This window comes from Rhipicephalus sanguineus, chromosome 2 (genome assembly GCF_013339695.2).
Source record: "Rhipicephalus sanguineus isolate Rsan-2018 chromosome 2, BIME_Rsan_1.4, whole genome shotgun sequence".
In the NCBI taxonomy this organism is placed as follows: Eukaryota; Metazoa; Arthropoda; class Arachnida; order Ixodida; family Ixodidae; genus Rhipicephalus; species Rhipicephalus sanguineus.
In genome coordinates, this window is record NC_051177.1 from 144,412,354 (window position 1) to 144,556,532 (window position 144,179).

Consider the following 144,179-nt stretch of genomic DNA (forward strand, 5'->3'; position numbering starts at 1 on the left):
ACACGGGTGTCAAAACTTCAGAGACAGACACATGCGTTCGCACCTCTCATACAGTCACAGACAAAACGTGGTTGCTGAATCAGAGACAGACTCGTGCTGAAACCAGGCGTTCGCACCTCTCATAGATCTACGGGAACGTCGTTGTTGGCGTAGGCCTTCCATCGTTCGGAGTCTTCTCGCAGGCCTCCGTTGCGTTTCGCGTTCCCTAATGCTGGGCTAATTGTTGTCTTCCTCCTTTTAGATGCGAAAGCAGCTTATGCTCGGGGCAGTGTCCGTTCTGCGGCGTCCGCACCCATACTGCGCATGCGCCAACTCTCCCCCTCGCCTCGCGTGAGCGCGAGGAGGTGAGGTGGAGGAGGTGGCGTGAGCGCTGCCTCCGCTTCGTTTCTCCTCTCTCGTTTCTCTCTCTCCGCCACAGCTGTGCGCTCGTATATAATGAGGCGCGCGCCGCTCCCGTTGCACTCTCCTTCCCAACGGCGCTACAGACGCTCGCGAAGCTGAACGTAAACGGCAACGCCGGCAAGGGGATCTCGAAGCTGCGACGCTGCGAATGCGCGCGTTCGCTGTGCTTCCGTCATTCTCTCTCTGTGCAATGGTGTGCGAAACGCCATGAACGTCAACGTCGGCGCTAGTTGCAGCGGCAGCGCCACCGCCGCGGAGCGGAGGAAGGCTCGGGAAGCCGAACGTAAACGTTAGCGTCGGCAAGCGGTAATTCAAACGCCTCGACAACCACCCTCTCATAAGTCACATAAGAAAAACGGAAAGTCGATGCGCATCCCCCGCGATGCTTTCGCATCCCCCCATGGTTGCCCGTACGGGGAGATGATGTGTAATTTCTTTAGTGGACTAGTGGTGAGTAGTGGGATTTACCCGATTTCTGTGGCACATACCCGTTTATGATGATGATAGTTACTCGCAGCCACCGCTTGCTTTCTCGTTTTCTATGGTGTTCGGCTAACTGTTGTCGTCTTCATTTTTAGTGGACCAGTGGTGAGCAATGGGATTTGCCCAATTTCTCTGGCACCTTCCTGACAAGGCACACAGGGCAGGCCACCCAGAATATATGGGCCGCACAAATTGCGGCTGCCTTAAACAGCTTCGCTGTTAAAAAAAACCGAAAAATTAGGAGCCCTCTCCTCATCGAAAAAGTAGGGACAAGCGAAGTATGGCTTGTGCGGGCCTGCCCTTTCTTTCTTTCTTTCTTTCTTTCTTTCTTTCTTTCTTTCTTTCTTTCTTTCTTTCTTTCTTTCTTTCTTTCTTTCTTTCTTTCTTTCTTTCTTTCTTTCTTTCTTTTCTTTATTTCTATCTTTCGTTCTTTCTTCCTTTAGTTCTTTCTTTCCTTCTTTGTTTGTTTGTTTCTTTCTTTCTATCTTTCGTTCTTTCTTCCTTTGGTTCTTTCTTTCCTTCTTTGTTAGTTTGTTTGTTTGTTTCTTTCTTTCTTTTTCGCATTGCGCGACGCTCCCGCCTCCTTCCTTCTATATGCCGGGAATGGGGCCTTCACCGACATGCTTATATAGCAGCCCGATACTTTTGTTGCTACAGGAGAGAACGACGGTCATGCTTGAGGCAGTGAAATGTAACAATGAGAGACAACGATCAAATGTGGCATCGCGAAATGGCCAGTGACCTCGATATAAGATCAGATTGGTACATCAGAAACGGCTGATTGCCGACAAGCCCACGATCGAGAGAGCATCGATTATTGGAAAACGGCGCATACGAACACACGTGTGAGCTTATAACTAGGTTCAGCAGCTTAGCGAATTATCGGTTATAGCGAAATAAGTACAAACTTTGATTGGACACACTTTTATTTCAGTGACACTTATTTAGCCGCCGCGATGTCGGCTATAACGAAGAAATGTTTGGTTTGCGTGGACTCAAAACTCCAAAGGTAAATTAAAAAGCAGAATATAATGAAAGACAATTGACAACTACATCTTTGTTTATTATGTGATTGCGATGTAAAGAATTTGGTTTAAAATAATTGCTTAAAAAGTTGCGAAAACTTGGGTGCAAAAAAATTACACCATCTCCCGCTAAAGGGGACCATGAGGCGATGAGAAGCCGGAGCACTTGCACGATCGCGTTCTGTTGGCGTTCGTTGGGCATGCTACGGACCTCGCGTCGTGGAACGCGAAGAGGAACACTACGTGCGTCGTGTCTTCCCTCTAACCTGGCCGTTAATTCTCACAGGGCGAGCGTGGCACGCGGTCGACAGGCGCGCGATAGGGGAGCAGCGTAGGAAAGGAGAGAGGGGGGAGGGGACGCGCATGCGCAGGCGCTCATCGCGGCGCTGCACAGGAGAGAATTTCGGCATGTCGAGCCCGCATTTCACAGGAGTCAACGGAAGCAAGCGCTGGACTGAAAGCGCGCAGCGCTCTGCCACTTGAAGGAGAGGAGACTAGTGGAAGAGAGTAGCGCATGCGCCGCGAGAGCAGAAGCGAGAACGCAGGAGAAGCGCAAGCAGCTGCTGGGGGAGAAGTGGAGAGAGTAACGCTCAGCTGTTGGAGACAGGGAAGGAGGAGAGTTGCGCATGCGTAGTGTGAGTGTAGACTACAAGCCGAGGGACATTCCCCCGAGCAAGAGATGCCTTCGCATCTAAAAAAATCAGGGTACCTTATGCACTCACCTAAGACGACTGGAAGGTGAAAGCCATCTTTTTCTTCTCAGTCAATGTATTGATCCTGCCCCGGCACTCCCCGAAGGCTTTCTGCATCTAACGTGGTTTTCCACTACTTTCGGAATCGGAGGCACCTCACCTGGTTTTGCACTGCCTCCGTGATCGGCCGACCTTTGACCAAGCTACGATTTCATGTGATGACATCGTGATATGACGTCAGTTGATGACATCATTGTGACGGCATGATGGTGTGACAAATTTGACGATCTGTGACGTCATGATAGCGTAATATGGTGACGTCATCCTGTGATGACGATGATTTTTTGCATGTCTCACCGCCGACGGGAAACGCCGGTCAATTTTCGCGTTTGATGAGACATCTAAGGCTTTCGCCTTAATAAGCAGTGCGCATACCGCGCGTACATTACAAGAAGACTGAGAAGCTACTTGGAGAAAGTCCCGGCGACTTAAACTGCTGAAGCAGAGAATGCCCTCTTGTGCATGCACAGTAAAAAAAGTTCGTTCCGCGCAATGCATGCGTTTTAGGAGCTGGTTCGCCAGGTTCTTAAGGCCAGAACGTGTGACTAGATCCTGGTAGAAATTAAAAGACCGTGAAATATAGCCGCACATTCCAGCACCCTTTTCGTGTTGTGAGTAGGACTTATATTTTTAAATCGTCTTCAAAAGTAACAAAAAACCGGCATGTCGCGCAGCCTAGCGGAAGAGCCTTGAAGCAGGATTATGAAGTCTGTCACTTTGCTGTACGTAGTCTGGTGCTGTGTACGCTTTGTACGTGTTGTGCTCTCATCGCAACGCTTTCGTTGAAGCCACAAAAAGCACGAAGGTCACTTCGCTCGCTGCAGCGGTCGCGTTTGCTAACGGAGTGAGCTGCTAGCCTGACTTCGTATAACATTCCAGTGCGTTGCTATAGCTTTCATTGATTTGCCCTTGCGGCGAAACAGGTACTTTTTTCTAGGTAATACCGTTTACAGCGCAAAGAAAAACAAGCACAGGTGTTGATAAGACCGTTCACATGCAGATTAACCTTCTATTATAAACTCTTTTGCTTCTAAAAATAAACGTTCACCTTAAAGCGGCCGCGGCGTGCTTAAGAGATATCGATGGTGATCACAGAGATATATATGCGTTGTATAAAATACACTTCTCGTCTTCTAAATGCGTAGCGCTTTAGGGACCCGGCTTGTCGCCCATCCACAGTCTCATGTCGTATAGTCGCGCAGTGGTCAATAGAGGCCTAAAACAAGGCTAACAATGCTCGAGACCAGTGCAAAATAAACTAGCAAGGTCTAAACCAATTTACCCTAATAAAATAAACGAGGAATAATCGCAATAATTCACCTAAAATAACGAAAAACGCTTCTGAAACATCCGACTGATACCCGCGCCGCGCAAGAGAGAGCACCACCACCTCGGAAAGCATGCGATTGCCAAGGGAATCGCTGGGTTCTCCGTTCTATTGGCCGCGAGATCGAGCGGATTCGCCACCTGGCGGCTTCTAGCTGAACCGCGCCTAGTGTGGATTGCTCCATGCGTCGTCTGCTAGCCACGTTGTGTTTGCATGTGCGCGTACGTCATGCAGGTCCTCAAAAGGCGGTTTGTTCCGTTGCGTTAGTGCAACTTTAACCTCACGAACGTATGCCTAACACGATATAAAGAAGCATTTGGCCTGGATCGGCTGTATATGCGCTGTAATAAGATCAATGAGTGCACTTGTCGAGAGTACTGTGTGTGCTCGTCGTACCGTCCGTTCACAAGAGTCAAATCAGTGTAGGTGCCGCTCTGTGGTTCAAGCGCACTGCAAAGTGAACTTGGCGTTGTCCTAAAGATGAGAAGTATTAAACCTCATGTGAATATAGCCTTTTAGCAGCTCGGTGGTAAAAAAAAAGGCTCTCATGTACTTGCGCGTTGTGGTTAGGTGTATAACTTCTGGACTGTCGTTTATAGGTTACGCGACGAAATTTAGTTGTGTACGGTCCTGGTCCCACTACACAGAAATATTTCAGTCAAGTCTCGCCGGACACTTCGGTACTTAAATTGTCCCCTAAAAAGAACAGAAAATGGAATGACACGGAAATCGCAAAACTGAGTTGCCTTGCGCAATTTTAACTTGTGGCGAAATTTATACAAAAACACCCGTGTACTTAGATTAAGGTACGCATTAAAGAGCCCTCATGGTCAAAATTAATCCAAACAGCGTACTTTACATTTATGCCGTAGTAATCTTATCTTGAGCGTTTGTGTTGCGTTGTTATAGATTGATGGAAGGCAGCGGACATTATTCGCGTGAAAGAACGTACTTTGGTCCCGTCAAGTAACGGGGCCTTTGTTCCATTACTGTCGTGCAAGTAATCAATCGAAGAAAGTTCCGTGCTGTACAGATGCCTTTGCGTACTGTTACTGGAATAAAAACAAGCGCGTGCGTGTTAAACATCTCCGTAGCGCTAAAGCGCTGTCAGCCACGTAGCTTTCCTCAGTAAACCTATCAACTGTCCTACATTTCATGGAGAACTGAGTAATAAATGCGGATGAATATTTGAGTACGCAGTGCACAAAGTGCTGTTTGAACTCATCGTGCAGGAATACGGGCTTTCTTTTTGTTGGCGGCAGGGGCGTAGCCAGAAATTTTTTTCGGGGGGGGGGGGGGGGGGCGCCTTCTTGATCTGAAGGGGGGTCGGACAGGCAGATGTGATCGGGTGTCATTTCGTGCGCTGCATGCCATGGCAAAAAAAATTTCGGGGTGGGGGGGCGGGCCCGGTGTGCCACCCCCCCCTGGCTTCGCCACTGGTTGGGAGGTATCTAGATGATCAAGGAGTAAATACTTAATTCAGTCGCGCCACAGCAGTGCGTAGTAGGTGGAACGCAAGCTAAACACGTACATATAAGGCAACAAGAAAAGGTCATCCATTGCGAAAACGCCGACTGTTGCCGAAGGCGAGCAACCCGTTCGATGGCCGAATGCGCTTCTCTCACAAGTAATAGTAACGTTCGGCGCGCTGCGTGCATTAATTCGGGTATGAAGGGCGCAGATATTACCAGAAAGCTGCAGTCAACGCATTTTATTTGCCGGAAATCGGGCCAAATTGCTCACAACGAAGCGCTGTTGCGTGCGTTTGTGTACGCGCCGATAACCGCCTATCCACACTAGCGCGGCGACGGTGCTGCCACCTGTAGCCCGATCTCGCGGCGAATACACAGCCTCGGGTTTCACGGTGGTGTAGCTGCATTAAGCACAGGATTTTGAATTACACCATGACCTACACAAGAAGAACATTAGCGGAGGATTTAGTGCGGGATTTAGAACTACACCTACACATGAACTACGTACATTAGCGGTAAATTAACCGCAAAATTAGAACTGTTCTTTTTTTCTGTTTCGAACGTTAACATGTGTAATATCTTCTTTCAGGAAAGCAACAACCTTTCGAAACGACGCCCGTGCGCAAGAACAGAAAGGTGCGGGCGGTTCGAGGAGCAAGGGGACAGATCTTCTGAGGTTTCCTGGGCGCCCGCCGTCTGAAGGCCGGCAGCCGGGAGAACAGGCAACCGACAAGCGCATCTTAAACGCGGACCGTCAGCCGGCCAATCCGTATTTTTCGACGGCCATCGAGGGCTGGATCGAGACGACCAGGAAGTACAAGAAGACCGTTCCAAACTGGCCGCTCGACGACTCGCTTCTCCACCGGCACCTGTCCACCGCGCTGTTGGCGCAATACGACTACTGGTGGAACTCGCTGTTTCTCCAGATGGGCGCCTTCGCCGAGCCCCTCTTCTATCCGGACGCCTCCATGTCGGCCAGCTACGGAGGCCTGGGCTTCCTGGTCGCGAGAAACATCTTCAAGGCCTTCGACTTCAAGGTTTGCGCGAAAAGGAAGACGTTGCGCATGACTAAACAGTTACAAAAACCGGCCGCTGCATAACGCCATGCGGCTGCGAGTTCCCTCCTATGAGCACGGCCACAATTTTAACACTGCAAATATATGGTTGATATTCAGCTTTTCCCGAAGCCATTCTTTATTATATTATTAGTGATATCGTAGCACCACCGGTGCATGCTACAATTGCAAAGAAAAACAAAAGTGAAATAAAGAGATAAAAAAACACCTAACTTGGCCAATTAGAGTACAACTATTTTTCATTAGAATTTGTTTTCACAATCAATACTTCACGGTGCCTTAATAAATAGCAGTTCGTGAGCCCTTACTCATTGTACAAAAACACGATATCACAATATCTCTATTTTGAAACTGACCAACCTTTAACTGGTGCAACTTTCAGCCATAGTGCATTCATTCGTCCTGCTGTGCCGTTTGCTGTTGTGTAATTTGCCCACAACCGCGGATACAGGTAGCGAAGATGTTAAAGGGCTACTGACACCAAAACGTTCAGTTTTCAGCCCTCAAGAGCCTAGAAAATGCACGGATAAGCGTGAGTGCACAACGAAAAAGTAATTATAATATGTCTTTAAAAGCTAGTTTCGATTAGCACTGTACCCTGACGTCACAACAGGTTATGAGCTTCTCGTCATGTGCTCGCGTAATATATCGTGACTTTCCCGCGGCCGCTCCGCTCCGCGGCTCGGTTGGTGACACACAAGCGGCCATTTTGAATGTTTCGAATCGCAACTAACCATATTGGCGCGTGAAGTTACTAGAATCGACACTGTAGCCTGACGTTACGATAGTGTCGACGTCAGTAGGTGAGCCAGGGCGAAAATGGAACTTAACATCAAAATAAGAGGTCTTATCAGCATTTACTGAGCTTCACATTTGCTCAGAGCCCTCCCTGTATACAGGAGATTTGTGTGGCAGAGTAAACTCACCTTCGAAAACTGGTTTCAGTACACTTTAACGCCGCCCAGTCCGGTTCTTCTATGTCACGCACTGTTAACGTCAAAAAAAATTAAAAAATACTGATGGAAAAATACCGAGTGTCGGAGTTCTCAAAAAAAAGGGAAAAGCAAAAAACAAAAGAAAGAACAAATGATAGGTGGCAACTATAGCTGCCTGACAGCAATATGCCCCTTCTCTTTGAGTGAGTTGTGAACTGATTTTATGTTCTCTCCTCCGTCTCATTCCAGCGGGGCTCCCGGCTGGACTCCCAACGCCAACGTCGCGACTGGATGTCACCGGACAGCCGGGCGTCGTACGAGCGTAAGATTGCGTGCACGGCAGGCAACGACGAGGTGCTGGCTCACGTCGCCGCGTTGGAGATAGCTTTCACCGCTTTCTTCGGTTCGACGGCGGAGACAGGGAGCGGCGGGAAAGGCCAGCCCAAGAGCCAGCCCAAGAGCCACCTGTTTCCGGACCAAAGCGAGACCATGTCTGCCGAGGTGGTCTTCTTCCTCGTCTACTGCCGCGCCTTGTGCGGCGATCCGCTGGGTTGCGGAGACGTGCTGAAGCACGTGGCACACTTCGGTCGTGCATTTCAGTGCCCCGAGAACTCGACGATGACTTCACTGCCCGGGTGCACCTTCTTCGCGAACTGAGTGCGCAGGTTTTCACCGAAAGGACACGCAAGAGCTCCTTGTGCTGGTGTTCTTACCGTAACATTCGGGTCATACCACGATATCCCCACGTTTACACGATACAATCTTTCGTTTAGATTATTCTCTTTTTGGGCTTCAGTTCTTGGTTAAACGGTGCAGTACGAGCGCCTGTTTGCTTATTTTCGTTGTTACCGCGTTCTTTGCCACTGAAGCTGATGTTGATTATGCTGCTTAGAAGAATGGGTACACTGCAAAATACTGTTGCGTTTAATATTAGGTGGAGTGTGCGAGCCGTTGCCCCAGCGTAACTCCATTGAAAAAATAGAAGATGGGTTTACCACTTTAGGAATACATATATGTCTTGTCGGAGCGACTGCCCCCCCCCCCCCCTGTGCTGAGGGGACAGTTTAGGCTCCCATAGCGCAGTGCTTCACCACTGAAAACCGCTGTCGTAACTCCGCGAATATTCTCATGGTCTTTCTTTGTGTTGACTTGCTCGACAAGCCACCGCCAAGACCGCACATCGGGATACGGGTGTTGTTCTTGTTGATAGAACGTCAAAGTTCTCTCTGTTTGCTCGTGTGCGTCGCTCCAAACAAGGCCCGCGCGTTGCGAGTCATACTGAACTCGATTGTACTGTCATTTCCTATTAGCAGCCATGTTCCTTACTCTGATAGTTTGGGCTACTTTTCTCTTGCATTTGTGATCGTTTCAATATATTTTGGCACTCCGAGCAGCTCTCTATGTCCATACATACGTGTCGTTAATCAATGTAGAATTAGAAGGCTGCAGGTGCGCATACATTGTACCGAATTTGAATTCGTAACGCATTCTTACTGTGGTTCTCTTCGTATTTAAGTAATCTTTCGAAAATCACGGATCAGGCGAAGGGATTCATTCATCTTGTCACTTGATTTTTACAGGATTGTCGAATTATCAGGACGACATTTAACACCATATATGCCATTTCGTATATGGTGTTATATACGAAATAACGGATATGATCGCGCACAGTGAAATTTTCAGACAGTAGAGAGGACAGACGAAACACGACATATTAGCGTCGTGTCGCGTTGCTTCCGCATTCATCAGTGCCTTCTGTGAGAATAATTCTGCGGCTATTCTGTGTACGATCTCTCTAATTCCGCTTTCAGAAACGAAACAAATCCGTCAAGCGAGAACAACATGCATTTATCTATTAAAATAACGCAAACTGAACATTATGAATAATCACCAACAAGGCCGACTGGTGTACCACATCTTGCTACGGTAGACAGAAGTGTTGCACAAGCGGAAGCGTATGGTCCACCTCGGTGGTACAATGGTCACGGTGCTCGGCTGCTCGGCTGCTGACACTAAAGTCGCGGATTCGATCCCAGGCTCGGCGGTCGCATTTCCATAGAGGCGAAATGCTACAGGCCCGTCTTCCGTGCGATTTCGGTGCATGCTATAGAACACCAGATGGTCGAAATTTCTGGAGCACTCCACTAAGGCGCGCCTCATATCTTGGTTTGGGCGCGTAAAACCCCAAGTGTCATTATGGAAGATGTCTGCAAAAAAAAAAAAAAATTGAAGTCAATTCTTCGGGTACACTTACCCCGGGAAAGTGCTGTGTTACTCAACATCGCGCAGGTCACGCAACGGATAGAAATAATTTTTCCCTCGGGAAGGGATATGCTCCACCAAAAGCACTTTGCAGTGTCCACTCAATAGTGCAGGCCCGGCCGCTTACTTCTCAATTCTCCAGAACTCGCGAACTGAATGGGAAAGGGGAGGAGTGAGAGGCGAAGGGGATCCCGCAAGTTCTAGTGTGCGCAACATAGGATTATCTCCCTACCCCTCATCTCCCTCTCGGCCATAACGTTTGCACCACCATCAGTGATCGAGCAGCTGCTTGGGAATGAGGTTATTTTGGCGGAAAGACCCCAGTGTGAGCTGTTGCTAGCGCTGGATCCGTAGGCTCTGCTTGCTGCGATATGTAGTTAAATTTGAAATGAAAATCGTGACCACTGTACGATGCTTTTAATGGTTGAGAAGAAAACATTTGAAGGTTCGATTTCGCTTTCTCCAGCCTTCGCGCATATTTTAGCAGCAAAGCTGTATATGGCAAGGGCATGTGCCACAGGCATTGGGCAAATCCCACTATTCACCACTGGTCCACTAAAAAATAAAGAAGGGAACACATGGGCGGCAGGAGCCATTTAAGATTTCTGGACAGAAGTAACCAATAATTGAGAAAGACATTCATGAACCATTGGAAATAATGCAGTGATACACGCTGGGGTCGCACGTTTTTATCTTCGCTGGCTAACCGCCTGTAGGGAGTACTTGGCTGGAGATTCCCATTTTATATTGTAAATTGATAAAACCACTCAGATCTTGGCCAATGCCCCACAGCGGGTGTGGGCCAAAGATAACAGGCGAACGAGAACCAGAATGGAGAGAGAGACAGAAAAACATTTATTAGGTGGCCAGTAAGTGAATGTGGGAGGGTCCCTTATTCCAGGAACCCTCTGGCCTGGACCGCCTGCCGGGCCCGCGCGACGAGGTGGCGCTGGTCGACCATGTCCGGCTTCGTTATCGCAGCCTCCCACGCTTCACTAAGGAGGTTTGGGGGTGCATCTGTTGCTGCTGCTTGCAGGGCTGGGTTGCTGCCTTTGCATTGCAGCAGAAGGTGCGCTAGGGTTTCTGCCACATTACAGTGTGGGCAGACGTAGTCGTATGACGTTGGTTTTAGGTGATGCAATAGAACGCCGTGCGTGAATGTGTTGCTTTGAAATCATCTGTAGACCGTGCCTTCGTCTCTTGAAAGTTTGGGATGTGGGGGAGGGTAGATCCTCCGTTCAAGCCGATAGTGTTGGAGAAATTCGTGGTAGGTTAAGGATACTGATTCGGTTTCTTCTGCTGGAGTTCTTGTGTGGGAGGTCCCTCGAATTTCGTGTGTGGAAGCCCGGTTGATGCATTCGCGGGCCGCGGCGTGTGCCGCTTCATTCCCTCGAGGGCCTCGTGACCCGGAACCCAGACAATGCAGGTGTAGGGGGGAGGATCGAGTGTCGATGAGTTTCAGTATCTTTATCGCTCTTGTGGAGATCCTTCCTTTCAGGTAGTTGTGTGCCGCTGTTTGGGAGTCGGTAAAGACCACTATGGGATCCTCGCTCGTTTGGGTGGCGAGTGCTATAGCGGCCTCTTCGGCTGTATCCGCGTGTTTGGCCAGAATAGTCGCCGTCGCCAGTGTCGTCCCCTTGTGGTCTGTGACGCAAATTGCGAAGGCGCTACGTCCCGGATACTTGGCAGCGTCCACGTATCGTGCCTGCGGGTCATTACGGTGGTTGTGCCTGACGTTGTTTACCCTGGCGAGCCGCCTTCCTCGGTAATGCTCAGGATGCATGTTGCGGGGGATCCGCTGAATTTTTTTGCTATTTATTTATGGCACGTTTTCTGCGTGAAGATGAAGTTTTCGTGACCTTTCAGAGAGAAGTGCGACAGAGTACATCTACGTCATCGGCTGAAACTGCAGGATTCAACTCACCCGTAATAGTTTTGGGTTGCTAACACCCAGCGACATTATGTTGCTCAAGGAGCAAACCGGAATCGGCCCACAGCCAACCGAAAGTTGAGTGTTGGCTCAGTCAATCAATCAATAAATCAATCAATCTATTAAAAGTCACTCAGTTCGTACTATTTATTATACATGTAATGACCGGTTATTATTATACAGGAAGGATTTCAGAGCCCTTTCAGTAATAATTGTGGGAGGGATCCGTATTTTAACAGACGTGGTTATTATTGAGCTACAAGGCGAACAAATCCAAAGAAATACATGTCAATAGAAATAAACACAAATGTTGCGATAGCTCGAATGTTACGAAACCACAATAAAAAAATAAAAGCTTGTATAATAAAAAGGTAATGGTTGGACTTAAAATTCTATAGATTATATATGATGTTGCAGCATGGTTTAGCAAAGATAGGGACCAAATAACTGTCAAAGTAATTAATGAAAATGAATTGAATCAGTTCATTGAAGGAGCAGACGCTTTCTATTGTGGATATATCCCATCAAGATGGCACGTACCCACAACAGGACCACATTGCAAGAATGTTCTTACGTTTTGGCTCTAAACTTGTCCAGCTGGTCACAATTATCACGGGGTCCCCTACTGTCCTTTCACAATTAGATTTCATCGGGAATACTTGGCCGAATGCAGAAACAAGGTTTCGGTTACCGTGACATCATACTGATATTCAGGTGCTGAAGCCTCGCGCACGGTCGTGGGCTATCTCGTTTGGGTTCAGGTGACCCGGCAGTACGTCTGGCCCCATGTGAGCGGGAAACCAGACTATATGATGATTAATGTCTGAGGGGGTTTGCTGCGGAGAATTCTGGTTGCCTCTGTGGCTATCAATCCCGATGGGAACGCCCTAACGGCCGCTCGGGAGTCGGTGTACACCGTTGTGCGAGTTTCAAAATAGGAACACAACTGCTCGATGCGGCAGGCCTCCGTCCTATCTTCAATCAGGGAGAAACTACGCAACTTGATTATCTAACAAGGAATTCCTTTATTGTAGACGCTCTTCCTAAAAACATACATTCCCAACACAATACAGGTCGTAGGTTGGCGAGGGCTAGGGCTTTCATAAAGCGCCTCTCCGGAACGGAGACATTTGTTGACGCGCCAGCGGCAACGGGTTTTCCGTGGCACTCGTCAGTGACAGGGGAGAACTAGAGCACTGCACGGGCCGCGATTTTCGGCCCGGGCCCGGCCCGAACCCGAGACAAAATTTCGCCTACCCGGCCCGACCCGGCCCGACGGCAGATCAGGCCCGACAGAGGCCCGAGCCAATATTATAGGTGGTGTTGCGAGAACATAGAATCTACAGCAAAGTGTTTTAAGTAGCAAATATCTATGCTTTGTTGGCGAATATTTCGCTAACGATTCTACTTTAACCTACGGTAATTTCGTGTAAAAAGGGGCTCACGGTGGAAAGAGTTGAGTGGACATACTCGGTACAATGAACGTTTGTTCGGCAATGGTATACTATAACTTTTTTTTCTTTTTTTTTTTTTGCTAATGCAATGGGGATCATCAAGAGCGTTTTGTAGCAGATATTGCAGCAAGGAAAGTGATTTGCAGCATGAGTTCAGTTTCGATAGGAAGCGCAATAAAAACAGGAGACAGAGGACACAGCGCTCTCATTGCGCTCTTTACTGAAACTTAAAACATGCTCTAACGACAAAGCCAATCATGCACCCTTCTGGATATGTAACACATGCATAGGCGTGCGCACAGGGGAGGGGGGCAGGGGAGCGGCTGCCCCCTCCCCCTATTTACCTAAGAGGGAGGGGGGGGGCGCAAAGTCTGCCCCACACATTGACATAATAGGGAGGGGGCGCAATTTCAGCGCCATACAATGACATAATTAGGAGAGGGGGCGCCTCGACGATCCCTTCGCCCCCCCCCCTCCCCCTGAAGGGGAACCCTGCGCACGCCTATGAACACATGTCTTCAGCATGGTAGTACCTTGCCACAGCAAGATGGAGGGAGAAAGCCATGTTTACACGAACCGTGTACACCACGTGTACTTTTAGAAACACGTATAGGCAGCCGAAAGGACGAAAAAAGTATTTGTGGTAGCATTCTTTTCATATATGATATATATTTCATATAACACCACTGCTACTAATACAGTCCATAAGTCTTTTGTGGTATATTTTATAGTTTATTTCTTCACGTGTTATTGTACAAAAAACGAAATTATCCAGAGATTCCAGCTTTAAGCACGGCATCCACGTTGTATCGCATAATCTGCCACGCTAAAGTTTCTCGCACTGCATGCGCTAGCCGCAGGGGTGCACATCGGCCTTGCGAAATGTGAAAGTGTCGGCAGTCGTTATTCTTAACTTCCACCACTGGAGCAAATTTAGGATGACTTTGAGGGCTTCTGCTTGCAGTTTTCAGCAGTGTATGTTATGCACGGCTTGCACCACGCTCTTCTTTTCTTCCGTATCATAATGCTCTATGCCTTCCTAACGATGTTTTACTGGTAAAGGTGACCACTGCACTACGCGGGTAGGACTGGCAGGAGGTGGACGAAGCGATTTCGATATATTTTTGTGTTCGTTACAGTTTGGTAATAAAGGCACGAATAAGCTTCTCGACGCTTACTGATTGGATGTCTATGGTTCGAGGTAAAGGGACATCACCCGGCACGGAATTCGTATAATTGTCTTTTTTCAAGCCTGATATTTCGTGAAGCGAATATATTTTGCCTCACGCCTTATGCTGTTTAAACCTATGCTATTCCTGCACATTCCAATAGTGTTGCGGCAGTGTCATGTAGCTCTCACACTATACCTGTATAGCGCAGGGGACCCAAACACGCGGCCCGTTGGCCTCTCCCTAAAGGCCCACGGCCCGCACATAACTGTCTTCGTCCCAATTTTTCATTTTCTATATAAGTATGTTCTTAAGCTATACAGGCATGACAGGTCTAAAGCTTTTTTGTCCTGAGGCATCCCCTGCGGCCACCATGTGTTGATACCTAACCGCGAAACAGAGCTCTATATTTCAATATCGGCGTCCTGATTTTAGTCATGTTGAAGATTGGTATCGATATGTTATTGGAATCCTGCCGCCAAATACCTTTCAGAAACGACCCATATGTGACATATGGGAAAGCTCTTCTTTTAAATGGCCACGTTAGCTGACTTTTGGTACGACCTAGCCCGTCTACCCCCTACCCCTCCCCCCTCCCCGCGCTTTTAGCTGCGTTACTGTCCTGGCTCTTGCTGGAGTAAATTTTCGTGAATGCGGCCCGTTAGCTGACGTGGGTTTGAGACCCCTGAAATAGCTGAAAAAAGGCGAAAGTTCAAATGGTAACAAATTGGGCACACCAAGCAGGCTGTGCACGTCCATCTCGCGTAACATGACCACGGGGGCCGTGACGAAGCCACGGAAAAACAATGTCTCTGTATAGGTATTCTATGTAACGAGACTCCGTGCAGCCCTTTGGTTTTAGTGGAGGGCTGGAAACTTCAAAAACGTTTCCTCGCTTTGGAGCTCTATGATCGCTCTTGCGATAAGTTACAGATATATATTTATTATATTACATTTATTACTGCGATTACAGAATAGCATTTGGAATATAAAATCATAACGAATGCAAATAAAGCAATGAGTAAATATATAAGCGCCTGGTATATCTACTTTCAGCTCGCCCGTTTAAGATAAATCAAGTAGCCTCATATATGCAAGGAGCAAAAGAAGTTCAGTACTTGTCTCTCATAAAATTTCTCTAAATAGCTTGCCCCACATAAAAAAAAGCGTTTTTTTTTTCGAGAGAGAAAATGTAAAACATATATGTATGTATGCACAATGTATGTGGAACAAACATGAAGGGGCACTAGAAATAAAAACAATTTCTCTATTATCAGTAAATTACTCTTTAGCAATTCCTAAATCACCACGCTCGACGGTACAAGACTCTTGGTAAGTGAAAAAACGCGCAAAAAGGTAAATGCGGGTGGCGACGCCCCCTTTAAGTTCGCGCAGGAGACACCGTGACATCTTAGATTCTGGCGGCGTCTAATGGGGCCTACGTAGTTCCTAATCAAGTACATTGACCTCTGAGGGGGCCATGAACTTAACATACCATGTTTCAGGAAATTTTATAGAGCCAATGTCTCCAAATACGACAAATACACTTTGAAATCCGTGTTGTCGCGCTCGGAGATTTTGGCGCGAAATTTAAAAAATAGATTTTGACCTTGATTTTCTCGTCTGATAATAAACTTATCATGGTGAAATGAATGACATTCGAGTTCTTAGACTTCACTTTATCAGTCTAAACCGATTTAGTGCTTCACTATTGTGTCCGTTTAAGGACCCAGCAAAGTCCAAGCCCGGCCCGACCCGTGCCCGCCACCTCAAACTCGGGCCCGGCCCTAAGCCCGGAGCTTCAGGCCCGAGCCCGGCCCGGGCCCGCCGTGAGAACTGCTTTACCCGGCCCGGCCCGGCCCACGGGCCGGGCCGGGCCCGGGTTTTCGGGTAGGCCCGAGCCCGTGCAGTTCTCTAGGGAGAACTCCTCTCGGCAGCTTCGGTGAAGACCACCTTGGTCGATGTAGCAGAACAGGCTGCTGTAGCGCTGGCATTACTGGACACCTCCATCAAGAGCAAAAATTAATGGCCCGCGATCAAAGCAGTGAGCACTGATCGAGATATTAAAAGTGTCCGTGCTTTTCGTAACGATGACCACCTGTCAAGACAGTTTGCATTTTTAAAGTTATGTGTCACCTCTGCGTCGCGTGCTAAGCAGCTTCGCTGGTCATTCACCTTGGAGTGAAATTTGACTCACTTCAAAAAGTTGTTGCGGAGATGTATATTCTTTGGGAATGGTTACATTCGTAACGCAGTTGTTTGCAATGAATATGCTTCATTTGCATCATCACAAAGCGAGCCCAAAACATATATAACTGCTGCGTTTAAAGTGACATGTCTGCCTCAGAAATGAGGGTTGTTCATTCGTGTCTCCACTGAAGGGATAGTGCAGAATTTTCACGTATTCAAACGCTGTGCCCGTATTTCAAAACCTTGCTATATACATCGTCTGCAGCTGACTAAAGTGCAGTGTGAATAAAACGAGGCCCTAATAAACAATGGGTTTGTAGCGAGAGAGAGACGTGAAGGCGGCCGACGTGGCCGTGCCGAAGTCTCGCCACTTTATTAGAAGGCCCTTGTAAGCAGAGCGACAGCGGCTGCCGGCGTCCTGACAGCCAGGAACGTGAGCTCGTTCTTAACTGCTCGCGCCTCGAGCGCTAGGCATGAGCTGCGCGAGAGGCGCGGCGCGTAAATGGTAAAACGATGATGATGATCGTGAATGATGATGATGATGCCGCTACAGATTACTCCCCCCCGCAGAAATGAAGCCGAAATGAAAAACTATGGGGGGCGTATATACAAGGCTGGTGACGCGAGACAAAATGTCCGTGGACAGTCTAGGTCGTCAACGGTGAAGGACTGTCGGGAACCATTGGGTCTCTGGCGGGCGGCTCTGGGAGAAGCGTAGAGGGCGGGAGTCGCAACGAATGGACGCTGTAGGCAGGAGCGAATGCACCCGAGGCCGTGCACGTCGGAGCCGAACCAACAAAAATGACTGGAGGCGATGACAGACGCTACACCGGCAAGATCGGCGAAGGGAACCACTGCGCGCACTCGGTGCACGTTGTCTTCGGCGCGAGACGAAACGCCGTCGTGTACGGTGGGAGTGAGCAGAATACGGCAGCTTGCGACGGAATTGGGGGCTCAGCGCGGAGGATTGCGCTGGGGCACATCGAACGCGCCGGCATGCATGCGGCCCTGCACAGGTTCTGGCATGTCCTGTCGTAAGACACCCAAAACGTCGTAGCATTGTGCGCTGTACGCCTGTGGTGCGATTGGTCATCGTCGGTGTTGTGATCAGCGCGCTTGGATGGTGCTCAGATGTCGTGTGGGCGGCGTCGTGTGTCAAAAGCTCCGGAGGAAACCCGTGGTGCAACCGAGCAAGCGTAGTCTCTGCAGGTTCTGACGGTGCAGCTGCGCTCGGTGAAGCATCTACGGTAGACGGCACATGAGGGCACGTGCGCAGGTCGGAATACTGCACGTCTGCCGTCGTGGCAGGCGTGACATTTGCATGCGGTGCTGCCTTTGATGAAACAGGCATGTCATCCTCAGGCGGTTCCGTCATCGTTGCCGCGTCCCGCATGTTCGGCCGAAGTTGGTGAGGGGCACGTACTGCTGCTGCGGGAGACGTCGAGGGCGATGCGGATCGCTGCTGGCAAGAAACGCAGAGCTCTGAGGTCGATGGAAGGTCACGCTCGGGTATCGTCGACGGCGAAACCTCCGCGAGCGAGGGGCGCACAGCGGGCGAGAGGTTGTCCGTGTCAGCTTCCAGGTCGTGCGGCAAGGTAGCCAGCGTGGAAGCTGAGGTCAGGGACGTGTCGTGAGCCGGCGAGGACAGGGACGACGGGCGGATGGCGGGCATGCCTGGTGGACCGTCGGCCGAGGGCGTCGAAGCAACGCACCTCGTGGCGGACTGGTCGATGGCAGCAGCAACGACGTCGGGCGCGGAGACCTCGGGCGTGGGAACTTGAACATCGCCGGGCGGGTCGTCCGGCGCGGGAACCGCTGCGCTGGTGGCCGGGCGAGAGGTGGAAAGAGACATGGCCGGGGAAGGTAGGTCGAGGTCATGGGAGGGCTGCGGGCCGGGTGGTACCGCTCGCGTTGACGGAGGGGAAACCCGTAACTCACGGGTCCCCGGTAGCGGGCGGTACGTCTCGCCATAGCGAGCCAGCACCGCAGCGCAGAGGTCGTCGTATGGCTGCGGGCTGGATGACGACGCGGCGGACAGATGACGCAGCTCAGCTGGGAGGGCGTCAAGCAGGATGTCGTGCATCAGTGGCTACGAAGTGACGCCATTCACCGCGAGGCAGGCGTCGAGCTGCCAGAACCACGCTCGTGGGTAGGCCGGGTGAAACGGCGGAACTGGAGGGCAGAGTCGCGGAAGCATGGCAGGAGGCCGCTCGGCGAAAGGCGTGTTCTCCGGGTCACCAATTGTAGCGAGAGAGAGACGTGAAGGCGGCCGACGTGGCCGTGCCGAAGTCTCGCCACTTTATTAGAAGGCCCTTGTAAGCAGAGCGACAGCGGCTGCCGGCGTCCTGACAGCCAGGAACGTGAGCTCGTTCTTAACTGCTCGCGCCTCGAGCGCTAGGCATGAGCTGCGCGAGAGGCGCGGCGCGTAAATGGTAAAACGATGATGATGATCGTGAATGATGATGATGATGCCGCTACAGGTTTAAAGATGACCCACGTGACCATGGAAAGTATATCCGCTTGCACCTCCAAATTGGGGGGGGGGGGGGCGCTGCCGAACTACTTACATCAGCTCCAAGGCTACAGTTACAGCGTTGCAAAAGGAAAGTCCGTGTGTCGAAACGTCGGCTCCAGCGACGCCCCGTGTTCACGAATTTTACGTTACATCAGCATGGAAGTTGTGATTTCATATACGCGCTTTACGCACTGGGCATTATTATTTATTGCAATAGTACAGTTCCATAATTGAGGCCACTGCAAAACGGAGAGCTATGCCACGGAGCGGCCGTGGCTATGCCCTTCAATCTCTAAGCACAAACTGGTGCGCGATCACGTCGCACGCTGTCTCCTTGCAACGGTTGCGTGTGCAATAACGCTCTGCGTACGAAAGCAGCGCTACACGGGAGAAGACTCGGTGCTTCCCCGGCGACCTCGTAGCAGCCTAGCCGTGATAGCCTCGGTCAGTTCCTGCGCAACGCGCGGCTTTTCTTGGCCATGGCGCGCTGGCGGGTGTGGCGTCGGTGGGACACGAGGGACGCGTAGTAGCACATCATGTTAATGGAGAGAGTGACAGCCAGCGCGTAGAAGAGGCCGCGGGACATCCCTTCGTTCTCGTACACGATGCAGTTGCCGCTTTTGCCACACGACTGATGCCAGGACAAGCACGTTTGGTCCAGTATGCCACCGAAGATCACTGGTGCCGGGATGGACCCTGTAAGAAGAACAGATAGGTCTGGTAAACCTTCTAGTCATGCTCCGCACCACCAGACTCGCGCAGTACCACCACGGAATGCATCTTGTAATCAGATCAAGAGAAATCGGACACACCACTGATATTTCTCATACGTATATGCCTTTTATTACGCAGCCCCGCGTGGCGTGGCGTCGCTTCAGCGGTTACGTCAGGCACTATTTGTAAGCGAATAAGGCCGAAATCAGTTTTGCTCGTAACTTAAGCTAGCAAGTAAAACCGATTCGGTCTAGCAGTGGATGCATTAAAATTGGCTGCAGCCACGATCCTTTCTGTTCCACGAAACACTGTACTCGAGAAGGCAAGGGGCTATAGCGCTTCTAGTAGGCAGCCATCTAATGCCAAGGACTAGCGGATATGGAGGAAAGGATGAAGCAAAACCATCATATTACCTCAGCCTGTTCTTTTCGTGCGCTTGCCACCCATGCCCCGTTATTACGGCTTACTCCGGACGCCAAATTAATTCGTGAGTGGCGTCCAGAGTAAGCGTGTGTGATCTGAACATGTTTACGGTACTAGCAGGTTCTCTTACAGGAAATAGCATGCAGACACATGCTGGAAAAGGGAGAGCACTGTCACCACGAGAGCAGCATTTTGGGCTTGTTGGTGATCCATGACATCAAAGAAATTGCCCGTTGAAAACACGGACCGTCCGTGTTTTCAACGGGCAATTTGTTTGATGTCACAGACACCATCTCCTCCCACATTTGTACATCCTTACGAATTAGCTCACCTTTAAGCAACAGTTCGTGGCCGAATGTGTTAGAGATGCTTGACCTGTAGATTGCGTAAATAATCGGACGTATTCGCGCGAAAGCGTACGTAAAAGAAATGCAGACAAGTGAACAGAACAAGGGATACCTCTAGAAGAAGTAAATTAAAGCGAATCTCTATGATCTAGGCTGCCAGACATGCTACAGACGCGCTTGTCCGTACACTCTCTTGTGAATGGGTCTACTTATTAAGGCGGGAGCCTTATACGGGTTATGAGTAAATGTAAAAAGAAATCCGTTGTCTGGCTGAGTGAGCAGGAATGATGCCGAAAGGAGGGACCGATCCCTGAGGTTGGGCACACCTGGTGCGTTGAAGAAAGCTTCAATGAGATGGGGGTGGGAGGCGGATAGGTTATTTAGTGGGGTAAGGGTACGCGAAGCGATTAGAAGTGATATGTGATATTTAGTGCATAGTGTGAAGCAAATGTGAATCTAGTTGCGTGAGATGTGTTATCTCCGTAACTTGCGTCCGTGACTTCCGCAAAACTTCAACCTATTTTGTAGTAGTGGCGAAATCTATAGGCTACTGATAGCGAACAAGTAATAAGGAGTAACAAGACAATAGAATGAACGTCAAAGTGTCTCGTGAGAGCATTGGCTTTCGCATGGGCTGTCTTTGGCGCTAGCTAAAGGCAGTAAAATTTTACGCTAACTACAGTTCCGAAGGGCCCACCCTTACCTTTAAGAGGTTATAGTAACGGATGCACAAAGCTGTCCGTTCCTTACCCTTCCGTATGATTGGGGAGGCGCTTTCTCATATATGCCAAATATTGGGACTGCTTGGAGTAGTTTTGTGCACGCGCTTTGTGGGAATATGCGGGCATTCATTCCTGCAGAACAGCAAGCCGGCGACTCGAACATAAACGTCCTCAGTACAAAATATAGCAAGGCAAATATGCTGAGCTATATGAACAACAGAAACAATGTTGCTTGCCTTTTTCCTGGTTAGTATTTTGAAAATGCTAAATCACTCAATTTCACGTGGTTTCCCCGCAGTCCTAGAAATTGTTTTCCGAGATTTGCGAGCCACTTCGATAATCGTTTAAGATGTCGGCTGCAATATAACGACTACACACGTGGGCTTGAATTGAAGGGTTCCTGGAAAGGATTCTTTTTTTCATTTAGATAAGCAGTTAGACTACACCTTGAGTAAATCATTCGCACCATAATTTAAAACCAACGTATTCGGCCACGCAAGCTATGGGCGACTTAAGGTCGCCCTTCTCCCAAACATTTATTTTTATTTATTTATTTATTTTTTTTTTTATTTTTTCAAATTCGCTCGGGGCTCCTTACGCAATGCTCCGCCAGTAGGTCGTAGATCGCGAAGGACGCGCTCAACGTTAGTTGATCCCCGCATGTTCTCCAGAACAAACGCTTCGGTCGCATGAGTGACGTCAAAAAATAAAATAAAATAAAACAATGCTACGTTCCAAAACCGGGGCGGCTGAAATCTCGGTGCTGCGATTCACTGTGTTCTGTAGCGATGCGCATGTTTGAAACACTAATATATTATGCACTTGACGCAGAGTGCTTGAAACGGTCTCTTAGTGATCCTCGAAACCTACGCCACTGACTCAACGAGTTTGCAAAAGATCGTAAATACCGCTTAAGGGTCCCTTCATGTACTTGTACAGACCCGGAAATCCTTGAACAAGAAATGTCTCTGGAGCAAACGTTGCAGGTCCAGTAGTGGAAATGTTGGCTCCAGCGACATTCCCCTATATCTCTTCAAGCCTCAATTTACTCCTGAGCTTGCGCCTTCTCTGTACAGAGGCAGGCATACTCACCCACAAGGCGTCCGATGACCTGCCTGATGCCGAGCGCCAGCGACCGCTGAGCGGGCTTTACGCACCTGCGTAAGTGCAAATGGAGAATGCATCGCCTCTAAGTGGAACTTTGTCAGCCTACTTAGAACAAAATACGTTCAGCCAGTTTCATGCCGTGAAAACCGCCGGACAGCGAAGCTGTAAGCGCACGAGCGTATGTGAGTGGCACGCGCGAGATCACGTGGTATTGTAAATGTCGTGAATCCGTCGCTAGATTTCAAATATGCGCGCTTACACTTGATTGGGTAACGCGAGATCGCGCGACCTGCCGTCTCAGGGAATGTCGTTTTAGGGAATGCCTCGTGTCACGTGATTTGCACCGGTGCGGCCGGAATCTTGCCAAGTGCGCGCTTCCTGTTAGAGCTGTGCACGGGCCGTATTTCCGAGCCCGAGCCCGCCCGGGCCCGCTGACTTTGTCGAAGGCCCACCCGAGCCCGACGGAGTGCGAACTTCCTGTTACCTACACTACCCTCTCATGCACCTAGGTGAGAGGGCCCCAGTTTATTACAATTAAGGTAAGCATGCAATTAATGTAATTGATAAAAGTTTGCACTGCTTTTCCGGTAGTTTGTAATGAAAGTCATCATCATCATCGTTTCATTTTATTGATTTATTAATTTCCATTCTCCGGTCACGCGACCTCCTTCACGCCAACTACTACTACTACTACTACTACTACTACTACTACTACTACTACTACTACTACTACTGTAATGAGGGAGAGAAAGAAGAAGACTTTCCGCGTCTATTATTGCTGTGCGCGCGATCTACCTTCGTGTTCTGCCGGTGCTACCTCAACTGTTTAAGACGTCGCTGTCTCCTAATAAATCGTCGTACGGCATCTGGTGCTGGGTTATCTTAATACTCGCCCCCCCCCCCCCCCCCGAAAGCTTTCTGCACCTAACGTGGTTTTGCTCGGCTCACCTTTGACCCAGTGACGATGTCTTTGATGACGTCATTATGCGACGTCATAGCAATTACATAGTAACGTCAGTAATTTTTGCGATTTGTGAAGGCATGATGACGTCATATGATGCCGTCATCGCGTGAGAAGGTTTTGCATTACTCGTGTTGTGACGCTCAATTTTTGCGTTTGATGAGGCATCCAAGTCTTTCGCCTTAGAAGCCTTATCACGCTTGCGTACGTACAGAACAGATGCCAACACGACTGGCTACTGTTACCTAATGTATTTACAATGGCCCTGAAGGCCCTCGTGCGAGGGCGTTCCATAAGTGCTCGCCCGGCAAACGGCAGGCGCTTGTTCGTCAGCGCTCGTCCACGTCGTCCGTTTATTCGCGCTTTACCCTCGTTCATTATGAAATTCCAATGAGCCCGAACAACCACCCTTCGCAGTATCTCTGCTTACTGAAGCCACAATGCCAAAGCACGAGCACGTAATGTTTTTTGGCTAAGTTGCAGGTTCCATCTGTCAAAGAGTGTACCTGATTGATGCCGCCGTGGACGGAGCAGCGTTGAGGAAGCACGCGCTGAGCGACAGGAAGACGCCAGCCAGGAACGGGAAGAGCAGAGCGCAGTCGGTTGGGCATCGCGAACGCGTCGCTTGCACGGCCTCCAGAAGCAGCCGGTCGGAGCTGACACCGGGAACTTCGCTCATCGTGCCGTTGATGCACGTGCAGCCGCTGTACATCTGCATAAGCGTGCGCATCGAGAAGACGACCATTCCACTCCTAAAAATGCTTTGCTAGCGCTATCCACGGTCATGTTCCTTGGTATTGTTAGCTTTGCTGCAATTACTGTTAATCCCAGTTACAGTTATACGTTTTAAAAGCGGAGCTTTATTTGTGAAATTTGCCACGTTTATTGACTGATTGTGGATGCCACTGTCTGACCGAACAGGTTCCACGTTCAAAAATAATTGCAGCAGATGCAATGCGTTCATGCGTAACTTACTTTATGCCGCTTAGAGATGATCAAGTTACCTGCGGGTAAGCACTTGTCTTACGTTTACCGCTGACTTTTGCTTCCCGTTTCTTAAAGGGGCCCTTCAGCACTTTTTCAGCATGATCAGAAAACGGTGCCGATCGGTAGTCGATGCTCCCGAGGGCGTGTGAGCGAAACATTATAGCGCGACACGCGTCCTGAAATTTACGATAAATTCTCAAAGTCGGCTAGAAATCGCTCGCTCTTCTCTAGGCAAATGACGCCATAAACCCAAATGACCGCGTCATAAACCCAAAGTCCACGGCCATTGGCTGATTTGACCATCGTGGGCTGCATAGTCACCACGGCCGCCGTGGGATGCCGCCGCGTGCCCGTGCACGCACTCGCTATCACACTGAAATTAAGCCACGTGTTTGAATAAAAGAAAAGAAAAAGTGCTCAAGGTGATGACGCGGACTGACGAACAGACGTAGCTTCTTACCTCCTTGCCATTCCTCCCCCTGCGTAGCTTTCAGCGCGCTCGCTCGCGCGAAAGGAGAGAAACGCGCTTAAAGCGTGCGGCAAATCCGTGTAACTCCGCTCGTACATAACGGATTCTAAGTTCTTTGCGGCAGCCGATTCGTGAGGCAATAAGAAAGTTATTTGCTGATTACTTGAAAAAGTGTTGCAGGGCCCCCTTTAAGCTTCGTTTTGTACTTCTTTCCGGTCTACATTTCATTTCCGCTTATAACTCGGCCAATTAAGACCTCGCATCACACGCCTCACAGACGGCAGGCGGAAGTTGCCAATCGCGCCGTGCGCATCTGGCGGTGCTATTCTTGACATTGTCGAATTCTGTCATGTTGTCATATTCCGCCGTTGATCATCACACTCATTGGCCCAGAGGTCTGTTACGGCCTCTATGGTTGGCTTAAAATTCCGCCATTACAAAATTTGACAATATGGCGGAATTTGACAGCGTCCAGAAGAGCACCCCGGGTGTCGCGTCAAAAACGAAGAAGCGAATGAAAAGGAGTCTTGAGTGTCTCATGTCGACTAAGTGCGCTCCTGATGAGTCACTAGACAGGCATTAGACATGCAAAGCCTAATGTCGTTTAACATTAAGTGTACATCAAATAGTCAAATGACCATGTGCATTTAATTTCTGGTGACTGAAGTGTTCAGACTTTCAGATGCCGTTCCTAATGTCAAAACGCGCATCACAAGAAAGAAGTTAAATAGCCTTAATTGCCACCGTAAAATCAGTTTATCACAATAGACAAGTTCGTCTTTCAGAGACTACAGGCAATAAACAATTTGTCTTGCAATGTACACAAATATCGTGTTTCAGTAGAATGCGTAAATATTTTACATTATCGCCCATGCACCGGCGATCGAAGAATTGCTGACGACCGGAGCAAGATTTATTATATTACCTGCCGTATATTTCGAAGTAAGCATTTCCTTATTTTTAAAATGCATGAGTCGATCGCATATGCAAATATGAAGAGATATGATCAAGTGACACTGCGAACACTCGCTCAGGGGCCCGTGTTGCCCATTTGTCCAGTAGAAGTTAACGAAGGAAAGTGGGGATTATCCGCACGGCGTCGCGAAGGATTTTGGGGGGCGGGGAAGAATTGGAACTGTGGACAATGGGTGACGTACAGAAAAAAAAAAAGTTCGTTATTGTTGTGATAAAAATTAGGGACTGTTCTTATGCATGGTTCGTATTCATGGTGCACTTACATATATGTCCAAAACAGAAATTTGTTACGCATCAAAATGACGGTGGACAATATGTTTTTGATGACATTAGAGCGTCAAATGATTGATATGTCAAAAGTCATTAGACTTTCTTTTTGAACTTGTCTCACTATTTCATAAGGGACGGCCTCTATGGTTGGCTTAAAATTCCGCCATTACGAAATTTGACAATATGGCGGAATTTGACAGCGTCCAGAAGAGCACCCCGGGTGTCGCGTCAAAAACGAAGAAGCGAAAGAGCTTCGCTGTATCCCAACAAAGCACGTTAGTTCAGCCGCGTATTTATACCTAGCGTTTGTCCGAAAACTAATGTCACTGAGTTGATTAAAAAAGATGTATTGATCAGATCAGTACAACACAATTAAAGGTTTCAAAATAGGCTCCTCCTGCGACGATGAATTGCTTCTAGTGAGATTTCCAGGCTTCAAAGGCGTCACGCTAGGCCTCCTCCGGAATGTCCCTTAAAGCCTTGGTGCAAGCCTCTGACTTTGTCAACTGTCCCGAAATGATGTCATTGGTATAGTAGTCTTTCAGCGCAGAAAGAAAAGGAAGTCTGGAGGAGTCATGTCACGACTTTAGGACAGCTAGGGAACTCTTGGAACATTTGAATCGACAAGGAAGGTGGTCACGATGGAGGTGGTGTGGACTGGCGCGTTGTCATCCGTGATGGTCGTCGACGGCCGTCCAGGGCGGGCTTCACCGCTGATCTCCTTACGACCTTCTAAAAAGGCCTTATGCCACCGATACACTTGACGTTATGAATAGCAATTATCCCCAAGGGCCTTTATCACAGGAAAAGTTTCCACTCCCGAATTGCCGAGTTTCACACAAAACGTGATAGAAATCCTTTGATCCAACGAGCGCTGCATTGTGGCTTTCACGGGAAACTAAATCGAGTTTCACGGACAAGTCTCTTCTTACTCTCCACATGGTAGCAGACGACAGTGCTACTGCGCATGCGTAGGCTAACTTCCCCCTCCACCAATATCAACCAGTCCAAGCGTGTTGTGAGGCACAGACGCTTTACAATATAATCACTGACATTACTGTTAGGACAAACCCTGTATGTACCTTGAAATAGTCAGCAATGTCGAGATATATTACTAACGGATTGCTGATAAACGAGGATGTCGAAGATACGAAGAGTACTGCCCACACACGCTGAGAAATTCTACACTCTTAAGGCTGCTGGTTTGTCGCGCCCGCAAGCCTATGATAGGTCTCACACCTTCTCGAATGTTATCTGTCAGCCCCATCACTGACTCCTTGCGCTACTCGTAGCGGTGCACATGCATTGCAGACTTTACGCATTCCAAGTGATCGCGCTGTAGTGTTCGATGACGCACGTATAAAGGGGAGACGCTTTTCCGCATTGGATTTAGACGACCTTCGCTCGCGTGCTCGCTACACTCGTGCCTCATTCGTTTTACACTGCTGGGTAAACGTTTGCCGAATAACGAGTTGAATCGTTACTCGCTTGACTGCTGCATTCTTCGCCATTACAACGTATCAGCTAGAGAAAAATACATTGGATCATAAAGAATGAAAATGCAGGGAGAATGGGGAAGCACTGTTGTTTCGCGTTTCCTTCTTTTATATTTTCCGCTACCTTAAGCTGTACTAAATGTCTCTAAGATTGCTCTCGAGCTTATGAGAGAGACATCTACCTTAAGGTCTTTGACCTGAAGATCCCTGTGACAGCCCGCCAAGCAAGGAGACAGGTAGACCACGCCATCAGCGCCGCATATCGGGTTCAAGAGGCTGGCCGTGCAGTTGCAGTCGGCGTTGCAATGCCAACTGAAGCTCGACGTCACTCTGCAACAAAGCGAAATACTTCAGGCGCAAGTAATACTTCATGTATTTAACTGCGCCTAAGTGTAATCAGTGTAAGGAACGCTCATTTCCGAAAATATCGTATCTGCGAAAGAAGACACCTCTCAGGCAGTCCACATGTTCATAGGTTGCAGCACTCAACACCGCGGGCAAAGTGATAGCTATGCTATGAGTTGAAACGTCGGAACGTGTTTCTCAGAATGCTAAATGTATTGACTTTTTTTAGCGTCAATAACATTGCTCAGACCATTCGCCGAGTTATTCTCGCTACACATAACTTGGCTGTCAAGGCTGGGCTACTATTCTGGACACTCAAATCCGCCATATTGTCAAATTGTGCATTTCTCGTCAAAGATAGCAGCCCTCTGGTTAGTAGCCCTCTGGATCTAGGAGATTTCACAAGATGGCGAATTTCACAAGATGGCGTCATTCGACAGTGTCGAAAATAGCAGAACCCGCTCGCGAACCGCTGCTAATTGTACGCGCTCTTGAGTCCGCAGGCGCACGTGACCGACCACCCTGTGCATTTCAACACTACCGAATGACGCTCTCATCCGTGCTTCCGCGGTGATGTACGCAGCGGAAAATAGGGTCCACATACGGCCCCGTTTGTAGAATGGCGTAAGCGCGTGTTGTTGCACTGAACAGGCATGTACTTTTGCTGCAGCGTTGTCTTGAGTTTCCTGCCGTGCGATGCTATTACCATCTAATTTTTGCGAGGCACTCGAATGTCCGAGTTGTCGAGCCTGCTTTCATGCCCATAGGCGTGCACAGGGTTCCCCACAGGATGGAGGGGGAGGGGGTCAAGGAAACCCAATACAGCTATGACAAGCGACACTAAAAATAAATATCCACCATCAACAGATGCGATTCCAACCCAGGCCTTTTGAGGGGAAGCAGGCATTCTAACCCTGCACAACTTTGTCGGAGCAATTTAGAGGAACTTGTTGCTAGGCGAATTGGTGCACTCGTTAAGCAGAAAAGGGATACCTGCGCTACCTGACACACACGTACAAACCAGGACACACAGACAGGCGCAGACTTGGTTGGACAGTCTGCGCCTTCTGTGTGTTGTTATGATCGGACTTCATGGCATTTGGCGCCAGCTGGATCGTCAGAATGTTATGGCGGACCGTCAGCGACTGCTTTCTTCGGACCTCAACGTTCCCCGGAAACGCAACCAGATGCGGGCGGACAACACTGCCACTGTGTCCTGAACCTTCAAGGCTGGCAGTCCCTCTTCAATCGGCCTGGCCACGCCTTGGCTGACTTTGACCGCTTTATGGCCTGAAGATGACCTATTTGCAGTCCAGGCTGCTCAGAGGAAGCAGTCGCTTGTCACTGCTTTGTTCAGGCTTCTGCGAGATGCACACGAACAATTTAGGCCGAGCCGCCGGAGATTAAAGTCTCTAGATTTTAAAAGAAACAGGGATAAATCTATCGCGGGACTTTAAACAGGAGGATGTCTTCATCGGGCACCTGTCTCCACCACTATGACGGTGTCTGTGGACTTTCGTGACCGGCCGGCAGCTGGCCGTCAACATGCACCGGCGGACGCATCGAGGCAAGGAAAGACGTGGCAACTGTCACACACATGACATCGCGGCAGTCTTCAGGGAATATGTGCTACCGAGGTGCAAGGAACGACTGCCAATGTTCAGAAATGTGCATTCCTTTTTTTGTGTGTATTGTGTCTTGTTTCGCCTCCCGGGACCGTCCGACGGCCAGGTGCCCGCTTCTCTCTATTCCGGAGTGCGAAGGAGGCGGTGATTACTTAGTGGGCGGAGATGAAGACAGCGTTTTGATTGGACTGTCCTGGACTTGATTGTTTCCTCCAGCAGGGAATCCTGGGAAGGCCCACGCTTTATAACGCGAGCGTCGGCACACTCCATGCATGCTACCACTCGCTACCAAATCATCATGTAAATAAACGTTCCTGTATCAGCTCCGGCTCCTGATCTCGGACTTCTCCTGAGCCTGCTGCTCCCCGGTCCTATGGGCAGACCCCCGACTACATCAGTTTGTCTGGTTGGTACGTGTGTGTCAGGTAGCGCAGTTATCCCTTTTGGCGGAGCCGCGCGCAACTCTCAAACGACGACACATTGCAATCTACCGATCGCAGCGCCACAGGCGGCTTGACCCTGTTTGGGCTTCACTTTTTGAAGCTCGTTCGAAGCACTACCCTGTTCTAGCACACTCTAGTTCAGCATAATTGAAGTGTAAGGCGCGACGACGACAACGGACAAAAGGGAGACTACGCATACATGGAGCGCGCAAAAAGTCTGAAACAATCGCGTAAGTTTCGAAACATTGTGGCGCGGCCTGTAGCGAATGGTAGTAACATTTTCTATCGGTGAAACTCAGTCGCATCAAACGTAGAGGATTAAGCGCGCTTGTCAATACGGTCGTTCTCGAATGTGCGCTGTGACCACGGCGGCAAACTCACACTTCGCCTACAAAACCATCTGGCGTGGCGTAAATGCCCTGTGGGCAGCTGAACGTGAAGATGAGCACGCCGAACCAGGAGAAGCAGCAGTTGTACATGCACAGGCGCATGATGCCCTCGTAGTCCAAGTTCCAGCGGCTCACTAGCGCTCCACCGATGATGGCGCCGAAACCTCCGCCGACGAGCACGATGGGCCCTGCGGGGAAAGATCAGCTCGAGTTTGCTAGGTTGAGTTATCTCGACATATTCGTTTATCGGCGCAGAAGATGGCAAGTTCACTGCGACCGAATCGATGATTTACGATGCGTTGCGGTCACGTTAGTTTATTAGTGCATTCTTGGCGTAATTGTAGGTAAGCCTATGTTTAATTTCTATTATATTAGCCCTGGATACACGCATCTGGCGTACCACGCACTAACAAATGGCGCGTGAGCTGCGCTAACGGTCGCTACTATTTTTTTGAAAAATGCCGGTATTACCCACTGTGCACACTTAAAGGGACCATGAGCCACCCCTCGGGCTTGAGAAAACATCTTGCGAATAGCACATACTGCTATGAACATCTCAGACAAATCTGCAGTTGTGCGCGGCAGGCAGAGCTTGAAAGCGGAACGCAAAGTTGGCATTTTCGCAGGCGCCCTTTTTTCATACAGAAACCCGTCCTCGCTGGCTTCGGAGCCTCCGGCGCCCAGTGTTTGACGTCGAACAAGAGATAACATGCCATTGGCCAATAACCGACATATACCAAGTGCGGCGTTTGGATCAGATGCGATTCTTCCCACGGGGTGCCGCGACGTGCCGGCGCCGAGCTCCACAGTCGGCAGCGAGCATGATAGTAAGCCACACTCGCACACAAATAACGGGAGCGAGCGACCGAGTTTCATCGCGCGCGCTCACGGTCATGATGCGCCCTGACGTAAATTCTTTCCCCCGTGCCATCCCTCCCTGCTTACCTCCCAGCGCGCTCCGGACTGCGAACTCGTGAAACGGAAGGCAACACGTCAACAACGGGCTGTCGCCACTACTCAGGGCAGCAGAGGGCCGCCGGCGCCTGGCCCCCGCTTCGCGAGCTGGCAAAGCTGAGTCTTCGGCACGGCGACGTCTATACGCGCGAGTCTATATGATTGACTGGCGAGATCACGTGATGTCGTGAATCCACGGCTAGATTGGAAATACGCGATCACGCGACCTGACGGCTCAGCCAATGGCACGTACCCGCTAGGAGCTTTCTGCCGGCGCAGACTGCGACTACTACTACACTATATACTGCACAGTCTAGCCTAAGACGGTTTCGATGTCAAAACGTGTAAAAACGACATCCTTGAGTGAGCCACTACTTACCGACCATGTAGGCAATCCTGGCAGACGGCAGACCCAGCTGCGACTCGAAGAACTTCGTCAACATTGCGGTAAGGCCCGTGCTGAACATTTCTGCGACAAAAAATAGTTTCAACGCAGACATTTCTCCTTTTTGCAACCCCGTGCCGACGTCCATGGGTTCGTTGAATGGCAGTGCATCTACAATCAAACAGAACACGCGAGAGAGGTTCGCATATTTTGTTGCACTATCTTGGAGATCGGCATCATAGAGCGATGTGTAGTCGACGCTGAAGGCGCTATATACACCAGCGCAGAGAAACTCTAGGATTCAATTCACAAGGCCTGTTGTACGTAAGCGTTCATTCTCACTGGCCAACCGCATTCGCTGATGATATAGGCCCCGCATCAGTATTGGCTGAAATTTTGTCTTACGAAAAATTCCATGTTCTCTTTGCGAATACGGGTCAATACAATAAGACAAAACCGAAACGCATTCGTACTGATGAGATCCGTAATTTAGCCACTTCGTTTTTGCCAACACGGTTTGTGGTTGAGAGCATTTTATCCAACATTGCTCGAAATTGAGACGTCACCACGCACTTTTTGCAGAATGCCGGTGCTCCCGTCGCTTTCGTGTTCTTCGTGAGAACTTTTAATTAAACGATAACAGAGAAATAGAGGCGAAATCTTGTACACGTTTGAATGAGTGAATGAATGAACTAGTTAATTATTTAATGATAAATTGATTTCGATATGTTTACGGAACGTTCCCAAAAAATCTTAGCAACGCCGCTCGTTCTGGGCTCATAGAAGTGAATACAAACAGCATTGCAACTCAGGTTAACAGGTAATGTAATTTGCAAGTACAGATTCTAATATACTATTAGCGCGAAATTAATAAATTTGTTAATACATTGATAAATTATTTAGGTTTGTCTGTTGGCTATGGGCTTGTATTTCAAACTTAGTTTTCCAATCACGTGATCAGTCAGAAGAAAGCCGTTCGACGACGAACACATCCAGGCGGTTTCTCAACAAGCGCTCGAGCTGAAACAAAATGCTCGAAAGTCGAACAAGGACTGTTACAAGACTTCCTCCCTGGTTTGGCTATACTGAGGTTTGGTTGATGCTGAGATTGCTATTCGAACGGAGAAGACGGGACTGCAAAACTCGAGGCACTTTTGCGACCGATCTCAAGTGGCCCACTCACGGCTGAACGAAAATGAGCCGCAGAGAAACAGGAAGGGCACGTTGGTCAGGAGCCGGCGTATCGCCTTGGGCATGTCGGTGATGCGTTGGCCGAACTCGCTCGTCGGCATCATGCTGATGACCGAGACGGCCGTTTGGTCATTTCTCTTTTCGGCACGCTGCCGCGTCGTAGCCTGGAACGTGAGAGCACATCACGTCAACGACTGGGAGCGAGATGCTTGAATAGAGGATACAACTTCCAGCCCGAAATTCGCAACGCATTTGATAGTAAGTGGATCTCCTCATCAGTAGGCCGCATTCAGTTATGATATGGTAGAAAGCTGTGCGAGTTAGAATGATTGATACCCCCCCCCCCCCCCCCCCCTCTCCAATCATGGCGTACACGTTTGTGAACACGACTTGTTGTTTTTAAATGCGAAGCATTTCTTAGCGAACTTCTGCGACTTTGACCGTATCTATCTATCTATCTATCTATCTATCTATCTATCTATCTATCTATCTATCTATCTATCTATCTATCTATCTATCTATCTATCTATCTATCTATCTATCTATCTATCTATCTATCTATCTAGCCGCCTACGACTTCGTGCTCTCCTGGTCGCTTGGTTAATCGAATGTGCACCAAAATTGGTATGGCGTAACATGACTGTATGACGAACATAAATGACAAGTCATAACATGAAAATCATGACACGAATGTCATGTACAGCATGATTTACATGCTACGCTCATGGTGCGCTGGCGGCCGTTTCGCTAGCTTGATATACACCAAAATTGGTATCTTGTGACGTGACTGTGTGACGAACATAAATAACACGAGTTAACATGAAAATCATGACACGCATGTCATGTACAGCATGACTTACGTGCCACGCTCATGGTGCGCTGGCGGCCGTTTCGCTAGCTTGATATCCACCAATATTGGTCTCTTCCGACGTGACCGTGTGACGAAGTTAAATAACACGAGTTATCATGAAAATCATGACAGGCATGTCATGTACAGCATGACTTACGTGCCACGCTCATGGGGCGCTGGCGGCCGTTTCGCTAGATTGATATACACCAAAATTGGTATCTTGCGACGTGACCGTGTGACGAACATAAATAACACGAGTTAACATGAAAATCATGACACGCATGTCATGTACAGCATGACTTACGTGCCACGCTCATGGTGCGCTGGCGGCCGTTTCGCTAGCTTTATATACACCAAAATTGGCATCTTGCGATGTGACCGTGTAACGAACATAAATAACACGAGTTATCATGAAAATCATGACACGCATGTCATGTACAGCATGACTTACGTGCGACGCTCATGGGGCGCTGGCGGCCGTTTCGCTAGATTGATATGCACCGAAATTGGTATCTTGCGACGTGACCGTGTGACGAACATAAATAACACGAGTTAACATGAAAGTCATGACACGCATGTCATGTACAGCATGACTTACGTGCCACGCTCATGGTGCCCTGTCGGCCGTTTCTCTAGGTTGATCGACCCCCAAGTTGGTATTGCGCGACGTTACTGTGTGACGAACATAAATAATAGGAGTTATTTCGATTGCTGTCTAACGGTGTCAAAAACCGAGATGCATGCATCGACGTGCGGTTCAAGAGAGTTGCCTGTTCGGAAAGTTGGTACACGGTTACACTCGAAAAAAAGCAACTAAGAAGTGGAAATAGGGAAACAAACTGAGAAGCAGAAAGCAGAGGCAGCGACAAAGAGACGGCTTGACATCGACTGACATGCGGCCCCGCCACGGTGGTCTAGTGGTTGTGACACTCGACTGCTGACCCGGAGGTCGCGGGGTCAAATCCCGGCCGCTGCGGCTGCATTTTCAATGGAGGCGAAAATGTCTGAGGCCCGTGTACTTAGATTTAGTTGCACGTTAAAGAACCCCAGGTGGTCGGAATTTCCGAAGCCCTCCACTACGGCGTCTCTCATAATCATATCGTGGTTTTGGGACGTTAAGCCCCAGATAATGTTATTATTATATCGATTGACATACGGGCTTACAGCTATTTTGTCTTTCCTAGCATGTCACAAATCACACAATGCAGCGTGTGGCCACAGGATGCCATGTTATGGAGGGCGGCTCCTATGTTCGACCTAACGCTCGGCACGCTACTTTCCAGTATTAATATCGTACGAGTAATAGTACAGACGCAGAGCGACACACAGCGAAGCTGCTTCGCACGTTCGTTCTTCACCCCACGTCCGTATGTCAATTCTACGCGACGTCTCTTTCTATGCCTCTTGCACTCGTTTGCCGCAGCGTGGTACGTATGGCGTCCGCGAGATCATTTAAAAGCGAAAGGGACGTAGAATGCTTCCTAAGACGGGCTATAAGCCGATTTGAAATGGACAACGGGCGTAGAAAACCGAAGCGAAAGTAAGACGGGAAATGCGTGCCTAGAATTCACTTCTATATTACACAGCAGCAGCACGACCCGCAAAGCCAGGAGATATTCACAAAGGAAGTTTACTGGTTTTTGGACGCGATTTATGAAAACGTTGCACGGTAGAGGGCGGGGCATCTATCGATACACTGCGCAGTGACTGTTGTCGCTAAACCTTGTTTTCAAATTGCCGCGTAATCAGCCATTGTAAACAGAAACACGCGAGGAATCGTCGAGCCACAAGATGTATAATCAACGAAGGGGCCGCACGTGTCGGCACACCTGTTGCTTTGTCGCAAAAAGTAACGTTCCTAAACTCGATGGCGTGATTGAACGCGTCAGATAACTCAAGAAGGCTTGTAAAATAAGCAGGATTTTTCAACAAATTTCCGTTGCCAGTGCGCTTCCGTTTGTAGTTTCCTTTGTGCCTCACTAACTTACCTTCGTCAGTCGCGCCCAAAAACCATTATTATGTTTTTCGAACTAGCCCAAGAAATACCGCTCGCAAAGAAAGTTTTGTCTTGACACACGCCGCTACCGCGGCCTTACCGGGCAGGTACTTCGGGAACGAGCAGGCCATCACGCCGAGGGTGAGGCCCATGGCAGCGGTCACCAGGGAACCGAGCCACCATGCGCCGACCCACGCAGGGCTCTTGGGGGTAAGGCCTATGCTGTAAAAATGCAAATATTGCGGTTCTAATCTATAGTATCTACAGTGAAAACCCCGCCAAAAATGTCCTTACCCTGACAGCGCGTAGGCTTGGGCGTGTTGGTAATCTATTTTTTTTTCGTAGCGTGCTAGTTAACAGTGGACGATACGGACACAGCGCTGTGTCCGTGTCGTTCTTCCGTCTTATGTTTAATAACTAGTGCGTTAAGAAAGTCAAATGCCTTTTTAATTCTTTAAAAAAGTGGCTCGCTGTTAGCAAACATCCTCTCGACTCCCTTGAGTGTCACCTCGAGAATAGCTGATGATGCCGAGGCGCGTGTTGTGAGACAATTTACCCTCACGCACGATGTGTCCGATTGCCCTTAAGCCCGAACCAAGTTTGTTCTAGTAACGTTGGCCCGAACCGCACGTACGCTCCCAAACGCGCACGGGGCGCGCGTCAGCGCGCGCAGCCCGGTCGTCTCCGGCGAGTTATGGCGGTTTCCGCCCACACACTACGCGCGAAGGCGCACGCGAAGCGCGCGCTTCCTCATACGTGCAAGATATTGTTTCGTACAAAATTACTGATAGTTCATCAGAATACTGACCTTTTTTATTGTTAGATACATGCAAAAGTAAATAAGAACTAGAATTTTTCACATGATGTGTATCATCATTCGTCGGTCAAGCCGGTGCCGGTAACAGCCATGCCACAGTTGCGTATTTGCAGGGCTCCAAGCGCTTTCGAGCGCGCGCCGTCTCAAGGTCGACATCAGTCGCCGCGAACACTCGCGTACCGCGCGCGCTTTGCCGCGCTTGCTTCATCTGCGCATGCGCGGCCTCCGGAGCGCGTACAGCCAACGTACGCAACGTACAGCGCGCGGTCGGCCAGCGTACGTGTAGTTCGGGCTTTATACAACCGCGCGGCCACTTCAGTTTGTATATGGCACTGGCGTTAGCGGTACAATGTAAAAGCCTGCTGTGCAACACATAAACAAGTTTTGTCGTATAGTAAAAAAAAAAAACTGCCGCGACTGTTATGGTGCTTTCATATTGGGTGTTGTCCATTGCGGTGGTATAGTACATTGTTTCGGTCTAGGCTGCCGGAACGAACGCCGCGGGTTCGATACCGGCCACCGACGAGGCCCATGTACCGTGCAATCTCAGTGCACGTTAAAAAGAACATCAGATTGTCGAAATTTCCGGAGCTCTTCGTTACGGAGTTCCTCATGGTCATATTATGGCTCTGGTAAGTGAAACCCCCGAAATTATTATAGATTATCATGTTTGGTGCTGTCGACTTCCTTCTTCACAGCAAGTTATGTGGACGTGCATTTTCTTTGAGACAGCGTTGTTTTGTTCTAAGAATGAATTAAACTAAAACGACCCTCGGACGTGAAGGTTTAGACATTGCCGTGAACGTCTTAAAGTGAGAAGATACTGCAGGATGTGTGTTCATTCAGCGAGTCGGGCTAGGAAGAGCGCAATGGGCAGAAAGTTGTGATCTCAGAACATATCCACCAAACTGCCGTCGCTGACAGACCGGCACATCTAGCAAATGCGAATTACACAGCGGGTCCACTTAAAAAATGGCGATGCCCCCGATGACGTGCTCACGCTTTTAACTATGCGCACGCGTACGCTACCTCACGAATCGTAACATTTCTTTCTTGTACATCAGACCTAAGTTATTACTTCTGACAAGTTCGAGCATTACACATGTCACGGAGGGCCAGCACATACCTGGAGACGTCAGTAGATATATCGACGTAGTAGGTGAGTGTGTAACCACCCACAATGAAGCCGAGAGCAGGCCCGATAATCGTCATGCTGTTGAAGATACCTGCGCGCAAGATGTGACTGCAAATAGTCTTGGGAAGAACAGCATTGAAAACTGGGCTAGGCACTTTGTCAAGGCTCTGGTTTATTACTCAGACTCGTGGGCTGGTCGAATAAGTGAAAGAAAGAGAGAGGGGAGGGCGAACAGAGAGAACGTCCTAGCGGACATCCAAGGATACCAAGCCAGCCCTTGTTAGCGTCACAGCAGCGCTATAATCTGATATGATCCACTTGAAGACATTGTGTCACGCGAGCCTCGCGGGAAATGAAACTGAGTTGTAGAATAGGTTGCATAGCATGCTTTACTATTTATCTGAAGCTTCAGGACCATTATTCAAACGCACTACCACTCCCACGAATGGCCGACTAGCGCAGATACAAAGGAAGGTCGCAGCAGTGGGACTGCGCTTAACGACTAACGGAGACGTTTCCGGCAGCTTGGAACTGCAGTGAACACAGTGTTTCGGCACGCATGAAATTAGTCACGTACAATGTGACCCAAGATCGAGCAAGCTGCGGCAAAAAAAAAAAAACAAATTGCGAAAGAAACACTGTGGCCGCTTCAAAGCAGCTCACTGTCCCCCATAACTCGGCTACATTTTCTTATATTTTTCTGTGTTGAGGGCCTAATTAGGTACCACGTTTAAGAAAGCAGATATCGCCTTGCATGTATGCAATGTGAAGTTCCACAAAGCTATGTATTTCAGACCCTGAACATAATCAAAACTCTTTGATCAACAAGCTTTCTTCTTTGATGTGCACATATTGGCTAAACCCCGCACACGACTGTAATTTCAGAACAAACAAAAGTATTCCGGTGCATAACGTAATGAGCAATACACAGAAAAGAAGCCGTCCGGAAAACTCGCGCACCTATGTAGAGGCTGGACTGCCGTTTAGGCAGGTTCTCGTCCAGGTACGCGATGGTGACTGTGTTGATGGGAGTGGCACCGAGACCGCTGATGAGCTGTCCGGCCATCAAAATGAAGCGGTAGTTCCTGCACGAATTGGAAATACGGAAGTTTCTTCCGGTTATCGGAGAGCCTGAAGCTTCCTTTGCTGCGTCGCAGCCCTGACCAGTGTCCTCGCGAGGCGCTCCGTCGATTTAGGTGAGTAATAACGAAAGTGACGGCTGAATTCGGCCACTCGAGGCAAGTTCATGTCATATTGTAGATAAGTGTTTTTTTTTGGCATCGCAAGCATTGCCAATTTGGTTGTACCCCAGCGGCTCCCGGCTCTTTTGTCTTTTAATTTCTGGTCAGAAACTTCGAGGTAACAAATATATAATGGCTTGGACAAAAGAGCTCAAACTTTATGTTTTGAATACTGGAGCCCGACGCTGTATTTATATTTCGCAAATTAAGTGGTGGCACATCGTGAACATCCGTCTGCGCCATCAAGTTCAAGAATTCGATACAGAATAAGCGGCCACGGAGGCTACTTGATAAATAAGCAGTTTCTTCGCACAAATCGCACCACGAGAACTGCTCTATCTGTAATCTCAATTGATAGTTCCTACTAAACGGGGAGGGGGGGGGGGGGAGGACAAACACAGTCAACAAACGTGTTCTTTACAGCCAGGTACTAAAGCATGTATATTATACTAGCATGATGACCATCTCTGACAGCTTCCCTCCTCGATCCCTTTTCTCCTTTCCCTATATACTTGCTGGGAAAATTACAATGTTTCGTAATAGTACACTGAAGTGAAATCTGGCATCAATGTCTATGGGAGTTGCAACGCATGGCGCCTAGCCAGCATGGCAATGACGGCTAGTACACGGACTTGTCTAAGCTTCGTTCTTTTTGCTCGATGTGGCTCCGTGTGGCCTACAGCCGCTGTGTCCCAAGACGGAGTTCAGCAGAAGTTCATCAGTCCCTTTTAGGCTGACCAATTCAAAAAGCCCGCGAGGTTCACAAAGATCAATTCTTTTACCCCAAACAAAAGCTGAAATGCAACAAACAAATTCACAAGTGCGTTCGCAGCCGCCAACACGAGGGTTAGGCAAGTCCATGTACTACCCATCATTCCCATGGTGGCTGAATGATCGCAGCGTCATGGTTCCCGCTAAAATATTGTAAGAAAGTATATGGGAAAAGCAGGGGCGACAGCCACGAATACCCAACCCACCGCAGCAATCTGGTAGTTACGCTGTTTGACTGATAACCCGAAGGTCGTAGGATCAAATACCAGCCGCGGTTCTTTGGAGAACAAAATGCCAGAGGCCATGTGCTTAGAGTTATGTGCGCTTTAAATTACCCCAGGCTGTCGAAATTTCCGGAGCCCTCCACTATGTCGTCTGTCATAACCATATCGTTGTCTTGGAACGTTAAAACCCCAAAAATTTATTCACGAATTCCTGGCGGAATGCAGAACGTGCGCCCAAATGTATTGTGCTGCATCGCTGTCCTTACGTCACGCCAGCAAGATAAACATCGTTTTCCCAATGAAAACGTGGCTCGTTACACATCAGTTGGTCTACTCAATGATGACTGTTCTATATTCGCCACGTCGTCGAAACACAAACCGCAGAAAATTCTTAAACGATATCTAGCTTTCTTGCATGACTGCACACACAGCCGTGAAGCCAGCTTGAAGATCACGATTAGCGAATTTTGTCGCGACTTAAGCCCCAAATTTTCTGCATTTTAGGAGATGGCTCGCCAAGTTCTTAAGCTGGGGTATAGTGAACTAGAACATTGGTTCTAGTTCACTATAAGCTGGAGTAATGTCCCGCGTCGTAAGCGTAACCTTAGTCTATATGCGACCGCTACAGGCACAGCTCGCGCGAAAGAGAAGTCTTCTTCCTCTTCTTCATTGAGCGCCTTGATAATGATATCAACGCAGGCAAAACTACATTTCCTCGATTTCCTCGACCATGCGTTCGGCCACGGCTGCAAAATCTGCGACCGCTTGTGGTTCGACAACAACCTGACCACAATCGCTGCTATAAAAACGTGTGACGTCTTTATATGAAAGTAGAGGAATTGTATGGAGCATTCACGGTTTACCCGATTATCTCCGAGCCAGCTCCTCAATCATCATTGACTTCATGGATATGGCGGCTTACAGGCGAGAAAATAGGGTGCTTATTTCTTGTCAGATGGAAATATGAAGCAACTTTTTAACAGTTGCTGCATGTTGTAGTATATTCAAAAAGGATGCAGATACGGTCCACTTATTCTATGCTTACTTTTGATGCGCTATATTTCCATATTTGATATAACAGAGAATGAAAAGCAGTAATGATCCTGCATGCAGGCAATCCTGCCCTATCTTGAGGGGAGCCCAGTTTGCCTGTAACGAATCAACTGCATCGTACAAACACCTGACTAGCGAACTTGAACAGTAAATAATTAAAAAAACATTAAAGCGTTGCTTCAAAAGAGTAAAAAAGCGTCCACTCTCTACACATGCATTGTGCACAACCAAAGCACCCATTGAGAAATGTCAGGCAAAGTATATGGGCGACCAGCGCTCGTCTTTCATACCGTCCCTTCCTATGCTTCGCAAGAAAACGCCCAAAAAGGGACGGAAAAAGCTCGTTTCGGTGTCACTCACTCAACTGCGTACCTAATGCTCCCGGTCTTGGTGCACGACGAACTGAAGACCGTCATCGGGCACAAGTCGGTCCCAGCCTCCGACAGGCGATAAGCCGGCGACAGGAAGTGGGCCATCGCCACGACCAAGTTGCCCAGTCCCAGCGTGGCGACGCCGTAGCCGATGAAGCGCGGCTTGTTGCGTTGCGTGGCCAGGAAGGCTACGGGCAGCATGGTCAGGCAGCTGGCCACGTCGTTGCTGCTGAGGATCATGCCACTCTCGTAGCCCTTCAGCTGAAACCGGCGCTCGAGCGTAGGCAGCACCACCATCATGACGCCGGTCATGGAAAAGCTGCGCGTGAACGACACCAGGCAAAGTACGGTGAGCGCGCAGCGGGGCGTCCTATAACTCTGCAGGAAGCCCGGGTACAAGCCCATCATTCCGCAAAGGACTTCGCGCCTTTTCCGTTCCACTGGCACGGAGTCTGCCTTCGGCGGCGTCGGGCTTGTTATGTCGGAAGGGATCTGTTGTCGCGGAATCGGCACTTGGCCACCCTGGGGGGAAATCTCTTTTCCCGCCTCTTTGAGCTCCGTCGGCGAAAGAGGTCCTGATGTCGTAGCCGGCTGATCGGGGGACTTCAGCCTCTCGTCCGACGACAGCGAATCTATCAGCGGCGCGGCATTGCCGCTGAGTGATTTGGAAAGGCCTTCCTGCTCTTCCTGGCTCGTCGGACTCGACGGCGACAGCATCGCCTGAGCAGGTGACGGTGCCTCGGCTTCTGCGCCTTTGCTGCGCTTTTTCTTGCCGCGTTTCTTTTTCGACCGCTCGGCGACGTCGCCGTTAGTCACGTCCGCGGCCGTTGTGTCCTTGCGCTCGGCACTTTGTTTTCGAGCGGCCGACGCTGACGTTGGGCTGACGAGACTCCCGGGGCTGACAAGGGCAGCCGCATCCTCGCCGTCTTCCACCTCCGCTGCGCCAGCGGTTCTGTTCGCGAAAGATACAAGGATTTCAATATTAACCGGCATTCATTCTTTGTTTAAACGCTCAAAGTCATCCGAACCTTCGAAGGCATACCGGACCTCCGTGTTGTCTGATGCCACACGAAGAAGAATATACAAATTGCTTAGACAACAGGCTACTGTACTTTAAAAAATTGAATAAGTGGACCCCAGTAATTTCACATAAAGCTAAAATCATTTGATGCTACGGCAGGAACTTGTCGCAACGGACACAACCATCAGATAGATCCATGAATCTCCAATGTCTCTTTAGTCCTCATCAGATGGACATCTGCCTGTTGCTGTTCCATTTACGTACACGGACGCCGGCATAAATACAAGCAGCGTGTGGCGCAACACCTTCACATGTTAACAAGCAAGAAGGTTCCTGAAAATTGCTGTTCGAATTTTTTGAATCCACGCAACGTATTGTGGGATCAGCCTGCTGCCAATATTTGCTTGTGACACATTAGCTGTTTACTGTTACATGTCTACAATTAACATTCTGAAAGAGATAATTGACAACAAACCGTTTGTAAATGAAGCCGCAAGAAAATTCATACTGATTTCTCCGAAAATAACCCTTCTTAGTTCAAGAACACTTTCTTTTATCCCTCCTGGAAAGGGGAGGGGGGGTTACACAGCACGATGCGAAATAAATTAGAGTAATTTATTTTTAACCTTCGGCGAGAAATTGACTGCTGCAATATTTTTTCATCTATGCAACATGGAAATAGAGTAAGTGACATGTTTGTGCAAACAACTTCTTTATGCATCACTGCATCAACACGAAACAAAGTTAATAATGTATTCGACAGCTCAAAAAATTGGCAGATCTCAGGCACTATGGGAATCGATTTCATGCGAAGGAGTCAGCGAGTAGCAACCTACACCGGATTTTTTTCTTTGAACCAAGTGTTAAAAGGTGGATCGCGTTCTTTGTGTAAATTGAGTAGTTGTGCAAAATCATACGCTTATCAGGCAGGGCGAATACACTGGTGCGACGTTATTGCGGCTCTATCGTGAGTGCATAGGCCGGCAAACTCACTCATGAGTCGACTCACTCGGACTCGCTCACATTCACACGGGCCACGAGTCTGAGTCTGAGTGAGTCCGGGTGAGTAATATTTTGGTGAGTTTGAATCCAAGTAAGTGCAGTTGAGAAAAAATTTAGTGAGTCTGAGTCTGAGTCCGGTTGAGGAAAACATTGGTGAGTGAGCCCGAGTGAGCCCTAAGCGCAAAATATATTTCTTGAGTGAGTCCGAGTGAGCTCCTTTTTTTCTTTTTGCCGAACTGTGGTCCTATACATCTACAGCATTATTATCAGCCTGATATCAGCTCGCGTTCATAGCCACGACTCCTCACACATATTTCAAAGCACTAGCGTTCATAAGCCACTAAAATATTTATTCATCAGAGGCGTGAAGTAAAGAGGGACGGGGAAGGGTGCCTTGACCTCCTCCCGCAAGCTTTTTCACGAGAAGTTCTTGATAAAAATACCTCGTGTGAGTCGCGTCGTTCATCAAAATGTCCTTACTAGACTGATACGTGTTATTTCACACCACGAGATCATAAGGTGTCAGGTAGAGCACCGACTGTGCCAGATATTGGCATTAAAGAGCATTGAAACTACGATCGTAAAAGCAAATTTTACGCTAACAGACTCATGAGTCGACTCACTCAGCCTCACTCAGACTCTGATTGAGCCATGAGTCCAAGCCTGGGTGAGTCCGGCTGAGTAATATGTTGGTTAGTGTGAGTCCGAGTGAGTCTGGTTGAGAAAAAGTTTAGCGAGTCTGAAACCGAATCAGTCCAGCTGAGGAAAACTTTTGGCGAGTCTAAGTCCGAGTGAGCTCGAAGAGCAAAATATATTTCTTGAACGAGTCTGAGCGAGCTCCACTTTTTTTGGCGACCTATGCCTGAGTGTCGACGTTATGTCGGCACTCACGATAGAGCAGAGACGTCAGTTTCATCGCCACGAAGTGCACGAGACGGTGTGATGATGGTCATAGAAGTATCGGCCGTAGACGTATTCACGCAACGCTCGACTATATCTTGCTAAGTTATAGCAGTACATATGTAATGTTTGTTATACCGATAGAGAAGTGGACAGCCAACGGTTCAACCAGAATTGGTTTTGTCCTGACATAACGCTTGCATAGGGTCTTTCTTTTTCCGAAACAGTTTGATGCCGCAGCGGCCATGCATTACCGGTTGCCTAAGCACGAGTATACAACGGCCAACAGGTGGCATGACCATCGGGGAGAACGGCGGAACTGCGCGCGCAGCTAACGGCAGAAGCATTCACCGCCGCCGTGAACCGCGCAGCTAGCTGACTTGTTCGGAAGCCGTGCTTGCACCTAACACATTCTCTAACAGGGTGTCCAGATGCAGTCGAACTCAAGGTGCAGAAGACGCCAGGTCTTGATGAATTCAAGGCGAAAGTCATGTTATTGTTTTTCTTCTCCCTCGATGTACGGATCCTCCCCCGCCCTCTGCGAAATATTTCTGCACCTAACGTGGTTTTCCACTGCCTTCGAGATCGGAGGCATTGCAAGCTTTCTGCACCTCACCTAGCTTTGCCCTGCCTCCGTGATTGGGCCACCTTTGACCAAGAGATGATGTCAGCTGATGAAGTAACGTCATGACGACGTCGCAAATTTTGGCGCTATGTAACGTCATGATGACGCCATATGGCGACGTCATCATGTGATTTTTGAAGGTTTTCGTGTCTCCTGCGGGACGCGGGCCAAAATCTCTCAATGTGAGATACTCCCGCGAGTCGCGGGACTAGTTGTTGACGCTGTATACCTGGCAGCGGCGTCGTCGTTGGGGGACAGTTCCTCGGTGGGTGGCTTGTCTTCCGGAGGACTGCGGCGACAGTTGGTCGCTCTTCGAAGCGCCACCGGAAGCCAGGCCGCCGAGCTGCTCTTCGCCGCTGTGTGAGAACGGCGACCCCTGTCCGCTGGCCAACGCCGCGCCGCCATCGGCCGAATGCTTTTGCCGATGCTGCTTCTTTGAGAACCCTGGCAAGTGGGCAGAATCAGCGCCTTCAAGAAAGAAATAAAAGAAGGCGAGGTGTGAGTACCAGCGCGGGCGACGTTTCTCGCGAGACTGCCACAAAAACAACTGCGATTTGTCGAAATGTCCGTGTACGACAAACTTTTGTCCTTGATTGTCCGACTTTAAAATCTGCATTTACTGCCTGTTAACGACTTTGCATTTTTATTCATATATGATCAATGGTAGCACATTTTAACGCAAGGGTGGGATGGGGCCGAACAGGGCTGACATCTTGCAGTGTGTTTGTAGAAAGTATTGTTTTTATGGACGGCCAAATGAATTGAGAACGCTTGGTTTTAATTTTGAATGCAATTTTTGCTAATACATGTGCACGACATTCTATGAACCTCAGCAAAACCTGGTTAGCTTGACAGTGGTGTTAGAGCATTTTGCTATTATAAAAGAAGTCATGACTGCGCATTCTTTCCCTCCACGTAAGCAATTGTATTGTTGCGCTTTCATTCGAACGCGGCGTAAATTTTATACTCAAGCAGACTCTTTGAACATTACTTGAACACAGGATATGCTGCATTGAGCAATAGGAGATCCCGCTTGCGCTAAACTTTGCTGCCTTCGCTGCGCATTACTGCCGCCTCGAACAATTCCGTCACTGATGATATGCTATCTTAATTTTCCTGTTGCTGCCTGTTGACGGTGCGTAAAAATGAAGCAGTTCGCGTCAGCCAGCCCTCATGAAACCCTATCCCCACCACGGAGGTGAATATTGAAGCGTAATAAATATGACAAACATGACAGCTGAATTTATTCCAAGTCCAATGCTGGAAATAACAGATTTAGGATGAGTTTTCAAAGTTACTTTTACTGAGCTGTTCATTCCTTTATTGTTTGAAGAAACGCTAGCCCTATTAGGCGTTTCCAAGCTACCTAAAGACAAATCACTCACGCGATAAATGAGGGACGTTAAGAAAAATACTTAACTCGTACTTGCAAGCCATTTAATTCTTTAACTAGTTTAGAAATCACTATTCGACGTGGCTGCTCAGTTTAGCATAAATTACAGAATTAGCAATACCTTCGAGATAACCACTGCCAGAACTTGTGCGTCAAAAATCCTCATAGACACAAAGAACAACAAAGATGTTTGATCCCTCCGCCATGCGAATCGGTATAACACGAAAGTGAAACAAGTCTTTACGAAAGTAGCTGAATGTTTATTGTACATTGATAGATGAGCGCTTACACGATGTATGTTGGTGTTTGGCGGCTATAACACCGTTTGATGTGGACGCACCTACGTTGATCCTAGCGGCACATCTCCATCGCGACGACTGACGTCAATGATCATTATTAAACATTTGTGGTAGGTGAAGTTAACCTGGCCAGTTAGCCAGCCAGAGGGGAGTGGGGTACTGCCCGCTGGCGTGTCTCTCACTGCAAGAAAGCACTCACTCAAACTGTATTGAAACGAAATGCAGTGGGAATCAGGAAGCAAGCCTCCGCTGCTCTGAGACCACCGAAGCGCGTCCTCTCGGCGCTCCAGGCCCAAGCCGGGAGCCTTAGTATTGAGGGTCATGTTCTTTATCATTTTACCGACGTCACATCCGTGACGGAGAGGATGTCAGTGAAGTCCTGGAGCATCCCGACATAACACACTTTCGTTTCAAGATCTGGAGGCGACCCCAATCCTTGACTTGAAGGTGTCTGGTACTGGTAGTGGCACTAGCCCGTCTGTGTTCCTGTACTCTGGGGTATTCCTTATAGTTCTCAAGGAGACATCAGCGGCGTAACGCTTTCGACGCCAGTGAGCCCACAACCCCTCTTCTAGTTCACTGCGCCACGGAACACCCAGAAAATAACTGGCGATTTAAGCGGGTGCGCGCTCTTTATGGAAGAAGGGAGAAGGAAGGACGAAGTGGGCGACACCTGGCGAGCTCCGGAGCTACTGCACCCTACGTGAGCCCCGTCCTGTAATACACGTCAGGCGAACGATGTGTAACGCGGCGCAGAGCTGGCGCAACGGGATGGAGAACCGGGAGAGAGCGTGCGGCGAGGATGTGTCGTCAACGCGCTAGATGTTCGCGGTCATTTACCGTACCTTAGGTTATGACATACATTAATATACATCGTATACAACCTTTCGCTTAACTCATTCCATTCTTTTTATATTCAACTGCCTTTAATATAACAGCGTTGTATGCGTCTTCTCACTTTCTTGATCCCGTCTTTTGCACCGTTGTTCAAGTACAATGTATGTTTTTACATACGTTTTCGGCGTTGGTGTGCCCCGTTGTATTCCTTAGGTGAACTGTGTTTCGCGCGATGCCGGAGCGACGTAGAAAAGAAGCGCGTGGTAAAGATCTGACCTGTGAGGTGCCGCGAGGGGCCCGATCCAATGGATTTCTGGCATGTTAATTACTGTTTACACTAATTTCTTGAAAGTATATGACTACGCTTTCAATTCTTTTTTTATTCATTTATTAATACTGTCAATCCCGTCAGGGATTTTTACAGGAGTGGGTTTCATTCATGGCATACTTTAATGTCCTCTCTATTATATACGAACCTTAGTTTAATCCATTCCATCCTCTTTATATATATTTTTTTTATTTTTATTAGGATTTTCAGAAAACTCGCACCGGCGCTTGCCAGGGTAGTCGGGAAGGCAGCAAAGAGTCACTCCGTACTCGTGCCACTCAAAATCATGGTTCGAGCTGGAATCGAACCCAGGTATTGTGCGTGACAGTCAAGTATTCTACTACATAGCCACGCCAGTGCTTGAAACTGCTTTGGAGGAAGAAGCTACAAAGTTGTCATGCTGGGGTAACGTCAATTGTGGTCGCAGTGTTGCCTATGTCCGCTTTTATATCGCTGTAATAGACATTACATATGCACTCCTACGACTCGGCAAGCTATAGTCAAGCGCTACTCGACTTCGGAGGAATACGCCAACGACGGCTACCTGTGATATGCTCATCATCGTGGTGTAGCACGCACTTAATTTTGATAAAACTAGTGTATGTGATCTTACGTAAATGCCTGCGTTACGTAGGATCATAACCTACCATCTGGTGCCGACGATATGCCCACGAATACTCTATTTACACGTACACAACCCACCTCATAAGGCTTGGTTTCTTGATACGCATGGTTGTACAGCAATCTTTTCTTTGTTTCGTGCCTACGGCTTCAAGTATTTAGATGTCCATGGACTAACGTAGTAGCTTTGTCAGTACACGAGGTGCATGCAACATATTTACCCCCACCCTCTCATCAAATAAGTTATGGTAAACGATACCCTTGTGCCCATGTTTCCTCCCTTTCTTGTGGCTCTGCGTCTTCTGCACCGTGTGGTGAGTGCTGCCTTCAGCCAGTGGAAGCTCGTCGTCACGTCTGCGCGCTGGACTCGCCATCTTGTCCAGCTGCCTGCGAGTGCAAGTACAGAAAAAAATGAGAATGACGGCAATAATGTATTTACGGCTCCCGCAGCGTGGAGTTTCACAGGCGACAGAACGACGTTCGAGGTTCACGCCTGTTACCCCATCGTTATATGGCGCAAATTAGAGACGCTTTATAACCATTGTGTATATTCACGCATCGATTCGCATTCCCGCACTTCATGCATGTTTTCATGCTGTTTCGAACTCAATCGGTCTCAGGACGCGGAAAACGAGCTCTCACTGCGCCGTCTTTTACAACGAGCATCTCGGGTGCGCGCGCGCCTATTCGGTAGCTCCGCGCTCGTAGCCGCTGCAGTGACGCAATAGTTTCAAAATTAACGTCTTCAGTGCCGGCGACACCTTTTTAGGTACCTGCTGACCTTTTAATAAAAAGAAATTCAACCCTGCCTGCATTGTATACACTGGCTGGGAAAAAAGTCGGAATTGCGCATCCTTGCCAAAGGGTCTCATTGGAGGGGCCGTAACTATTAGTGCAACGACATTATGCAACAAGTTTTTAATGATTGTGAAAGCTGTTGTGGAGGAGAATAAGTGGACAAAGTTTAAGAAATATAAAAAATGGTTTTTTTTTTAATTGTCGTCAGAAGTTTTCACTGTTCGGTGTTTTCTTGAACTTAGCCCGATCATATCTCTTTACTGAAAAGTTATATAAATACAAGATTTGGCACTTTGCTAGATAAGCATGCGAAGAACGTAATGCGGAATTTTTGTACCTCTACTACAAGGCGTTTTTGAGATAAAAACCTTCAAAGTAAAGAAATATTTGCCGATTGGGCCATTTTTGAGGTTTTTTATAAAAACATCTGCACTACACATAAAAACTAAAAATACCTGAGCAGAAGCAAAAACATGCATATATTTTGGTAAATAAATTTCAGCTACCTAACTTTAATATATTTTGTGCAATTCATAACGAAAGTTGGCCAAAACAGCAGAGCGGATGAGCGCTCCACTCCACCTCTTCGTCATTATTGATTTCCTGTGGTTCGAAAAAATTTTGGACGGCAAAACAAATTGCGGATCTCTTCTTTCCACTCATCAGGCAATAATATATAAAATTTTGAAATAAATTTGAGAGGACGACCAGCCATCGTTTGTTCGATCTTACGTGGAATCACCCTTAAGGTATCACCCAGACGCAAGGTTAGCTAAACAGAGCGTGCAACGCCACACGCGAAGGTCTCTTCTCGCTGCTCGCACTCGCGTTAAAGGTACACTAATTCAGAAATCAAAACGCTTGTCATGTATCGCGCAAATTTATGAGACATATTTACACGTTTGGCGCAATGAAACAGGATGTTGTCATTTCATCTGTGTTAGTGAATATTGCTGTGTCGATTTCGTTATTAGAAGGAGAGACTAAATTCAGATGGCTATGGAGAAAATTGCGAAATTTAACGACCGCGCACAAAATACCTTTACAGATGTATCACCGTCAGTATTAATAAAAAATTATTGAAACACTAAATTTCTTCATCGTTACCAGCCATCTGAAGATGCTAACTTTCTATTTTCGCTCTTAATGCATGGCATATATCGAGGGTCGGTACTTTGAAGTGATGCCTTTGCCGATGCCAATGCTTTTCGCGTTTGTCAACTGCTAAGGTAGCGATGGTTCGCGCTCGTTATCAACTGGATCAGCTGGCGTGAGTGGTGACTGATAAGACTAGCATGATATATCGAACGTGACGCGCCGCTAAAATAGCGATCCACCATTGTAAGCCTGCGCAGTTGGCATATAATGTCCCCATGGCTGCTTCTTGACGCCAGCGATATGTGGAGTCCACTTATATAACAAAGAGAAAAGTAATTTTAACTCTGAGAATCTAAACCTAAGACGTGATCACGAAGCCAGCCACAGCAGACCCCGAGTTCATCTTGACCCATTCGAAGAATACATCTATATCGTGGAGTGGAGTCGGCCACATCGTCCCGCCGTGTTTTCTAATACATGAGATAGACGCGAACCGCTGCTCTTGAAAAGACAATCTCATCATTGAAGCCAACCTTACTTCTTTATCAAGTATTAGTATTACTTTTTAGACGGGGAGTTCTTCCAGTTTAGCAGAAATCGCGGTAACACGCTGCGTTTACACGGTGTGACGGGTGCCTCCATTGCTGGAACTATACTCCGTTTCACACACCAGGTACAGCGCTGTGGAAGCTATGCAAGACGTTCGGTCAGTGAAAATATGTTAGCACCGGCTGCGCCCGGCCGGAGCTAATCGCGGAGGCCACGATGCGAAAACAAGGAGACACTAAGCTATCGAGAACAACGTACAGACAAGCGTATAAATAAAGGTGTTTGTTTATTTCTAAGGCACAAAACATCTTTATTACTCAGCCTAAAAACGACAAGACAATCACCTTACGGGTGGCAAGCTCACTGAACTATTCCTTGGTTCAAACGCATCTGCTGCAAGAAGTCTCGCTAGCTTCCATGGCGTTGCACCCGATGTATGAAACGGGATAGGCACCGATCCCACTCACGCTGGCGCGTCGCCTCCTGCGTCAGTCTCGCTTGCTCAGTCTGACTCGACGATCGTTCAATTCGATCGAGGCTAGGCATATAATCGAACTGGGCTTGCAAATCTGAGTCGACCCGATTCGACTCACTGTTGCGGCCTAAGCGTCGCACATCTGTCTTTGCGATGTAGCTACATGCATAAAAGCTCGCCAACGCAGAGCTGTCCATTCTATCTCAGCTTACCGGGTGAACGGTTGAGAGATAATGACCGAGTGGGCGGAACCTGCTGCTTTCTTCTTCGTAGTGCGAACGATGAGCGTGCCGTACGTGACTTGCACAAGCGCGAGCTGCAGAGCACTGTCACGCGAACTGGTATAGCGTGCTCACGCGTTTCAAAGGCTGCTTTGATGATGATCATGACGTTGACGAAGACCATAGGCGTGCGCACGGGGGGGCGGGGCAGGAGGGGGGGTGAGCGCCAAGTCTGCACCACACCTTTATTCTGCCTGGCCTGCTGTCCCGTCATTGTATAGTGTTCAGGGTTCTGGCCTTGCAGGTTTTACAGCGAAAGCTGTTATCACATCACGACGGCAGTGGGGTAGTTGGCCGCCGCCGCCGCCGCCGGTGTCCGTAACCATAATCGCGCGAAATAAGCAAAAATGAAATCAATAAAAAAGTCACAGTTTCGCCTCAATGGCGAAGCAATGAATGCGATAGCAAGAAATTGGAATGTCACAGGAAGAACGGCAAGTAGCTATAGAATCTTGCCTGCGCGCTGCGCAAGCACAAAAGACGCAGGAAGAGAAAACACACTTGCAGCGCGCTGTGCAAACACAAAGGACGCGCGAAAAGGACGTACAGGTATACACAGGAAGAGCGCGAACTGTCACAGTTCTTATTCAACTAGCCCCTACTTTGGCTCCCTCCTTTGGCAAACGCGGCCGATGCAGCGAGCAAAGTGATCTTCGTGCGGTCTACAGCTTCAACGCGAACTTTGCTGTGAAAGCACAAGACGTACTAAACTCCCCCTGTGGACTTAGAGCTATTATTGTGTGCGCATGTGCGGTAAGGTTGCCTTGGGCTTGTATATGCATTGGCGTATGAAAGAATAAATCAGTTGTTAGTCAGCGCTTGTGTCGTCTTGTGGGTGTCTTGTGCGTTTACGCTGTAATTTTAGCCTCAGGATTCTGGTCACTGTGTAAGATATATACCAGTGTTGCGGAATGGGCGCCTCCATTCCATTTCAATCCCATTCCGAGGAATTAGAACTTACCGCAATTCCATTCCTTTCAATTCCTCGGAATGAAAAACTTAGCCCATTCCCACTCCGAGAATTGCCGGGCAGTTCAATTCCATTCCTGTAATTCCTCTACGTAGGAAAGGCATCTTGATAGTTTTATCGAGTCAAGAATGAACGCACCATAAACCTGATGTCATCACATGCATTAAGAACTGCAAAAGTACGTGGCCGTGGTTACGTGGGCTCTTCTGCTTCGGCTGGCTTCCCGAACCAATGCTTTCAAAAGTTTATTCTCTCTCTCTCTGTACGGAGGGAGAGGGAAGGCACACAGTTCATCGTGTACGACTGTGTGCTGCGCTGACCTACAGGCCTTCGCCGACAGAGTTTCGGGCAAATGCGCCCATGTGTCTAGACAGGGGGGACAGCATTGCAAAAGGGTGGGCGAGTATGAGGTGAGACGGCGCGCAAAGCTCGCAGTGAACACAAGCATCGCGCCAGCGTCAATGCGCATCACAACATGGAGAAGCGCTTTTTCGAATATGCATCCGAGTCGCCGACGGCGACAGAAGCAAAAAAAAAAAAAAAAAAAAAGAAGTGAGGGGTGGGGAGACAGCAGGCGGCTGGAGCGCCGCAGAGGGGAAAAAATCACAAGGCGTAAGGGGGGGGGGGGGGGGTATGCCGCCGCCGTAGTTCCGCACGACGGATACCAGCGGCATAGAACCGCGGTTACGCGAAGAATAGAGACAAACTTCGGAGCAACACAGTCTATATCAGGACAGAATTGTAGTATACGCGTTGCTTATAAATGTACCGTGCTTGTAATCAGTTAAGCCATTTTAAAAATACTGCTTTATTGTTAAGTTTCAGGCTCTGACTTAAAAATGTTTGAAGTTTGAAAAACAGCCAGTAGACGAAAACGTGCTGTATTTTGGGAAAAGACGTAATTCCATTCCCATTTGATTCTGCGCAAAAGGCGCTTAATTTCATTCCTATTCCATTCCTCGAAGCGTTGTCCCCATTCAATTCCCATTCCATTCCGGGGTCACGAAAATGTGGAATGATTCTGGAGTCATTCCAATTCCCGATTGGCAACTCTGCAACACTGATATATACTGTGATTCAAGTTCGGCCGTCTCATTTCTTCACTCCTGCGGTATGAGTCTACAATAGCCAAAGCGTTCCCACTAGCTCGCGCCACCACGAGACACGGGACACTCTTCCTTTTCCTTGGCCGACTGGCCGCGAGTGGCACAGCGCTACAACCCCAAATAGAGTGCCTCGATGCGCCCGCGCCCGCTTAGAGTGGTGTCAGCTTTTGAAAGGGCAGGTGCCGCCTCCTCGGCCTTGGCGGCAGCGTGGCAGCCATATTGAATCCCCCGCCCGGTCTGTTGTGCATGGCGCGCGTGCTGTTTTAGGTCGGTGCTCGTTTCCCTCCAGTTTTATGCGCTGGCTACCGTCACCATGTCCGTGTGTTGCGTGCCGCAGTGCACCATCATTCCAGAAAGGCTGGGAGCTGTATCGTTTTTGAAGATACCAGGTTTCTTTGGACAGTAAAAATCAAACGTGACAAGCGGCATCCGAAGAACACATTATGCACTTGCAGCCTAAGTTTCCGGCCGGTATTTCGAATGCACATGCAAAGATAACTTCTGCCGGTGTTAACCTTGCGTAATAAATGGACACACTGATATCAGCTACATGCTTAAAATGCTTTGGTTCACGTGTGCATGAATCATGCATTTTTCTTCGCAAACATTCTTTACTGCATTTGGTTGGTCCTGTATCTGCCTTTGATTTTGCTTTCGCTATTTTTGTGATTTGAAATGTATCATGGAATATATTATGCGTGTTTGTCTGCAGACCAAATTCTTCTTTTTTCCTAATAATAATTATTTGTGAAAATTTACGTCCCAAGAATCCGATATGATTATGAGAGGCGCCGTATATAGTGGAAGGCTCTCGAAATTTTGACCATCTGTTGTTCTTTAACGTACATCTAAATCTAAGTACGCGGGCCTCTTTCATTTCGCCTCCATCGAAATGGGGCCGCTGCGGCCGGGATTCGATCCCGCAACCTTCGGGTCACCAGTCAAGCACTATAACTAAAACCACGGCGGGGTCTTGTTTTTTATATTCCTTTCCGTGTTTCAAGTACGCCTTCTGTGCTGCTCTGATGCCCATGTATGTATGTGTGCAGTTAAATGTTTTTTATCCTTCCCTGTTTCTGTGATTCAAGGTTACATTTTCGTCCTCTCTTAAATAATTACGCAGTTCCTCTTTTTTTAGTCATTTATACGATCACTGTGAATCGACTAGTGGCAGTTGTGTTTTACTGTTTAATTTGCGTTTTATTTGTGTAATTGCTTCTGTCGGCGCAGCATTAATGCGCACAAATAAATGGACTGTACGCTGGATATTAACGCGCGCACGCACGCACACACGCACACACACACACATTCAGTATTTTATTTCTTTGAGCAAGCATAACTTAATTATTTATTAATAATGTAAGCCCTGAAGGCTCATGCAGGAATGCGCATACAAACAGTTCTCGCGAAGCGTCTATACAAAGACGAATGAAAACAACAAGAAGACAGGGAAGCATTTTGTACAGTGCACACGCTATGTCAGTAAAAAAATACAACAAACAAAGTCAAGTTGTACAATGAGTACGCCATGAAAAACCAGTTAATGAAATAAAAACTCACAGGGTTCCTTATGCGTTCGCTTAAGGCGGCTCGAAAGCGAAAGCCATCTTTTTAGTTTTTTGCGCACCTAGCGCGGTTTTGCATTGCCTCCAAGATCGGAGGCACCTCACCTGGTTTTGCACTGCCTCCGTGATCTGCCCACTTTTGACCAAGCTACGATGTCATGTGATAACAGCATCATATGACGTCACGCCAAAATTTGTGAAGCCACGATATGGTGACGTCATCACGTGACGATGACTTTTTGCATCCCTCGTCCCCGACGTCGTGATACGCTGACGCCATAGACGCGGGACGCCGACGGTCAAATTGCGCGTTTGATGAGCCATTTACGCCTTAAAAAATGCGTCCGCCACGGTGGTATAGTGGTGACGGAGCTCGGCTGCTGACCCGAAAGTCACGGGTTCGATCCCGGCCGCGGCGGTCGCATTTAGGTGGAGGCGAAATGCCACAGGCCCGTGTACTGTGCGATGTCAGTGGAGGTGAAAGAACACCAGATGGTCAAAATTCATGGAGCCCTCCACTACGGCGTGCCTCACAATCATATCATGGTTCTGGCAAGTAAAACCCCAGATATTAATAAAAGAGACAAATAAACGACGCCCTGCATCTGCCGCACGAAGTGTAAAACAGTATTGGAAACACTGAATAAAATCTGCATGCAGTTAGGCATGCGAGAAAACCCGCAGTTACAGAAAAAGAAACTGCAGATACAAAAAGAAGGGAAAACGCACTTATACTGCGCGCATGCAAAGTTTTACGACATACTACTCAACAACGTATTCATCGTTTTGATAAGGACTCAAGGTGCAACTCGAGTGCCGATACACTAGCGGCTACAGTTTGTGAGCGAGGAATGTCAGCCCTAATAATGATATAGAAGCTTTCGTTTCATTTTAGCAGGATATTCGCACCGTACTGCCCCTCGGCCCTTTATTATGTGTACACTATGTATGATGTCGTTTATAATAAACGCGAGTAAATTGCTTGCAAACTTAGCAAAATGAGCCACCTTAATCGCGCTTAGGTAGTTTCGCAACACTAAATTGTGTGTGTTCAGATACATATACTGCTGCTGCTGACATGTATACAAATACTTTAAGCGATTATTTGTGTATATGGAATGCAGCGCTTACGAGAAAATTAGGTAAGGCTTTAGACTTGGTCCTTTCCGGCGTAAAGAAGAGGACCCGTTTTCAACATAACAGAGTGTACGTCTACCTCTAGCGCATAACACATGCACAGGCCGTCAGCTTACATGAATTACATGCTTCCTTAATAAACACTTAGGCAACAACAGCAATAGCAGCAATAAAAAAGAAAAGAGAAAGCTCACTAGCGTGCACTTTTTTCCGGACGTATCCGCGCACCGCAAGCGCTTTGTGTAGCGCGTTTCGCATGCTGCCGAGCTGCGGCAGGATTCACAATGGCGGCCGTCGTAGCAGACGACGCGCCTGTCCTCACCCTCAGCGGAGCGCTCGGGCATCAAGGCACCCTAACCCCAAAATGGAAAGCTAGTCTAGGTCGCCAGTGATACGACGTAAACGCAGCGCGGGCAACGATGCAGCATCGCCTGAGTCTTGCATAATATTAATTTCGCCACGTGTGGCGTCCCGTACGTGTTAATGAGAACTAACAGACAGTAATGCCAAGGAAAGTATAGGGGGTGTTATTTGTAGTAATTAGAATATAAATGTGAAGAAAGTCAAGTGGACGAAAAGATAACCTGCCGCCGGCAGGGACCGAACCTGCGACCTTCGAATAACGCGTCCGATGCTCTACCACTGAGCTACGGCGGCGGTCATCTCCCCGTCCACTTTATGGGGTATATATATGGATTGAAACTTAGGAGTGTCAGTCAGCGCCAGTCGCAGCCATGGCGGCGAGTGTGGATCACTCTTTTTTTTTGCCTTTTTGGCGTCACGTAGCACGTGATCTATTTACGAGCAGGCAACTGACCAATAATCCCTCGCATACTACCTGAAGGCACCATGTCTGCCAGAACGAGACCCTCGCTATGAATGAAGGAAAGAAGGTTACTCTTAAGGGCTCGTTTTTCTTCGTTAGACACAATATTAATGAGAACTAACAGACAGTAATGCCAAGGAAAGTATAGGGGGTGTTATTTGTAGTAATTAGAATATAAATGTGAAGAAAGTCAAGTGGACGAAAAGATAACCTGCCGCCGGCAGGGACCGAACCTGCGACCTTCGAATAACGCGTCCGATGCTCTACCACTGAGCTACGGCGGCGGTCATCTCCCCGTCCACTTTATGGGGTATATATATGGATTGAAACTTGACTTTCTTCACATTTATATTCTAATTACTACAAATAACACCCCCTATACTTTCCTTGGCATTACTGTCTGTTAGTTTTCATTAATATTGTGTCTAACAAAGAAAAACGAGCCCTTAAGAGTAACCTTCTTTCCTTCGTCCCGTACGTGTGTTTCACCCAACGCCGCGTGCGTTTGTATTGTGCCGTTAGTATCCTGGAGAACGACTGAGGCATGGCGTAATTGTCTGCTGCGGAGCGAGGGGCCACAGGTTGAAATCTTCGGTCGAGCGTTTCGGATTTTTTTCCTCCTGAATAATTTTATTTTTGGCCTTTATTTATGTATACATACATAAACATATAGGGGACATGACGTCGATGGCAAAAATCCTACGAGAGTGTCCGTATAATTGCAATCGCAATACAAATATCCAGAATCGGATGGAATTTGAACACGGGCCCTCTGCGTGACCTTCGAGTATTCTACCACAGAGCCACGCCGATGCTTGAAACCTCTTTGCAAAAATAACCATATACAGGCGTCATGTCAGGCAAGTAATCGCGTTAACGTGTGCAATATAGCGTGGTAGAAGAGTAAAATAACAACCAGGCGTCACACAATGCTAATTGCGCAACGAGTGCGTGGTTTAAAGCTTCCCACCTACTACAAGTGGTCAACCATAATTGTTTGTCGTCATCAACCACATGCCGCATCAATAAAATGCATATAATACCTTGCAGATGTGTAGCGGGTACCTCGCTTATCCGCAGAAAGACAAATAATGGCATAGCAGGTGCTTTCCTTCTTCACAAAAAATTACACCATCTCCCACTAAAGGGAACCATTTGGGGATGCGAAGCAGCGCATGGGTCGACTTAAAGTTCCGTTCATCACGGGCACCTTGCCCGATGTTAACGCGCCCTTGCAAGTGGAGCACACCATGAATTCGCTGTAGCTGTTGTTGCTGTTACTCGTCCCGAACTCTTAGGCCACGCGGGTTCATCGCGCGTCTGCAGAATCTCGTTCCCCGACGCCATCACGTGATTGCTGAGAGAGTGTAAGGGGGAGAGGCCACAGCGTCTTACCCAGCCCCTTATGGGAGACCAGCGCTGGATAGGTGGCGCGCCCTGGCGGGAAGTCTCGACATAATTGAGCCGCTCGCACGGCCTCCGCGCCGCCGGCTAATCTCGGAGGCCGTGCCGCTCGCGCTCAGACGACCGACCGCACTGTACCGCGGTGAGCCCACGCGCGTGCGCCGTTCCCGGGCTTCATTTTGACGCGAACAGCTCGAGCAACCATTGCGCCAGTAGTACTGCTCTATGGCTTAGAAAAAAATAACTTTGTCTGAAGGCTACTTTCTCAGGAAAGCACTGGAAAACTGAGAGAAGACCTGCAAAGCAGACTACGTCTGTGCATACGGCGTCGAAGTGACAGTGCTCTGCCGTGGTGGCGACTCCGTTGTCACCATTTTCTGGTTGCGTGCTACGATTTGTGTCAAGCTAGTGCAGGCTCACAAGCCTCATTGATAAGTGCGCGCTGTGTCGATACCAGCTGCCCACTAATGCAGTAAAAAAAAATTAAGAGGCAAGGGGTGGCTGCGTTATTTTTCTGCCGTGGTATGTATGCCCAGCCCGTGGTATGTATGCACGCGGACGTTTATCAAGCAAACCACCGTGCTAGCATAGCATGTATGGTGCCGCGCTCTGATGCTCTAGGGCGCGGGATAGATTCCCGTCCATGGTGGCTGCATTTCTATAGGGTTGAAATAAAAAGAACACCCGCGTACTGAGATTTAAGCGCACATTATAGAAACTGAAGCGGTCAAAATTGATCCTAATTCCCACACTATGGCGTGCCTCATAATCATACCTTGTTTGGCATGTAAAATGCCAGCAATTGTCGATGTTGATCAAACACGCGTTTATTCTAAGCAGACACAGGCAAGCAAAAAAACTAACACAGTACGTAAGGCGAATTAAACGGCGAGTAAAAATCCAAGACATTTGGCCCTTTTCTAGCGAGGCATAAATTGCGAGCTAATGCACAAACAAGCTTTACCCCCGCATCGGCTGACTCCAGAAAGCTACGCTTCGAGTAGTCCGCTGCGTTGTTCGTGACAAGAAATCTGTCTGTAGCACAAGTGAAGTTCAACGGAGGCATCCATCGCGGTGCGTATTTCTCATAACAGTTCAGAGGCTTCGCCGAACGTGCCCATGTACGCATCTCGTAGACAGACAGCTTCCTTTCTGCTTAACTGTTTGCAAATAATGTAGACTACCTGCCTATCTATCATATTCACTGCACGCGGTGGCATCAGAAGGAGCTCGGTGGTGGTCAGATGAAAAAATTGGTGCATATGCCGCATGCTGCATAATATGCATGGTTTATTTACGACAAAACGCGGATCAAATTCTGTTCGTTGGCCCCGGTTTCCACTGTTGGCCCTCACTCGAATAAATCTAGCAGACACGCGCCATTCGGCTTAGAAACCAGTCCGGCGCCATTAGACAGGAGAGCAAGAGCAGAACATAATGTGCTCGCCTGGCTGCCGGGATGCAACGGCGCATCCATTCCTATTCTTATGTTTTAGCAGGAAAAGCATAGAAGGATACGTCCTGCCTCATATCTACGTATTGTGGCACTTGAATGCGCAACAGTACCGCCAGCATCCTTTAGTTTTGTTTCGGCGATGCGCGCCCGCATCGCCTCAACCAGTCTCCACTCTCGGCCGCGGGAGCGGCTGGAGTATGCGCACTTTGACCGCCAGGGCGGCACTGCCCACACCGCGGAAACTCCAGCGCTGGTTCCCGATACAGGTCCGAACGCGCTAGCGCGTGCCAGCACGCGTACACCAAGCTAGGACAGCAACGGCAGCCCGGGCCCCTAAAGTGCTTTGCACGTATCATCACCAAGGTGGTCGAACAATCAAGAGCAAGAAGACTTCTCGTTGGCGCAAGCGCGCGCTGAGGGCCACTGATGTTGCATTCCAAGAACAGTTTACTTCCCTCCTTTAAGCTAGTAATGCAGTGGACCAAAAGCAGGCCCGTTGCCTAGGAGGAAACGGAAAGAACTTCGTTCGATAAAATTTTTCCAGTATCAAACCTCTTCAGTGAAGCGCCACTCATCGCCCGAGCCGGATGGGTGGTCCAGGCCAGAAGGTTCCTGGAATAAGGGACCCCCCACCTTCACTAACAAGCCTTTTTTCAATAAATATTTTCCCTCTCTCTCTCTCTCTATGACCGGACGGGTGGCACCGCTTGCCTAATGTTGGTTGGTTGGTTCCTAGAGGAATGGCTCAACCCACCATGGGGGATCGGCCATGAATCGTGCGGCAGTAGGATTTGTGAAGGTCCGGCTGTCGAAATTTGAAGAAAAAAAAGAAGGTACTTTTGAAACGCACCCACTATGGCAGATAAGCCTCGAACTCGTGTAGTACATGAAAAAAAGTAATAACGCAATGAGTAAAGGAAAATGAAGGTGCCGACAAATATATGAACGATATAAAGTGCAAATAAATAAAATTAAGCCATTAACGCTGATGATGAAGGTGGCATATTTGAGGGAACAATCGCTCATTATTTTCTTTTAGCTCGTTACGCACACATACACGCACATCTCTTTGTTATAGTAGGTAAGCAGAAGATTTAAAGCAAGTAAACGAGATTGACACTTTTTTCTTGGTAAATTCCTCGTTTGAACATGACTGTACTTTGATGCTGCTCAAGTGGAACTAAATAACAAAATTTCAGAAAATCTCATTCAGTTACATTAACGCTCTATAGCGAGTACAATATCTCGCCTTTTTTTCCGATTTTCCCTAATTTCCTTAAGCTTTTATCGCTTGTCTTTTTCCCGACTATCGCCCGGTTCATTGCCCATGCATCGTAGTGGGTTGCGCAACATTACCTGGAAATAAACAACCACCTACTCAACTAAATTTGCAATGTAGAGCGCGTACTTTATCGTACAGCGTTAAGTTATAGCTCTTCCAATTATAGTGCATGGAACAAGCGCCACGACCCTCATGCTAACTCTGTGGAACGTCTCGTAGACAGTCCGTGTGCCTTTCCCCTGCTTCGCGTGCTTCTAGAGTACTTGTCACATGTCAGCGAATGATAAATGAGGCTTTGAAAACACCCCTGCAGTGTGTGTTTCATTCGTATATGCGGACATGTGCGGACATGCTTTTGTGGGGGTGCTTTTTTTTCTAGAACACACTTTGTTTAACCACTTATTGAACTGGTTGCATATCTAGAGAAACAGTGCAAGGAATGATAGAAATCGTGCACTTGAGACATATTTTTATTACTTGTCAATACTGGCGCCGAGAATACGAAGGCAGCACACAACGCTTCCAAATCTCATCCCTCGGATATTTGAGAGGATGCCTAGCTTTTAGGTTTGTCGGTACCATACCGTCTGTTTCGCACAGGGTGGGTGTCGTCGCAAGCGACTAGGAACTTCGATATGCCGAGCGTCTCTCCCGGAGCCCGCTTGTACCTATCTTACCGGTATACGTATCTGGCGGCATCAATTCCCACAGGGCTGGCTGATGCTCTGCCATTTAACCAAGGCTATGCTGGGTCGAAGTGCGCCCAGAGACTCGCGTCGATCGTTATGGGTTACCTTTCTATAATATTACCGATAAACCACTGAGCGAGAGGTCAGAGTACTCATCTACCAATTGTAAGAAAACTTTTGGGTTCCCAGTCGGCACTGGGCACCTTCCGCACTGAAGCGGACGCTCTATCAAATTTCGCCACCGCGCGCATTGAGTCGTGTACGACTTCAAAGAGGCAAGCTGGCCATCGGCTCTATTTGTTGCAGGTTCCCGGCCACCACTCGAAAGCGCATTTGGTATGTGAGCGCCCCTCGCTGCTGTGATGCACCGGCAGGCAGCAGCGCAACGCACATGCAACGTGACGCCATCTCTTCGAACGCCCTCTCTGCAGTCTTAGTGCGAACCTCTGCCGTCGCGGCCCATCAACTGTTATGATTGGTAGAGGAGTACTCCGACCTGTCGCTCGTTGGTTTATCGGTTATATTATAGAAAGGTGGCCCATTCCTATTCTTGGCGTCGGTATTGATAAGTAATAAAATATATGTCTTATGTCCAGCCAGAGCATGCACAGGCCGGATTCCACTGTTGCGGGCGAAGCAGTGTAGGCCGGGTACGACAGCAGGGAGTCCCGCAGCCTGTGTGGCCCCTCGTTAATATCGCAGATATTTCTCTGCACAGGTCCTGGGCTCAGCTTGTGTTGGCGCTCAGAAATTGTGCGCGCGGTGGTGGCCCAACAGTTGACGGATCAGGCTCCTGCGTTCAAGCAACGCGGTGTGATTCGACAACCAGTGAGGCAACTATTCACAGAGGGAGTAACAGCGGTGGCATCCATGGTCATGACAAACGGAGAAGTTTCGAACAACGCTTCGTTTCACAATGGCCGTGAATATATGTGGCAAGCCAGAGCCATTCAGCAGCGCAAAGCTCCCTGATCGTAAAATGGTGACAAGATATCGCATAGGAAGGGAACTATTGTAATCTTGGTTCGCACAGCTGAAAGAAGGAAAACTTGACGTCCATCCATTCGTTACATGTAGCTAAGGCTAAGAAGGTATTTTGCGCAGCTTTTTTTACGAGGCTGTTGCGTCTCCTTCATCGGTAATTCCACCGTTGGAAATGCAGTTTACCATTGCATGCGCTACCTCCAGTACCCGCCAAATTCTAGTCAGCGTCAATGGGTGAGTGCCTTGCGCACCACTTGAAGCACTGGGAGTGGACTGGGCGTTCCAGCCTGTGACAATGAGTATTTGAGAATTCGATTGTCGCCACACAACTCTCCAAAGTTCACTTCCCCGTTAAATAAAGGAACAAGTGAACTTCATGGAACCAATTGGCTCACTTTACTAATTGTGTCCGTTAACTAGTGATGGCCGTTGAGTGATTTAACTTTATCCACGCGGGTCTTGACTGATTCCTCATAGCGGCACGCAGTGAGAGGAGAGTTCTGAGGACGACTACACAAATACAAAATCGGCAAACATGACAGAATGGTTCGTTTAAAACCAAGTCTCATTGCCATCGCGGCAAACATGACAATTACACTCGGTTTAACAGTCTGCTCAACCACAATGTACGCTGCTGAGCTGTGTATAGCGTCGCTTCTTGGGCATTTTTAGAGTCACATCACATCTACACTCCCCAATACGCAACTTCATTGTACACTCACCGCCGTTGTATTGACGCTCTTATACCATATCTCGACCTTGCAGCAGAAAAAATAAAGAAAACCATCGAATCATCATCGCTCGCACGGCGTGTTTCATTGCGTTGAAGTACATATACGCAAGGCTGCTGTCCATAGTAAGATTTGTGTGCATAATAGAAGTAAACGAGCTACGATGGCCATCTTGAGTGATTGACACCGCATTTCCCTGCACCCACTCATAGCCCATTGGCAGGTGAGGGCTCGTCAGTGCCGATTGGGGACGCGATGGACTGCGAGCGGGATCCCACGCAAACCGCGGGCATCGACCTGGCGTCTTTGTGCCTGCGCGAGTGGCGGCGGTGCGCCAAAAGGGACAGGTAGAACAACAGCATGGACATGGCGAGCATGACGATCAGCGCGTAGAACATGCCGCGTGCCATGTCCTCGTTCTTGTACGCGATGCAGTTGCCGCTGGAGCCGCACGGCCGGTGCCACGCCAGGCACGCCTCGTCCACGATGCCGCCCATGATCACCGGAGACGGGATGGTGCCTGCGAACATGGGCGAGCAACAATGTTGTTTCTTTTGTCGTTATTTTAACACGGCGTGTTTATGGCCCTCTTCCATCCATACTTTGTCAATGGGGTACGAGGTTTGGTAATCTCCGACCGCAACAAACAACAAGAAAAGCTGTGAGAAGGAAATGGTGGCAAAAATGAATTAATAATAAATAATCAGAAATATGGAAGTAAAATATAGCAGGATGAGAACGCAAATGAAAAACGACAAATAAAAATTAACACTGTAGATTTACTAAACGTTTTCAAAAGGAGGATATGATGGCACTCTTTGAAGAGGGGTGCGGCCTGCAGTCAACTGCATTTTTTGCACTACCGTCCAGCAACCTGCCTGTCTTTCTTTTTTTTGGGGGGGGGGGGGCAAATTATTCTTCTTCAGCGTACTGTTACCCACGCCTGTAACGACTCCTGTTCTATCAATCTCATCCCTGATATCTTTTTTTGCCGATATTCCAACGTATCTTGCCCATACCAACCACTGACCAGTTAGTACTGCCATGCGCTTTAAAACCTCAAGCCTCTGGAAGATGCACGCCTTCAATGGGTCTTGGGTGGATATCCTTTCACTCCGTTATAATGTGTTGAGTACATTTCGGATTTTTCTTACAGCACACGCATGCTTCCTCTATCTAGGAATATTTAGAACAGCAGCCATAGCCAGTACAGTTGGCTATCGCAACAGATGCCTACTGCTGTCTTCTGACTAGTGTTGGGTAACAATGTAATTAAACTTAATTAGTTAACCAAAGGTATCGCTGGCGCAGTTCTCTCACATCTACAGCTACTTACTGCTAAATATTTCATTTCGATCAAGTCTTTTAGCTTGACTCCCGCGTAGATAAAAAAAATGGCTGATCCCTCTGTTAGAGGAACCAGTATAACACGAAAGTGAAACGTGTCTTCATAGATGTAGTTGAGCGTTTGTTTTGCATTGTTTCACCACAAAGGCGAAGGAATGAACGCTATAGAAACAAATTGTAATTTCACGCGAAGAACGGCAAGCAGCTCGAACCTTGCAACGTGCTGCTCAATAAGAATGGACGCACAGAAATAACAAAGACAGGATGAGCGCGAACTAACAACTGTCACAGCTGGACAGTTAAAGCGCGCTGCTCAAGCACAAAGGAGGACGCACGAAACGAACACACCAGTATACACAGGATGAGCGCGAACTGTCACAGTTGTAAATTATTTGTGTGTGAGCAGCACGCTCCTTTCGCAAAAGCGGCCGCGGCAGTGAGCAAAGTGCCCTTCGGGCTCTCTATAACTTCAACGCAAACTTGCGGTGAGAGCACGAGACGCACAAACCACCCCCATTATGAGATAAGCGCGCTCACAAGATACAACGCCTTGTACAGGCACGCACTCATCGCAACGCGCGGGGCGACGACCTTTAAAGCGCGCCCTTCTAGCCCTTCGCGACATCTCGATAGCGAAAGCACGCTGAAGTGCCGCCGATCTCTGAGTACCGCCAACTGTAAATGGTGAATATAAATAAATAGCTCGTCGTTAGGATGATGGAGAACGTGCCGTCTGTGGCGGAGTCGTTTCGCGCCGCGCGCTGCGGAACGAGGGGTCGTAAGTTCGACTCCCGGTGACGGAATTTCTAGTTTTTTTTTCGTTGCAATTTGTTATTGTAGATTTTACAACGTCATATCCGCGACAAAAATACGTCAGTGGAGCCGTGGTGGACCCGGGCATAAAACACTCTCGTGTTAAAAAAAGGCAACAGAATCCGCAGGTAGCGCGTGTACAAGGTCATGTGCCACAGGAAGCTGCGAACATTCCTCCAGCGCAACGCTAGATCTATCTCTCGATATCGCTTTCACTGTTTCACCTTCACGCGAAACTTCCGCATCCTTTTTTTTTTGTACAGCCTATTATTACTGTAACTGGTGTCCCAACCTTAAGAGAATATTAGCAAAAGCTTGCCTTTGTGCCTAGACCCTTTCCTTCCAGTGTCCACCGTACCATTCACTTACATATTAGCTTAACGTGTACGAGCTCTTGAGCGCTGCAAAGACTTGTATATGACAGCGTCTACCGTGGCTCAACAGAGGACCCGCTAAAGCATCGGCTCAGAGAAATAGCGCAAAGTGGTTGACTACCACTTGCAAGGCCGAAACACTCACCTGCGAGCCGGTAGATGACTGTCAGGATTCCAAGGGCCAGCGATCTCTCAGCGGGCTTAACGCATCTGTAGGAAACGCACATTGACGAACTATGTTAGTCTAATTAATCTTTCATAGGTATGCCAGGAAAAACGTAACAAAACACAAAGAATACACAGGACAGAGTGCTGACCCTCTGTCCTGCGTCTTCGTTGTGCCTTGTTACGTTTGTGCTTGTGTATCTGTGAACTATGCATCACCAACTGGTCTGCCAGGATATGTTGATTAATCGAATATTATTTATTTCATTAAGCAGGTACAAGAGTATTTGCGTAACATGATAGACTAAACCACGTTGCATATTATAATGATAACAGACATTGAATATATCGTAAGCAGGACTCATGTCGCGTCAGCAGGAACAAGTGATATCTACAGGCAAAAAATCAGTTTCAAAATGCAGAGTGATGCGAACTTTTCAATGAAGCTTCACGGATCAATTTTGCAAATAACCACATTACAGCGCCTGCTTTCAATTGCGAAATCAACGGTACGTCGTAATGGAAACAAAGAGACAGAAGTTCAGGGAAAGATAAACACACGAAGTGATTACAAATCGTTGAGCAGGGAATGCGCTGGAGCCAACGTTTTGATAGGTGGACTTGTCAAAACATTGACAGATGGACTTGTGAAAATTGCGATTGCTTGACTGTAGACATGACTGCCGTCAAGCGATTGCAGTCTTCAAGGTGATTGCTCCCTCGACGAAGACATCCCCTAAAGAACATAAAGAATATTTTGTAAGGTATAGTGTAAAGGCGTCTCTTTTTGTTTTGCTCTTTTTGAGTGTGTGCGTGTGTTTGCGCATATTATACCAGTGGAGTATTTAACTGTTGTTGCAACTTGCACAGTTCTATTTTTTAAATGCAAATCTTACACATGTATGTATCATGTAATCAATTGTTATTGTTGACTGTGTTTTCTTCTTCCTTTGTCACATATCTAGCATGCATGTATTACGGTAGGCCTCAGGCGCACCTAAGCTACAGTTTTGCAGCTTTTGGCCTGTGGTCATTCCCTCTTTGTTGTATGAGGAAAATAAGGACAACATTATTGATCTATTTGTTTTTATACAGGTGTTCTTGATTTCCGTTGTACTTGAATCAAAACCCACTCCATTGAACAAGGCGTAAAGGTGAACTCTACACATCAGAGAAATTCAGATTGCGAGAATTTCACGCCAGGCACGCATTTAGTTCGGGAGATGCGAATTGCATGGGGCCGTTCCAGGCGCTGTCGAACGCCATAGCAGGAAGATGAAAGGCGCTAGGTCGATATCCTTAAAGAGGCCACGCAGCACTTTTCCAAGTAACCATCGAATGGCTTCTGTAAAGGAGTTTAGTGCCTCATCAGTCGACTCCTCCTCCATGTCCGTTCATTTCGATTGAATGTTTTAACTTACAATAAAACGTTACGTTTAGGAATCGCTTATAGAACTCTTAAAAGAGATTCTGTGTGATTTTTAAAAATTGTGGCAAGGTTATCTAATGCAGCTCTTCATCCGCCTCATACTCAGAAATGCACTCCAAGAACAAGTTGCCGCTGGTACAAGAGAACGCACCAAGCCGGCCGCCTCACCTGATGGCTGCTGCCGTGGCCGCCGCTCCGTTGAGGAAGGGCGAGCTGAGCGAAAGGAAGATGCCAACCAGGTAGACGAGGAGGAGCGGGCAGTTGACGGGACAACGAGATCGGATCGCCTGCACGGATTCCAGAAGGAGCCACTCCGCACTCACGTCCGCGACGTCGTTCAGCGTGCCGTTGACACACGAGCATTCGCTGTACAGCTGGAACCGTCCACGTGACGATAATGAGGGATTTAGCAAAGCGCACTGCTTAGCTCTATCTATAAGCGAAAGACTGTTGGAAGTGAACTACTTTCAAATGCAACTCCTTGTCACGTCTGCGTCAAAATTAAGCGCTGTTGGTAAACCGGCTTCAACTTAGCAAACATGGCCACAGTATCCCTTTAATATATCCATTCCTTTTTCTTCAAAACGTGATATGATTGCAAATAATTGTTGGAGTTTTACATCTCAACAACACGATATGATTATGTCAGACGCCGTAGTGGAGGGCTCCGGAAATTTCGACCACCAGCCCAGGTTCTTTAACATGCACCTAAATCAAAGCACACAGAATAGCATTTTGCTTCCATCGAAATGTCTCTACCGCAGCCTGAATTCGATCCCGCGGCATTCGGTTCAGTAGTCAAGCACCATTAGCATGTACAACAACGCGGCGGGTGACATGCTTCCTTTCCTTGGCTCGTATTCACGAAAAAAATCTTATGCTATAATCATTTGAAAGATAAATTCTCAGGCAATCCTGATTACGCTCATGTCATCAGCGCAAGTAACCGTCCAAAGGCAAAAAAAAAACGCTTGCTAACGAAAAAAAAAAGCCGGCAGATCCCACGCATTGTGGGAATCGATGTAATGCGAAGCAGCCAGCAAAGAGCTGCATACATTGTCTTGTATGTCATTGAGGAAAACGCGTGTCATGGTTTTCATGTTAACTCCTATTATTTATGTTCGTCACACAGTAACGTCGCGCAATACCAACTTGGGGGTCGATCAACCTAGAGAAACGGCCGCCAGGGCACCATGAGCGTGGCACGTAAGTCATGCTGTACATGACATGTGTGTCATGACTTTCATGTTAACTTGTGTTATTTATGTTCGTCACACAGTCACGTCGCGAGATACCAATTTTGGTGTATATCAAGCTAGCGAAACGGCTGCCAGCGCACCATGAGCGTGACACGTAAGTCATGCTGTACATGACATACGTGTCATTATTTTCATGATAACTCGTGTTATTTATGTTCGTCACACGGTCACGTCGCAAGATACCAATTTTGGTGTATATCAATCTAGCGAAACGGCCGCCAGCGCCCCATGAGCGTGGCACGTAAGTCATGCTGTACATGACATGCGTGTCATGATTTTCATGTTAACTCGTGTTATTTATGTTCGTCACGCGGTCACGTCGGAAGATACCAATATTGGTGTATATCAAGCTAGCGAAACGGCCGCCAGCGCACCATGAGCGTGGTACGTAAGTCATGCTGTACATGACACGCGTGTCGTGATTTTCATGTTAACTCGTGCTTTTATGTTTGTCACACAGTCACGTCGCGCAAGAGCAATTCCGGGGTAGATCAAGCTAGCGAAACGGCCACCAGCGCGCCATGAGCGTGGCACGTAAGTCATGCTGTACATGACATGCGTGTCATGATTTTCATGATAACTCGTGTTATTTATGTTCGTCACACGGTCACGTCGCAAGATACCAATTTTGGTGCATATCAATCTAGGGAAACGGCCGCCAGCGCCCCATGAGCGTGGCACGTAAGTCATGCTGTACATGACATGCGTGTCATGATTTTCATGATAACTCGTGTTATTTATGTTCGTCACACAGTCACGTCGCAAGATACCAATTTTGGTGTATATCAAGCTAGCGAAACGGCCGCCAGCGCACCATGAGCGTGGCACGTAAGTCATGCTGTACATGACATGCGTGTCATGATTTTCATGATAACTCGTGTTATTTATGTTCGTCACACGGTCACGTCGGAAGAGACCAATATTGGTGCATATCAATCTAGCGAAACGGCCGCCAGCGCCCCATGAGCGTCGCACGTAAGTCATGCTGTACATGACATTCGTGTCATGATTTTCATGTTATGACTTGTCATTTATGTTCGTCATACAGTCATGTTACGCCATACCAATTTTGGTGCACATTCGATTAACCAAGCGACCAGGAGAGCACGAAGTCGTAGGCGGCTAGATAGATAGATAGATAGATAGATAGATAGATAGATAGATAGATAGATAGATAGATAGATAGATAGATAGATAGATAGATAGATAGATAGATAGATAGATAGATAGATAGATAGATAGATAGATAGATAGATAGATACGGTCAAAGTCGCAGAAGTTCGCTAAGAAATGCTTCGCATTTAAAAAGCTTTATCAAACAGAACGATAGTAAATAATAATTGCGACTCATTATCCTGCTGCCAGCGACTATAGTTCCACGCTTGTTGGCCATTCAGCTTTTATCACACGTCCGATACCAAGCCAATGTGGGCCACATGTCGATAGGAATGGCAAGCGAAAATGATTGTGTACTGCGGTCTTTATGTTTTTCGGCTGAAGCTCCCTGTGGCAGCCTGCAAGGCACGGAGACAGGTAGACGACGGAGTCAGCGCCGCAGACAGGGTTGAGAACGCTGGAGGTGCAGTTGCAGTCAAAGTTGCAAGTGAAGTTGAAGCTTGTGGGTTTCCTGCAACCGAAAGAGGAAAAATATCATGTCCACAACGTGTTCTGGTAAAGTTGAGGATATGATTAATGGCATCTTCGACAAATCGCACTGGTGCGCACCGGGGCGCCCTGGTGCGCCGTTTCGTCCAATCGTCGTAGCGCCCGGGTGCCCCGGTGCGCACCGGTGCGATTTGTCGAAGATGGCATAAGTCTACGAAGGACTACGCCTTCCACCTCGCCTCTTCGTCTTGTGTTGCGTAGCGTGACCATCAGACTCGGAGCTATGGCAACATGCTGGAATTCTATGACAGTTTTCGTATCAGCATCCATCAGCTTGTTCAAACAGTGATCCAGTGAAGACATTTTTTTTTGCATCGGCTAATAGTAAAAAGCAAGTTCCAGATCAGCACACGTAATTCATTAATCCTGGACCAAAATCACTAGGAACGAGAACACAACACAGCAATTATGGAAGAGAGATTAACGCCTTGTCCTTCCTTGCTTTGCACTGGGAAATGTTACTGAAACAACGGCCCACACGTCATCACAACTGATTTCTTTTTTCTGTAGAACGGCAAGAAAAGAATGAGAAAATGCTGACATTCCAGCCTCACCGTGTACTTCGGACTTTTGGGACCCGCCGTTGACATCACGCAAAAATAGTTCTTTTTTCAGTTTTATCGAAGATATATGTTAAATGCTATGCGTACGTTGTGGGTATGTGGCAAAAAAAAAAAAAAAAAAACTCACGGTGCGCCCACGTATCCGTCAGGGGTGGCGTACGTGCTCTCCGGACAGTTGAAGAAAAAGGCAAGAACGCCGAACCAGGAGAAGCAACAGTTGAACATACAGAAGCGCATGATGCCCGCGTAGTCCAGGTTCCAGCGGCCCACTAAGGCGCCGCCAATAATGGAGCAGAAGCCCCCACCTACGAGCACGATCGGCCCTGCACGCGAGTCGTATTTTAAGTCATACTTAGCGCCTGATCTGACACGGTAAATCGACAAACCGCTCACGGTATCAGTCTAGGAACGTTATCATTCATTTTAAATGCGAAGCATTTCTTAGCGAACCTCTGGCACTTTGAGCGTTTCTATCTACGTATCTATCTATCTAGATATCTATCTATCTAGCCGCCTACGTCTGGGTGCTCTCATGGTCGCCTCCTTAACTTGGTGTAGACCAAAATCATCATGGGAGGGTAAGAGGATTTGACGAATATGATTGCCGGGTCATGACATGAACAACGTTAAAATCCTGTCGCGTACGTCGTCAAACCCTTTCCACTAGACAAGTGTGGCACATACCCGTTTACCCCGGGCCATGGTGTACGGGTATGCGCCACAGGTGTTTCACAGTTTATATCTACCCAGGAACGGCGAGAACAGACATAAGTAACTTAAATGCTAGAGCGTTAAGGAAAACCAACATCGGCAGCGTTGACTCAAAGAATAGAAAGAATGAAAATTAGGATCCCAGCAGGAATTGAACCCAAGCATTCTGCGTGGCATTCAGGCATTCTACCACTGAGCCACGGCAGGTCTATAAACTGGTTTGGAAAACAGGCTACGCAGGCGTGATAGCGGTGCAACGTCAATGGTAGTTGTGGTGCTGCCTATCTAATTTTACAAGAAAGCAATAAACACTTCATGATGCTCCTACGATGTGTACTCCTACGATACAGGCCTCATATCAGATTAACGTGTGTAGTTCAAGTGTTGGCTCCGCTTTAATAGCAATGTAATAAACATTACGTTTGTATTCTTATGATTCAGCAAGCGATATTGAAGCATTTCGCTCGACCCCGGAGGAATACATTAACGAAAGTTGCATATGATATCCACATCACCGCACCGTAAAGTGCACTTCGTCCACCAGAACGACGCAATGTCCTCTTCAGGCTACGTAGGCCACAGACGCCCAGGCAGTCTACGAATACGACAAAGACCATCCACTGATGTTGGTCTACGTAGCACTATCCAGGCCTACCAGCCTCGACGGCCTATACCTCACGAACGCGAAGGGTGGCTTCAGGTTCCGACATGTCGCCGGCTCTGTCGACAGTCAATTCGTCGATGAAACGACCGAGGCATCCACGAATTCCAACAGCTCTACTATACCACATACTTCACTACAGATGGACCCCTCGTCACCACGATCACGACCGCATCCTATAATAAGTCATGACCAGTTGCTGGTACTCACTGATCACATCACGGTGATGATGCCCTTGTTCAAGAACTGTCAAGAACGTCTTGCACACATGCACACGGGTTCGTGAAACGTGCGTGCGTTCTCTGGACACGTATAAGCACTACATATCAGCTTACCGCTTCTGGTGTTGGCAATACCCACGTTGCCAATGGCAGCGTTACCCAACCGTAAACAACTGGTTATATAACACATTTGCGGCGCTTCAACCTATATATATATATGTGTGCGTATAAAATTTATACAAATCTTTAGCGTCATTTTGTAACGTGTCGCTCAGTAAAAAAAAGTTACGCCAGTCACCTAGCCGCCGCATGCTTCGCATAACATCGACTCCCACGGTGCGTGGGATCTGCCGAATTTTTCTTCATGTTCATTTTTCTATCTGATTGTTTTTTGAGCATGTTACACGTCAAGGGCCGGTACGGCAAAATGCAAATTGACTGCCTGACAATGGCCCTACCACCCAAGCACTGTTCAACAGGGTTGTGAACATTAGTAAGAAATTGTACAGTAACACGCGTAAGCACTGAACGAGAAAAAAAAGATCGCATAGCACCAGTTGATGACACATACAAAAAAATAATTCAATAAAGTTTGATTTTATACAAAGATCGTAAGCCACATGGTGTTTGAGGTCTTGCTTATAGTGAACTCTCATCTGAGTAAGCTTCAAGGGACCGAAAGAAGTCGTTCACTTACGTGAAAGTTAGCTACACTGAGCATTCACTAGAATACGGAACATTCACTAGAATACGGAACAGCACTGAGCACAGCAGATTCAAAGTTGAAAGTGTGAAATGCAATTTATTTTGAAAAAAGAGTTTTGTAATTTTCACTTGGACTGGCATCCTTAAAACTCAAGAAGAGACAAAGCTGCTCAGATCATATGTTTCTGTGCACTGCCTCTGGCACAGCTTGCCGTTGTAACACGAAGCCTCGCAACTTTCTGATATATCCTACAGCCTCAGCTAGATATACAGGATTTGAACCTGCCTCAGCCATTACAACTTCGTCGCGCTATTCTTCTTTCGGTTCCGGACGAACACTGGAAACAATTTCCGAATCTGGTAGTTCTGCGCAGGTGCTGAAGCGCACTAGCTCGATTTCGTCTGCCGCATGGCCGCTTTTGCCTCGGTGACGCTGCACGCACAACCGATGTTGTACCGCCACCGTGGATGGGCGTTTTGGGGGTGGCTAGCATCGGCTCTGCCAGCGCTGCAGAGTGCAAAACTTTATTGAATCAATCTCAAAAATGAATCCTGGTCCGCAGATAAAGTTCATTCAACTGAAATATTCACTATTCAGAAATTCGTTTAACTGAACGATTTTTGCATATAATGCATAGGAAAACAATGGGGGATTTTCTAAAAGTTCGTTACTCTGAAATATTCGTTAAACCGACATTCGTACAAGTGAGAGTTCACTGTACAATACAGGCACACAGGACAACAAATATGATTTAACAACACGCTTAAAAAGAGACGTTGATATAGGTTCATTCGGATTAATTAGAACTTGCAGATGTTGATTTAGAAAAGTAAGTATCAGGTATTTAAGCTGATAAGTTCCGTTTTTGCTTCTACAGACCGGAACTTCAAAGTGGCTACATCTTACACTCTATTGCTTGCGGTTAGTTAAGTATATGTGCAAAAATGTAGGCGGATTTTCCGCATTTCGCTGAGTGCGTATACCATAGGTGGGCAAACTCACTCATGAGTCGACTGACTCATACTCACTCAAACTCAGATCGGGCCGTGAATCTGAGTCTGAGTGAGTCCAAGTGAGTAACAATTTGGTGAGTTTGAGTCCGATTGAGTACAGTTGAGGAAAAGTTTAGTGAGTGTGAGTCCGAGTGATTCCGGTTGAGAAAAATATTGGTGAGTCTGAGCCCGAGTGAGCCCTAAACGCAAAATATATTTCTTGGGTGAGTCTGAGTGAGCTCCACTTTTAGCGTCGACCTATGGCCCTACCTGCTCATCTACAGCAGTACTATCAGCCTTATATCGGCTTACGTTTATACTCAAGTCTATTCACACATATCTCAACGCACTAGCATTCATGCGCCACCTCAGTATTTCTTGATCAGAGGCGTGAGTTAGGGGGAGGGGGTGCCATGACCTTCCACCGCAAACTTTTTCACAAGAAGCTTTTGATAAAAATATCTCATGTGAGTCGCGTATTTCATAAAAAAATGTCTTAATTAGATGGAGACCATTGAAAACTCGCATTTCATGGTCCAAGATCAAAACGTGTATCGTAGAGCGCCGATTATGTGAGATCTTAGCGTTAAAGAGCATTCAAACCATGAGCAAAAAAAAAGCTAATTTTGCGCTAACGGACTCATGAGTCGACTCACTCAGGCTCACTCAGACTGAGGTGAAGCAGTCTGAGTCTGAGTGAGCCCGGCTAAGTAATATTTTGGTGAGTCTGGGTCTGAGTGAGCTCGGGGGAGTAATATTTTGGTGAGACTGAGTCCGAGTGAGTCCAGTTGTAAAAAACTTTTGGTGAGCCTGAGTCCGAGTGAGCCCTTAGAGCAAAATATATTTCTTGAGTGAGTCTTAATGAGCTCCAATTTTTTTTGCCGACCTATGGCGTATACGTAGGTAGTTTGAGGTTGTATAGCTCATAAACTTTTAATATCCCATTTTTTAGAAATCCTCTATTGTGGGATCAGGTCGTCCTAGGTTTTCTGTGTCGGACTGCTTGGTTTTCAAGAACTGTCACGATAAATAAGTTTGCTTTGCTTGTAGTGCCCCAAATTATTAAGCAGCTGTATAGTTGAGAATGTATGAGTGAATAATACCGCTGACGTTTTAACCAAGTCGGAACCAGATGCCGGATTTTAGAAAACATTCGGTTAGACCTAGAAATGCTAGTATGTAATATATTGCCACGTGCGTTTCTTTATCACTTTTGGTGTATTCGGTTTTCGGCCACAAAGACTGTCAGCAACGCTCAGCGCGAACCGCGCCTCATTGTTCGAGAATCTTCGCGATCAGTGTAGATCGTTTTGTTAAGATTGCGCGCAAGACGCGCACACTCGAGCTTATTCTAGAATTTGCACGACAGCCAGCGATAACGCTGGAATATTCGACGGCACATGTTTAAATGCCGACGCGCTTCACCGCTAGTCAGTTGATCGACGGTCGACGCTGTGTTCGCCGCTACCAGTGTATTGTTGTAGTTTGACTTTCAATTTCCCGGCCACAAGTTCGGCCAAATAAACAGTTTCATCTCGGACGTGCTGACTGCTGTCTTCGTCGACGTCACGACCACGTGACATCTGGTGGAGGTGCTGTTCGTTCATGTTCCGGACGCCCCCGTCAAGCCGTGAACCCAGCCCACAGCGCGGAGAAGACATCGACGCCAACCACGACCAGCGAGCTAGCCGTAGGCAGCAAGGCCTAGCACCGGAGTAAGGGCCTCTACTCGACAAGGCTCGGAACACGAAGGCCAGGACCACGACTGCGGCAACGATGACAGACACTGCGCCACCGCCCGCGATCGTGATGCAGCAGCCAAGGGAGCCGCCGATCTTTCGGGGATCATCATGTGAGGACCCAGAAACGTGGCTCGAGTCGTACGAGAGGACTGCGGCCTTCAACAACTGGGACCTCAGCGACAAGTTACACTACGTGTACTTCGCTTTGGAAGACAGCGCCAGGACGTGGTTCGAGAACAGGGAGTCTACGCTGACAACGTGGGACATCTTCCGGACCAGCTTCCTCGCAGCGTTCACAAGCGTCGTGCAAAAAGAAAGGGCCGCCGCTTTACTGGAGACACAGGTCCAGCTCCCGAATGAAAAAGTGACAATCTTCGCGGAAGAAATGGCCAGACTCTTCCGCCACACCGACCCTAACATGACCGAGGAGAAGAAAGTCCGTTTCCTCATGCGAGGAGTAAGGCAAGAGCTCTTCGCTGGGCTCATGCGGAACCCACCCAAGACAGTCCAGGAATTTGTCTCCGAGGCCACAACAATCGAGAGCACGTTGGAAATGCGCACCCGGCAATACAACCGCCGCTTGATCCAAGACAGCCCAGCGCTTCAAGCTATTGGCTCCGACGATCCGCGCGAGACCATAAGGGCCGTAGTGCGCGAAGAACTTCGTCGAATGTTCCCGTCGTGCCAGGCTCAAGATGCTTCGATCGCAGACATCGTCAGACAAGAAATCCAACAGTCCATGGGCGTCCCTGAGTCAGCGCAGCCGCAGCTGCAAGCAATGAGCTATGCTGCTGCAGCCCGACGCAGCACCCCCTCCTCGACCACGTCAAGACGCCGCGCCGCCCCAGCAGTTCCGCCGCGAGGCACCACCGCCGCCACCACCGACGTCATACCGCCCGCCAGCCGGCCAGCGATACACGCCAAGGAAGACCGACGTTTGGCGCGCCCCTGACAACCGCCCGCTCTGCTACCACTGCGGGGAGGCCGGCAACACGTACCGCCGATGACAGTACCGACAGATGGGGCTACGCGGAATCGCCGATTCCGCGCAGCCAGGCGAACGCCCTCGCGACATCGAAGACTACTTCACCGGAACACACTGGCAAGAACGACGACCTTCCCGCTCGCCGTCGCCCGGCCGCTACATGCCACCGCACCGCCGGCAGTACACTGGCCCAAACGGGTGCCGGTCACCTAGCCCGTATCCGGAAAACTAAGGGCAGCAACCGATGGAGGTGCGGTTGCTGTACGACGAACTACCGAAGATCCTCCGCCGCCGACGACAACGCCGCAACGAAATCTAAAGAACACGCCGCAAGCCGAACGAAGCCCTGACGTCGAAACTTCACGGCCTGAGGAAGACCTGACGACATGACGTCGAAGCAGCGGAACAAACCGACGCAGCCGTGACCCGACGCCGCGACCCAACCGCAACGCAAGACGACGAACTAGCGACCTCGACGTTCTCAGTGACGGCCACAACTTCACCGCTCTCGTCGACACTGGAGCCGACTATTGCGTCATCAGTCGGCCTTTCGCCACGAAGTTGAAGAAAGTTAAGACTACTTGGGAAGGCCCCGAAATCCGTACCGCTGGAGGCCATCTAATAACGCCGTCTGGAGTCTGCACAGCAAGAGTAACAATCAATAATCGCTCGTATCCTGCGAGTTTCGTAATCTTGCAACACTGCTCCAGGGACGTCATACTTGGCATGGATTTCTTAAACCATCATGGCGCCGTCGACTTAAGAACCAAATCGATAACCCTATCGTCGGACAAAACGACACCGCCGGATACGAATCTATGTCCCCATGCCCTGAACGTGCTGGAGGATCAAGTTACCATCCATCCTCGCTCCAGCGTCATAATTCCCGTTAGCGCCGAAAAAGCTGAAGACATCGAAGGCGTCATCGAGAGCGATCAGCGTTTGCTACTAGACCGTGACATTTGCGTTGCAAGGGGCATTGCTCGGTTGCATGAAGGAAAAGGAAGCGTGATGCTAACGAACTTCAGCCAAGAATACAGACACTTGAGCTGGGGCACGACGATTGCATACATCGAAGAAATCTTGGCGTCAGCGATGCGTTTGCCTTTTCAGATCATGACGAAGCTACGACGACTACCCCAACACCTGAGCCACCGTTCGACGTAAACCCAAGTCTTACCGCTCGCCAACAGCAACAGTTTCGATGCCTTCTGCAGAAAAACAAGGACTGTCTCTCGTCGTCATCGCGGGTCCGACAAACGCCCCTTGCTAAGCACCGGACTATAACAGAAGAAAATGCTCGACCACTCCGTCAGAGTCCCTACCGGGTTTCGACGCGGGAACGGGAGGCCGTGAAGAAACAGGTCGACGAAATGCTACGCGACGACATCATCCAGCCGTCAAAGAGTTCGTGGGCATCCACCGTGGTGCTAGTGAAGAAGAAGGATGGGACTTTCCGTTTTGCGTCGATTATCGTCGCCTGAACAAAGTCACGAAGAAGGACGTGTATCCCCTTCCCCGGAGAGACGACACCCTGGATCGATTACACAACGCAAAGTACTTTTCGTCGATGGACCTCAAGACCGGTTACTGGCAAATAGAAGTCGACGAGAGAGACCGAGAAAAGACTGCCTTTATAACACCAGACGACCTGTTTGAGTTCAAGGTCATGCCTTTTAGTCTTTGCTCGGCAACTGCGACATTTCAACGGGTTATGGATATAGTACTGGCCGGCTAGAAGTGGCAGACGTGCCTCGTGTACTTGGACGACGTCGTTGTGTTTTCCTCAAACTTCGACGAACACCTTCGCCTTGAAGCTGTACTTCAAGCAATCAAGACCTCCGGACTCACTTTGAAGCCTGAAAAGTGCCGCTTCGCGTACGAGGAGCTCTTGTTCTTGGGTCATGTGGTCAGCAAGGATGGTGTTCGCCCGGACCCGCGGAAAACAGGTGCCATCGCTGACTTCCCGACGCCCACCGACAAGAAGGCCGTACGCCGTTTTCTCGGCTTGTGCGCCTATTACAGACGTTTCGTCAAGAAATTTTCACGGATCGCCGAGCCACTGACGCAACTCACGAAGGCCGACGTCGAATTCAGGTGGGAAACGTCGCAAGTTCAGGCATTTCAAGAATTGAAACGACGCCTGCAGACGCCTCCGATACTTGCGCATTTCGACGAGCACGCCGATACGGAAATCCACACCGACGCAAGCAGCGTAGGACTCGGCGCCGTCCTTGTGCAGAAGACCGACGGATTGGAAAGGGTCATCAGTTATGCTAGCCGGTCGCTATCAAAGGCAGAAATCAACTACTCCACAAACAGAAAAGGAGAGCCTGGCCATCATTTGGGCTACATCGAAGTTTCGCCCCTACATCTACGGCCGGCCCTTCAAATTTGTGAGCGACCACCTGTCATGAGTAAAGGGGCACGGGGCGCGCGCCGGACAGCGCAAGGCGTCGATGGTGTGCTGTCAATGGAAAAGTACCCGATGGTGTGCACCCCCGCCACGTCGACGCAAGCCATTGGCCGGAGAAAGGCGCGTGCCACGCGACCCGAGCCGAGGAGAGAGACCACGGAAGAAGAGTTGGTCATTGTTCGGTGGAGTCGTCGAGGAGCAAGGTGGTGCAGGCCAGAGTCGCGTCCGCGACGGGAACAGCAGGGCTGAGTTCTGGAGGCAGCGTTGTGCATGCCCCGGGAGGGTGGCCGTCGACCTCGGGGTCTACCGAGCGAGGCGTCCCGGGCTTGCGGCAGCCTCATCACGCAGTTCTCGTGGCACCTGCGGCACTACCACAGCTCGGCAAGACGACGGCGACCCACCGACAATCACCGGAGAGCACTTATTGTGTCACGTATCTCGGGAGCGCTTGCAATGTCGGAATGGAGTTGGGAGAGAGAGAGTAAGAGTCAGGAGACACCGTGGCGTCACTGCAAACAAAACCTTATCTAACACACCACGGCACACGAAAATGAATATTTACACGCACTCAAAATTTACAACAAAAGGTAACGAGTGTAGAAATGCAAAGATAATGGGCACTCACAAACTAGTCTAACAAACATCGCAAAGCATTCGAGCTACGCCTATCTCCTCTCAACTCGAGAGTCTGGCTACTATGGCCTCTCAGTCACACGCGAATCGAACGTTCTTACTTCGTGTGTTCGTCGCTTCGATTCAGTGCCAAAGTCGACGTTCGGCCCCGTCGTCGCAGCTACTGTCGACGTCTTGGGGTCGTCGTCGTCGATCCGCCGCCTCGCTAGCGTTCTCATCGCCGATCCTCCGGCCCTTTGTCGAGAACACCGGTCTTTCCCGGTTAGGCCTACTGTCTGCCTCTCCAATACCACTTGCTCGAACTGTCGACGTGGCTCTCCGGTGATTGTCAGTGGGTCGCCGTCGTCTTGCCGAGCTGTGGTAGTGCCGCAGGTGCCACGAGAACTGCGTGATGAGGCTGCCGCAAGCCCGGGACGCCTCGCTCGGTAGACCCCGAGGTCAACGGCTACCCTCCCGGGGCATGCACAACGCTGCCTCCAGAACTCAGCCTGCTGTTCCCGTCGCGGACGCGACGCTGGCCTGCACCACCTTGCTCCTCGAAAAAACTCCACCGAACAATGACCAACTCTTCTTCCGTGGTCTCTCTTCTCGGCTCGGGTCGCGTGGCACGCGCCTTTCTCCGGCCAATGGCTTGCGTCGACGTGGCGGGGGTGCACACAATCGGGTACTTTTCCATTCCCCGCACACCATCGACGCCTTGCGCTGTCCGGCGCGCGCCCCGTGCCCCTTTACTCATGACATTGGGCCCCCTTTTAAGAGTTTTTTCGTAAAAAACTGCTCTTGTCCTCCTCTTTAGGGTTCCGGCCCTCTGCTCTTCCGTTGGTCTTGTAACATATCACTTGTTCCCTCTTGTTTTGGGTTCACATTTAGTTTAACTGACACTGCACCAAGCACTGCACTCGACCATTCACAATGTCCACGAGTTCATCGTTCGTAGAACTCTAGACCGCAGTCTCTACTCGCCAGAATTACTACGCACAATACTCTTCAAGAACTTCAAAAACTATGCACAATATTCTTCCCTAATCTGCACAAATATACTGCCTAACAAGGTCAACTCAAATAAAGTTATCCATCAGTATTCTCAAAACCTATATCAAATCCTAACATCCTTTTACCACGATAGCAACCACCAGTTTCCCCCCCTTCCCCACACTTGAACCTATGCTTTTTCACATTTCTTGTCTTCAATTTTTTCCGGCGTCTATTCGCTGCCCATCTTATCGCACGCTCACTACAGCTGACGCCTCTGTTTCCGCTCACCAGACGCCTCTTCCGAACCACTTTTCTATGCTGCGTCCTACATTTATGCCCGACACCGGTTTCTTGCACGACCCTCTCTGCATCCAAATAATTACAACCTACTTGACGCGTTTTCGGAGCGTTCTTTCTCCTTGGTCTTACGCGTCTATGGTTCACAGCTCGGGCAACTTTCCTTGCGTCCTGATACTTGAAACCACTTTTCGCTACCCTTGGAGCTGTATGCGTCCCGTTCACTTTTACGCGCTTACCACCCTGCGTATGAGACGCTCCCTTCATCCCACTCCTCTCTACTGTTTTCTCTCGTGCTTGCGACACTCTTTTACTTTGAGTGTGCGTGCTCATCAACGAAGAGCTATACTCTGCTTCCCTGCTGTCTGGAGGCGTCGCGTTCTCTACCTCCGTGCCCTTTTCAACACACTGGCATGCAGCTCATTTCTCGTTGTTTTACTCTCCCTATATGCAACAACTGGGACCTTTGTCTTCTGATCATTCCTAACCGAACTGTTCTCATTTGCACAACTAGTGTGCTCACTGCTCTTTTGCTCATCGGAGACAAAACTCTGATAATCAGGCGCATTGACTTCTCCCAGTGAAATCTCTATCGGCCTTCTCTCATACGGCCCAATGCACCCTTTGGCTTGTTTGGCTTGTGCCAATCGCAGTTGAAGCTCGAGTTCCCGCTTCTCTCGAGCGTAAGCTTCTAACACTGCGGCGTGTTTCGCCTCGCGTTCGGCGCGACTTGCCTCGAGATCGGCGCGTCTCACCTCGAGATCAGCGCGTCTTGCCTCAAGTTCGGCTTTGCGCTCTTCTCTCTGATTCTCCCATTCTTTTTCAATGAACCTGAGACCCTGCTCTCCATTGAGATTTCTCTCCCGAATGACTCTCACAATCTTCTCCCAATCCATATCCATCATTGCAACCCCCGACGATACGTTACTGGGCCCAGCGCTGGAAAAATCCTGGCACAGTCTCGCCACTTATTGTGTCACGTATCACGGGAGCGCTTGCAATGTCTGAATGGAGTTGGGAGAGAAAAGAGTCGGGAGACACCGTGGCGTCACTGCAAACAAAACTTTATCTAACACACCACGGCACACGAAAGTGAATATTTACACGCACTCAAAATTTACAACAAAGGTAACGAGTGCAGAAATGCAAAGATAATGGGCGCTCACAAACTAGCCTAACAAACATCGCAAAGCATTCGAGCTATGCCTATCTCCTCTCAACTCGAGAGTCTGGCCACTATGGCCTCTCAGTCACACGCGAATCAAACGTTCTTACTTCGTGTGTTCGTCGCCTCTCCCAACTCCATTCCGACATTGCAAGCGCTCCCGAGATACGTGACACAATAAGTATCCTGGCAGGCTCGCCACTTATTGTGTCACGTATCTCGGGAGCGCTTACAATGTCGGAATGGAGTTGGGAGAGAGAAAGAGTCGGGAGACACCGTGGCGTCACTGCAAACAAAACTTTATCTAACACACCACAGAACACGAAAATGAACATTTACACGCACTCAAAATTTACAACAAAACGTAACGAGTGCAGAAATGCAAAGATAATGGGCACTCACAAACTAGTCTAACAAACATCGCAAAGCATTCGAGCTACGCCTATCTCCTCTCAACTCGAGAGTCTGGCCACTATGGCCTCTCAGTCACACGCGAATCGAACGTTCTTACTTCGTGTGTTCGTCGCCTCGATTCAGTGCCAAAGTCGACGTTCGGCCCCGTCGTCGCAGCTACTGTCGACGTCTTGGGGTCGTCGTCGTCGATCCGCCGCCTCGCTAGTCGTTCTCATGCCGAGCTGTGGTAGTGCGGCAGGTGCCACGAGAACTGCGTGATGAGGCTGCCGCAAGCCCGGGACGCCTCGCTCGGTAGACCCCGAGGTCGACGGCCACCCTACCGGGGCATGCACAACGCTGCCTCCAGAACTCAGCCCGTGCCCCTTTACTCATGACACCACCACGCCTTGTGTTAGCTAGCCAACTTGAAGGACACTTCAGGTTGCCTCGCACGGTGGAGCCTAAGACTTCAAGAATTCGACATTACCGTCGTTTACAAGTCCCGAAGAAAACACTCCGACGCCGACTGCTTGTCTCGTGCCCCCGTCGACGCACCGCCGCAGGACGACCACGACGATGACTCCTTCTTGGGAACCATAAGTGCCGACGACTTCGCTAAAAGACAGCAAGCCGACCCGGAACTCAGGGGCCTTGTGGAATACCTCAAGGGCCGGACCACCGTTGTTCCAAAAGTATTCAGGCGGGGATTGGCGTCATTTCTCTTGAAAAACGACGTCCTCGTAATGAAGAACTTCTCTCCTGCCCGGGCCGACTACCTCATCGTTGTACATTCGGCACTGCGACCAGAGGTTCTGCAGGCCCCGCACGACGACCCGACAGCTGGCCACCTCGGCTTTTCCAGCACGCTCGCGAGGATACAGGAAAAATACTACTGGCCACGCCTTCCTGCCGACGTCGCCCACTACGTAAAGACTTGCCGAGATTGCCAGTGACGGAAGACACCGCCGACTAGGCCAGCGGGACTTCTGCAGCCAATCGATCCACCTCACCGGCCGTTCCAGCAAATCGAAATGGACCTACTGGGGCCGTTCCGGACGTCGACTTCCGGCAACAAATCGATCGTCGTAGCAACTGACTACCTCACCCGTTACGCCGAGACAAAGGCCTTGCCCAAATGCAGTGCCGCCGAGGTAGCCAAGTTCTTCGTGGAGCACATCGTCTTGCGTCATGGCACCCCAGAGGTCCTCATAACAGACAGAGGTACCGCCTTTACTGCGGACCTAACTCGGGTGATCTTCAAATACACGAGACGAGCCACCGCCGCACCACCGCCTACCACCCACAGACCAATGGCCTCACCGAGCGTCTAAATAAGACCATCACCGACATGCTGGCCATGTACGTCGACGTTGAGCACAAGACGTGGGACGCCGTCCTTCCGTACGTGACCTTCGCTTACAACACGGCCGTCCAAGAAACTACGTAGATGACGCCGTACAAGTTGGTCTACGGAAGAAGCCCGGCGACGACGCTCGATGCCATGTTACCCAACGTCACCAACGAAGAAAATCTCGACGCCGCCGCTTACTTACAGCGCACCGAAGAAGCACGACAGCTCGCCCGCCTACGGATCAAGAACCAGCAGACGACTAGAGCACTGCACGGGCTCGGGCCTACCCGAAAACCCGAGCCCGGCCCGGCCCGTGGGCCAGGCCGGGCCGGGTAAAGTAGCTTTCACGGCGGGCCCGGGCCGGGCTCGGGCCTGAAGCTCTGGGCTTAGGGCAGGGCCCGTGTTTGAGGTGGCGGGCTCGTGTCGGGCCGGGCTTGGACTTTGCTCCGTTCTTAAAGGGTCACTAAAGTGAAACACTGAATTGGTTTAGACCGGTTACTCTGAGAACCCGAACGTCATTCATTTCACCATCAATGAGTTATTAATAAAGGAGAAAATCAAGGTCAAAGTTCCATATTGAAATTTCACGCTGAAATCTCCGCACGTGACGTCACGGATTTCAAACTGTATTCGTCGTATTTTGGGGACACTGGCTCAACGAAATTTCCAGAAACTTGGTATGTTAAGTCTGTGACCCCCTCAGAGGTCAATGTACTTCATTTTTACCCACTATAAACAACATGGGCCCAGTAAATGCCGTCAGAATCTATGACGTCACGGAGTTTGCTGCGTGAATTTCAAGTTGGCGTCGTTACCTCCATTTTCATGCGAGTTTTCTCTCTTACCAAGAGTCTTGTCGCGGCGAGCGTGGTGCTTTTGGAATGGTAAAAGAGTAATTTACTGATAATAGACAAATCGCTGTTCTCTTTAATATGCCTTGTTTCGCATACGCTGTGCATGCATATATGTCCCACATTTTATCTCGAAAAAAACGCTTTTTTTATGTGGGGTAAGCTGTTTGGAGAAGTTTTATGAGGGATAAGTACTGAACTCATTTGCTTCTTGCATATGAGCTACTAGGTTTACCTGAAACGGGCGAGCTAAAAGTAAATAGCCCAGGCACTTATATGTAACATCCCGCTATTCCGTGCTTTATTTCCTTTCGTTATTATTTTGTATCCCAAATGTTACTCTGTAATCGCAGTAATAAATGTAATGTGTAATGCACTGTGATCGCAACAGTGATCACAATGATAACCCAAAGCGGGCAAACGTTGTTGAAATTTAGAGCCCCCCTCTAAAACGAAATGTCTGCACGGAGTCTTGATACATAGAATCCCTATAAAGGCACATTCTTTTTCTGTGACTCTGTGACAGTGGTCATGTGGCGCGAGATGGACATGCACAGCCTGCTTTGTATGCCCGCATTGTTAACGTCTGAGCTTTCGTCTTGCTCCGCCATATCAGGGGTCTCAAACTCACCTTAGCTAACGGGCCGCATTCACAAAAATTTACTCCCGCAAGGGCTAGGGCAATGACGAAGGTAGGAGCGTGGGACGGGGGAACAGGTTTTAAAACTACCGTTATTTCACAGCAGACCTTCCCCATATCTCATATACGGGATCATTTCTGAAGGGGATTTGGCGGCAGGATTCCAACAACATATCGTTGCAAAATAGTGCGAAACGGAGCAACTTGGAGCGCGCCAGACTCTATCGAAGAACAGGAAACCGATGGGCATCGAGGGCACGTGCACATGCACGTGGCCGGCGCAGCAGTTCGCCTTTAGTATTGCCATTAACGGACGTCTCTCTTTCACGTCTGGGTAACCAGTCATTTCGTATCACCCATAGTGACTGAAATCTGGACGCCGATTCTCAAATATAGCTTTTGTTTCACGGTTATGTACCACCACACGGTGACTGCAGGGGTTGCCTCAAGAAAAATATGCTTTCGATCTGTCATGCCTGTGTATCTCAAGAACATACTTATAAAAAAATGGGATGAAAACAGTCATGTGAGGGCGGGGAGCCGCTAGCGAGAGGTCCGCGAGCCGCGTGTTTGAGGCCCTATATAGTGCGCTATATAGTGCGAGAGGTATACATGATACTGCCACAGCAGCATTGGAATGTGCAGGAACAGAACAGGTCCATTAAACAAGGCGTGGGGTGAAGTATATTCGCTTGACGAAATATCTGGCTTGAAAAAGGATAATGACAGATTCCGTGCCGGGTGATATCCCCTTACCTCGAACCGTATGCATCCAATGAGTAAGCTTCGAGAAGCTTAGTCGCGCATCTATTACCAAACTCGAACGAACCCCGAAAATATATCGAAATTGCTTCGTCCTACTCCTGCCAGTCCTAACCGCGTAGTCCAATGGCCACCTTCTACCGATACAACATCGCAGGGAAGGCATAAACCATTATAATATGGATAAAACGAGCACGGTGGAAACCGTGCATAACATACACTGCTGAGAACTACAAGGAGAAGCCGTCAAAGAGGAGTTTTATAGATGACATTGAAGAGTGGCACGACGTTCGGGAATGAGAGAAGTGAAGGGATGAGCTGGACAGCTATGGTCATTCTGCAGAGGCCCACAAAGACAACCTACATTTGCTCCAGTGGTGGAAGCTAAGAACAATGACTGCCGACGCCTTCGCAATTGGCAAGGCAGATGTGGTGCGCCCGTCCGGCCAGCGCGAGCAGTGCAAGAAGCTTTAGCGCGCCAGGATATGTGATGCAACAGCGCATGGCGTGCTTAAATCGGGAATCTCTTGATACTTTGATTTTTCGCTCAATAACATGTGATTAAGTAAACTTACAGTCTGTGAAGACAGACTGTAACATGTGAAGAAGAAACTTACAGTCTGTATATACAAGCAGTGGTATGGTGTATGAAAATAGTGCTATGACAAATAGTTTTTTTCTTCCTTTCGGCTGATTATACGCATACACGTGGTGCATGCGGTTCCATACCTTTATCTAGATTAGTGTGTTTACAACAAAGGTCACAAATTTGCTTTTTTCACCTGTTTCTCTTGCTCTGGCAAGGTGCTACAATGGTGAAGACGGGTACTACATATCGAGAAGGGTGCATGGTTGGCTCTGTGGTTAGAGCATGCTATAAATTTCAATAGGTTATAAAGTGCAATAAAAACAAAGTGAAGTGAGCGTTTTGTTCTGCCAAGCCAATCTAGAACACATGCTCTGGTGGTGCTCCGTGTTACGTGGCGGCGAAGCGATCACGCTGTCCAAATGGGAGGCTGCTATTATATACCAGCTCCGCGCTAGAAGAACAGCTATATGGACAGGCCAACGGGCCGTGCAGTGCTCTACGGCCGACTTACAGCCGCCGCTACCACCTTCGACGACGCCACATGGAATACCAACCCGGTGACCGTGTATGGGTATGGGCGCCAATACGCCGACGGGGACTCAGTGAGAAGCTTCTTCGACGATACTTCGGACCGTACAGGGTACTTCGACGCCTCGGCGCACTCGACTACGAGGTTGTCCCTGACGGCATTACGAACTCTCAGCGGCGCCGTGCAAAACCTGAAGTCGTCCATATCGTGCGCCTCAAATCATATCACGCGCGTTAGCCAATCTGAGGACTGTCATTTTGCTTTTTTATTGTGCTTTCTTTCTTGTGCTTATTGTTTATTGTACTGTGTTGCTTTATTCTAGTTATTTATCGTTGCATGCATTGGCCTGTTCTGTTTTAAGCATCGGGACGATGCTTTTTCAGAGGGGGGAATTGCCACGTGCGTTTCTTTATCACTTTTGCTGTATACGGTTTTCGGCCACAAAGACTGTCGCAACGCTCAGCGCGAACCGCGCCTCATTGTTCGAGAATCTTCGCGATCATTGTAGATCATTTTGTTAAGATTGCGCGCAAGACGCGCACACTCGAGCTTATTCTAGAATTTGCCCCGCCACGGTGGTCGAGTGGTTATGGCGCTCGACTGCTGACCCGAAGGTCGCGGGATCGAATCCCGGCCGCGGCGGCTGCATTTCCGATGGAGGCGGAAATGTTTGAGGCCCGTGTACTTAGATTTAGGTGCACGTTAAAGAACCCCAGGTGGTCAAAATTTCCGGAGCCCTCCACTACGGCGTCTCTCATAATCATATCGTGGTTTTGGGACGTTAAACCCCAGATATTATTATTATTATTCTAGAATTTGCACGACAGCCAGCGATAACGCTGGAATATTCGACGGCACATGTTTAAATGCCGACGCGCTTCACCGCTAGTCAGTTGATCGACGGTCGACGCTGTGTTCGCCGCTACCAGTGTATTGTTGTAGTTTGACTTTCAATTTCCCGGCCACAAGTTCGGCCAAATAAACAGTTTCATCTCGGACGTGCTGACTGCGGTCTTCGTCGACGTCACGACCACGTGACAATATTTACGTGACGAGTCCAGTTCAAATGTTCTTCGAACAATACTCCCGGAAATATAAATACAGCTACCCGTTCCATCGCACAAGCATCACAACAAAGAAATGCCAATGACAACAGGTTTGTTCCTAGGTTTAAAAACAATGTGTTTAGTTTGAAAAACATTTAATTGAAGTGAGTTGAGAGAGAACCAAATTAGCAGCTCGTGTAACGAATTATTTGCTGCTGTTTCCAAGTCAGCTAAATTATGACCAGAGAAAAATAAACTGGTATCGTCGGCTTAGAGGACCATTTTAGGTGTAAGCGGCATATTTAGAATATCGTTAATATAAATGATAAAAAATAAGGGACCCGAAATGGACCCCTGGGGTACAGCACACTTTACTTCCTGCAACTCTGAGCATACGCAGTTACAAGTTGAATCTATCTGAAAAATACTTAATAATAAGATCTAAGGTAACACCTCCAATTCCATATAAAGGCACCTTTTCAATCAAAAGATGGTTGATCCCTCCGTCATAGGAATCGGAATAACACGAAAGTAAAGCGTGCCCTTACAGAAGTAATAGAGTGTTTCCTGTACATTGATATAAGAGAGTTTGTACAATGTATATTGATGTCTGGCAGCTATAGCACCGTTTAACGTGGATGCACCCACTTTGATGATTTGTGGTACATCTCCATCCCGACGACTAACGTCCATGTTAAATTATTAGACAAACCCTTGTGGTAGCTGTAGTAGTTAAAGGGGTCATGAACCACTTTTCCAAGTAATGATCTAATGGCCTCAGTATCGGAGTGTACTGCCTCCCGAATCGATTGCCGCAAAAATTTCTCGAATCCGTCAAGAATCAGCGGAGTTACGGGGGTTTGGCGCACGCTCCCAGCGCTTTCTCTCTTTTCTGGTGCCGGCGAGCGCACTGGAAGCTAGACAGGGAGGGATGGCATGGGGGAAAGAAGTTACGCCAGCGCGCATCATGAAACGCGATCGCTCTCCCGCTGTGATTCGCTTGCGCGAGTGCGGCTACCGTGTACTGAGGAGTGCGGCGCCGGCAAGTGGCGGCACCCCGCGGCAAGAAGCGCATCTGATCCGAACGCCGCTCTCGATTTACGTCGGCTATCGGCCAATAAGCATGCTATGTCTCTTGCGACGCATAGAGTTTCCTAAAATTAACTAGAGGGGACTCTGGCGCTGCGATCGTTCAGCTACCATGGGAATGATGGGTAGTACACAAATTTGCCTAGTCTTCGTGCTTACAGCTTCAAACGTACTTGTGGCTTTGTTTATTGCTGTGTTTTGGTTTTCTTTCGGATAAAAGAATGGATCGTTGTGAACTTCGTGACCAGATTTGAATCGCTGAGCCTAAAGAAGATAAAGTGGCGAAGTAAAACTGCTGACTTTTACTGAAATTTGTTTTGCGACAAAGCGGATGCAGCCGACGCAGAGCCAAACGGAGACGAAAGTACGAAGTTTAGACAAATTTGTGTACTACCCATCATTCCCATGCTGGCTGAAACGTCATGCGTTGCAGCTCCCATAGACACTAGCGCCAGAGTTCCCTCTAGTAAGTATTGTAGGAAACTCTATGTTGCGACGTACAGCGGACAGACGCCCCGCCCACCGACGAGAGTGAGAACCGGCCTCTGTTTGAAAAGAGGGTGCCTGGGGAAACGGCAACTTCGCGCTCCGCTTGTGGCCATTACGCGGCGCGCACGACTGTAATATTTGGCAGAGCAGTTCATAGCCGTGTCAGCTTTCCGCAGGATGTGTTTTTTCAATCAGCCCAAGGGGTGCTTCATGACCCCTTTAACGCTGAAAGAGTAATCAAAGAAAGATGTGTGATAGCCAGAAGAGCGTCACATATTGGACGCAGAACTTGGTCTCCATCCCGCAGCGTGTTAAATTGTGATTGAACACCGCGGTCGGACTAGAGGAAAACGCAAAGCGTGTCGCGCCGCCCCGGTAGCCCGGCCGCGATTTTTCTCGGGGCGAGCGCGTGAGCTGGGAACGCGGTGTTACAGCCAGGTGAGGCAGGCGCGCGTCGCAGAGCTAATTTTGGTTTGGATCAGCGTGAGGCTGCGAGCGAGGCCGACGCTTTTACGACGCTTGGGCTAAGATCGCCACCTCGCGGTGTGTTAAGGCATTGACAAAATTGAACTTCTGTTGAAAACGCGCCGAATGGGACGGACGTGTAACGCGTTGCTGGTGCTAATCGCGGAGGCCACAGTAATGACGAATTACTTTACTTTACCGCTCCCAGAGGGCAACACCACCCGCCGACCGGGAGAGTGGTAGATATAAAAGGCGCGTTTGTAAAGCCGCTAGAGTCTGTGACCGTGGCGCAGTGATTCCACCTCTGGCGATAGACTAGACCAGACGCGGGATGGCTCGCTCTCTGCGAGGTGAACAAACGGCCGACGCTGGCCGGGATGAATCTGGTTCGCGCCCGCCACCGGGCTACCTCTTTTAGGGGCGAAGCTCCTTAAGGCGGCACCCGTTCGTCCCTCGCAGTCGTCGTCGTCGTCGTAGTAGTAGTAGTAGTAGTCGCAGTCCGTAACATGTCTTACGCTTTGACCTCCAAGGTGGTGCCGGTGGGAGATTTTTCCTGTGCATTGTTGAACTATAAAAAATTCGCAGCGTGCGCGTTAACTAAAAGCCGAATTCTTCTGTCTCTCATTCCCCATTAGCAGCCATTGGCATGTTCCAGTAGGAAACGTTAGTAGAAGTAGAAGTGTAAGTGTTAGCTAAAAGCCGACTTCTTCTGTGTCTCATTCCCATTAGCATCCATTGTTTACCTCCAAGGTAGTGCCTGGTGAGATTTCTCCTGTGCGTGATTAAACAATAAAAATTTTGTTCAAAACGCCGTTGATTGATGAAATAAACCAACGAAAGACGCCAGATGTTTTGTAAAAGCAAAACGAAAGAACGCCAGATGTTTCTTAAGCAAAACGAAAAGACGCCAGCTGCTTAACGAAAGACGCCAGATTTTTCTAAAGCAATGGTTTTCTAAACAATGAAAATTTACAGCGTACATGTAAAATTAAAGTGAGCTGCAAGTCGTCATAACTCATCGAACCTTTAGTATAAACGCGCCCGATCTCACGTCGGTGATGATGTACTGGGCAGAATTCACGGAAGATTCACGGTTTACCGATGAACCTCCGCAGCTTCGCCTACTCATCATCATTCACTCCGTGGATATGCTGTGATTTTTTACTGCCGATTTTGCCGACAGGTGAAGGTATGAACCTTTGTGTTTTAGATGCGAAGTATCTTAAGGCGGAGCTCAATCCGGTGGTGGTGGTGTGCGGCGTGACCACCCATACTGCGCATGCGCATACCCTCTCCACACACCTCCTCTCCACTCTCCCTCACCATTCCCCATGTCCTCTATCCCTCTCCCCTTCCCCTCTCCACTTTCCCTCTCCCCCTCCCCCTCGCCCCTCTCCCTTTCCCATACACCTCTCCACTTCCCCTCTCCACTCACCCTCTCCCCTTTCCCCTCCTCCTCTCCACTTCCCTTCTCCCCTCCCCCTTTCCACTCTTCCTCTGAAACGCGGGCTAGACATGCCGAAATTCTCTCCTGCGCAACGCCGCGATGAGCTCGAGCGCATGTGCGTCCCCTCCCCTTGTCTCTCCTCTCCTACGCTGCCCCCCTCTCGCCCGCCTGTCAACCGCGTTCGCCGCTCGCCCTGTGAGAATTAACGGCCAGGCTAGATGGAAATACGACGCGCGTAGCGTTCCTCTTCGCGTTCCACGACGCGAGGTCGGTAGCATGCCCAATGAACGCCAACGGAACGCGATCGTGCAAGTGCTCCGGCTACGCATCGCCCCATGGTCCCCTTTAGCGGGAGATGGTGTATTTCTCCACGGAGACCCTTCGAAGCGACCCTATCGAATCGAAGGCTTTCGAGAACCACTTGAAGAAGCCGGAGTGCTCAAAGCTGTCAGCGGCATAGGTGCGTTTGAGATGAGCCATGTCTGGCTTGTCAAGTTCCAAACGCCAGAGGCGAAGAACACCGTACTCTCCAAAGGTGGCTTACGTGTGAAGGGTGGATATTGTGCAATCATTGACCCTTGTAAGCAAGAAATTACGCTCAAGATTCACTGGGTGCCTTTCCACATTCCGGGAGAGGCTCTTCGAAAGGCTCTGTGTGAGTTTGGTGAAGTGAAGGACGTTCGCCTTGACGAGTGGCATGTTCCTGGCTTCGAGTGCCCAGAATCGACAACGCGAGTTGTGCGGATGGTCCTGAAAGAAGGCGTGACAGCGGGGGAGCTACCACATCTGTTCAAGTTTTACAGTGGCTCTGTACTGGTTGTTGTGCCTGGACGAGCACCGACCTGCCTGAGGTGCCGGAGGCGTGGGCACATCAGATGTGACTGTCAGACGCCGCGCTGCACTGGGTGTCGCGCTTTTGGGCATGTTAGGGAGGACTGTGCTAGAACATACGCTAGCGTCATGGGTGCGTCTCCTGCTGTCGAAGGCAGCCACGAGCACCTCATGGACGCTGATGAGGCAGAGTCTACGGCACCTACAAAGGATGAAGTTTCTCCTCATCGCGAGCCAGGTGGACAAGTGGATGTGCTGGGAAGTCACCGGGAGAGCCTGAAGCCGCCGACAAGAAGACGACTCAAGACACAGTAGAGGAACAGGAACACTGCGACCTGGCGGAGGACAGCGAGGCGCCGGCGAAGCGTCCGAGGAAGGACGCTCCCACGCCGAACGAGGGCGGCTCCGACCGTAAGCCGCAACGCCGTGAGCGTCCGTCGCTCAAGGCCAGCAGCGAAAAGGGAAATACATCTGCCATGTCTCGATCTGCGTCCTCGTCGCCTGTGCGCGGCGAACGACGCAGAAAGTGAGCGCTCGGCGTTGAGCCTGAACGCTTACTGGCTCAACGATGGTTAATCGTATATGTCGGTTCACTTGTGTTGACAATGGCGCTTCTGTCTGCACAAATTCGAGTAGGCACGCTTAACGTGCGTGGATTGGCTGCAAGGCGTAAGCAGTGCCAGGTCAGGCGTCTCATTGAGGAAAAGGACTTGGACATACTTGCTGTCCAAGAGACAAAGGTGGAAAGTGAGAGTGGAACCGACCATATGATCGCTCAGTTCAGTGCGCGTTATAAGGTGTGCGTTAGCCACGCAGCAGGTACTTCTGCAAGGTGTGCAATATTTATTAAGAGGTGTTTAGGCATTGCTGAGGAAACAGTCGTTAGCTCTACGTGTGGAAGGTTTGTTTTGTGCGACTTTACGTATGAGAAGGCAAAGTTCAGAGTAATCTGTGGGTATGCGCCGACAAACCCTCGTGAACGCTTATCGTTTTGCCTGGAATTGTGCCCTTATTTTGACACAAATAGGCTTCTCGTTGTCCTTGGCGATTTTAACTGTGTACTCAGTGCAGATGATCGATCCAGCTACTTAGATTTAAAAGATGATAGTGCTAATTACCTAAGAGAGAGGATTGAGAAATATTCCCTTCAGCATGTTGCTTTCTTCGCTAAAGGAGGATTGCACCGTCATTATACCCATTTTCAGGGTTCTAGTCACGCAAGATTAGACAGAGCCTATGTGGTATTAGAGTTGGCGAATGTATGTGCTGGTTATGGTGTTGAACAAGTCTCATTCAGTGATCACTCACTTGTTATGTTCTCCTTAGGCACAAAGGAAGTTCCTAAACGTGCATTTATATGGGATCTCTGGAAGCTAAATGTGAAACTACTTAGCGATGATAAGTTTGTCAGTTGCATCCAAAAAGAACTCCACAAACTTAACACTCGAGCGTTTACAAACTGGTCGGAAAATTGGGAATCATTTAAATCTACAGTAAAGATGGGCGCCATGGAAAGAGCTGCAGAAATCCGATACGAGGAACGAGCTGAAGAGAATTGTTTAAAGAACTTACTTGAGGAATACAGCAAAGCAGAAAGAGAAAATCCTGGAACGTATGGTGACGCCATTAGAGACATTAAAAACAAACTCGGGGCTATCGATGTCACAAAATTTCAAGGTGCGGTTGTAAGGGCTCGTGCTGACAGGTTACTCGCAAATGAAACGCCCAACCAAAGGGTTTTGGCTGCAGAAAAGAGGTATGCGCGTGCTAAAGACATCACAGAAATCGAATATAATGGCAAGTTAACGAGTGAACCGGGAGACATAAAGAAGGCATTTACTGAATATTATCGCGAATTATTTTCTAATCGTATCCCTAAAGAAAAGAGTTTTGAAAGAGACTTTCTTAGTTCCTTGCCAACACTTGGTACCGAAAATACAGAAAGTCTATCGGCTGATATAACTGCTGCTGAGATAGAAACAGCTATAGACAGCTTGCATAACGGTAAATCTCCTGGCCCAGACGGAATAACGGCAATATTTTACAAAGCTTTTAAGACAGAGTTGGCCGCCTTACTCCAAAAAGTATTCGCTGAATCTTTTAACAAAGGTAGTCTACCACCTTCATTTAAGAAAGCGCATACCGTACTGCTCCCAAAAAGTGTAGACCCTGTAAAACGGAAATATGTGTCAGGCTATAGGCCGATAACATCGACTAATGTTGACTACAAAATACTAATGAAAGTTCTAGCGATGCGGTTGCAAACAGTCATATGTACACTGGTTGGCCCACACCGAACCTGTGGAATAAAAGGAAGGTCAATTTTTACGAATATTCATACAACAAGAAGCATATTAGAGTGTTGTGACGCTGACTTAAGAAGAGTTGCAATGTTGCAAATTGATCTAGCGAAAGATTTTGATCTAGTTTGTCATAGCATTCTGTTTAAGATGTTAGAACACGTTGGCGTTGGCTCTGTGATACTCCAGGGTGTTAAAATGGCTTATGACAATTGTTCAGCAAAGTTAATTGTGAACCGCCAGTTAACTGAAAGAATTAATGTATGTTCATCTGTAAGACAAAGGTGCCCACTTTCACCATTATTATTTGCTTTGTACCTAGAACACCTCTGTGGAGCCATAACAAAAAATCCAAGTATTCAAGGTTTTCACCTAGGAGCGTGTGAGGTGAAGATGTTAGCATATGCTGATGGTGTTGCCGTATTTTGCAGCGATCAGGAGAGCGTAACCATTGCCATGAACGTTGTGCGAAGGTTTTGTGATGCTACCGGGAGCATTGTAAACTTAGACAAGTGTGCAGCCCTGTGGCATGGAAATTGGGAAGTGTCCCCTGCGGTCTACGAATGAGTGAAATGGTTTAATAAACCTAATACCTATCTCGGTGTGCCACTAGACAAATATCGGAAAAACGATGACCTGTGGGCTGAAAAAACCAAAGAGCTCTCTGTACTGACGCAGAAATGGGGTGGACGTGATATATGTCTTCGCACGCGCGACAATATGCAACGTCTTCTTGGTATCGCGGTTGGTCTACTTGTTGCAAGTACTGCCATGCACCAGGATCAATATTCAGAGGATTCATAGGCTATTGGCAGTTTTCGTGTGGCAGTCCCAGTATGAACGGACAAGCCGCAACATCCTTTTCTTGAGGCTAAAAAGAGGAGGATTGGCTTTACCGCACCTATTCTTGAGGCAAGTTGTTTCGAGGTTTCTTTTTCTACGGGACCAGTGCGACCCATTTTTACGGACATTCCTTCAAATCAGGCTTGCATCAGCCTTGCCAAACTTTATTGTTACTTCACATGATGAGCTCCATCATGCTGTCAGTAGCTTTCTGCGAGAAGTTGTTTTGGCTTTTAGATTTCTCAGTGCCAGATTTAGTTTGGATTATCTGTCTAATGTCACTCGAAAGCGTTTGACGAGTGATTTGATTGAAAGTGTTTTTCCTGTTCCTTTGTATCGATCTATGTATAGTGGCGGCCAAGGAGAAGACGTTTTGAAGAGAGTTAAAGAAATGATCGTATCAGCCGGAGTTAAAACGTTCTTTTTTAAGTTACACACTGATACGCTCCCGGTTAAAACGTGGCTAGAGCAAAGAGGTGACTTTTTACCGTGGGGATCCAATTGCTTACTTTGTCAAAAACCAGAGTCGATAGAGCACGTCTTTATCGATTGCTGGGACGCCTTTTTATTTTGGGATGTTCTCCAAAGAACACTTAAGAAAGAATTCCCACATACACCACGCGGGATTCGGTTCTTAGCAGGGTGTCGGAACGGAACGAAAACCGAAAACGAAAAACGAAAAAAAAACGATATTTTTGACCGAAACGAAATCGTAACCGAAACTTTATATATTATTTCGTTCCGGAGTGAAACTGAAAATTTTTAAATCGTTTTTCGGTTCACGAGAAAACTTCGCGATCCAGAACAACTGAGCTAGTGCAATGTGAGCATATGTCAGGATATAGTACTAGCGCGTACCTCAGGCAGGAATTCCAAAGCGAAGATATGTTGAAATTGTGCGAAAAACGAAAACAGTGGCAACCAGAGATGTTTGTATTAACGCAAGTGGACTTTTGCGCGCCTGTCACGCCGGCCAAAGTGGAGAGGGCATTGTCGGCGCTGAAGTTCGTTACAGCGAAAGCTGTTATGAGATCACAACAGCTGATTTTGGGGCCATAGTTGTCCGCCGCCGCCGGTGTACGTGACCACTATCGCGTGAAATAAGAAAAATTACACCATCTCCCGCTAAAGGGGACCATGAGGCGATGCGAAGCCGGAGCACTTGCACGATCGCGTTCCGTTGGCGTTCGTTGGGCATGCTACCGACCTCGCGTCGTGGAACGCGAAGAGGGACGCTACGCGCGTCGTATCTTCAATCTAGCCTGGCCGTTAATTCTCACAGGTCGAGCGGCGAACGCGGTCGACAGGCGGGCGAGAGGGGGGCAGCATGGGAGAGGAGAGAGAAGCGGAGGGGACGCGCATGCGCTCGAGCTCATCGCGGCGTTGCGCAGGAGAGAATTTCGGCACGTCTAGCCCGCGTTTCAGAGGAAGAGTGGAAAGGGGAAGGGGAGAGGGAAAGTGGAGAGGGTATGCGCATGCGCAGTAAGGGCGGTCACGCCGCACACCACCACCACCGGATTGAGCTCTGCCTTAAGATACTTCGCATCTAAAAAATTGAATGAAAAACATATTTTTAGGGTTGGATGAGATTTTAACCCGCGCCCTCGGCGTGGCAGCCGGGTCTTTCACCACAGTGCCACGCTGGTGCTTGTAACTCCTTCGCAAAAATACTCTATCGAGGCGTCATGTCGGGTGGGGAATCGTGTTAACATATGTAATATAGCGTGGCAGAAGAGCAAAATAACCAGTCATCGCACAATGCTAATAGCGCTAAGTGTGTGGTTTAATGCTTCCCACCAGTGTTGCGGAGTTACCACTCCGGAATTGGAATGACTCCGGAATCATTCGACATTTTCGCAACCCCGGAATGGAATGAGGACAACGCTTGGAGGAATGGAATGAGAATGAAATTAAGTGCCTTTTTCACGCAATGGAATGGGAATGGAATTACATCTTTTTCCGAAAATATAGCACGTTTTCGTCTACGTGCTGTTTTTCAAACTTCAAACATTAGTAAGTCAGAACCTCGAATTTAACAATAAAGCAGTATTTTTAAGATGGCTTGGCTGATTACAAGCACGCTACATTTATAAGCAACGCGCCTACTACAAACAGAGGCATAAGTTAGTGTACAAACAAATTCATTATCCCAGCAGGTACTGAAGGGAGAAACAAACTACCCCTGCGCGTTTGTTCGCATTGATACCCCCGCACGAAAGTGGCGAATACTCTGTGCACAGCCTGATCTTTATCTCACGAGCAGTTTAGTACCTGACACACGTGAATAACCTTTGCGACAACGAAGACACTGCATACCTGCGCACAGGCGAACACAGAAAGCTCTCCTCACCACATCCATGCTTGAGAGGCGCGCTTGACAACCATGAGTGCTGACGAGCAGTGCGGCCCAGTGTTCCGTATTCGATGCAAAGGCACAAGGTGCCCGAGAGGTGCACTGTTCCAACTAATACCAGCAGATCGAGAAGGTTTTGTTCCCCATATTAACCAAATCTTAGTTTTCTCCATATTCATGACCGCTCCAGACGCGTGGTAAAACGGCTTAGTCTTCTTGAATACTACTTTTTTCAGCATAAAAATACTCTATGTCATCATTTTAGCATTAACACATTTAAGCTTAAACATTATTAAAACAACACAATTCGTTAAAACATGCTGACCACGCAAGTACTATAGGTAGCGGAAGAACTGTCCCTATGGGAATTAGTACGGTGGTTGTACTGCACGAGATGTCACCAAGCTACTATCCATCGACCTTGGTAGCGTGTTTTGCGTACTTTTGCAGTTCTTAATGCATCTGATGTAGGGGTGTGCGAATAGCAGATTTTTCGAATACGAATCGAATACGAATATCCACCTTCGAATATCGAATCGAATATCGAATATCAAAGGAAAAATGCCTCCACAGTAACAATATTTTATTTAACATGTAGCTATTTGAAAAAAAAAAACATTAACAGCCTTAATGTCAACATAACATACACTGCTATCTCCAGAACACAATGTCCAGGCTAGCACAATGCACATCACAACACAAGCAAATATCACGGCACAATGAAATTAATGACTAGATGTTATCACGAAGAAATATTAGTTGCTCCACATGATCAGGCAGCAGGCGCTCCCTTCTAACAGAGACAACCCCCCCCCCCCCTGCCACTGAAAAGGCACGCTCGCTTTGAACAGAAGTGGCTGGTATAGGGAGGTACATGGGGCAAAGCTTTGCCAGACTGCGGTATCTGAAGGTGCCTACAGTCCGCCACCAGTCACATGGGTCACTGTCTTTCTTCAGAAGTGGTCCCGCATAGTGAACGAGTGGTAGTGCGGCACGTTACGGCCGCATGATATTGAAAATGTACGGTTACATGATCGCCAACAGCGCTGCACGTCGGAGATGCACCAGCAATAAATCATACGTATTGGGGTGCTCGTCGCAGGCAGATATCGTGTGTTTCTGTGGACGTTTTGTGAACGAACGAAACGTTCTGCGCGATCCGCTGAATAAGTTAGATGACAGACCGTTTTCCGAAGAGAAGATCCTCGGATCGTGGCCCTACGCATCGCAGGCCAGCAAAGCGACGCGAGCATTACTGCTCTTTTTAAAATCGACCGGCTTAAACGACCGCTTGTAGGCATTCAATGGACAGGTGCATATGTACCCTGACAGTGCCTTCTTCCCTCTTCTTTCTTTCTTTTAATCCCTTCATCCCTTCCCCCCAGCGTAGGGTAGCAAACCGGACGCGCGTCTGGTTAACCTCCCTGCCTTTCCTTCATTTCCTTCCTCCTCCTCCGTACGTCCGTGTACTTACGATGTGTATCGCTCCTCTCGGCAACGTTTTTAGCTATACGAACGCAGCAGAAATGTGGAAGACGAGTTATTTTATGCATGATAATCGAATCACGTATTGGAATTTTTCGAATATTCGAAGTTATCAAATATTCGAAACTTTTCGAATACATGTTTTTCGAATCGAATACGAATATTTCGAATGTAATATTCGACGAATATTCGAAACTTTCGAATATTCGCACACCCCTAATCTGATGGCATCAGCTTTATGGGGCGTTCATTCTTGACTCGATAAAACTATCAAGATGCCTTTCCTACTTTGAGGAATCACAGCAATGGAATTGAACTGCCCGGCCATTCCCGGAGTGGGAATGGGCTAAGTTTTTTCATTCCGAGGAATGGAAAGGAATGGAATTGCGGCAAGTCCTAATTCCCCGAAATGGAACTGGAATGGTATGGAGGCTCCCATTCCGCAACACTGCAAGTTCCCACCCACTGCAAAGTGCTCAGCCATAATTCCTCATCATCATCAGCTACAGCACAAAGTGCACTGACTTATACAGATGTGTAGCGGGTACCACGTTTCTCCAAAAAAATGACGAAAAATTGTATAGTAGGAACTACGATACTTGAGAAAAATTACGATTATTTATGGCGTAGTGTACTTGTATGTGTACTTGTATTAGTTGCCCCAAGAGAATCTACAACGGGCTCTACAAAGTCCGCTCTTCCAGCTTTCGCTGTGACTGTGCTGCGTGTTCCCCGCAGGCCTGGTGATCTTTTTATCAGAACAGCGGTCTCGGACATCAGAGAGTACACTCAGTGACGTGCTGCTTCTGAGGTCGTGCTCCCTCCCTTGACACAAAGCACTGAGCCCACTAAAAAAAATCGTATTTGTCATTTGAGAAAATAAATACTATGACTATGCAATTAAGACTGCTTTGTGCAAGTTGGTATGAATTCGTGGTAGAGTTGCTTCCGCTCCTCTGAAGAACGTGTTTTACCCTTGTCCCACTTTCCAAAGAGGAGGGCAAGTCACTACATCACAAATTCAATGTTCTTTATGATTACCTTAACTTCAAATTTTTGCGCAAGAAAAACCGTTACGAACCGTTACGGAACATTTTTTTTCGTTCCGGAACAGAAACGGAACGGAACTTTTTGTGGTTGAATGAAACTAAAACCGAAACGAAAAACATTTCGTTCCGACACCCTGGTTCTTAGCAATAGAACCAGGCTTTTTAATATACGATATGTTCTTTCTCCTTGGCTTGCACAGTATATGGCGAAGCCGTGTGGCAGTTAGGCATTGTGATTTAGATGCTCGGCCAGTTCGTATTTATTTTATTGAACAAATGTGCAAGTTGCGCGAAGTATTTGCAAAACTTTGCTACGATGATGAACTACTGAATGTTATGGACGACCTGTGTCATCTGAAACCATTTTAAGCATGTGTGACATGTGGCATACTATGCTTAAGCTATAACACCAAGCTTGAAGCTTAGTGGGGATGTATTTGTTTTTGGTTGAATGTTACATTCTGCAATAAATAATCTGATCGTGTAAATTTTTTCGACATCATTTCCGTGACGGATATACGTCACTGAAGCCTTGGTGGACCCCGGCAAAAAACACTTTCGTGTTAAAAACAAAATGTGATATTTGTAGAATCAAAAGCTTTTCGGAAGTCAAGAAAAACTCCGACAGTATATAACTTATTTTCGAAATTATGAAGTATTTCTCCTTTAACGCTCAGCAGTGCCTCTTCCGATGGATTATTCTTGCGAAAACTCTACTGATGGTCGGCAATTGCATTGTTTTAATTCAGAAAATTGGTTAACCTGAACTTTAAAGTTAGTTCTAATACTCTTGCAAAAAGAAGGTAGCGCAGACATTGGCCTGTAATTATTTAGGTCACTGAAGGATTCACCTGTACGCAGAAGCACTACTCCGACTATTTTCAAACTACCGGGAAAAATCTCGGTAACCAGCCCCCTATTGCATATATGAAAAAGCGGGGCACATAGTATATTAGCAACATGAATGGTCGCTCTGGCTTTGTTTCATCAAATCCCGCTGCACTGTCTGTTTTGATATACTTGATTAAATTAAAGATTTCAACTTCAGTGCACGTAGAAAGAAACATGGACTTAGTACCGAAAGATTATACATATACATAGATCCTTTGTAAAATTACATGTGCGAGTTTTGTTTCCAGTGCCAGTACGCAAGAAGTGATCGTTAAATTTGTTCACTAGTGAAGTGTTATTACATTCCACATTAGCAAAGATAAGTGTGCTAGGGATCACACTGTTTGAGTTGCCTTTGAGCCTCCGAATAGCAGTCCTTATTTATTTAAGGTCGCCTGATACAGACGCAAACTTATTTAATAATATTCAGTGCGAGCTTTCCGAAGATCCGAGTTAAGCTTATTCCTCAGTTTTTTTTATATTCCCCGAGTATCTCTTCGTCTTTTACTCGAATAAAGAATCGAATAACATATCCTTCATTCGGATTCCATCCAATTCGTGAGTATGGTGTACTCATGGGTAACCCTTGGTTTTTTGCATTTCCGGTGACCCTTCACCGAATGTAGTGGAGAAGCATGTCATACGAGTGTTTGACTTTTTGCCAAAATAAATCTTAGGATAAGTTTGGATTTCTTTCATTGTATACAGCTGTCCAATCTATATTCTCTACCATAGACTGAAAAGCATCCAGTGCCTCACTGTTACAATTTCTTCTCAACGAAGGGGCAGCATGTTCACGACAGTTTCGTTTTTCTTTTAGGGCATGGTACGAAAGCAAAGATTGGCAGATGATCACTAATGTCGAAACTAAGGATTCCCAAAAATACAGCTGCGATATTGTGATTTGCTATACGCAAAACAATTAAGGTTCTGTCCGTCGTTATTCTGATGGGTGAAATGATAGTGTTCACACAATGAAATGACTCTATGACATCTATAAAACGTTGCGTTTGAGAATGGGCTATCAATAAATTTATATGAAAATCACCAATTAGAAGAACCGACACACCAATCTTAGTAGCGTATTGAAGAACCTTGCTAACAAACAAACAAAATTCATGAAAATGAGGAGCGCTACATCAGGCCGTCGCACGGTGACCGAACGACCGCAATTGGTAACGTGAATAATTGCTTTTGTTAACGGGATTCCTTGCTACACATAACGCCTGTATAGGTTCTTTTTGCGAAGGTATTTTGAGCATCGGCGTGGCTCTGTAATGTGCGCATAAGCCATGCCATGGGCACGTCCGGCGGCTGCCTTCTTTTCATGCGGAAAAGTTTGGGTATTACGGAACACCCGCTCATGGTTAATGAAACTAGCCGGTAATCATGTATAATTTTTCTTTTAGTGGTTATCAGTGGAAACTGATTTGTGTATGTGCCGAACGATATGCAGGAACGAAGTGCTTTTTTCGCAGAGCTTGAACAGTATCTAAGTTGTGGTAGATATTCTATATTTTGGGGACATTTTAACTGAGTCTGTTGCACCAATGATAGTGCTTAGCGAACCGCAGTGTGTGACAAAAGTGCTGTTTCGCTGAATACCCTAGTTCTGGACTACAACATGGAAGATGTTCGTCGCCTTTTAATGGACGCAACACAACAGAAATACACGCATTTTCAGCGTGTATTTCGCGCAGGCAGCCTTTTTTTTCACTACCGTCTCATGACTCATGACCGGCAAGATTAGCCAATAGTGCGTAACGGGCAAAATTGGCTGACAATCCTGAAGGCCGTTTCACACGGATGTACGGGACGTGAGAGCGCTAATTCAGCTGTGTAGCTTATTGCCACTGCATAAAAATAGTATCGGAAAATCAAATGGGGCAGCCCCCTAGCCTCTTGCACCCCCTCCGGAGGCCTATGAATATGGAACAAATATGGTGTGACGCCAGTCCCTACCAGTGATCCCATTATGGTGTACATTGATATTGGGTCCCGGCCAAAACAACGTAAATTCAACTGGTACCTCTGGATATTCAGTAGGAAGCTTCCTGAAGATGAATGCTTCGTTAAGAAAGTACAGGGGGACATTGGAATATTGCTAGCTAACGAGCCAAGAAACTATGAGGATGCGTGGGAGCAGCTAAAGATTAAGGTTAAAATGATCTCGATGGAAGGGGGTAGCGTGAAGGGCCACAATGAAAAAATGAAGGGAAAGGAGCTACAATGATAACTTGAACTGCTGCTTGAAATGGAGAGTGACGAACCAGGAATGTTAATAGAGGATATGAGCAAAGTGAAGGACTAGCTAGAAGCTAACGACAATGAAAAATGTCAGGCTGCCGTGGTCCGTGCACGAGCCGAAAGGTTCTGGACCGATGAGCGGCAAATAAACGCACGGTTGCTGACCTAAAAGCGATACACCCTTCAAAATTAAACCCAACAAATAGTGTACGGGGACCAGATAACTTCAGAGCGTAAAATGATAAAACGTACCTTTGAAGAACATTACCGCAAAATATTCGGTAACAAAAGACCGGTTGATCTGGGTTGTCAAACAAACTTTCTGAAGATAAAGAAACAGAGAGACAAGAAGAAAAAATGAGCAAGCGAGAAATTGACGATGCCATAGCAGGCAAGGCTTTAGGAAAGGCGCCGGGACAGGATGGGTTGAAAGCCTCTTTTGTACATGCAGTGTCACAGATATGATATAATGTGTTCGCGGAGGCATACGACGAAAAACAACTACCGCCGTCTTTTCGAACTGCCCACGTGGATTTAATTCCAAAAACAGAGGAACGTGAGAAGCTACTGTCAGTAAGCACATATATGCCAATAAGTCTCTCCAACTCTGATTACAAAGTGTTAATGAAGATTCTTGGGAACAGATTACAAACTGAGATCAAACACTTGCTTGGGCCACATAAAACATGTGACATAAAAGGCCGTATCATATGCACGATCACTCACATGACCAGGATTTGGGGACACGTAGCGACATCTCTAGTCGGTGACAGCGGTAACCAACCATCACTGAATGAGAAATAGGCGAAAAAATCGTATCTTACGAAGAAAGCTAGTTATCAAAAACGACTCCCGATTCTATACAGCAGAGACTTATTTGAACATTCTGTTAAAATTACAGTGTCGCATTACAAACCGCGTGGCTTTCCAGAGTATTTAAAATTTTACAATGGGGCCCCATGTGTTTCTAATGGGCGGTGTTCAATTGTCCTGGGAAGCCACGCGCTTTGTAGTGCGACACTGTAATTTTACCAAAATGTTGCAGTAGGTCTCTGCTGTATAGAGCCCTAAGTCGTTTTCAATAACTAGCTTTTTTTCAAAAGATATGATTTGATATGGTATGATATGATCAAGAGATATAATTTTCAAGAGATATGGCGGCAGCAACGGCAGGACGCCGTTGCTGCCGCTGAGAGATGGTGCCACGTACTGATGTCCCCTAATCCGGGGAATGTGTAGCAGCAGGGCCTTTGAATGTTGTGATGATTTCGCTGTCCGAGTCGTCATGTTGCAACTCGGCTTAACAAAGGCCTTCGATAGAGTGTTGCACAAAGTGCTATTTCTAAAAATCATGTAAGCGTTGGTGATGCGGTTATGCAAGGTCTTAAAGTGGCATATCAGGACTGCACGACACTGGTTATAACTAATAATACCCTTAGTGGAAAAAAAAGCCTGTTATATCAAGTGTCTGGCAAGGGCGTCCACTAAGCCCACCACTTTTTGCATTATATCTTGGACCTTTTCTGCTTGGCTGTTATTGTTGTATATCAAGAAAGCAGGATCAGAGGGCGGAAGAGAAACTTCATTGAGCTGCTCGTAGTTACAGGGCCTCGAGTGCCTTCATCTTAATGACACCACTGTGCATTGGCGTACGCACGGAGGGAGGGGGCAGGGGGGCGTCCCTCCCCCCCTAGTCACCTAAGAAGAGGGGGGCGCAAAGTCTGCCCCTTGCATTGACTTAATAGGGAGGGGGGCGCCACGATGAACCTTCACTCCCCCTTCCTGAAGTGGAAACCTGCGCACGCCTACGCCGATGTGATGTTCGTGCAGCAATCCAAGATCGTCACTTTGAAGTGAAGCGGGAATCACGCCTCCGTTATTCCACACTAAACAACCCATGTGCACACTCATTTCTAACTTCCTTACAAAGTACGGCTTTAGCTCGTCAGAAACTTTGTTTGGCCAACCGATCTATGTTAATTCACGTACAACGCGGAGCACTTCATCTCTGGCTGTCTCCAGCTCATCTTTAACTGTGACAACATCTTTAACTGTGACAGGAAGGTCTTGTATCGGTACAAAATAAAGAAATGCTTTCAGCAGTTTCAGGCAGGGGGAGCCTCGACAAACCATCAGCGTTGCCACTCGTACGTCCTGCTGTATACGTGACCTGGTAACCGTAAATTGACAGTACGCGTAACCAGTGGTGCACTCGCGCATCAGCCGCAGAGCTTGCTGGAGGCTTAGGGTCAAAAAGAGCAGTCAGTGGCTGGTGATCCGTCAAAATTTCAAACCTGCGACCATGCAAGTACTTGTGGAATGTCTTGATTCCAAAAATAATGGCAAGTCCCTTTTTTTTATTTGCGCGTAATTTCGCTCAGTTGGGGTCATTGATCGAGACGCTAAGTCAACATGTTTTTCATGACCATCAACCACCTGAGACAGCACTGCCCCTAAGCCGTATGCAGACGCGTCACATGTCAGACGCAAATCTTTTCTGACATCATAAATCTCCAATAGCTGCTTATTACATAGCAATTCTTTGCATTCTCTGAAACACTTGTCACATTGACTTGACCATTTCCATGCACTTTCTTTGCGTAGCAAGTTGTGTAATGGCTCATGTAGAGCTGCTAGATTTGGCATGAACTTCGCATAGAAGTTAACAAGGCCAGGAAATGCTTTGCGCTGTGTAGAATCATTTGGCTGTGAAGCATGCATGATAGCTTCCACCTTGTCTGATGCTGGGTGCAACCCATTCTTGTCAATTACATGTCTCAGATAGCGCACTTTGCGTTGAAAGAGCGAGCTTTTTTTGCATTAACGCGGATATCATGATCCTGTAGCTTCTTTAGCACTCTTTCGGTTCTTTCGTAGCACTCTTGGTTATCTTTTCCTGAAATAAGGACATTATCTATGTAGCATGCAGTGCCAGGAATTCCTCGCAATATTTCGTCCATTACTGCTTGGAACGTCGCCAGAGCGTTTGCTCCGTACGGCAGTCTTTTAAATGTAAAAAAAGTCACAGTTTCGCCGCAACGGCGAAGCAATGAATGCGATAGCAACAAATTGGAACGTAACGCGAAGAACGGACACCAGCTCGAAATTTCCAGCGCATCACTCAAGCGCAAAGGACGCAAGAAAAGAACACACACAGGACGAGCGCGATGCGTCACAGCTCGACACTTGAAGCGCACTGCTCAAACATAAAGCAGTACGCACGAAACGAACAGGTCCACAGAGGACGAGCGCGAACTGTCACAGTTGTTACTTATTTCCGTTTGAACAGCGCGCTCCTTTCGCAAACGCGGCCGCTGCAGCGGGCGAAGTGAGCTTCGTGCGCTCTGTTACTTCAGCGCGGACATCGCGAGGAAAGCACATGGCAGACAAACGTCCACTCCACAGCCCCCCCCCCCCGGTCGCCTCTTCTTTCCTCGGATAAGCGCACGAATGCGACCACGCCCTGTAGGGCGAAGAGAAACGGCGTTCGTAGGAGCGGGGCGAGCTCGCCGATGCCTTTAAGTGCGTCCGTTGCGCTACTAGCGCCAGCTCGCTGGTAATGAAGAAACGCTTATAAGCGCTGGCCGTCTCTGAGTACTGTGGTAAAGGGTGTGTATATAACGCTCGCCGTTAGCCTCCTGGGCGGTCTGCGCTATGTGGCATAGTGGTTAGAGCCAAGCGCTGCGGCTCGAGAAGTCACTGGTTCGATTCCGCGCTTCGGAAGCTTTTTTCGGAATTATTTTTCTTTGACACATACATACATGTATATATATATATATATATATATATATATATATATATATATATATATATATACGCAGCATGACGGCGGCGACGGCAAAAGTCAGCCGAGACTGTCCATATAGTTGCTATCGCAATAAAAGACCCAAATGAATGTACACTGGCAATAGCTCTTGGGCGCAGTTGAAGTTGCAGGTAAGCCCTAGAGAGATCTAGAACTGTGAAATTTGTGCCTCCTATTACAGACGCAAAGATGTCCCCCGATAAAGGCAGTGGGTACTGATCCACCTCTATACGAGGATTTATAGTAATTCTGTAATCCCCACATATCCCAACAGATTTGTCTTTCTTTGGCACTATCACAAGAGGGGTCGCCCATTCACTGTGCTTGACTTGATATACGGTGTCAGCTCTCTCAAGGTCGTGCAATTCTTTTTCAACTTGCTCCAACACGGCGTATGGAACTGGTCTAGCCTTACAAAAGAGGGGTGGCACATTCTCTTTCGGAACAATGCTCCCGCTGAAGCCCCTGATTGTACCGTATCCTTTTGCAAACACTTCATGGTACTTTTTAAAAGGGAATTTTCCGTCTCAATGTTGTACACAGGTACGACTTCTGACCAATTTAACCATATTTTCAACAACCAGTTACGCCCAAAAAGCGTTGGCATGCTCAAGCTCGATTGATGCTTGACTATTACAAGCGGCATCTCATGGCGCTGTGTGCCATAGCTCACATCAACTTGCGCGGAACCCTTCACATTTACAGGCGTTCCATTGTATGTGACCAAGCGCAGGTCATTTGCGGACCACTCAGCATCCGGAAAACATTTTTCGAGTTCGATTTCCGATATTAGAGAGACCGCTGATCCTGTATCTAGTTTCATTGGAACCTCTTTCTCATTTATGCATATCCTTACTACGAAAGGAGATGTCTGTCCATCTCTCTGGTTATGCCATATTGCCAACAGTTTCGCTTCTGTTATGCTTTGGTCAATGCAATGGGTTTGTTTAGTTCGGCACATTTAGCAAAACAGCCCTTTTTCGAGCACTTGAAGCACTCACTCTGCAAAAATGGACATGCCCTAGCAAAATGCTCATCACCACACCTGAAACATCTTCCTTCTCCCTCGCGAGAAAGTCCTTCTTTCCGCGGCTTTGCTGGTTTACAGGTGGCAGTCCCTATTGTGGACGCTGTTTTGCTTTTGCTCGTTGGCTTCCTTTTAGGCGTCGGCTTGTTCTGCCAGTTGACGTCCGCAGGAGATGGAAGAATTCCTTTGGTATCGTTCTTCGTGGTTTCCATGGCGGTGGCGATGTTTAAAACTCGTTCCCATGCCGCCTCCTTGTTCGGAACGACAGCAGACGGCATCGGATATGTCCTCGCTGCGAAGACGCGAGATCAGCCGACTCGAAGACGTTCTTCAAGGAAGCCGCCGAACTCGCATGTTGCCGCTAGCCTCTTGAGCTTGACGACGAATTCTCCTATTGTTTCACTTTAGCCTTGATCTCTGCGATGGAACCTGCACCGTTCCGTGGCTATGGAACTCCGTGGTGCGTAGTTCTCGCGCAGAACTTTCGTGATATCAGCATACCTGGAGTCAGCAGGACTCTTACGCAGCAGAAGGCTTCGTAGCATCACGTAGGCTTTTTCACCTGGCACTGTTAAGAACACTTGCGCCTTCTTTGGCTCGTCGATGTTGTAGCGCTTGCGAATACCTCGAATCTTTCGATGTAGACTTCGATGCTTTCAGCGTTGGGCTAAACTCAGCAATTGTTCCATCTGGCGCCGTAACCATGCTGCGATCTCCTGATGCTGCTATTTGGTCTGCCGATGTTGCCATGATTGATCAGTCCAGTTTCATCATAGCAAGCTATCGTTAACACTTGTCTTGTGATTCATTCGGAGATACCATCTTCGATTCTATCGAATATACCATCTGAGATCCCATCCTCGTCGCCAAAACTGTTGTATATCAAGAACGCCGGATCAGAGGGCGGAAGACAAGAATTATTGAGCTGCTTGTTGAGCCTCGAGCAGCCTGGCCCGATGGGGCCTCGAGCAGCCTGGCCCGATGGAGGTGCGGTACTCGAGAAGGAGGAGGGCCGTTACGTCGATCGCTGTTTACAATACATGGCGAGAGCGGCGTCCCCGGGGAACGTGACTATACATGTCTTTAGTTCCCGGCGGCTGCGATAGTACATAATTCACAGCCGCGCACAGATGTAAACACGAAGAGCCCAAGGGGACTCTCACTACGCACTGACATTGTTAACCACGAACACTTTGCCTTTGCTTATATGTGTGTGGCTTTTTAGCTTCCAGAAGTTATCAGTAACGAAAATATTAAATGGCTAAGACTGCAAATGACCGAAGTGAAGGTGCTGGTCTACGCGGACGTACTGCTTTTTTTAGTACTGCCAGCAATCAGGATCAGACATCAGCTGAGAAAAAAGCGTTGGTATATGGCATGGCAACTAGGACGTAGCGCCAGAACGCTTCTCCTTGGCACTATGGACGACGACACCTGTGAAGTATCTGGGAGTGCAGCTACAGAATTACAATGAAAGCAAGTATTATTGGCTAGAGGAAACTGATAAGATGAAGGAAAAAACAGCAGTTGAACTGGCCGAAGTCTGTCAATGTTCGGCCGCGCCAGTGCATGTAATTTGTTTTTGGTTGCCAGAGTATGGTATGTTTTGCAAATTATGTTCCCGACTAGGATGCGTGTGCAAAAGATGCATAGGGTTCTTTTCTGTATTTCTATTGCGTTCAAGTTTTTAACGCGTGAGTCGCACCAATTTGCTTCGTTCAGTTTGCAGTGGCGGACTGGGGCTTGCTCACCTACTTATCAGGCAGCTTTTCTCAAGTTTCTTTTTTTACGAGAGCAAAGTGGCGGTTTCTTATACACAATGACACAGGTACGAGTGACAAGTGCCCTGCCATATTTCGTCATAACGTACTGTGAATACAGTGGGCAAAGTGCGACTGTGTACCTGCGTGAAGTGGTTATATCGTTTCGTGTATCACGCTCGTGGTTTTCTTTGTAATACTTGTTCACCATTATAAGGATGTGTAAAGACTTAATCGATGTAATGTAGCCAATACCAATATACAGAGCTCTTAACTATGGAGGCCAAGAAAATGGCGTTTTAAAGCGTGTGAAAGGGTGCCCATGAAATCTACAGTAAAATATTTCATTAAACTACATACCAGTGGCTTGCCAGGTAAAACATGTTTACACCGGAAAGTTATTTACGTACCATTGGCTGTTGTCTGCTCACTCTGCAAAAACCGGAGGCTATTGATCGTGCATTCATAGATTGCTGAAACGCAGTCTTCCACTGGGACCATTCTACAGTGAACAGTTAAAAAAGCTCTTCGCATTACATCAACAGGTATACAGTTTCGGACCACTCATAATTATGATGGAACACCCTACGACATGTTCATGCTCCTGAGCCTCCATAGCTTGTGTAAAACAAGGATGGGAGTACGCCTTGCCGATGTAAAAGTTTGTACAGTACGAGAAAATTTCATTGCAAGCATTACAGGTCTTAGATAACTGTATCGTGCGGAAACCGAGCTTTCCGATTGGGTGGCTATCCTAGGTAAACTAGTAAAACTTGAAACAATTTCAATATGACCATATTTTTTTTAGTGCGAGTGATCTGTTTTTATATATGTATATGTGTATTCACTTGGTGCAGTTTTGTCAAAGCAGGCAATAAAGAAACAGAACCAGGCGTGGCTCCGTGGTAGAATACTCGACGGCCGCGCAGAGGGCCTGGGTTTAAACTTCCCTCGATCATGGATATTTTTTCTCATTGTGCGCGATGTCAATTGCGAACACCGGCGGCGGCGGCGGCAGACAACTACGGCGCCAAAATAGGCGCTTGTTGTGACCTCATAGCAGTTTTCGCTGTAAAAACTGAGCAGCGGTAAGGAGCGTTGGCATTTATACATGTGGCATACAAGACTGAAGCGTTATCGTTGGTGACCACGTAAGTTCCAGAATAAAGTCTACTTTTCGCGTTGTGCGCGCACGCTTATCACGACAAGTACCAAAATAATCGGGAACGCTCCCAAACATTCTGGCGCGGCCTGCGCAAGGCAGTGGTTGCACGAGTAACGGGCCGGTTACATAAAAATAGAAAAAGAAGGGCGCGTAGCACTGTTACTGAACATACGGGCAGAACATACACTATTGTCATTTTACCTGTAAGGTAGGCGACTGTTCCCGACTGAATACCGAGCTGAGACTCGAAGAACTTTGTAACCATCGATAAGATGCCGATGGCGAACATTTCTGCAGAGAAGAAAAAGAAAAGGATAGTGAGGAATGTTTTTTAAGGTATGTGTAAGTAGTATAACCAAAAATTTTTTTCGGTGGGGGGGGGGGGGGAGGTTCAGCCATACTTTATGTATGTTAGTGCGTGCGTTTGCATGCGTGCGTGTATATATATACATGCAAAGCTGAAAATTTTCGGGGCGGGGGAGGGGGGCTGAACCACTCCATCCCCCCCTGGCTACGCCACTGGTATGTGTATCCCAGTTTCCTTCGGCGTTTACAAGGAGTGCTGGTCACCCTTCGGAAATACCCTAGGCACCATGACCAGAATTTGGGTACATGTGCACGTAGCGCCATCTCTCATTGGGGACTGCAGTGGTCTGCCGTAACTGAATGGCAAATAGGCGAAAAAAATCACATCTCTTCAAAAAGACTAGCCATCAAAAACGACTACCGTTTCTATACAGAAGACAGCTATTAGAACATTCTGTTAAAATTATAGTGTCGCACTACAAACCGCGTGACTTGCTCGAGTGTTTAATATTTTACAATGGAGCCCCATGTGTTTTAATGGGCGGCCTTCAATTGCCCTTGGAAGCCACACCCTTTGTTGTGCGATACTTCAATTTCGCGAAAATGCTCCAGTAGGTCTCTGCTGTATAGAACCCCGAGTCGTTTTTGGTAACTAGCATTTTTCATGAAGTATGGCTTTTTTCGCCTATTTCCCATTGAGTTATGGCAGGACGCCGTCGCTGCCACCGACAGATGCAGCCACGTACAGATGTCCCCAAATCCTGGGAATGAACGAAGTTTGACTCCTTTTCAGCAAATCATATCTCACTAAACCTGAACTTGCATGCACTACGACAGCGCTGCCACGTTCGACACAAATTAAGCGCATCAATGCGCTCGTCTTTTTTAAATCGTTTCTGAGAGCAACATTTGGAATGGTTTACCGTCTTACTCGTCATAACAGCGGTATGAGTCTGAAGGTCCATATACTGTGGCACTGCACATTAATGATGACGACAAAAGGCTCTTTAATGTTCATTGTACGATGACATTTATTCCGTTTCATCGTGACTGTCCCGTTTGCAACGACACGGTCCAGTTCCTCAGGTGTCTCATATCACTCTTTATCGGCAGTGCATATCACCGTATCGAAGGTGCCTCTGCTCACTTCGCTTTTTCAGAGGCAGTCTCTCCTCTGCAATAAATTCTGACATCGGCCCCTATTACACCCCCAATAAACAAAAGAAATACCACCACTTCTGTCACTGATTTTGCGCTTTTTTGTGCTTAAGTGCTTGGACTGCGCATTCCTTTCGTTTTTCACGTATGAATTGCCGTACGTGTCAGAATGGCCAAGTCATTCTACTTCTGAGACGCGCCAGCGAACGGTCGCAGCATGATCGGCTCCTATGCAGGGGCGATAGCGCCCCGTGCCAGCCGCGGTAACAGGATGACCATCGAAGAAGATGAGGATTACGAGATTGTACTGCCTACTTTGCCCTCCGGTCGCGTTATTCATAACACGTTGTTCTTGCACGGAGACGTGCGCGTGAGAGGTCCTACAAGGTCGAAGACTTCCGAGACGCCGTCGCCACTGCTGGGGTGCTCCCGGGCATCGTTGCGTTAGGGGCGTACCAGATCAACCATGTCTGGGCAGTGACCCTGCACACCGGAGAAGCCACGAATAAACTGGCCGCGAGGAAGGAACTCAAAGGCCGCCGCTTTATCGTTTTCGATCCTGAGGGCCAGTGGGTCAAACTTCGCCTGCATTCGTTGTTTTATGGCGTCCAAGACAAAGACATCCGGACAGCTTTCGCAGTGTTCGGGAACACCACCGAAGTGGCGCGAGAGCGTTGGCCTGTCCTAGGCTTGCGACAATAGGGCTCCACACCGAGTACCGTGCTCCTCAACTTGCAGTCTGTAGTGAGGGTGGATGACCTTCCCCATCAGGTCCGAGTTGCCGGGGAGTTGGCCCTCGTGGTGGTGCCTGGGCGGGAGATGCAATGCCTGCGTTTTCACGGCTTTGTAAACGTTTGAAGAGACCGCCAAGTGCCCCGGTGTTCTAAGTACCGGCTTCACGGACACGCGGACGCGGACTGGGTCCGTACCTGCGCGTCAGAGACCTGGCTACCAAAAGCGGGCGAATACGAGGAATTCGTGGACGTCGCCGAGGCTGAGGACGCAGCGAGGCGTACTGACGAGGCAGGAAAGCGGGCTGGGCCACTGGACACGTCGGCGCCTTCCGGCGGAGAAACCCTGAAAAGGGATGGTCCGGTGGGCCAACAAGCTGTAGGTGACTCGTCTGGGTCGGTGGTCAACCAGGCGGGAACTCAGGTCCTACCAGCGTCTTCAGGAGACGACGCCGGCAAAGGTTTCGTACCAGCGCTTCAAAGAGCGGTGGGTGACTCGGCTGGGTCAACCGAGACTACGGTGAAAGCGAAGGAGAGCGCTCAAGCACGCAAGGTCGACGAGTCCGCACGGGCCGCAGCCGGGAAAGAGTGGCGTTCACACGCCTGCCAACGTTACCGCGCCGTCGAAGTGCCCCCACCCCCAGGCCAGCAACGATGGGACTCGAGCGATGGCGCCTGGCGTCGAGGAACCCCCGGCAAGGACTGCCCAAGTACGGCAGTGATCCCTTCAACCGCGCGCCGACGTTTCGGCCGACAAGCGCGGCAACAACGCAGAGCCCGTCGGGCAAGTTCCAGCAGAATGCGTTGGCGGGCTAGTTGGTGAGAATCCGTAGTGCTTTTTTAGAGCAAAAAAAACACAAGAAAAAGACATAATGCTCGCTGTGTTCTGTCTTCTTCCTTGTGGTGTCGTTTTTTGCGCTACAAAAGCACTATGGAAGTTCAAGGAGTTGCGCCGGATGGCAGCGCGCTGGCGATGGCGCCGTCTAGCCATGTGCTATAGACGCGAGAAGTCGGCGCAATGCTGCTGGTCTCTTTTCCTTTCGTAAAAATGGCGCCTGCCTTTCCATTAAAAGTCCCCACCATAAAGTTTAGAGGACTGGCCGGGAAAAGAAGCCAGCTCTATCGACTTGTAACAGAACGCGACATAGACGTGCTAGCGATGCAGGAAACGATAATTGACGGCGATGAAGAGACCAGCAGCATGGTGCAACGTTTCGCGTCAAGATTTTTTTTGTTTTTGTAGTTATCCACGCAATGAGCACATCGGCTGGCTGCGTACTTTTTGTCAAGAAGGTGCCGGAGCTTCAAGTGCACGCCGATTTTTCGTGTGTGGCTGGTCGATTGGCTGTACTTAACTTTTCTCTGAACAACACCGTGTGGGGTATCGTGTTCGTGTACGCACCCAACAAGGCCGAAAAAGGGCCCTGTTTTTTCACGGCGTTGAGCTACGGCTCAATGCTGGAAGGCAGTTAGTATCGTTGGGCGATTTTATCTGTGTCCTCAGTGCGCACGACAAAACGACCCCTCAGGGTTTCAGAGATAAGGGCACCGATATTTTGACACGTATCGCCTTGTCGTCTGCCTTTCAACTTTTGCGGCCGTTCGTTACTTTTTACGCTTCGTAAACTTGTGCATCAACGCATAAGTTTTCAAAGTTACATAAAACTCGTTTCTGTGCAATGATAAAAAGAAATAGCTTACTACGTGATCCTTCAGTACGAAATCAAGCATTTTGACGCAAGGAACGCGTTGAAGCCAGATGCGTCTTCGAGGTGTCCGGGTTATTCGTGAACGATACCTATCCGAGCCAAGTCCGAAGCTAACATGTCCCAGCATTCCCATGCGTACAACAGCTCGAAGCGCCAGTTTTCCCTCTAGGTAATTGTGAGAAACTCTATGGGGAGTGTAATCTAGCAGCGACTGTCCACCGGCAATGACTCGTTATTTTGTTTGCCAATAGATGACGCCAAAATCGGGCATGCTTTCTTTAGCTGTCGGTTGATGGCGCTGTGGGCAGCCGCCGCAGAGCGCAGGCCACGTGCTCGCGTGTTCCCTTCATAAAGGACGCAGTGATGTACACGCGATTCGAAGGCCCTAGCCATGCAATACTCGACCGCGTTGACGTACCTGTCGACATCCTTCCGAAATATACCAGTTACGATCTAGTCCCGGTATCATTTTCTGGCCACTGCTTAGTCCACTGCTCTATGGGAAGTTCAAAGGGAAGGAACTCATTCTCGTAGGAAACGTGTAGATTAAATACCAGGCACTGACTACGGTGACGGGGCCCGTCAGCGCAGTACCGTCGTAAAAGTGACGGGGCCCGTCACCGTAGTGTAAATTGTAATAGTGACGGGGCCCGTCATAATAGCGACGTACTTAGAGTGACGGGGCCCGTCGTCGTAAAGCTGTGACTACGGTGACGGGGCCCATCAGCGCAGTACAGTCGTAAAAGTGACGGGGCCCCTTTAGGGCACTGACTATGGTGACGGGGCCCGTCAGCGCAGTACCGTCGTAAAAGTGACGGGGCCCGTCACCGTAGTGTAAATTGCAATAAAGACGGGGCCCGTCATAATAGCGACGTACTTATAGTAACGGGCCCCGTCATCGTAAAGCGGTGACTACGGTGACGGGGCCCGTCAGCGCAGTACCATCGTAGAAGTGACGGGGCCCCTTTATCGTAGATATTTGGTTGTTTTAGACGTCCTCGTTTCCTCGTCGTGTGGCGTTCGTGGCGTTGTAGTTACTTGTGTGAGGCAATAAAGAAAAAAAAACGTTCTTGGTGTAGTTGGTTGGCGCGATCTCCATGGAGTGTTAGGGCTGCAGGTCGTCTGTTCGATTCTTCCCGTTTTTTCTTCCCTTTTTTTTCAGGTTTTGCGTCAACATCAACGTTACTGCTCTGACGGAGTCTTAACTTTTTCGTTCATGTCTGGGCGGTTAGACAGCCCTAGCGTTCGGATGATCCGTTGTTCCTAGGCTTGTGCGAATATTCGAGCACTTCGAATATTCGAACGAATATTGCACTATTCGAATTCGCTTCGAAACGAATTTAAATTCTAGGAAATTTCGAAGTATTCGAAATGAACGAATAGACATATATAAACCGCATGTAACCCCCTGTAAAGGTGGTTTCACTGCAGTAGAGGTGTGCTATACCGGAAACACACCTTTCCAAAAGAAATCCGCACTGCCGCCAAGCCCCACTTCAAGGTTAAATGAACATGTAGTAAAACCTTGTTAATTCAGAGTCACTGGGACTGTGACAAATTTAATTAAGCGGGTTTTCGAATTAACCAAACATACAAAAGGCGGGATGCAAGGAACTTAGTATTACTGGAAGTAATCAGAGGTGGTCGTTTGCTGTGCCTCCTAGTTTGCGGCCAGAAGGGTTTTTTCCAGCAATACTTGGTCCGAATTTTGCCGTTAAACCGGGGAAACGGCGGGCCTCGCTGAGGCCAGTGCAAGAAAAAAAAAGAAAGAGGGGAAAAAAACGGTCTCGTGGTCAACTGAAATGCACGCCTGCGGAAAGAAGATGTGCTTCGCTGCAGCACAGTGATGACACACGGGCAGCATGTCACCTGCTCCCCACAGCGTCAGTGCGTCATGATGCGGCCATTCGCCCATCCTTTCTGGTAAAATAAAGAATGTAATAATGACCAGTGTGACGGAATTCGCGATGTGTTCTGGGTGGAAAACGACGATCATTGAAGCTTTCGAACTGAGTTTTCGAAGTAGGCGTTGCGGGCAAGTACTCCGCCAGCAGTGCAAGTGCGCAAATTGCCGGAACAACGCCAATCGGAGGTTCACACACATCGCGAATTCCGTCAGACCGCCCTTTATTAATTCTCTATTTTCCCAAAAAGAATGGGTAATCATGACGCACTGACGTTGAGAGAAGCATTCGTCATGCTGCCCGCCTGTCACCGCTGTGTTGCAGTGAAGCACGTCTTCTCTTCCGCAGGCGCACATTTCAGTTGACCACGAGACCGCCTTTTGTTTTGTTTTTTTTTCTTGCGCTGGCAGCAGCGAGGCTGGGATGCTTCATTTGTCGCGGCTAAATCGGGATCGGGAATTGGCACATGGCACCCAAAGTTTTTGAATTAACCGGGCTGGTACTCACCGCCGCTTCAAATTATCCACTCGGATTTACATTGCAGAATACAGGGCCATAGAAATCCTTCTAATTATGCGGCATTTCGAAATAAAAGTTCGAATTAATGAGGTTTTACTGTATTACCCTCACATCGATTCATCATTCTTTAAGTTTAAAAGCTTGTTATACCGGCTTATATGCCCTATTTATAGTAAATTTTAATTAACATATTTTACAGGTTATCACTTGCATTCAACCGAAAGTCAAATCCTGCTACTAGTCAAAGTTGCTTCGAATTCGCTTCGGACCTAAAATTTACTATTCGCACAAGCCTAGTTGTTCCTATGCGACCTCGGTTCTAAACGCGCTGAATAAGAAAATGTTTCCTTTTTTTTTCTTTTTTCAGTATTGTTTCCCAATACCGTCCCGAGCTTCCGGCTAGTCAACAATAGTTACTCATGCGTGGTAGCACGGCTCAGCGCGGGAGGGCGGAGCCAGTTACAGGGACGCGCCATGGGCGCAGCGAGGACAGCCAGTCAAATCAGCAATGTTCCCTCCGAGATCCCTTTCGACCATGGAAAGCATTTCTATAAAAAATCCAGGAAGACTTCAGGCGCAGGTGGCTGTTGTGGTCGGCGGTGCACGTCAGTACGAAAACATTTCGTTAACGGGCTCCGCTCTCCCACGCTGAGCCGTGCTACCACGAATGAGTAACTATTGTTGACTAGCCGGAAGCTCGGGACGATATTGTGAAACAATATTGAAAACAAAAAAAACGGAAAAATTTTCTTATTCAGCGCGATTAGAACTGAGGTCGCATAGGAACGCTAGGGCTCTCTAACCGCCGAACGAAAAAGTTACGACTCCGTCAGAGCAGTAACGTTGACGTTGACGCATAACCTGACAAAAAAAAAATCCGGGAGGAATCGAACTGACGACCTGCAGCCATAATACTATGGAGAGCGCGCCAACTAACTACGCCACGAACACCACACGACGTGGGCGTCTACGACCAAAAAAATCTACGGTAAAGGGGCCCCGTCACTTTTACGACTGTACTGCGCTGATGGGCCCCGTCACCGTAGTCACAGCTTTACGACGACGGGGCCCGTCACTATAAGTACGTCGCTATTATGACGGGCCCCGTCACTATTACAATTTACACTACGGTGACGGGCCCCGTCACTTTTACGACGGTACTGCGCGGACGGGCCCCGTCACCGTAGTCAGTGCCTAAATACCAAGCTTCTAATTCAGGACAAGATTTTCAATCTGGCAGTAAAGGTGGAAATCAGTAATTTAGACACCAGTAAAAATATTCACATTTGGCAACAGTGGTAAATGTGTAAGAAAACTTCAAGACTAAAAGCAATAAATAGGGTTACGTGCATTCGGTACGATGAGAAAGGGGAATAGACGAAGTTAAAAGCGCTTCTTGATAGGCTACTCAAGCAGGAATGCCAAGCCCCGGGGAAATGTATCTAGGACATTAGGAAAATGAAGCAAAAGATAGAGCAGCTGGATGAACAGCGTTATCGGGGTGCGCATGTGACGGCAAGGGCCGAGGACGCCATCGAAACGCGCGCTGTACTTGGAGCCGAAAGGAACCTCATGTACGAAATAGAATGGGTTGGTACCTCAACATCCGATACAGACGGCATCGAAAGAGCTCCTATGGAACATTATCGGGCGCTATTCGCGTTGCATGACGTTGGCTGTGAAAAATTCAAGAACGATTTTCTGCCTGTTATACTTCGCTTGGACGATGAAAGAAAATAAAGTTTGGAACGGGTAATAACAGTAAGCAAAGTCGAGGAAGCAATAAAAAAGTTAAACCCTGGTAAATCACCTGCACCTGACGGATTCACAACATTTTACAAAAAGTTTAAGCACGAAGTAAGCCCTATTCTCACAGTTATTTTTATTGAAGCATACAAATTAAATACATTGCCTCCGTCATACAGGTTGCTCCATACTGTACTTGTACCTAAAATCGAGGACGTTGATAAACTAAGTCCTCTCTCAGCGTATCGACCCAAAGCACTGACTAATGTATAGTATAAATTATATATGAAAATATTAGCTCGGAGATTACAGACGGTGATACAAGACGTCGTCGGTCCTCACCAAACACGTGGCATCAAAGGGCGATCTATTGTCATAAATATTCATAAAGCGCGCAGCATACTGTAATGTTGTGATTATTCATATGAGCGGGTTGCCATTCTACAGATTGATCATGAAAAAGCTTTTGATTCAGCTCACCGTAAAATTTTGTTCGCTGTTTTAAACCATGCTAACGTTGGTTCTGTTATCAGCGAGAGAGTCGTCCTGGCGTACCAAAACTGCAAGACGAGGTTGATCGTAAATAATAGTCTGGGAGCCCCCATTAGCGGGCAACGGATGGTTCGTCAGGGTCACCCGTCAGCACCCTGTTGTTTTGCACGTATACTGAAACGTATATGCATTAAAATAATCAATAACAGCATCCTTAGTCTGCAGTTAAAAGCAGCCGAAGTGAAGCAGCTAGCATATTGTCACGGGGTCGTGACGTGGACGAAGGCAGCAGTCGGGTTTTTCAAGACTAAACCTTTTATTTGGGCGAACCTGTGCCCGGTAAACGAGAAGTCAAACTACAAGTGATACACGCTTACACTGATAGCGGTGCATAGAGCGTCGGCCGTCGATAATCTGATCTGCGTTAAGGCGCGTAGGCATTATACATGCGGCATCGAACATAGAAGCCTTATCGCTGGTGGCCGCGTTAGTTCCAGAATAGACTCCGCTGTTCGCATTTGCGCGCTCAAGCCTAACAGACGACCCTAAAATAATCTGGAATGTTCCCAGATATCCTGGCGGGGTTTGCGCAAGGCAGTATACGTGTAATGAGCTGGTAACATAAAACATAGAAAGAAAGGAGTGCGTGTGGCAATATGCAGATGATCCGCAGTGAAGCACTCCGGATTAATCGTGACCACGGTTACACCATGACCGTGACGAAGGACAGTTTTTCAATTTGCAAGTTTGCTTCTTTGCTTCTGTTCGCTAGTCTGTTGTTTTCTGCTTACCGCTTAATTTCTTGTTGACTGTTTGTTTCTTTTTCTAACATCTGTATCTTTCGGTAATAAGCAAATTTCTTCGGTTGGGACAATTTCTGAATCCTTGTATGCATCCAATACATTAGGTATTGAATTTGTATGTCCCTTTCACCCTATGCCTCTTCGTAGGCCTGTGAGGTTTTCGTAAATTAAAAAAATAAATAAATTTAAAATGCACTCGTATTGCTCGCCCCATCAAGTGCGACTTGCCCGCAATCGAACGGTAACTAATGCCTGATTTCATACTCAAAAATAAAATGCAAATAGCCACCTAAGCTGTTTACTACAAATGTGATGGACGTATTCTGTAACATCTCTCGGGCATCGCTTGATGCCGTTATTTTCTGAGCTATATACTCACGAGTGAAGGACACGGCAAACGCGAGAAGCACGAAAGGCATGTTCGTGAGGAGCCGCCAGATGGCCCTCGGCAGGTCCGTGAGGCGCTGGCCAAACTCGCTCGAATGAAGCGTGCTCGCCACAGAGATGGCAGACTGGTCAGCCCTCTTCTCATCACGCACCGCGTCGTACCCTGCAGCACACCACGACATGAAATCGGAACTGCTTGCAGAGGACCGCAGGAATGTCTGGGACGTCAGCGTGCCACTGGCACTGGCACATTGCGCTTCGTTCTTTCGAAATATATGCGTATTTTTCAATAACTGAAATCCCAGGTTCTTGAATGTTTCCATTTATTCTAGCCCGTGTCAATGCGCTGGACTACCACCGATAAACTTAACGACTATAGAACAAAAGTACCTTGAACGAGCTATACTATCCCACTTAAGCCAGTTCAAAGCATATAAAATTCACAAAGCTTCTCTTGATAGTAAAAGTGTTTTCCCATTGGTAAGCCGGTGCGCTAATGATATGTCCTGCACCATGATGGTTGAAATATACGCTTACGAAATTTTTTTAGCGTAAGACATTTTTGCGAACATGGGCCCTGGCTCATATGTAAACATTACTAATTGGTGAAGGGTGATTCATCAGGTATTAAGCATTCATGGTGATGGGATAAAAGCGGGGAGTAATCAATGTAGCAAGCCTAGAGAGGAATCTATAATGACTAGTTTATTTCTGTGCACCTCAAGTTAGTATTATAACCAACAATGCAAGCTATGAAATCCGACTGCGTTGAGCAGTGAGTTCTTTACTTCTCTTTTTCTTGCCTGGCTTTTTACACACGATTTTATCAATAGTCAATAAATTACTATTTTTATTACTGCTACTGGGATATGATTGCAATGCTTGATGTGGGATGTGGCACTGTAGCCAATCGGCTCGGGTGTCCGCTCGAACATAACTTATCGAGGTTACAGTGCCGTCTAGTTCAGGTCGTCAGTTGTAGAGATGCTGCGACAACAGTTAAGGAGAAAGCCTTAGATACCTCATTAAACACGAAAAGTGATCGTTTTCTGCGGTGTCAACAGGAAAGACGTAGAAAGTCACGTGCATAGGTCGGCAAAAGAATTGGAGCTCACTCACACTCACTCAAGAAATATATTTTGCTCTGAGGGCTCACTCGGACTCAGACTCGCCAAAATATTCCTCCACGGGACTCACTCGAACTCAGACTCACTAAAGTATTGCTCTACCGGACTCACTCAGACTCAAACTCACCAATATATTAATCAGCCGGACTCACTCAGACTCAGACTCACGGCTTCACATGAATCTGAGTGAGCCTGAGTGAGTCGACTCGCGAGTCCGCTGGCGTAAAATTAGCTTTTTCGATCATGTTGTCAATCCCCTCTAACGCGAATATCTCTCATAATCGGTGCTCTACGATACGCCTTTTGACCTTGTTCTTTCAAATACGAGTTACCATCATATATCATATATCAATATTTGTCATATATCAATCCAGTAGGGACATTTCTATGAAATGCGCAATTCACGCGAGATATTTCGATCAAGAACTTCATAAGAAAGAGTTTGCGGAGGAAGGTCATGGCACTCCTCCTCCTAACTCACTCCTCTGATCGATAAATATTGAAGTGGCGCATGAATGCCAGTGTGCTGAGATATGTGCGAATAGACTTGAGTTTAAACCTAAGCCGATGTAAGGCTGATAGTAATGGTCAAGATGAGTAGATAGGACCGTAAGTCGGCAACAAAAGGTGGAGATCTCTCGGACTCACTCAAGAAATGTATTTTGCGCTTAGGGCTCACTCGGACTCAGATCACCAATATTTTCCACAACTGGATTCACTCGGACTCAAACTCACTAAAATTTTTTTCAGTCGGACTCACTCGAACTCAAACTCCCCAAAATATTATTCATCCGGGCTCAGACTCAGACTCACAGCCCGATCTCAATCTGAGTGAGTCTGAGTGAGTTTACGCATGAGTGAGTTTGCCGACCTATGGTCACGTGATAGAGATTGTGTCTTGATGAAGTCACCGTGTGACGTCATCATGACGTCAGAGATTGCAAAATTTTGTGGCGCCATCATGATGTCATATAGCCTGACGTGACACGATGACATCATTACACGAAATCGTCGCATGCGTGGGCCGTTCCCCGAGGCAGTGCAAGACCAAGCGAGCAGCAGAAAGCTTGCAGTGCCTGCGATCCTGGAAGCAGTGCAAAATCACATTAGGAAGGATCAATACATCGACTGAGGGAAAATAACATGGCTGATCCCTCTGTCATAGGAATCGGTATAACACGAAAGTAAAACGTGTCTTCACAGACGTAGTTGAGCGTTTGTTGCGCAAGGAACGAATGCTATAGCAACAAGTTGTAATGTCACGCGAAGAACGGCAAGCAGCTCGAAACTTGCAATGCGCTGCTCAAGCAGAAAGGACGCACGGTACGAACATACACAGGATGAGCGCGAACTAACAGCTGTCACAGCTGGACAGTTAAAGCGCGCTAGTCAAATACAAAGGAGGACGCACGAAACGAACGGACAAATATACACAGGATGAGCGCGAAGTCTTACAGTTGTAACTTATTTGTTTCTGAGCAGCGCGCTCTTTCGCAAAAGCGGCCGCTGCAGTGAACGAAGTGACCTTCGTGCTCTCTGTAACTTGAAGGTAAACATTAGACAGAAGTCTGTCTGGTTGGGTAAGTAAACTGAGATAACTGATATTTATTCTCCAACCAAAGTTACGAAAACATGTAAAAACCCGACGTTTCGGAACCAGCTCGGTTCCTTCCTCAGGGGGGACTGCGGCGGCTTGGCAGCGGCCTCTTTAAGGCACTCTCGCGGCGGTTAACGACCCCACGCATTACCGAGGAGCGTAGCCCATGCGCATACACCGGGGGGAGAGTTCCGAGTGAACGGTTGATATTTTGAGTGGTCCTCTGTATATGCCACGACTCCAGTAGTAACCTCCACCTCCACTTGGTTTCACTTTCGAGGATGGCGGTTCTGTTGAAGTCTATTCTGTGGTCAAACGTCTCTGCGTGCTCGGCGACGGCGCTGAGTTCTTTGTTGAGTTTATGGACGTCGTTGACGTGTTGCCTAATTCGTTCGGGGAAGTTTTTGGTCTCGCCGATGTATGACGAGGGGCAGTCGGCACACGGTATTTTGTAAACGACGCCGGGCGCCCTGTCCTTTGTTGGTCGGTCTTTCGGGCGGGGAAGGAAGCGGCCCAGCGTGCATGAAGGCACGTGCGTGATGTGCACGCCTTCTTTTCTAAAATCCGAGCCAACGCCTCGCTGGCTCCCTGGACGTATGGGACCGACACGCGTTTTGGAGAGCTGTTCGTCAATGCTGGCTGGGAGTCGCGTAACCTCTTTTTCTCTGCGCGGCGGGCGACGGATCGAATGAAATTTCTGGGATAACCGTTTTTCCTGAGGTCCGCAATTAGGCGGGCCTCTTCTTTCCGGCGTTCCGTGTCAGTGGAACATATCTTTTTGGCTCTCTGAAGTAATGTGGACACAACGGAGGCCTTGTGGGTGGAGGGATGGGACGAATCGTATTGAAGGTATCGGCCGGTGTGCGTCGGCTTCCTGTAAACGGAGAACTCCAAGTCGCTGCCCCTTCTTGCCACCTGGACGTCGAGAAAGGGGAGGGTGCGGTCGCGTTCACACTCGACCGTGAACTGTATAGCTGGGTGAACGGAATTTAGGTGCAGTCTGAAGTTTTCAATTTCAGATGTCTTCACGACACAAAAGCAATCGTCCACGTAGCGAAGAAAGAGCTTCGGTCGCGGCGAGAAGGAGCCAAGTGCTTCCCTTTCTATATGTTCCATGGTCAGGTTTGCCATTGTGACGGAGATGGAGGCTCCCATTGCGGTTCCACTGTTTTGCCTGAAGATTGTTCCTTTGTAGGAAAAATACGTGCTGGACAGGCAGAATTCCAGTAGGCGGCAGAGTTCGTCAATAGTGAGTGGGGTCCTTTGACTCAAGCCATCGTCACCCTCAAGAGCAGCACGGGCACAGGATACAGATAAGGGTACCGGCACATTGGTGAACAAAGATACGACGTCGAACGAGACCAGGCTCTCGTCTTCGTCGATGCTCACCTCTGGTGCTAGCTGCACGAAGTGGCTGGAGTCGCGGACATGAGTCGCGGACATGAGAACTCATGTCCGCGACTCCAGCCACTTCGTGCAGCTAGCATCAGAGGTGAGCATCGACGAAGACGAGAGCCTGGTCTCGTTCGACGTCGTATCTTTGTTCACCAATGTGCCGGTACCCTTATCTGTATCCTGTGCCCGTGCTGCTCTTGAGGGTGACGATGGCTTGAGTCAAAGGACCCCACTCACTATTGACGAACTCTGCCGCCTACTGGAATTCTGCCTGTCCAGCACGTATTTTTCCTACAAAGGAACAATCTTCAGGCAAAACAGTGGAACCGCAATGGGAGCCTCCATCTCCGTCACAATGGCAAACCTGACCATGGAACATATAGAAAGGGAAGCACTTGGCTCCTTCTCGCCGCGACCGAAGCTCTTTCTTCGCTACGTGGACGATTGCTTTTGTGTCGTGAAGACATCTGAAATTGAAAACTTCAGACTGCACCTAAATTCCGTTCACCCAGCCATACAGTTCACGGTCGAGTGTGAACGCGACCGCACCCTCCCCTTTCTCGGCGTCCAGGTGGCAAGAAGGGGCAGCGACTTGGAGTTCTCCGTTTACAGGAAGCCGACGCACACCGGCCGATACCTTCAATACGATTCGTCCCATCCCTCCACCCACAAGGCCTCCGTTGTGTCCACATTACTTCAGAGAGCCAAAAAGATATGTTCCACTGACACGGAACGCCGGAAAGAAGAGGCCCGCGTAATTGCGGACCTCAGAAAAAACGGTTATCCCAGAAATTTCATTCGATCCGTCGCCCGCCGCGCAGAGAAAAAGAGGTTACGCGACTCCCAGCCAGCATTGACGAACAGCTCTCCAAAACGCGTGTCGGTCCCATACGTCCAGGGAGCCAGCGAGGCGTTGGCTCGGATTTTTAGAAAAGAAGGCGTGCACATCGCGCACGTGCCTTCATGCACGCTGGGCCGCTTCCTTCCCCGCCCGAAAGACCGACCAACAAAGGACAGGGCGCCCGGCGTCGTTTACAAAATACCGTGTGCCGACTGCCCCTCGTCATACATCGGCGAGACCAAAAACTTCCCCGAACGAATTAGGCAACACGTCAACGACGTCCGTAAACTCAACAAAGAACGCAGCGCCGTCGCCGAGCACGCAGAGACGTTTGACCACAGAATAGACCTCAACGGAACCGCCATCCTCGAAAGTGAAACCAAGTGGAGGAGGAGGTTACTACTGGAGTCGTGGCATATACAGAGGACCACTCAAAATATCAACCGTTCACTCGGAACTCTCCCCCCGGTGTATGCGCATGGGCTACGCTCCTCGGTAATGCGTGGGGTCGTTAACCGCCGCGAGAGTGCCTTAAAGAGGCCGCTGCCAAGCCGCCGCAGTCCCCCCTGAGGAAGGAACCGAGCTGGTTCCGAAACGTCGGGCTTTTACATGTTTTCGTAACTTTGGTTGGAGAATAAATATCAGTTATCTCTGTAACTTCAACGCAAACTTGTGGTGAGAGCGCAAGACGTACAAGATAAGCGCGCGCGCACGAGCGACTACGCCCATGGATGTTCTCTGCTACGCCCTGCAGAGGTGCACGCTCATCTTAACGCGTGGGGCGGCGACCTTTAAAGCGCGCCCTTGGAGCCCATCGCGCCATCTCGTAGTGATAACGAAAACACGCTGATGTACCCCGATCGCCGAGTACCGCCACCAGCAAATGGTGTATATAAATAGCACGCCATTAGTATGACGAAGGACGTGCCGTCTGTGGCGGAGTCGTTTCACGCTGCGCGCAGGCGATCGAGGGGTCGTAAGTTCAACTCCCGTTGACGGAACTTTTCTTCTAGTCTTTTTTTTTTGCCATATAGTCTTTATATTTTAAAACGTCATATCCGTGACGTCATATCCGTGAGCCGTGGTGGACCCCGGCATGGAACACTTTCGTGTTAACAATATGGCTTTCGCCTTCGAGTCGTCTTTGGCGAATGCATGAGGCACGCTATGAGTTCCATTCGTTCATCCGCTTCAGGTCCGTGATTGAGATACACATTGTGAATTTACGCAAACGTAAAAAGAGAATTTCTATAGGATGCGCACATAGATTAAACTCCCTGTGTAATGAATGTGTGACAGTGCCCCTGAAGTTTGTCAAATCGATATTCAGTCGTTTCGATGAAAATGAAGAGCGAATATTACAAAGAGTAATAAGATTGCCTACTTTATTTCTGCAGAAACTTCTATAAGAGGTTTACTTCCAATGTTGGTGCCACATCCACTGCGTGAATCGAGTATCGCCTGAACGGGACAAACAGTAAGACTGGACGCTACAGTGGGTGGGCGCATACCGGGTAGGTATTTCGGCAAGGACATGGTGATCAGGCCTAACGTGATCCCCATGGCTCCAGCAATCAGAAAACCCAGCCACCAGGCGCCGATCCATGCTGGGCTCTTGGAGGTCAGACCGAGCCTGCAACATCGGAACGCCATGCCTCTTGTATCTCCTAAATTAACTAATATAACATACGTAGATCTCACACGCACAAAGTTAACGCTGCTTAAAGGGACACTAAAGAGAAACAATGAATTGGTTTAGATCGATAAATTGTGCTCTGAGAACTATGTCGTTAACTTCGCCATCATAGGTTTATTAATAGAGGAGAAAATCAAGTTGAAAGTTTTATTTCTTAAATTTCGCGCCGAAATCTCCCCGCGTGACGTCACGGATTTCAAAGCGTATTTTGGCGCCATTGGCTATACAAATTTACCTCAAACTTGGTATGTTACGTCTATGGCCCCGTCAGAAGACAATGTACTTCATTTTTACCGATTAGGAACTACGCAGTCCCTAATAGGCGCCGTAAAAACATGTGACGTCACGGCGAACGGTGCGGAAACTTCCGGGTGGCGTCGCCACCCACATTTTGTCTTTGCGCGTTTTCTCGCTTACTAAGCGTCTTCTCGCAGCAAGCGTGGTGTTTTCGCCATCGTGAAAGAGTACTTTACTAACATGTGAAAAAACGTTTTGCTCTTTAGTGTCCCTTTAATACTCGCCCTATGCTAATGTATATCGGAACCGTTCGCAATTATGTGTGTATCAATTATGACAATTTGTTAGGTCATTTTATTGCGACTTATCTCGCTGCGAGTTACAAAAATGCAGCTTTCTTTTCTCTTTGCATGATTTTCTAAAGTACACTTAGGTGTTTGTATAGGTTCTTGTAGTGTGTGAAGTGTTTTGTGTAATTGCTCACCACCTGACACTAGCTTCTCTGAACGCCCGATATCGATATTATCTAAACTTTATGAGTATGTTTTCGTTACGGGGAAGTGGAATCATTTACAGCGACAACTTTCGCTTCTCCCCTGCACTTAGTGGTTTGTATTTACCTTTCACGCAAGTGTACCTGACGCCGGGTATGAATTTTTATATGCAATGGTTGCGTATACGGTATAAGCAAAGTTGAATGCGTGCAATCGAATAACGACTTTAGCAGTTGATTACGTATTCAAGTGATGCGGAGCCTTATAGAAGGCCTTTCCGAGCAACGGAGTATATATGTCGCCTTTCTGGCAAAATTGTGCGTGCCACCGGAATCAAGCTTAACGAAAAGTGGGGCAAAATATTGCGACCAATTTTTCATCGCCAATTTTTCACCGAAGTAAAGTTATACTGATTTGCGAAAAACTTCTTGACTAGTGCTTGAAAGTGTTACATGCGAGCAAGACTTCAGACGGATTAGCCATATTTGGCAACATAATCAAGCGTTGGTTTGTTAACTGGTTTGCTAACTGTACAGGTAAGTGAAGTTCTTATGTTAACTGCTTGAAAGAATGTGCTTCCCTAAAAAATTGTGTTATGACTCTGAAAGAGCGCACACACCCTGCCTTTCTTTTTTTTCTCAGTACTTTTTATTTCTAATTATCAGCGACTATTGTGATACCACAAAGGCAGAGGATAATTCGAAACCGTGTACTCCGAAACTTCGCACGATCGAGTTATAGGAAGAACAAGGGGGCTGACGCTTGATGAGACGCCCTGTGCTTGCTTTTGCAAACTTTTTCCCGTAGTGCAACCGTGCTTTTTTCCCGGTGACACTGATGGGTGTGTTGCACGCGCGTTTCTAGGACATCGATTTTTAAACTCCTGTCATAGGGTATATTATTATAAACTATGCAGTAGTGGAGGACTCTTGTCCAGCTGGAATTAACATCCTCCTATACCTACGTCCATGGGTGTGTTAGCATATCACCGTTATTGAAATGCGATCACCATGGCCGGGAAACGAACCTGAGACCTTGAGCTCAGCCACTATGCTCATTAGTGAACGCTACGCCGCAAGCAATAAGCAGACGTGTGCCTCCAACGTCTTTCTAGGGGCGTTGTTTGTCGATGCACCGATGCCGTGACGTGTCATGCGCGGATCCTAGCCCTAAGCGCGAAAATGAGAGAGGCAACGTACGCGGAGACGTCGGTGGTGATGTCCACATAGTAGGACAACGTGTACCCGGCCACGATGAAGCCGAGTGCGGGACCAACGATGGCCATGCTGTTTAAGATGCCTGCACGCAATCAGCAGCGAACAAATGATGTCCACTTAAGTAAAACCTCGCAGCCTGCAATGCCCGTAGGAATATAGACCACCTTGCAGTGTGAATTCGCACCCGGCAATCTTAACAAAACAGAGTTTCGGCCACCGCTGGGCCAAAAAAAAAAAGAACAGACGACGCACTACCACTACTCTGAACTGGTTGTCTCGTAGCGCATGCGCGCCCAGTGCGTTAGGGCTTCCCTCCTGACCTTCTGGTGCCGGAAGTGAGACCCCAATGCCACTGCCGGACCATGGGATTTTCAGGGGAGAACGCCGATACACCTGGACGGCCGCACGGAGCTAACGACATGCCAGGAGCCCGTCTCCAGTGAGGAACAGAGGAAAGGCTGGAGCAGCTAGCTCCTGTGTCACTCTTCTGCGCTAAACCTGCTACGAGCAGCCATGGTCGCCTGACTTCGCCGCCAGAGACTACAACAGCGGCAACCCAGGAAGAGGTGCTGTTTCCTGTCCGCAAAAATTGCCAGGTCATCCAGGCTGTCCTGAGCTACCTTGGGGACACCAGGATGAATAACCGGTTGTACACGGGCCTGCTGACCCCTCACCTAGACTAGAAACGCTGCTCTCACCTCCGTAGTTCTCTCCTACCACCTCCCATATTTTTCCAGGCTGTTCTCTTCCCTATCAGAGACGTTCAGCCGCTTTCATTCAAAGGCTCGCAAAAGTAGCGTCTCTTCCTTACCCCATTCCCACAACGTACATGGCGATTGACTCGTTAGAGCCATTACCGTGAGTGAGCCATGCTAAATAATCAAGGTAAAATACAATGTAACATACCAATGCCAGATAACAGCGTCTGCTATTGCTAACATTTGAAGCAGCGCAAAGACATATGTACAGTAAAAGGACACTGACGTCGTCTGTGTGCTCTGTCTTTTGCCTGTTCTTTTTTAATTCTAGTATGTCTTACTCACCGAACCACGCACTTTAGTCTCGCATTAGTTCTTTGTTGTTCATGCGAGCGCGTGAACACGTAAACCGCGGCAAACGGGAGGCATTATACCCACCGTGTGTTGTGAAACCGACCGCCATTAAGATGATCGAGATTCTGGGCAGGAGTGGACGTGAAACCACACGTGCAGCCATAGGCTCGTGCAGTGACAAGACAAACTTAGGCGAATCAAAGATGACACTCGCAGTTACGCCCCATAAGCTAAGTGGAATGACGTTGGAGCTAGAGCTTCGCGCGTAGTTCAACCAAGCTGTAGGGCGTGTGTTATGCTAAATACGCACCGATATAAAGGCTTGACTTCCTCTTCTGCACGTTCTCGTCGATGTACGCGATAGTGACCGCGCTGATGGGCGTAGCACCGAGTCCGCTCAGCAGCTGCCCAAACATCATCATGAACCGGAAGTTTCTGCAAGCAAAGTGTATAGTACCAAGTCGTACACCATACATAACAGACTGTGCTATTTTCTGCGCACATTATACATACTACATCTACTTGATATCAGCACTGAAGAGCATTATCGAAAAAGCAATATTTACACCTCGTAACGAAAAATACATCAATCTCTGCTCGTCCTTCTGTGTTTTCCAACACGCACAGAGCGTACTGCGCGGGGATGGACAGCCACATTTAGATAGGAGCTAAATGAAAAAACACCCATGTATGTGATCGGAGTTAAGTGCACGCTTAAGTAAATCCTTGTAGCGAAAATCAATCCCGAATGCCACGTTTCGGCTTTGCCTCATAATTATATCATGGTTTCGGGAGCGTGTCGAATCGAAATTAAATACTCTTTGGTTCGGGTTTAAAGCACCACATTTTGGCTGCACAGTGATTTTGACTTTAGCGTGCTAAGCTGATACTGTTCATACGTATGGAAGCACACGCACGCAGGAAAAGACAAGGCAGGAAGAAGTGCTGACTGTGCCGTCTCTTCTAAAGTCTCTAGATTTTTTTCTCTTCTTTAGACTCGTCTTGTTTGTTTGCTTCCTTGCTTGCTTGTTTTATGTCTACCATGTGTAGCCATCCTAGTGAACAATGCATCACCAACTATCCTGCCAGCCAGCGTGCTATGAGCTGAAAGGCTTCAGGCAACACAGCTCAAGTGACTGCATACGTAAGTTCCCCAGGACTTGCATTTTGTAATTTTCCGTTTAATATCCTTTACGTTCCCAATCATGCGTTGTGTACAGCGCGTGCCACATCAAGATGTAGAATAAATAGGCACGTTGGCATATTGGAAACAACAATTGACGTTCTAGCATAAACATATCAGTGAATTTTAGTGAAGATGCTACTGCAGACATGCTCATAAAGGCGGCCATCTGCTCGACACTCCGGTTTGTGGCAATCTGTGCGGGCCTCTGACGCGTCCGTCACTGAACTCTATATTTCTCGCGTTTGTTTCCATTTCTAGCAACACTGATAACGGGTAGAATAACAGGAATTGATGTACATGTTCGAAGGGGGAAATTTTTTAGCCAGATCTGATAGGAATGTTAGCGAAAAACGACCGTCCAATATTGATTGGAATGAAACAAAGTGGAAAGCTCCGCAGAGTCTGTTCGGCAACAAAACTACATAATTCGATGCATGCACAGTCAGTGTCCAAACCTTTGAGATGAGACACAAGACAGCAGACGGCCCTGAATGTGGATTTCCGGCAAGTTCTAAAACGCGTTAATAACATGTACTGTGCAGTTTGACCGAATAAAGTCACACATTGCTGGGAAATTCAAAGTTTTCTCAAACCTAGTGGTCTCTAAACTATTGATGCCGACTGCACACCTCATGTGACCCGGCAGTAATACATCTGGGGCAGAACGACTCCGAAAATCAATGACAAAAATTAGGCAGCTCCCACTCATTCTGGGAACCAATTTCATGCGAAGCAATCATCGAGTAGCAGCCTCTGCGGTATTTTTAGCTTTGAGCCCAGCGTTACAAGGCGGATCGACGTCTTTGTGTAAAGTGAGTAGCTTGGCGGATAGCGTGGGCTTGCCAGGCCCGTCGACTACACTGGCGTGTAAAGAGCAACTCATGGTCGGGCTTTAACAATGTCATTCACGTTACAGCAAAGACTTCACTTGCTTAGCAACGAAGTGCACGCTGCTGTGCGACGATCTCCATAACCTAAGAAATTATAAGGTAACTTGCATAGTTCACAAAATACTGTACACAAACTTTCCACTACCCAACACCAAATTCAACTTCCCGCGTGCAAATACCAGGAAAACAAGTCAGTTAAATTTAAGTCTTCCTCCCTGTAACAACCTTTATGGCGAACGATTGTTAGAATTCTTCGGAGCTGTAACCTGGAACACTGTGCCTTTAGAAATAAAAACTACGCGTAACTTCAACTTTTCTTGCAAACGCTTTTTCTTGTTTAATGAATTGTAATCACCGTTCCATACGTAGATTGTACATCGTTGAAACTACCAATGTATAAAACCAATCGTTTTCGTGACCAATCATGTGCGTTGCTAACTTTTATGTATTTTCTCTATTGGACCAGCTACCAGCCACGTGGGCTATTGGTCCAAATATTATGCACCCATTTTTTGTATACACGTCTTAATAAACACATTTTGATTCGATTTGATTTGATTTGATTTGATTTGATTATAAGTAGCGGATCTCGGCGTATTCGAGCAACGTTTGTCTATATCTTGCTCAGTCACCGAAGATCATATGTAATGCTTATCACAATGTTATAAAAGCGGATAGCCAACACTGCAACTACAATTGGAGTTGCACCGACATCACGCTTCTCGAGGGGCTTTTTCCAAAACTGTTTGAAGCACACACGTGGCTCTGCGGTAGAACACTTGACTGCCGTGCAGAATGCATGGCTTCGACTCAAGCTTGAATTATGAATTTTCATTGTCTCCATGGAGTTCTTTCTCTCATCGACAACGTCGCCTACTTCGGCACAGGACTTTCTGCGACACGGCCTCTTTAAAGCTGTCGCCTTAAGGTTTCCAAAGTATACTCCTGCTGACCCTGGTATAGACTGTGAATCACTTGGGGCGCATACCTGCATATCACGGGCCGCGGTATGCGCCACACGTTACAGGTGGAAAGGGTTTCATGACCTTTTACAGCGAAAGCTGTTATGAGATCATTTCAGCGGCCGTTTTTGGCGCCGTAGTTGTCCGCCGCCGCCGCCGCCGCCGCCGTCGGTGTCCGTAACCACTATCGCTCGAAATAAGAAAAAAAAACGAAATATGAAAAAAATTCCAGGATGGAACGAGGTTCGAACCTGGGCCCTCTGCGTGTTAGCCCAGTATCAACCTCTGAGCCATGCCGGTGCTTGAAACTGCTTTGCAAAAAGACCCTATACAGGCTTCATGTCGGGAAGGAACCACATTAGCATATGCAATACAGCGTGGTAGAAGAGTGAAACAAGCACCAAGCGTCGCACAACGCGAATTCTGTAACCAGGCGTCACACAATGCGAATTGCGCAAAGAGTAGGTTGTTGAATGCTTCCAACCCATTACAAAGGCCTCCGCCATAATTCTTCATCGTCATCAGGCACAGCATCAACAAAGTGCGCATAATGCCTTACATGCATTTAGCAGACACCACGGCTTTCCGTAGAATGACGAAAAATGGCATAGTGCCTGCTTCCCTACTTCTCAAAAATTACAATGATGTATAGCGTAGTGGGTTCCTCGCAAGAGCACTTGTATTGGTTGCCAAGGAAGCCCATAAGCGCATGATCCATTACATCAGGGTCTCAATAAATTTCTTCCCCCCTCCCCTCTCTCTCTCTCTCTTTCTCACGTAAACGTATGGTATATTGCATGGTGGGAGAGCGAAATAGCGACCGGCAATCACACAATGCGAATTATGTAACTGGTGAGCCGTTGAAAGCTTCCAACACTTTACAAAGGGCTGAGCCACACTTCTTCATCTTCATCAGTCGTCACGTCAAAAAAGTGCACATAATGGCTTACAGATGTGTAGCTGGTACCTCGTTTCTGCGCAGAATGATGAATAATGGCGTTGTAGGTGCTTCCCAACTTCACAAATAATGTGATTTATGACGTAGCGGGTACCTTGCTAGTTTACCTCTATTAGTAGCACCAAGAGAGTTTACAACGAGCTCTAGAAATGCTGTTCTTCAAGCTTTCGCTGTGACTGTGCTGCGATTTCCGCGCAGGCCTGGCGTTTTTTAACATGAAAGTGTTTATGCCGGGATCCACCAAGACTTTACTGACGTATTTCTGTCACGGACATGGCGTTGTACAATGTACACGAACAGATGACAAAGAATAAACTACAAGAATAAGCTTCGTCGCCGGGAATCAAGCCCACGACCCCTAGCTCCTCAACGCGCGGCGCGAAACGACTCGGCCGCAAAGCTTACGTTCTTCAGCATACTAACGGCGAGCTATTTGTATAACCATTTACCGCTGGCGGTGCGCAGAGCTCGCAGGCACTTGTTTTCGTTATGACCAGCGAGATGGCACGAAGGGCGCGAAGGGCGCGCCTTAAAAGTCGTCGCCCCGCTCGCTGCGATGCGTACGCACCCCCACCTGTACTTAGCCCTATAGAGGGCGTGGTCGCCCGGTAGCGCGCTTATCTCGTGATGGGGGTGGTTTGTACGTCTTGTGCTTTCACCGCAAGTTTACGTTGACGTTACACAGTGCACGAAGGTCACCTCGCTCGCTGCAGCGGACGCGTTTGCTAAAGGAACGCGCGGCTCAAACACAAAGAAGTAACAACTGTGACAGTTCTTAGTTGGTGCTCCCTTTTGAAACTGAACTCATGCGGCAAATCATTTTTCTTGCTGCACTATCTGTTACGAAACGCTCTTGATGATTCCCATTATATTTGTAGACCAATCATACACAGTATAACGCTACCCAATAACCATCCATCGTACCCAGTATGCCCGGTCAACTGTTACTACAATGAGGCCCGTTTGTACAAGGAATTACCGTAGATTAAAGCATACTTGTTTGCGTATAGCATGCGCCAACAAAACATAGATATTTTATACTTAAAACGCCTTGCTGCCGATTCCATGTTCGGGCCACACCAGCTAGATTACTGGCTCGGGCCTGTGACGGGCCCGATCTGCGGTCGGGCCAGGCCGGGCCGGGTAGGTGAAATTTTTTCTCGGGTTCGGGCCGGCCCGGGTCTCGCTTTTGAGTCACCGGACCGGATTCGGGCGGGTAAACTTCAATGAGTGCCGGGCTCGGGCCGGGCCCGGGCCGGGAGTCACGGCCCGTGCAGTGCTCTAGTGGTTATCACTTCTCGCGCCCGCAAAGCTGGTGGCTGTCTGGATTCTAATCTCTCAAAGGGTGGCCGCTTGTTACTCTCTCGTTTATTGATCCCCGGGGCGCGATTACGTCTGTTTTCGTGCGGAGCTAAATTACACAAACGATGCCGCCGTGGTTGCGTTTTCTGTTTTGGCGACTCGAAAAAATTTGCTCCTTCTCGCTGGCGATAAGACGAAGGATTACTACAGCTTTTTCACCCGTTTTGCTTTCCGGACGGGCGTACAACCATACAGTTTTCTTCCGTGCGCTTACTCACGCAGTTCGAAACGCTTATGCTATGGAAGTGCGCGCCGGTTGCACTGCTGCTAGTGAGTCGAGCGGCGATCCTTCCGATGTGGTCTATTCCTCAAGTGTATGTTTGCATGTCTGCGAGCTACGTTAATTACAACGCATAATTTTTGTTTATAATAAATGGTATAAGGGGGGGGGGGTGTTCTTTTAGGATTTTGCTTGATGTTACTCACGAATGAACCATGTGTATGTAACAACGAAAATTATTTTTTTTGTAGAAAAATGGTCCGAGAGGGCCGCGGCGCTCTCTCGGACCTGGCCGCGGCCCTCTCGGACCGGCCGCGGCCCTCTCGGGCCAGGCCGCGGCCCTCTCGGACCCGCGGAAGTAGCTCGGGAGCAATGCCTCGAAGAGCACAATGCACGAGATTGACGTAATGGCCGCGTCGCGATGAAAGCTCGTCCTCCCTGCGTGGAGGGAGCCTCATCATCTCTGCAGGCATTTCATAAAGTTGTTCTCTCTCACTTAACGGTCACGCAAAAAAAAATTTTAAACAGTTTTTTCTGAAATAGAATCGTCTGAAGGAATTAATTCAGCAATAAAAAATTACAGATTTTTAGAGTGCATGTCACGAAAAATTCGGCCCTTAAGGGCTAAAGGGGTTAATCCTAAAGGGTGTAACATTCGAATTTGTTGCCATCGCATTCATTTTGCCCTCGCAGCGAAACTGTGACTTTTCGTCTTAGTTAAAAATTCTTAGTGCTGCGCACCTTATGCTTCCGGACCTCGTGCACGACGATACGGCATCAGCCATCGGGCACAAGTCGGTCTCGGCCTGCGACAGCTCATAAGCCGGCGAGAGGAAGTGGACAGCGGCCACGATCAGGTTGCCCAGTCCCAGCGTGGCGACGCCGTAGCCGATGAAACGCGGCTTGTTGCGGTGCGTGGCCAGGAAGGCCACGGGCAGCATGGTCAGGCAGCTGGCCACGTCGTTGCTGCTGAGGATCATGCCGCTCTCGTAGCTCATCAGCTGGTAGCGCCGTTCGAGCGTCGGCCGCACCACCATCATGACGCCGTTCATGGAGAAAGTGCGCGTGAACGAAACCAGGCAGAAGACGACGAGAGCGACGCGTGGCGTGCGATACTTCTGCAAGAAGTCCGGGTAGACGCCTAGGAGCCCCGCACAGGGAGTCCCGCTTCTTCTTGAGCTCATCCTCCTCCTTCGTGGCTGGAGCGGTTGTGCGGTGGACTTCGTTCTTCGGTATCGAGACTTCACTCCCACTGACGGGAACGGACCTTTTCGCTTCTCGAAGCGAAGCCGGCTCTTCGCCGGTGTGCGGTGACTTGGCCGGCGTCTCGGTTCGCGTCTTTATTGGCGGCGTCTGGTTGAGGCAGTCTGGCACGGTCGTTGTAGATGGGCTCTTCGACTGCGGCTCTCGCAGCTGCAGCGGGCGCTGTAGTTGCACATCCTCGGACGATGTCACTCCAGCAACGGGTGACAATGCCGTACTGGAAGTTCTTCGTGCAAAAAGAAAAGAGGGTGTGGTTACGTGTAATTAGGTGCGGCCAGCTTTCGTTTCTTTGCAGCCAATTTTAACACGACAGTATTTTTTGCCGGGGTACACCAAGATTTCAGTGACTTATTTTCGTCACGGAAATGACTCCGAAAAAATGCACACGATCAGATGGCAAATAAGAACTCAAGGAAAAAACATTTCCATGAACGGGAGTCCAACCCACGACCTGTCGGTCCGCGTCAACAGATGGAGGGCATGCTATCCACAGCACCACCGCCACACACTCTGGGTGCTTTACAAACGCGCCTTTTAGATCTCATACTTTAACAGCGCTCTTGGTCGGCAAGGTGGTGTCAGGATAGCTAGGTTCGCTAGTTGTATCACAGTATGATATAAAACTTTTAGTGCAAGTAAACTTCTTCGTCCTGCGTCGTTTATTTGCGCTCAATATTTGATATCATAACGGGTGGTGTCGCCGTCTGGGAGCGGTAAAGTGAAGTAATGCATCACCACTGTGGCCTTCGCGATTAGCTCCTGCAACGCGTCGTTGCTACGCGTCCTTCCCATTCGGCGCGTTTCCAATAGCAGAAGTGCACTTTTGTCAGTGCCTTAACACACCGCGAGATGTCGACCTTAGCCCAAGCCTCGGCCTCGCTCATAGCATTCATCCATATTAAAAATAGCTCTGCGACGCCCGCCTGCCTCTGTAACACCGTGTTCCCCGCTCACGCTCGCCGCGAGAAAAATTGCGGTTGGGCTGGAGAAGAGACACGACGCGTGTTGCGTTTCCCTCTATTACAGTCCGGCTGTGGTGTTCTGTTTACTCTTTAACATACCGCGGAATGGCGACCTTAGTTGATGGCGGAATGGCGGAATGGCGACCTTAGTCACACCGCTTTTAGGGGCGAAGCTCCCTAAGGCGGCACCCGTTCGTCCCTCGTAGTCGTAGTAGTGCGTAACCAGTCGTAACGCTAGTACCAGATCTTGACCTCCAAGGTGGTGTCGGTGGGAGATTTTTCCTGTGCGTTGTTGAACAATAAAAAATTCGCAGCGTGCGCGTTAACTAAAAGCCGAATTCTTCTGTCTCTCATTCCCCATTAGCAGCTATTGGCATGTTTCAGTAGGAAACGCTAGTAGAAGTGTAAGTGTTAGCTAAAAGCCGACTTCTTCTGTCTCTCATTCCCATTAGCAGCCATTGTTTACCTCCAAGGTAGTGCCTGGTGAGATTTCTCCTGTGCGTGATTAAACAATAAAACTTTTGTTCAAAACGCCGTTGATTGATGAAATAAACCAACGAAAGACGCCAGATGTTTTCTAAAAGCAAAACGAAAGGACGCCGGATGTTTCTAAAGCAAAACGAAAAGACGCCAGCTGCTTAACGAAAGACGCCAGATGTTTTCTAAAGCAATGGTTTTCTAAACAATGAAAATTCACAGCGTACATGTAAAATTAAAGTGAGCTGCAAGTCGTCATAACTCATCGAACCTTTAGTATAAACGCGCCCGATCTCACGTCGGTGATGATGTACTGGGCAGAATTCACGGAAGATTCACGGTTTACCGATGAACCTCCGCAGCTTCGCCCACTCATCATCATTCACTCCGTGGATATGCTGTGATTTTTCTGATTACGCTCTCACCGTTAACTACTACAGCTACCACAAAGGTTTGTCTAATCGTTGATCATGGACGTTAGTCGTCGGGATGGAGATGTGTCACCTAGCCTCAACTTGGGTGCATCCACGTTAAACGGTGCTATAGCTGCCTAACACCAGTGAACATTGAGCAAGCTTTCTTATATCAATGTAGAGTAAATATTCAACTACTTTTGTAAGGACACGTTTAACTTTCGTGTTATACCGATTCCTATGACGGAGGGATCAATCATGCTTTTTTTGGTAATATACAAGGGCTTCAGCAACGGCGAGAAAGGAATTTTCGATCTGAGTCAGTACAGGCCTGGGCCAGGACAGCATCTAGTTCCAAAAATACACTGGTGCTCAAGCCAAAAAGTGCAAACAAGAATTGCATATTTTTTCGTGCTGTCATGTACCGCTGATCAAAACATCCACCTGGAGTGCTATGCAGGATGGCCCGAGTTTAGCGACACTCGGAATCTTTCCGAGCACTGGCGACACCACCTTTTGAACCAAGTAATAGTGCGGAAAGGTCAAATCCAGCCCTCAGCGCGCGCTGTGTTCCATTGGTTACGATGGAACGCGGCGTCATGTCAAGGGTGGTCCACAAAGTTGGGTGGTGTCTTCAAACCAGCGGCATGTTCTTTCATTTGTTTGTCGTTCCACTGAGTGCAGAAGAGCACCCATGGAAGAAAAGTGTCCGAAATTACAACTAATGATATTTTGAAGAGGGACGGGTTGATTAAATTCATTTTCAAGCGTTCAATGTCTGCACTAAATATCCTTTACAATAATTAGTAATGTGGCCTACAAGGCCACATTACTAATTATGTGGCCTACTCCAGCCGAGCGCCTTTCAACAGCGTGCGGCCGGAGCCAATCGCCGAGGCCACGTGTATAATCATGGTCGGCCTCTACCTGCTAACGCATTGCTCTGTCGGCACCCTCTTCGTCCCCTCTTCATCGTCTGCTCGCTCACCGAGCAAGTGCGCCCAACTGATTAGCTAATTACCTAAGCGGTAGACCTAGATAATTAAGTGAGGACATGCTATGACCGAGCTAATTAAGCCGTCATGCTAAGACCGAGCTAATTACGCCATGTCTTGCTAGAACATGCTAATTTAGCCGTGTCAAGCTGAGGCCTGACTAATTAAGACCAAACTAATTAAGGCGACGCTAAGTATGAGCAAGCTAATTAAAAACAAACTAATTAGAACATATGTAAATAAGACAATAGTATTCGAATAACGCTGAATAAGACTATGCTATTTAGTTTCAATTAATTAAGGCATTGCTAATTAAGCATGTGTTAATTATGGTCGCCTATTCGAACCATACCATGTGATGCAGAACTATTCGACAACTCGATTAAGTCCTCACTAAATAAGACCACGGTAATTAATTCCATCAAAACTGAGACCGAGCTGACTCTGTCTTCACTCCGAAGCAGACGAGCAGACTGAGTAGACGTTGAGCCACGTAAAAAGCTAGAAAAAGCTAGGTGATCACAAGCTCCGCTGGTGGCTCTAGCCTTGCACAACTAGTGCTAGCTGACCAAATTTATACCGCAGCGGTGGCTACATGGCTGAGTATCCGCTTCCAATGCGGGAGGTACCGGGTTCGATTCCCAGTGCCGACCGGAAGACCAGCGGTTTTTTTTTTCTAATGGAAAGAGGAGTACACCGACCTGGCGCTCGGTTGTTCTTGGGTATTCATCTCGAAAGGTGGCCCCATAAGATTCTGAAAGGGCCCTAGGCGCACCTTAACCCACCACAGCCTTGAATTTTTTTTCTTTAATGCATGGGAATAAGTAGTCGAGCATCTGCCGCTGCTGTGGGAGGCAAAGAATTGCTGCCGCCGGGTACCTACAGGTAAAATAGGTGCAAGAGCACTTCCGGCCTGGCGCTCGGCAGAACGAAGTACATAGTCGCTTGGGAAGGCACCCACCCTGTAAGAAATTGGCGGCATGGGACCGACTGACCTAAAAATAAGGTCATAGTCTTTTCTTATATGCAATGAAGCTGCTATTTAGCTTCCGCCGAGTGAAACGCTTGGCAGTCACACCGGCACTATGACAGTCCCGAGTTCAACTGGGGCCTTCTCAGATTGAACGAGTTTGAATCCGAATTCGTGTGTCAGTCAGTTTAAATTGACCGACGCCCACGGCAAGGACAGGGTCCGCCCACCACGTTTGCTCTTGCCGAGTAGCAGGGCTCACGCCGCAACGTCAGTGAGCGGCACGAGTCGCACACAGACACGTGCGCGTGCACTATACACACATGTCACGTGATGAAAGAACCCTTTCGACGAAGGCTCCGTGGGTGCTGCCATAATCCTCTTTAAATACGCGTGATCCCGCCAAAAATACACTATCGAGATGGCGTCACCGTCGTTACTCCGATGCAACAGGCCAGTAATGCAGTTATGCGATTTGCTGAACAGTGGCATATACTCGCCAGCGCCCGCATCATGTCGTTAGCGCCACCGTGCTGAATTCTGGCAGTGTCATTTGCTTTGACGATAGTATCATGCACTGGAGTCTGCGCAATCGGCGCCGTCAACAAAAGCCTAAACAAACTGCGTGGTGTTTAAGAAATGTCTTCTCACCTGCTCAAGCGCCATTTTTTCCGCGCTCCTCTGAGAAACCGGAGCTAACCACACAGGCTACGAACCACCTAAAGAGTCACCTACAGATTGCGGTGCCTTGTGTCATCGACGCAAGTTCTTTCTGAAAAGGGTCAAAGGGCCGTTTCTCATAAGAAACAAAAGGGGTTTACTTCAATGCGCTTCACTCTTGGCCGTGCGTCATCTGTATAACCCACAGAATACGAGTTTTCTTATAGCGTTTCAGTAGTACGTTTTGACGGGCTAGTTGGTTCACTGCTTAAACCGCACGAAAAGACCAGGACACAAGCAAGAAAACACAGAGAGGTTCCGTCCGGGCCACGTCCGAAGAATAACAAAGATATTGAAGTCAGAGTGCTGCAGGAACGTAAGACTTTACTCCGACTGGCTAAGGGTGATTGTCCAAAGCGACCAGAACGTGCTCGTGGTGGATGATCGTCTCGCCGGTTAGAGAAAGGTATCTGCAAGCGCCGCTGAATTCCTGTGGCAACGTGCGAGAGGGGCTCTTCCTCAGAAGAGCAAGCAAAGGACGTCCGGCGCGGTGACCGTTGTCGAAAACGCCCTTCTGCCCTAGGACGTACAGGGTATTTGGAAAAAGGGCCGAAGTTTTCTTTCGAGCCGGCACCCAGACGCTCCGAGCTTCTCGCCGTGGTGAGACGAGTATATATGGCAACGAGTTCCGGAAGAGCAACGTGAACGTGCCATCGGGGACGGAGTGGACTGCTTGCAACGCACCGCAAGTAAACAACCGTCAAAGAAAACCTTAATGAAAGTGGTTAGTTCCGCGCTCGCGTTGTTCTCTGTGTTTTCTTGCTTCTGTCCTGATCTTTTCGCGCAATTTAAGATCGTCTTATAGCGTTTCGATGGCGAGCGTGCTTGTCGCAGCTACTCTTGGCTGACCTGTATGTGACTGCGCAGCGCATGACCATAAAAAAATCCTCTGCAAAAAGAGGCTCAGTGGCACAGATTGGCATTTGGTGACGCAGTGGCGTGACACGATAAATAACGGGCTCCGCTCTCCCACGCTGAGCCGTGCTACCTCGAAGGAGTTGACTATTCGGAGGCTCGCGATTAAGTTATACCATGGTCCCTCAATAGCAATGCAAAAATATTGGAGGAATATCGCTGTACAGAGGGTATCTTCAATACACCGTTACGGTGGGGCGTCTTGAACATGAAATTGTAGCACCATGCCGGTCTTGGCCAGCTGCCGCGCAAAGGAAGAGAGCCCAGTGGCTCGTGATGCACCAGCCACGAGGTAGTCAGAACATTCTGGGACTTTGGC

At 48.3% G+C, this 144,179-nt stretch overlaps 3 protein-coding genes across 3 annotated transcripts; 1 reads left to right on the plus strand and 2 right to left on the minus strand.

Moving 5' to 3' along the window:
• Positions 1–5,444: 5,444 nt before the first annotated feature.
• Positions 5,445–8,288, plus strand: LOC119381938 (uncharacterized). Its single transcript, XM_037649687.2, has 3 exons — positions 5,445–5,455; positions 6,051–6,498; positions 7,722–8,288. The coding sequence occupies exons 1-3, from the start codon at positions 5,445–5,447 to the stop codon at positions 8,127–8,129; spliced, it is 867 nt and encodes a 288-aa protein (XP_037505615.1). The 3' UTR covers positions 8,130–8,288.
• A 10,985-nt stretch (positions 8,289–19,273) lies between these two features.
• Positions 19,274–93,324, minus strand: LOC119381939 (solute carrier organic anion transporter family member 4A1-like). Its single transcript, XM_037649688.2, has 18 exons — positions 93,243–93,324; positions 71,373–71,568; positions 70,491–70,644; positions 67,927–68,132; positions 66,310–66,374; positions 63,928–64,150; positions 48,507–48,666; positions 45,031–45,269; positions 41,255–42,205; positions 38,554–38,678; positions 37,585–37,684; positions 35,742–35,863; positions 31,599–31,688; positions 30,258–30,453; positions 27,646–27,793; positions 23,773–23,978; positions 22,291–22,355; positions 19,274–19,688 (listed from the first exon to the last, which is right to left on the minus strand). The coding sequence occupies exons 1-18, from the start codon at positions 93,322–93,324 to the stop codon at positions 19,438–19,440; spliced, it is 3,579 nt and encodes a 1,192-aa protein (XP_037505616.2). The 3' UTR covers positions 19,274–19,437.
• A 27,509-nt stretch (positions 93,325–120,833) lies between these two features.
• Positions 120,834–138,329, minus strand: LOC119381940 (solute carrier organic anion transporter family member 4A1). Its single transcript, XM_037649689.1, has 6 exons — positions 137,887–138,329; positions 131,878–132,002; positions 130,498–130,597; positions 128,383–128,504; positions 121,904–122,074; positions 120,834–120,895 (listed from the first exon to the last, which is right to left on the minus strand). Exons 1-6 carry the CDS (start codon positions 138,327–138,329, stop codon positions 120,834–120,836), a joined length of 1,023 nt encoding a protein of 340 aa, XP_037505617.1.
• Positions 138,330–144,179: the final 5,850 nt, after the last annotated feature.

Bases quoted from the DNA above. Each gene is read 5' to 3' on its own strand.
- LOC119381938 (XM_037649687.2), top strand. The intron at 6,499-7,721 runs GTTTGCGCGAAA...GTCTCATTCCAG, and splicing joins TCAAGGCCTTCGACTTCAAG to CGGGGCTCCCGGCTGGACTC.
- LOC119381940 (XM_037649689.1), bottom strand. From the start codon at position 138,329: ATGAGCTCAAGAAGAAGCGGGACTCCCTGTGCGGGGCTCCTAGGCGTC. The intron at 132,003-137,886 runs GTGCGCAGCACT...CTTTGCTTGCAG, and splicing joins ACGAGGTCCGGAAGCATAAG to AAACTTCCGGTTCATGATGA. The intron at 120,896-121,903 runs GTGAGTATATAG...TATACGTTTCAG, and splicing joins GTTTGCCGTGTCCTTCACTC to TATACGTGCAAAACAACAGG.
- LOC119381939 (XM_037649688.2), bottom strand. From the start codon at position 93,324: ATGCCCAAAAGCGCGACACCCAGTGCAGCGCGGCGTCTGACAGTCACA. The intron at 31,689-35,741 runs GTAAGGCCGCGG...TTTTTGTCGCAG, and splicing joins GTTCCCGAAGTACCTGCCCG to AAATGTTCAGCACGGGCCTT. The intron at 22,356-23,772 runs GTACACTCTTTG...GCACTTACGCAG, and splicing joins TCCACGGCGGCATCAATCAG to GTGCGTAAAGCCCGCTCAGC.